Source organism: Dipteris shenzhenensis, chromosome 29, assembly GCF_047967505.1.
Source record: "Dipteris shenzhenensis isolate YYH24624 ecotype China chromosome 29, Dip_SZ_1.0, whole genome shotgun sequence".
Lineage (NCBI taxonomy): Eukaryota > Viridiplantae > Streptophyta > Polypodiopsida > Gleicheniales > Dipteridaceae > Dipteris > Dipteris shenzhenensis.
In genome coordinates, this window is record NC_141624.1 from 33,054,543 (window position 1) to 33,169,820 (window position 115,278).

General features: G+C 43.3%; 2 protein-coding genes across 2 annotated transcripts; one reads left to right on the forward strand and one right to left on the reverse strand.

Moving 5' to 3' along the window:
- Positions 1-2,407: 2,407 nt before the first annotated feature.
- Positions 2,408-79,520, reverse strand: KU70 (ATP-dependent DNA helicase 2 subunit Ku70-like protein). The gene is made up of 19 exons (XM_087400609.1): positions 79,315-79,520; positions 75,935-76,012; positions 60,391-60,507; positions 33,956-34,085; positions 23,735-23,840; positions 23,527-23,644; positions 23,331-23,414; positions 23,047-23,105; positions 15,658-15,791; positions 15,487-15,530; positions 15,235-15,311; positions 14,985-15,132; positions 14,637-14,698; positions 14,330-14,384; positions 5,578-5,670; positions 5,281-5,401; positions 3,158-3,260; positions 2,840-3,032; positions 2,408-2,755 (listed from the first exon to the last, which is right to left on the reverse strand). The coding sequence occupies exons 1-19, from the start codon at positions 79,399-79,401 to the stop codon at positions 2,642-2,644; spliced, it is 1,923 nt and encodes a 640-aa protein (XP_087256735.1). The 5' UTR covers positions 79,402-79,520; the 3' UTR covers positions 2,408-2,641.
- LOC147882733 (uncharacterized) lies at positions 46,617-47,129 on the forward strand. The gene has a single exon (XM_087400288.1). The coding sequence runs from the start codon at positions 46,617-46,619 to the stop codon at positions 47,127-47,129; it is 513 nt and encodes a 170-aa protein (XP_087256414.1).
- Positions 79,521-115,278: the final 35,758 nt, after the last annotated feature.

Genomic DNA, 115,278 nt, shown 5'->3' on the forward strand with positions numbered 1-115,278 from the left:
AAGGGTTCCACCGATTATGTAGGAGATATCATTATGCGAGGCAATTTTATTTTGAATGAGGCGGATAGACCTCTTGATGTCTCAATGTCTATACAAGTAAGGGAGAGGTCTTGCTTCATATGTGGGTGCTTGGAAGGTTTTCAAGGACTCCCCTTAGAGGGAATGGCAGTAGGATTGCTCAGATAAATCCAATTATCCCATCGGAATGCACTTCTAGATGTGAGGAGGACATGGGGTGGATGGAGGCATAGGCACCCCTCTTCACATCCTGTGTCTTTTGTGGGATGGAGAAGGTGACACTTTGGTCTTTGATGTGCAATCTAGAGGCATATTAGTCATAGCTTTTGATTATGATGTGATTTTTTATGAGCATCTGGAGCTAGTCAGAATAGAAGGCTTTGTTAAGTAGTGTTATTTTGCTTCTGGTTGGATGTAAAACCTTGCCCAAAGGATATCCCATTTCGTATTTGAGGACTTTGCCCTTTTGGGGGCATTCCCATGAAGTTTTTCAATGACATCAATGTGAGTGGGAGTGTATTGCAACAGACCAATCGCTCAAAGAGTCTTGCATTCTTTGAATTCATAATACATGCCATAAAATTTCCATAAAATTTCCAACGGTTGGAGACCTTACAGAGTTCACCATTGGGAGAGGTTCACATCACCTTGGAGATTCAAAGAACATTTTGCAAGAGGCTTAGGAAATCCATTAATTGAATCACTCCTCTTGCCCTCTATGCTTATCAAGTGATGAGTCTATTCAGCATTGACTCTGGAAGCACAAACAAACAGGATAGCAAATTTATTGGGCAGATTCCCCTTCTCGACTCCATTCATTACTTTGCATTTAGTGGGCTCGCTTTCACTAACTGGATCTCAGGTATTTTATGACCATTGTGTACAGTTTACTCGACTTCATGGCATCAAGTCCATTCCAACAAACTTTCTTTGCAATGGACTTAATGGGTCCACAGATACGAGAGACAGAGTGGCTTGTAAGGCCTTGATTCTTCCGACCTAGGAGGGAGGGTGTAACATTATTGATCCTCATATTCAGTGCAGATTTTTGCTTTCCAAGCTTCTGGTCAAGGGACTTATGCCAAGTCAAGAGAAATCTATGCATGTGGTCTTTACACTCTCTCTTCAGGAGGTGATTGGATGGAAATCATTAGACCTATCTCTCCTTTTGCAAACGTGAGGATGCCTTCCTCACCTCTTATGGCTACGGTTGCGATAGCTTGGCAGAGCTTTAGGAACCCATTATAGTGGGATCCCACCAATAAGTAGGATAACATCGTTAGGCAAACAAAGTGACTTTATTTTGAATGAGCTTGATAGACCTCTTGGTATCTCAAGGTATATGCAAGTGGGGAAGAGAGTCTGCTTCATCCATGGGCTCTTGGAAGGTTTTCAAGAACCTTCCTGAAGAACACGTACTTCTTTTGTCTAGTCATATTAGAAGGGATGATAGCAGGATTGCTTAGATAGGTGCAAAGCTCTCTCTGGAGTGTGATTGTAGAGGTGGGGGACAGCATAGACCTATCAAGTGGATGGATGCTTTTCAGGCACAAGCCCCCCCTTTCACATCATAGGTCTCTTGTGGGATGGAGGTGACGATACTTTGGTCTTTAATGTGCAATCTAGAGGCAAATTGGTCATATCTTCCATTTCTGATGTGGTTTTTCATGCAAACACGGAGCAAGTCAGAGTATGGGCTTAGTTTAGCACTGTTATTTTGCTTCTGGCTGGTATGTAGACCCTCGCCCAAAGGATAACTTATTTGGTATTTGGAGGGTTTGGCTTTTTCTAATAAAGTTTATTAAATCGAAAATTGGGAAATAAAGAATTCAATCAACTCGCAAAATGAAAGAAATCAATCGCGGGAGACTCGTGGGAGTGGATTGCAATAGACAACCACTCAAAGGGTCTTCCTTCCTTTGAATTCATAGTAAGTAATGCCAATAAATTCCAGCGCTTGGAGACCTTACAGAGCTCATCATTGGGAGAGGTTTCAGATCACCTTGGAGATTCTGGAGGCTTTGGAAATCACTCAAGTGAATCAGTGGAGGAGTATTTTTGGAGCTGATGGCAGGTTTGCCTCCTAGACTTTGCTCATTACTAGGGTTTTAGTGGCTGGCTTTCACTTACTGGGTCTCAGGTATTTTATGAGAATCAAGGCGAATCCTGGGCTACCACGGTTTGGCACCATAGTGTACAGTTTAGCCAACTTCATGGCATCCCCATCTTTCAGTACAATGCATCAGTGGACACTTGCTGGGAGATTGTAGCTAGCATCATTGCTTGGCACATTTGGTGATAGGGTTTGGGGTTGTTGCACACAAACAAAAGGGAAACTGCTGTATATACACCCAAAATACATTCTCGACTTTCTGCAAATCATTAAAGAAGGGAGAAAGTAGCAGAGTCCACGATATTCATATGCATGCTGTGTCTACAATAATTTATTTATATCAAATTCATTCCTACATCTGCAGTATCCCTACAGGTAGTAAAACCACTAAATCATTCTTTACATCCTTTTCTTGCACAGAGCACACAACGAAACCAATTTGTAGAAAGGCCAAGTCACAGAAGGAGATTGTTGTATAAAGAGGTTCTCTAAGTGTGTGCATAACTTGCATCATTTCCCCATGTGGGTCAGGATCCTGTTGATCAGCAAGTCTTTCTTCCCAGTCACCTGCAACTTGTGTCTGACTAGATAGATTCTGAGTTCACTTATCGTTAACTCTTTCAACTGCAGCCATTAGTCAAGCATGTGAGGTTTATACTGAATAAAAAAGCAAAAAAGGCTTAGCAGGGGAAGAGTATAAATGCTCACCCCGCCGGTGTCTGCAAGCTCCCTCCAATCATACTTCCCATAGTCCTTTTCTGCCACATCTTCAGCAGCTTTGCGTTTTTGTGAGGCAACACTTCCTTGTGATTTCTTTTCTGCTGCCTCCTCTTCTTCGAGATCATGGCCTGGACCATATACAGAGTCCTTGAATGCTTTCACAGATTGTGCTATGGCTGGTCTGACATGTCAAATGGAAAATGATGGTTATAGAGACATGTCAAATGATAGTAATAGAGGGAGGCAAAATGAAAAGCAATATGCAAAGCACATGACAATGAGAAATGATGTCTCCAACGACAAGACCTTTGCATCTGTGTTTCTGGTGGCAACGTTTCATCCTTAGGCTCTGGGAGCTCATCCTCCTGAAGTGCAAAAGCTTCCAGGATTGCATAATGCCTCTGTAATGCTGAAAATTTTAGAGAGTTGAGAACATTACAAGCTGTGTAATGGAGCTTAAAGGTTGTTAATGAGTTGATATTGATAGAATTTTTCACCTATAATAAATAAAAATGCAGAGTTTTCAGAAAAAGAGAAGACTGACAAGAACCTTCCATGTGACCATGTTTTGCATGCATGGAAGTCAACTAGAAATGAATCAATATGTAATGCTCTAATACCTATTTTGTTGAGTTTCTATAATTTGAAGTTGAAAATAAACATACACGGTATACCACTGCTTTTCTACTTGTAATTCTTAGGTCTGATAGAGCAGAACCCTATTAGGTCCAGAGCTTATGGCAAGATAATAGCACTGAGAGGTCCACACCAGCTTCAAACATTAAAGGACCTGCGTAACCCCAAAAGCAAGTGTCCATGTTATGTGTCGGTGCTGTCAGCCTGATTACCGCTGTGGGTTACTCTCGCGTTGAACTGGTCTTTTGTAATGTCCGTTATCTTTCTCTTTCCCTTTCTCTTTCCCTTATCTAGGATGCTAACACTGGCAAAACGAGAAGTGTTGTGGCTCAAAAATAGTATGAATCACCGGACAGGGGTTGTACATAGTAACCACGGTGCCACCTCTATCCAAAGCCCAATTATCAGCATAGAATCTATCAATCCGTGCATGGATGGACATCAAATGTCTCTTATTTTACCAAGAAGGCAGGGGGGAAGATCACAAGGCATGAAAGGCATCATGAATCCGACAATCTCTTCCACAAAGATCAATGCATTCCAGGAAGCTCTTTCATGTACATGCTGCCAAATCTTTTTAAATCATACGATGTGATGACAAAAAAAAAAAAGTGTCGTATGGTGTTTTTAAAACCCTCGTGGATGCCAACAACACTTGAAACCTTAGTCTCATAACCTTGGTGAACCGTGCAGAGGTTGGCCAATTTTTTATCTTGGCACAGCGATTTGGCAACCAACTTAACTTAATAGGTTGGTATTGTATTCCACTGTACAAAAAACAAAGTCGCAAGTTGAATACACCTTTCCAAACACTTGATATTGTTAGATCATCAGAGTATTGATTTCCATTTCAAATTATTTGAAGTCTTTGTTTTTGAAGACGTTGATTTGGATGGACAGTTTATCAAATTTCGCCTTCAAGTGACATCATAAAAGATTAAGTACCCCAAGTACGTAGACCATTCCAAGGAGCAAACGTTGTAGGGTTCACGTAGTATAAGTCATCAGAGAGTCATGTTACCAAGTTTGACTCAGTTTGATTTCCCTTATTCCAAGGGATTACCTTGTGTCCAAACAAATTCCCAACTAGTTCGTGATGCATGTGCATATGTTCCCTTTCATGTCTGGTCCCTATCATAGGCTTAAAGCCACATTTTTGCATCTGCAATTAGCCATGCACTAAGATCTGTACAAGTGAGACAGGCAGGTTTATCAGGTTTGCTTGCTTATCTCAATGGAGTGTTGATTTGCACATTATACAGATGAAAATGTTAGCTTGCTAAGCTCTTTCAAATGAGCCACTTGTGTGTCTCACCATTTCACTCATGCATTAGTAATGAAGGGAAAAATCTTAGTGATTTTACATAGTAAAATTATTGCCGAACAATTGAGGCATTATACAGGATTTCCCCTTAATCATGCCCACTTAGCACAAAATAACCCACTCAAATAGAAGAATCCAAAGGCCCTTCCAGTCTGAAACGAACCTATGCCCTCTTCATTACATGTACTACCATCCTACTGTCTTCTAGGTCCATTTCATAAACTGTGTTTGGTCTCGATAGTCTTACTGCAAATGATTCATTCATTTACTATTTCATTCTAGCTTCTTGGTTTCTGCATGTGATGCTTTAGGCACGCTCTGTGGGTGTGTGTCTGCACACATGCATGCATGTTTCCATCAGTCGTATCATGGTGGCATACATACACATTTTAAAAACAAATATTATCTTTCAGGAACCATGCAAGGGTACTTATGCAGAGTGATTTTTTCCAGGAAAGTTTCAACTTGCCTGGATTGGAGTAATGCGCATAAGAGAAGTCCTTCAAGTCTATTTTTTTAAGCATAGATACTGCCTTCTGTATCTGTTCATCTGAGGCTCTTGGTACATTGCCATCCGTGCTACCATGCAACTGCCAAAGCATAACACACAATTGAAAATCACTCCGAGGATAAGTATTTGCACAACCTGTGCCATTCATGAAAGACATGCTGTTTCTGACTGACGTTTTGAAGGGAGGGGAGGGGAGGAGGGGGAGAAGGGAGAGGGAGGGGGAGGGGGGGATCCAAAATCCACGCTAAGGCTTGCCTTCTCAACATGGCGAATATCATCCGAGTAGGGCAAATAGATCATATGAATACCCGGTGGTTCAACTTGGCCGATCTCATTAGTGATCTCCTCCTACATCATTGTAGCCAAATAGGATTATGGAAAAGTATCACATTAGAAAGATAGCTCAAGGATTCTGCCTTGTTATGCTGTCTATCAAAGAAAGATGGAACTAATCAAGGAATCATGTGCCTTTTCAAATTCAAAGCAGCCAATCAATATGACATTGGAGAAAGTCAAAGTAACAGGAAATTCCAGGCACAATCAAAACTTTCTTCCTAACTTTTGTTGTATCTCATATGAATCACATTTTGCTGAATACATACAAACAGACAATAGGAACAGTCACATTGCTTTCTATATTTTCATCTAATCCTTTGGATAGGAAGATGAAAAAATTGGCATCAAGCACTGCAAAATTATATATACTATCTGCTGTTAATTTTTAGACCGTTAAAAATCTCAGATTTAGATATGCCAGACACCACTTGATGGAAGGCATCGACATCAAATACATAAAAGGACATGGAGAAGATCCAATGTCCGCGCATCACTAGGCTGAAGACACATGGTGGAGAAGGGAGAGAGAAAGGGTAGGCTAGGGGGAGAGATAGTGATACTCAAAAGAGAGACATAATGAACTGGAAATTAAATAACTAAGCAATGACAAAATGAAAGTACTCACATGTAGACCAAAGAGCTTTGTACCTTGATACTTGATTGATTTGACACTAGACAAGTACAGCTCTTATATAAGAGCGCACACACATATATGAACACCTATGCATATGGGATAACTCCCGATCTGACACGTGGCATCCATAGGACACACTAGACTAGAACTCACACTAGAACATACTAGAACACACCAAACTGACTCATCTTGGCTTCGTGTTCTAACACCCCCCAATGAAGGCAAGGTGAGAGACTACTGGAATGGAACCAAGGACAGAACATGGCACTAAACCGTGCAATGTCTAAACTAGACATGGCTCCCATGCCAATTTAGGGGCCAAAGTCTGAGCGTGTTCAGAAGTTGATCCAAGAGCTCTATGTTGATGATGATGATATTGGTGACGATGCTGAAACTGATATATAGTCGACCATCGACATGACTATGTTGTACTTAGGACTTAGTACTTGCCATTCTGCATTTTTGCATTTTGCATTGGTATGGACGCTCGTTTAGTAGCTCCACTACCACAGCTTGTTGTATCAGGATTTTCACAGTCTCATAGGCCCATCGGTCTTTCGAAGACTTTAATAAACTTTCTTTCTTTCTTTCTTTCTTTCTCATGGCTTGAGAATCAACATGCTCACAAGCTCACGTTATAGCATAGATGCATGAACAACTCAAGAGGTCTAGAAGACCAATGCGCCAACATCCTAGAACTCATATGCCAAGCCTGATAACTAGACCCTATCAATGCCAATACATGGCTCCCACAGTACATCCCCCTCTTGACTCTAGGGACTAACTAGGAACATGGAGTCACACACCAAAAATATAAAAGAAATACATCATTTTAGGAGAACTATCCAAGGTAGAGGACCTTTATTGACTCCTCAAACATTCGTTTTAGAGGGACTACTCAAGGTAGAGAACCTTTAACTCAAACATATTAAAATAGTTTTCATTCATTTTATGCATAGCAAGGGCAAAGAACCCATGATCCCGAAGTAGCTACTGCTGGAGGATTTTAGTCTTGCAGAGCAGCAACAAAGGCACTTATCAACTGGCACAAATCTATTGGATTCTGGGGCAATGAGTAGACACACCAAGATGGGGAGTTGAGCTTCACTTAAAATGGATAGAGGAAGGTACTATTGTCAAATCCTTAGGTTGTCAGGTGAGGCATAGACATCACCCCTACCTAGTGGTTTGCTCCACTCCAAGAGAACGTCAAAAGAGAAAGCTACTCTATTGGAGCTTCACCACGAATTGGTAGCTTTTAGCTTCTGTTTGGTACATCACATCATGCTAACGCTTCTCACGTTTGTGCATTGATTAGCTTAGAAGATTGGTACGGAACATCCTTTGCTCCAAATCAAGTGGCAAACATGACACGAGCCCCAAATAGGCCTCAAGTCTCATATTGCTCTTGCATGAAGGTGGCGTTAATATCCTTCAAGTCAATGAGCCTTGGAAGGATTCTTTTATGCAGTATATTCATATGTGTACTCCTACAAATATTTGTATTAAATCCCTAGCACTAAGATGGACCTTCATGGATGCACACATCAAACTCTTTTCATCCCCTTCCTAGTGCCGACTATCATCCTTGCTCACATTCCTCTTGAAACTCAAGGTGAGAGGGATGGACAGCCCATCATGTGGAACAACATTTTTGTTGATGAGGTAGGACATCCACTGGGCTTTTTAGGGTGCATGCAGTGGACACGATGGGCCCGGCCTCAACAGTGGGAGCTCATCAGGAAAGTGACTTTGCCATAGTGCCACACTATCGCTCAAGAATTGCGAGGCACTTATAGAAAGACCCTATAGATCAACACAACCCACTAGATTGGCTTTAGGGAGTAGGTCTTGGAGAGGCTTGGTGTGTGTATTTTTCTCCCAAAGAAAAGAAACTTCTATTAATAAACTCCTTAGTGACATGGACACCAATGAAAATACAACTCTCTACACAAGGATATCCCCCTAGCTGGCCACTCTATGGGGGATTTCGTCGTAAAAGGGGTGAACAAATAGCTACTCCGATGGTTTATAATGCGATATTATAACACTACCTGTGAAATGAAGAAGGGGCATGGCACCCATATACTGATGGAAGCCTCTCTCCGGCGCCAAGTGCGATCCAAATCTCCCTGAAGTCTATCCCATCTACCTCTGAGAGTATGAATGCTATCTAGCCAAATGTTGGCCAGTGTCTCCAAGGCTCATCTAGTCTACTTCTCTATGCTTGCCTGCACCTAGTTGTCCATATGTACCAAGCAAAGATGCTCACTATTAGCTCCCATCTATGATATTGTCTAAGTTTGGAGTATGGATGAAGGTCAACTCTTGCCATATCAATCTAAAGAACGAACTCCCCTAAATGCCATCCTACCAACAAGTGGGTCCTCTTCTTGTAACCCAAGCCACTGCTCCCTAGGTCACCACCGGTTTGGTGTGTTTTCATACATAGGTGTTCCTTTATAAGCTATATGCATACTATGGAGCCAGGGAGGAGAGGCTTTCTTGTATAAGGTTGCAAAGAGTTGGAGACTCAAAGCAAATGCAGATTTAGGATAGTATGATAAAAGTGGTCAAATTCAACAATGGCAATAGGGGTCATCCATGGCATCCTTGGCTTTGTGTTGGATGTCCCCTCCAACAGATTCCATCGGACACAAGAGAGTGGGAGTGGATTGATGTGAGTGCTCCCTATAAGACATCCCCTTCTTAACTACACAGTCAAGAATGCCAAATGAGGGCAGCTCCAAATTTTGTACAGTATACCCACCTGGAGAGCACACTAGGAGTTTTGAAACCTTTGGTGCCAGTGAGCTCCTACAGACTTGCTTTTAGATATGACTTCGGAGTTCCTATCAAAAGAAGCAAATCCATGTGCTTCTCACTCTTCAAGCATGGTGGACTCCCGATCAAACACTTGCACACACACTTATGGAGCAGATCCTAGATGTCTAGATGCCTTTCAGCCTTTGAGCCCGTACATTAATATATTTGGGGATATAAGGAGGCTCAAAGGATCAAGCAAGGCACAACATACTTGCTTGGCACGACGATAAGAGGCACCTCTACATCAACTGGGGATGCGTGGCTAAACTCAAATGGGGTTTATTTGCAGGGGCCTGTTTTGAATGCAAAAAGTTTGGACACATGGCTTCACGGTGTCCACTGAACCCACATAAAATGCCTCATGTCACCTTGCCAGTCCACATGCCCACTAAAGATGCTCCTACTCCAGTTGCCAACAAAAATAAAAGCAGTTAGACAGCATTCTGGGAGTCAGGATAAAGGCAAAGATTCAGTAGCTACCAATGCGAATCTCACTTCACATTCACCTCCGCGCAGCAACCTCTTCTTTAGGGAAGAGTGTTTTGCTGGCTGTTACTGCAGCCCATGTAATCCCAATTCCTGTATTGATCTCTGGGGTGGAATTCTTCGAGCAGAAATAACCTTTCTTGGGCTCTGCCAGCCATCAGTTGAAGGTTGCTTTCCTTTGCATCAGAGGAGAATCAAAACAGAAATTTGCAGAGTGCTTATGCCTGATGGATCATGGACTACTTCATGGTCACAGCTTGCCTCTGTTTGTGTGCATCACTTCTCTCAGCAATTTGGCTCTGCAGCTCCTCCCTCGCAACAGGTTTTGCTTGCACGAAATTTACTGTTGCAGAATGTTTCTCCAATCATTTCCCCTACTCAAGCTTTGGAATTGGAGGAACCCTTTACTGAGAGGGAACTGTCAGATGCCATCAAATCATGTGGCAGATGGAAATCCCCTGGATGGGATGGTTTGACAGTCGAATTTTTTCTAGCATACTGGCCTATTTTGAAGCATCCATTACTATTTATGGTGAATGCTGCATGGCAACATCAGAAACTGCCAGACACATGGAAGAGAGGTCTTCTTAAACTCCTTCCTAAAAAACAAATTTGTGAGTCTTTGGCAGACTGGAGACCTATCACTCTTATGCCCGTAATTTACAAAGTCACTACCAAAATGATTGTTGCTCAGCTAAAGGGGTTTTTACATGATGGGTTGCATCCTGCGCAATATGGCTTTGTCCCGCGTAGGCATATATCACAGATAACATTGCTAATGCCTACATTGGAATTGAATATGCCAAATACACACAGCAGGATGTTTTGTTATTGCAAGTTGATATTGCCAAAGCTTTTGATACAGTTCAGTGGGATTTCATTTCATCGACTATGCAGGCTTTGGGTTTTGGCACAAAAATGCAGCAACTCATCAATTGGCTATATCAAGATAGTGAAGCTGCCTGCATACTTTCAGGAGATATTTCTCCATCCTGGACTCTTGCTTGCTTTGTCAGACAAGGATGTCCACTGAGTGCTTTACTTTTTGCCATAGCCACTCATCCACTGCTTCAATATCTGGATCACCTCTTGGACACTGACCAGCTGCACGGTTTGGAGATCCTTGGCAGTCGCAGCATGATTGCTCAAGCATATGCTGATGATTCATTCTTTACTCCAAAAAATACTCGGGCTGATCTGTCCATGATTATGCATGCTCTTTCTACATATGGATTGGCTGCTGGCCTTCGGGTAAATTTTCAAAAAACAAAATTGTTGCCTTTACATGCACAGGACTGGCACAACCTTTTGTGGCCTGGGGAAATTGTCCCTGCTTCTCAATTCATTCAACATCTTGGTTATCCTTTAGGCTGGGGACTCACCCGTTCACAACAAACTGATTGGGTGCTAGTAAAGTTGAGGGCAAAACTTGAATATTGGAAGCTTGCAACTTGGCCATTACATGTTCGTCTGCGAATTACACAATCCATTTTGATAGCATACATACAATTTTATCTGCCTCTCACTATGTTCACTAAGGCAGATTTGGTTTCATTTATGTCAGCTATCATGGAAATTTTCTGGCGTTCAAAACATGGCAAGAAAAGTCTCAGATTACTCTCCATGCATCGTCTCTGTTCTCCAAAGATGCACGGGGGTCTGAACATTCTCAATATTCAAATGCATTTACTTGCTCACAGGAGGAAAATGATGATGTAGTTTCTACAAGGAGATCAGCCTTGGGCTTTTATGATTCGCTCTTTCTTATTACATCTTCATACATCTGCTTTTGGGAATTGGCAGCCTACTCAGTGGGAATTTTTATTTGGCTCTATCCAAGGCAAGATCAAAGGATGCCCTTTTGTCTCTTCTTTGCTTCTTGATTGGAAACACATTCTATCCCACTTGGAATGGAAAGGCAGGGACTCTCTCTCGGGCAACTCTTTGAGGGTAGAGAATCTCTTTTGGTCTAAAGTATTCCACCCACCTTTGGCCATACAAGAACCCCGACGTTCTTATTTTCTCTCCTTCAAAGGCATTTCATCTGTGGCAGATGTACTTCAGGATGATGGCACAATTCTATCTTTTTCTTTGGCTGCTCGCAAATATGGCTTGGGAGCTCATTATCGTCCTTTATGGCATAAAATTTCAGCAATGCTCCAACCGTACTTACCGGTACCTCATTTAGAAATTCAGCATCGGCTTGAGGATTGGATTTTACGCTCTCCTTCCTCATATGTCCGTCCTTTGAAGCTTTCACATATCACAGTGTCATCATTGTATAGAGTGTTATTACCTCCACCTTGGATTTCCAACAGAGCAAATACTGTTTGGCATATGGATCGTCCAATGAAGTGGTGGAGAAAAAGGCTGCGTCTCCTTTGGCATTACAAAGTCCCTCTTCGACAACAGCTTTTCCTATGGCGAGTTCTCCTTGGCATTTTTCCATCTGGACAGTTACTCGCACACAGACATATTGCTTCAGCTGTTTGTCACAGATGCTCGCACTCTAATGAATCAGTGCTCCACATCTTTTGGTCCTGTCCAAATACTTATGATCTCATTGCTCTCATCAGACAAAGGCTTCGACAGCGATTTCCTACTGTTACTTTTGGCAGATTTTTCTGGTTGTTTAGATTTCATCCCCAGAGACAGGGTTTTGATTTATTTTTTGTATGGGTGCGATATTGGACCCTATGGACTTTATGGATGGATAGAAATCATAGAGTCTTTGGTGATCCACTATTTTCATCCTTTCTTTTTTTCAAACGATCTCTGCAACAATCATTCTACGATTGTTTTCAGACTCGTTTGATTGATCAGGATGTGTATACAGCCTATACTGAGATCTTTTCTTGAGTAGTAGCTACTTCGTTTTTGAAGCAGCTATGAATGTAATTATTCTATAGAAATAAAAGATTTCTTCTCACAAAAAAAAAAAAAAGCTAGTCCAGACCATAGGTCTTTACCAGGTAGCAGCTTTTCTCATAGCTAGGGGACCCCCCAACTTATCAGTCTAGATGCATAGATTGGGCTTGGCAAGTCATTGCCAATCTCACCGCAGGGTAGATTTGGAGATCCAAATGGATAGAGGCCTTGGATGGGAACCAAACCCCTTCTAGGCACTTGCCGTTAAACTAGCAAGATATCATTGGAGTAGAGTGTAGGGTTCTTTACGCACAGCAATGGCCAAGAAGTGTCCTTCATTGGAGAATGGGACCATGGTTAATTATTCACACCCACAGCCTGACAAAAAAATTGCTCTTTGAAAGTTTCAAATGGGTATTTTAGAGCTTATATAGAAAGTTTAAAGCTGTAAAATGTTAGTTTCTTTCATTTTCTAACATAGTTTTATGTCATATGATGTGTCATGTATGACATGGCGTTCCGATTCCCGTTCCCCCTTCCCGGAACGTTCCCGTTCCGACACCTGGATTTCCAGAACGTTCCCGTTCCCTGGTAACTATGGTTGTAGGTAGGAACCAAAGGTGGAAGACTAAGGCTGACTCTGTCGCAAAACAAACGTGCAACGATTGTGTGAAATGTCTACAAGCCATGCATATGGGAACTCTAGAGTGCATATTGCAAAGGTAGCTAGAGCAGTGCAAGAGGCTTTGTTGTAGGGCTACAAAGGAAAAATGCATGGGAGAGCCTTCAGGCGTCAGGCACAGTTGGAGTAGCACAATTTTGGGACAAGGTGCATAATGTGTAGCAGGACATCTGGCTAGACGTCACAGTGGCCTGTGGTTGGAACTTCACAGTGTTTTATTTTGGTGGTATGGGGCACAAAGGCTTACTCGGTGAGATCCCCACTTCCATAGCTCCTAGATATATTTGGATTAGCATACAAACATAGGTGGACAAATGACCAACTCGCTCCTCCATATTGATCTTTGATGGCCTCTTGTAGACTGGCATGTTTTGCTGCGTGCATCCTTCCATAGAGACATATCTCGATACTTGTTCTCTCTCTCTTTTATGGAACTTCTTATATCAGTCTTGCGTGTGGATGCCTGCCTTAGTGCCCACCACTTAGTTTTCTCATTGTTTCCAGAATTCTACATTCTCATAGACCTGTCGGTCTTTCGAAGACAATAAACTTTCTTTCTTTCTTTCTACAACTGGGTGGTGATTTGACATGAAATGTCCTTTGGACTCCCCTATGACATCACTGCTACAATTGAGAGAGCTGTGTGGCTCAGAATGATCTAGACCCTTGGCATGAAGATGGCTCAACATACTGATGCTGATTGGGAGGTGAAGAGAAACTTTCTCAGTCGGGAGTGTCAACCTAGCCATATGCCTTACTATGCCGAACCTAGGGCATGTGGAGTTGTTTCAATAATGGTTAATTATGGCTGAGCCAACGTGACCGCTCTCTATGTTGGATCTTCCCCATTCAGGTTTGACGGAGATTGCTGAGAACTTATGTGAATGATTGGTTATTGCTTCACCTTGCTAGGTTTCTTCCATAGGCACGCAATTATTCATGTGTATCAATTCATTTTGCCTAGAATGCAATACTTGGAAGCATTTGTAGATACATACAAACTTTTGGTCAATACTGTATAAAGGACCTGCTTGGCTAATTGCAAAGCTAGATAACTACTTTTGAAGGTCCCACCAACAATCTTCTACATGAACAGCTGTATATATAAAACAAACCAGAGAGCTTGCATATTCCAAATTCAAGATGTTTCGGTGAGAATATCTTATCTTGCTCACCTGAGGAACAAGAGCCACCATTCGAGAGTTACTACCAAGAAAAGCAACACCATACCTGAGATCAGATAAACCATCCTTTGAGAATCATTCAAAAACTACTACCAAGAAAGCAGCATCCATGACTGAGCCCGGGACAACTCTTTGACATTCAATTTACACAATATTTTGCTTTTGGAACTCTCCAACATGGTTCATTGATATGACAGAGCACCAGAAAAAGCTTCAACTATCCATGCCTGCCCTAGCAAGGTGTATCCTGGCATGCACTTTGAGATCAAATCACTTTCTGCACAAATTATATGCTTACTTTTGTAATCGTAACATAGCTCTGTAGAGAGCAATGAAAGCACACGTGCTTCCAGTTATTCTCTGCAAAAGTTCCAATATAGCATGACTCATGTCAGTACTCGAGACATGATACATTTTTCAATATACTTACAGCACAAACAGAACCTTGCAACTTTCACACTGCTATTACAGACAACTCCATCCTCAAATATGCATCCAAATTCATAAGTAATTTTTTGTTCTAAATTGAGACATTAAAAGCAGAGGTTAAATGAGCACATCAGTGTGGTGGTTGGAAAGGTTAACTAAAGCAATGAAAAGAGAAACACTGCCAATGTCTAGCGGCCAAGAGTTTGCTTATACATGCCTCTTCATCTGGGTACAAAAATGTTGCTGGGCGCAGATTGTGATAATCTTGCAAGCATTTCAAAGGCTTGAAGCCTAAAAGTTGCAACTGGATGCTTGTCAGCCTCTTCACATCACTGAATTCATTGGGGAAGAAACGAACTTTTTGACTGTGCCCAAAACCCCCCCCCAAAAAAATCAGTGAAAAATGGCCTGCCAAATAGGCACAGATATTGATTGCTTACCCAAGGTCCAAAATGCACAAAATATACCCTTTATACTCTTGAAAACGCTGCATAGGTTCTGAAAGCAACGCTCCAGTATCTGAGCATATGAACGTTGTTTCTGACTACAAATTACAAAAGCAACGTTAGAAACACATGATAGATTATAGAAGTTTTGCAGATAATAAAAGACGTGCTGAATTTCACAGGACTGCTTGCAGTTTCAAACAGAAGCAATTACATGATCCAAAATCATGTCAGGCAGCTTACACATTTTTCTTCTTTTGAAGAGGTACTGACCTTTATTAACTTGTTGTCAAATGAATCAAGCCATGCACTAGCACCTAAGCAGAAAAAGTAAGGTTTATGAATCACTAAGTTCAAGTTCTATCAAGCCAGGTCAATACCTTAACAATTCATTGATGTCAACTTAATATGTCTAGCTGTTGATAGAAAATTAACACAATGTACCAGGTGTTGCTGCTCTCAGCAAAGCAAAAGTCTGTACCCCCATTGTGATGCCATTAGGAAGTGTAAGTGTTAGTCGTCTTACTGATCGTTTTTTGAAAATCCTCTTTTGCATCTGATTTACCAAATCATCGAATCTGTGAACACACAAAGAATGTATATAATCATTACATGCCATACATCTTTGGCCGTGCCAGTATAGATACTTTAAAAAAGTTATGCCTATGCCACATTAAAGGTTTTGGAATCGCACAGATTCATGAATCATTATACCTTTTATACGCTAACTACAGATCAAACTCCTAACAAGGCTATGCCCATAGCCCCAGCGTCCCATACCATTGAACAAGGAAGCTTCAGCATAGTATCTCGCAATCCACCATGTAGAAACGTCCCACAAGGAGCCTTCAGCATAGTATCTCATAATCTGCCATGCAGCTCATGATTCAGACCAGACCATCCAGTGGTGTAAACACACTACATGTCAACCCAATAACCTTGGCCACTATTATATAAAAGAGCATCTTTCCTTCTAGAAAACGTCTTGGCTAAATATAGCCAAGTGTCCCTTTCTTCCCTTAATCCACGTTAGCCTGCTTCCCTTAATTCTGGGGCCTTCCACTGATCTGAGGATTAACATCCAAGCTCATAACATTCTTCTCCCTTTTAAGCATTCATTCTTTAATGAAATTGGGAAAGTTTTTCTGCAAACTAACAATTGACTCCCAAGTTGAGCCTTCCTCAGACCTATCCTTCCACTTAATTTTGTACTCCAGACTTAACTTATTCCTGAGTTTCCTTTCCTGAAATTGATAACTCTTTCAAGTTCATGTGGAACATGAACATACATGTGGAACATAGAACCATTTCCTTGTGTCTTGCACCCAGCTTGATGATAAGAATTTACTCCTTTGTGGCTTTTGGGGTTTGGTCCCCACTTCCATGCTATCAATGGTAGGCGGTGTGATGGAATATTCCATACCTTCGTGAAGTATTTGAACACCTATTCCATTGTTGTAATCTCCAATGGCCTTCTTCCGATTTCCAAGGGCATCACTGGGTAAGGGTTGTAGACTTGATACCCAGATGGCCATGTAGAAACATTTTCTGTAATTTAATTATGTAATTCAATGTAGAATCTGACATATTGTCTCCCCACACTTTTACCCTGTATAACACAATTTGCACAGAAAGTGCATCAAAGAGTATTGTCTGAATCTCCCACCTTCTTGTATCACTTCTTTTGCACATGTTCTCAAACTCATAGTATTTTGCAGATCTGACCTCCAATCTTTTGTTGATGCATGTGCTCCAGCCATGCTTAGATGGGATGTCAATGCATCAATATTTGAAAGTGCTTACGACTTCAATTGGCTGCTCTCTGTACATAATAGCAAGCATAACCTTTGGCTGTGTAGTCTTTATTACCATCACTTCTGTTTTGGAAACGTTTACGCTGAGGCCGCTGATTTTGCAAAACTCATGCAAAATGTCTAATAAACACTGCTGTGTTCTCTTATCATTTGCAAAGAGCACCACATCATCTGCATACATTAGTAGCAAAAGGGTGAAGGTTCCCATAGTCAGTCCTTCGAATCCTCCTTTTCATGCTTCATGTTCCATAAATACTTCATAGTCCCAACAAAGTGGGTGGTAAGGGACGCCTCGGTTAACTCCCATGCTGCTGTAGAACTCCTCAGAGAAACCTTGCTACGCTTTTAATTTGCACCTTACTTTCTGGTATAGCTCTGCTGCTGCTGCCATTAAGTGGTGGTGCTACCCCAGAATTTATCTCGAGGTACAGTGTCAAATACTTATTTTAAATCCACAAAACAATAAAATAGGGCAGCCCCTCGTAGTCAGCTTTCTTTCTTCAGCCCATGTGCCGATTTTATGTTCTCACACTGGACCTGACCATGATCGTGCAGTAATTAGTAAGATGATTTCTGTCTCGTCCTTTGTGGAATACTTTCATCCAATTTTATTGCCAATTTTCAAAGTCCTTCAATTATTGCTTGGTTAAGCATTCTATGTTTTTATACTCTTGCATTGGGACCGCTCCATTCCAGCATTTCTGAACATATGTGTGATGCATCCAATGCTTTGTCATTCCAAAGTTTCTTTAATCCCTGCATTGCTTTTTTAGAGGTGATAACTTCCTATGTTACATGCTTCTGTCTGATTGTGGCCAATGGGTAGAGTATTGAAGTAAACTCGTAGGCTAATATGCAGTGTTTTATGGTCTGAGTCAAGCAACCAGTTTCCCAAATAGAAATCGTCTATGATTGAGGGTTGCTTAATCCCAAATCAATGCAAAGTCAACTGTACTATAGCCATCATTAGATGTAAAGCATGTATATCCATTTGTGCTTGGGTAATTTTCTTGTCCACCAACCATGAACCAGAAATCACCCCCTAGCACTTGTGAAGTTCCTGAGAAGTAAATGTCTTGCTACACTGATGAATTCGCACAGCAGCAATCTCTGCACAATCCCTGCTCTTTCCTTGCATCCTGGCGACGACCCTGATGAACACTACAAAAGGTCGAACAACAAATCGTACAGAACTAAGGTTGTTCTGTACAGTACTAAGGTTGTTCCACTCACCTACCTGGATTGTAATTAACCCAGGGGCCTCTAACTGCAACAACCAGACGATTTCAACCACAAAACACCCCCTTGAAGCTATAATTTTTTCTCTAAAGGGCTGCAAACTGACTTCTATCAGTTCCTTTCCTCCCCTTGACCACGAACTTCCTAAAACAGTCTGATTGCAGTAGTATACTCTATTTCAAGCAACTAGTGCTTAATTATTGCTCTATTTAATTCGCAATCAATGTACAACCCCCCCCAGCAGGTTTTAAACCCCCATGGGGTTTCTTGCACAAAAAACCTACTGCAAACAGTTCCCAACATCATGCTTCAACCATTCCTCTTTTCAACCATAACACTACAGAACTTGTAGAAACACTTCACTACATACCTGGCACCATTCAAACTGCATCCCTTTCAAAACTTCAATGTGTAAAGGGCTGCTCTGATGCCAACTGATTCATCCCCACTAGGACCTAACTCTAAACACAGTCGAAACAACTAGCAAAACTAAATAGACATCAGCAGGTGACTTACGTCCAAGCCACCCCCGAGCACGTGGGCTAAAGATCAGACTCCCACAAGGCTACGGCATAGTTCCAGCGTCCCATACCACCAAAACCGTCCACAAGGAACCTTCTCTCGTGTGATCCACCATGTAGAGGCAGAAGTCTCAGCTTATGATGTCACCACAATGTAAATATCCTAAGTCAAAGTACAGTTGACCATTTATCTGATCATAATTAAAGAGTTTTTATATGTGTTAATTATGGTCAAAGAGTTCTTTTAATGGTCAAAGATTTGACTACGGTCAAAGATACTTGACTCTCGTCGAGTAAACCTAACTTTGGTCCAGGAGACTTGGTTCATTACCAAGAGGGTTAACTGCGGTTAACTAGAGAACCACAGAGCTGACTACGGTCAGAGAGTGTTGACTTCGGTCAACGAGATTTGGCATGCGCCAAGAGGGTTAACTACGGTTAACCAAGATGTGCCAACTTCGGTTGGAGAGTTGTGCCAACTTTAGTTGGAGAGACTTGACTATAATTAAGGTGCCTCGACCCTTGGTCAAAGCCCCTTAATTATGATCAAGAGCGTTGACTTCGGTCAACCAGAGAATAGATATATATGTTTCCATTTGTTATGTGTGCACATGTGTTCAGTGGGGACGCCCACCGTGACTAGAATTAGTCCACAGTGTGTTATTTGCATGCAAAGCGCTAACAATTAATGGGTGCCATGGTGGTGCGCTTTAATTAATTGTTGTAGGTAGGAAGGGTTATTTTCCTAAGCGCTACGAAGCCTAACAAGAGTCTAGGAGGCGGTTCGCGTGACCAAGTGCTTCGAAGACTCTAGAGTTGCCCTTAGTGGCATGTAATTAGGAAAGTAATGTAGAAATTGACAAGCGGCTTGTTGCCAAGAAAGAGAGCCTAAGAGCTCATGTATTTTCATTCACGTTTTGAATTTTGTATGAACAGCTTCCACGCTGAACTCATGTACTGCATTTTCTCTCTGATGAATAAAACCTTCGAGGGGGTCCAGCCTAACGATTGTCTTGGGCCCTAGTATACCTGTTGAGAGAGGGAAGAAAATAAGAGTGTCTTTGCTGTCTTTTACGTAGGAGGTTCCATATGATCCAAACCAGACCATCCAGTGGTGTCAATACACTAAATGCCAATCCACCCTTTCCTTTTGTTATAAGTCCTCTAGCCCTCTAGCCCCACACATTGATGTTGTTTCAAAGCGTGTGAGATTAAAATCGTGAAACCATGTTGACTTTTTGTGATGCGATTCTAAGGGAAGTGAGGGAGTCAAACACGATAGGCATGATTAGAGTCTCATAGAAAGTTTAAGAAGAAAAACATCTTTTAGAGTTCAACGCTATCACTGTCCAGTCATGTCGACCTGAAGCATTCAACTCATTTCATTCGCAGGTCGCGAACAAGTCAAACCTTGACATTGAAGAGTGTTGAGGCTAGGCAATACATAGAGTCAGTTGAACTTGACATCGCCAAGGTCTCCGCATACATTGGAAATGGCTTACAGTCCGGTCCATGAGTGTGGAAGATGCTTGAAAGATGGATCAAGTTGAAGACCTTTCCAATATCTAGTGTGTTTATCCAAAGCTAGGTGTCCAAACTATTCTAGCTTGGTCTCAACCTTGAGTATTAGCCTCCTTGGAGTCGTGCTTTAGCTGAAGCGTGTTTCCAATCATCCACTCATTTCACCCATAAAATTTATAGCAATATTAACATCCATCATTCACAGATGGCTTAAACTTTAAAGTCGAAAAAAGATCAGGAACATAGAAACAATGACGACGCTGGGGTGCAAAGAAGGACCACTCCGTGCCAGAGGGCAAAACTCTTCTTTATACTAGCTCAAATGGATTGAACCTCCTTTTTATTACTTTTTGGGAGGACGTTGGTGATCAGCTCTATAGAGCATATGGGATTCTGAATCTAGCCTTCTTCACTTACTGAGGGTTTTATTTATCTTAAGACTTGTTCCTATTCTAGAAAGGCAAACACACCAAGACAAGTTGGATCCCAATTGCAAGACTTATGGGCAGGTTTTGATCCTCCACGTTGTCCATCATTGGGGCTCAATGGCTTGGTGCCTCACACTTTTTATGAGGGTTAGATCTCTTCATGGGCTATCACAGTTTGGCATCTTTTGTCAACTTGACACTCCTACCTCTCAATACAAACCTCCCCTTGCATCAGTGACGAGTTGGGAGATTATTGCTAGTATCATTGCCTAGCACATTTGGGGATCCAGATGTATAGAGGCTATAGACGGTATCCAGGTCCACAAGCTCATACCATGGCTAGCATTTGGAAAAATCTTGTACACTTTAATGACCATTTGGCCTAGGATGCAAGGAACGTTAAGGTCTGCATCGGCCAGAAGAAGGTTTTTTCTCAAAGAGTAGAGAGGCACTCCCTTCTCAGCCGTAGTCCTGGTTTCCTTCTGGATTTGCATATGCAAGATATTTTGAGTGGTATTTTACCACTGGTTGAGTGTTTCGGCTTTTGTTTATTCTTTCATACTAATAGAAGTCTATTTCATGAAAAGAAAAGGCCTTTTCATAAAAGCATCTGCAACTTTAACTTTTTCTAAAAATGACTATGCACCACACCCTAGCTCCTCACCATTCCGCACTGAACCTGAGCTCTTCGAGCTAGGGCAAGTGCCAAGGTCCCTCTTCCCTGGCTCTCTTCTCCCCAGCCTTGCTAGCTGGCGGGACTTTGTGAAGCGGACCTTCTCCTTTTGTAGCCAACTGAAATGGAGGGCACATTGCCACTCCCATCAACTCATTGAATAGAGTGCTTCAACTAGGTTTCTGAGAGCCAAATCAATTTTGTGAAGCCAACTCGCCTATGCTTGTTCAGTTGGTGGTGCCGCTTTTCTACCGTATCTGGGCAGCTAAAGGAACAGATTTCAGCCTTCTTTTATCCCTTGGGGACAGTTTCTGGCCCATCTACCTCACGCTAGAGGAAAGCTAGTGAAAAAATTTGCTCTTTTGTTCTTGGCATATCACTCTGGAATGAAAAACATTACATGAGCCTTTGTGGCAAGGTATCATGCTACTTATATATCTTTAAAGAGCAAGCTTTCTCCGTTGAACTATAGTGAGGATTGAGATTAACCTTCGTCTCCCACCTCATCAACAAGATTTTAAGAGGTTATTTTCTGTCCACCTCTGTTTTTGGGGTTTTTGTGGAGATTTGGGATGGAGGTCACTCTCCCACCTCTGTTGTAATGATTGTACTTCGGTACAATGTTGTTTTGAATGGACTATGTTACTTTTTTAATGAAAAAAAACAGCTTTTCCTACCCAACAAGAGGTGGGTGGAGTTCTATCAGTTAGGACAATATGACAATCTCATCTATCCTAGTTGCATGTGGATGTGTCCACACCCCATCTTGTAGTCGCTTGGATGTCAACCTCAGGTATCAGCTAGCCTTGATGAGACCAAAGGTCTTTGGAGACTGAACAGTGTACTAAGGTCAGTGACATGTGGCACTGGTTAACTGAACGTGCTAAGTGACTGCTTAAATCTAACTACCTAGTTTGCACAAGGTGTATCAATGCCAATGACATCTAGCAGTAGTTAGTTGAGCCTACTAAGTATATAATCTATCTTGTTAAATATGTGCCTAGGGCTAAGGGCCAAGCAATTCAAGCAGGAACAATCTACCGCGGTGGAAGCCCTACTCTAAGATCATTAATATGACCATAAATCTTGATGTTATAAACACATGAATCGCTGAGAGGAAGGGGCCAAGAATAAAGACTGAGAGAAGGGGGCTGAGAAGAGAATCTGCTACTCAGGTTACCAAAACCGTAAAGCACATGCAGGTAACATATTTTATTGATACAAACTGGACCATTGATATCCACATCTTCAAATGGAGAGTACGTGGTGAGCAATCTTGAGGTCAGACCCAATCATGAGAGCAGCCAGCATAAAGGATCAACACTAATCGTGAGTTTGAAAAGAGAAAGATCATGAAATTATGTAGATCATGCCGCTGTAGCTATAAATCCATTAGAAAATCAAAATTGTAACAATAGATTTCAGTGGAACATGCAGCAACAGAAGTTGCAGCTTTAACTGTAGTTTCAACTTCAAATTAGCATAACATCATGTTTAGAGAAAAAACCACAATTGACTTCAACAGTTCGACACAATCCTCCAAACATAAAAGAGAAGTCCCTTTATGCGTACTACAGGTGATGCAAGTATAAGCCAGTTGACTTTAAAAGAGTGTAATAAACTGAGTTTATAAAGACCTTTCACCAGCAATAGCCACGAAATTTGATCTCTCATCATCACGTAGATCCAGCATATCCTGCAATTTACCCATGTTTACAAGGTAGAACAAAGCAATCCAATGTCCATTTGTACAATTCACAATTGGAAGTATTGAAACCATTATGAGATATCAGAAGAAGCAATACCTATAGTAGAAACATTCTAATGTCTAGGAAGAAAAGAACAACTGTTCACTGATCACTGACTGTTCATTTTAAATATGTCACATCACAATTCATTCAAAATAAATGACTATACTTACTGCATAAAAGATGGAAACATTAAATTCTTCTCCTGTTTGGTTGAGAGGAAAAAGATCAATAGAAATCCCCAAGTCTTGAGCATCCTGCAAAAAGAGAGCAACTATCATCACAACAGATTTCAAACATCGTAACTCTTTAAATATCATCAAAACAGCTTTCAAACAGTGTTCTCCCACAAATTCTCAATCTCCTTACTCTTGCACGTTGGATTGTTGTCCTTCGCATGTCTGCTTTGCACATGGCATCAGCGTCCGCAAAAGGGTCATCATTGTTGGTAAATAGCAGGATACGCTTTGAAGAGTTTTTTACAGATCTGCAGTGATCAGCACATAAGGCTACCATCTTAAGAGAGAAATACTAACAAATGTGGAACCTTGGGGAAAAACAATTTCAATAGTATTACCCTTTCCGTAACAGACCCTGAGCAACCCACAAAGCATTATACAATGGATTCTCACGAGAACCAGGAGCAACCCCTGGTATGCTCCCAATGTCCTTCTCAAATACCTCTGCAAGGAAAACACATTCAATCAATGAACTTTCAAATGAATAGAAATACGAGTGAAACCGACAATGCAACATGAAACAATTACCGTCAGGCTAGGAAAAGAGGTCATTTAAAGTTGGGATTTTATAAAGCAGAACAATGTGTGTGAGGAATAATTGTTGTATCATGGCACAAGCCAGCGCTCTAGAACAGACAGATCGAGAGAAGGTGCAAAGAAGAAAAAGAAGAAGAATCATCATCTTAGGATGTGCAACACATTCAAAATCACTTCCACACCAGCAGCTTGTGTCACGGCGGATAAGAAAGCCTCAGCTGGAGGGGGATGCTTATTTTCTACAGAGCCAAGGAATTCATGTGCACAGACCCCCAATTACAAAGCACAAAAGCATGTGTGAGAAGTCAAGACACCTATGGATCTCAAATCTCTACGGACTGGTGTAGCAAACACCTACAATGAAGAAAGAAAGGATGCTTATCTCTCTCTTGGTGCTTCTTTTTGAAAAGACTAAACAAATGACTTGCTCCTTTGTCGTGGTGGAAATTCTTGATTTTTTGCATTTGTTACATGTCTTTACTTAAGGTGTGCTTTTGCAACCCATGTCGTGGTAAAAATAAGATGTAATCTACTCCTCAAAAAGCATCCAAGAGAAGTCGATGTTGACTCTGCCTTTTCAGCCCACCACTGTTGATTTTATGAAAGAGACTTGTAAGGATTTATCCCAAAGAATGGAGGTAGACTAGATATTCGACAGTTGCGTCTGATCACCTCGCTAGATGTCGTTTACAACATCTTAGCCACACGCAGACAGGTTTTGTTCAAGAATGGAGTATCCTAAACAACATCTTCACCTTTTGGGAGGCAGGGGATTGACCCGGAGAGCTCACAATCCTTCCCTTGGATTTCCAGAAGGTTTATGACAAGGTAGAGTGCCCTTTTCTGGAGGGCGCCATGCAAAGGTTGGTATGAATTCAACGGGGCCTCTGCCTTGTATGCAGGAAGCGCAAGCCAAATGTTTATTGGGGGTCACATAGGGCCTTCTCCCTTTCCCATTAAAAGCAAGTGAGCCCAATGGAAGAAGCTGATCTCTTTAGACAACAATAGATAATCAGATCATGCATCGTGCCCATATCTACGAAAGCCTGCCCATATGAGGTGACTAGGGGTCGCAGGTTTATGAAAACTCAAAAAATGCATGCCTCATCTATATCAATTTCAGGCAATATGATCAAGTAATGCTGAAATTCAACCATCGGTACTTGATGGTCTGCAGTCCCCGCTTTGGAGTCTTCAAGAAGGAGAACTTCCCTGTGGCTCGAAAAATCCAAGATATCCAAGTACAGGGCTGTATACGACACCCCCTACCCTGCCTCTCTCTCATATAGTCACGGTAGGCTAGCTTCCACGTGTATCCACAGAATGGTATAGTGGATGCTCTAGGCTCTAGTGAGTCTCTATGTAGAAGACAGTGTCTAATCTTCCTTGGCTGTGACCATAAGGTTTCATTACACTTCCAAGCGGTGCAGTCAGGGTCTTGGTTCTCTGAGTCTATGAGTCTCCCTAGTCGGGTGTGTCAAACACACATCTGTCTAGGACCAACTAAGAGTCATCCCTCCTGTACCACAGGCCACTTCCCCTCATTTTATGTGCAGCATCCCATAGCTGTAAGAGGATCCTACCTGCAAGGAAGTAAGATCCTCATCCATATGGACCTGTGGACGATCTCGAAGAGCTGCGCAATGCCAACAGCCAAGCTTGGGTATCTCTGATACTCACTCCACATGAGATACAAGCAGCTTTCACTGGTCTCTTGTGGGTTCATGTCCTACGCTCTACACCCCCTCAATGCCATGCTTTGGTACCCAAGGGTGGAGATGACAATGGTAGCAGCACTTACGACAGCAAAGGGGGTGCGAGCAATCCCACAAAATCTAATGTTGAGAGCCTTATTGCTTTTCAAGTGAGGTGGCTGAAATGGTTCCCTTTGCAAGCTCTTGTTTCGCAACGTCCACCCACTTGAAAGACCTCCTCGATAGCCTACTGCATCGTGGCAATTCACCTCCTGTTAGAAGAATTTGGAGAGTGGAAATTACCAAAATATTGCAGACATAGAGGATCGGCCCTTTCAAAGATCAGTGGCCCCCATGTAGGCCCTAGATCATTAAGAAGTCACACCGGAGGGTATCTATCTATCATTCCTATTCAACCTCTCATGGTGCATCTCCGTTAGAAGCTATTGAAGGAGACTCGAGAGGCCAGGCGTTACTGTGGTGTGCATGCATACAAGAGGTAGAGGGAAGAAGGTGAGCTGGAGAAAAGGTTCATCAACATCTACGGAGGGCCCAAAATTCCAATGAGACAAAAAACTGAAAAATAATGAGAATACACCAATTGTGGCGGGAATTTGATGTGTCTATTACACCTCTAATAGGTTATTATGGAATCTAAGGAAAAGGGAAATGCTGGTAGTTGTTCTTGCCGTATCATGTGCACTCTGCCAGTCATGACTCACTCGCACTCCTAATCGAGATCCCACTCTAGTCTTGGTGTCTCGAACAAATTTGAAATGTTGCTGGCATGCTTGGCTCCTTGTTGAGGGGTGTACTATTGGCGAAGTGAGGTAGCTTGACATCGAGATACGGCAGCAATGATGGTGCCAGGTGTTCATAGGCCGTGTATCCACTCTACTACTGACGGGGCAGGTCAGGATTGGCACCAGCTGGACCCCAGAGATCACGAGCACTATCGGAGTCAAACAAGGATGTCCCTTGTCATCGACTCTATTTGGCCTCTACATCGACGAGCTCGAGACCACCATCAGGACACTCGGAGGTGCAGGCTGCTCTCTTGCGGAGACTGCCATCCATATTCTCCTATACGCAGACGATGTACTACTACTATCCTCTTCTGCTACTGGTCTTCAGCGACACTTGGATGGACTTCAGGCCTTCTGTGATACACATGACTTGAAGGTCAACCTTGGGAAAACCAAGATGATGATCTTCAACACTTCCAGACCCGCTATGCACCGAGAGCAGTTCCTCTTCGCCGGCGACCCTGTTGAGATAGTTGACTCCTACACATACTTGGGCGTTGTCTTCTCAGGCCCGATCTTCACGATGTGCCCGGCCATGCAGGCCAGGATCAGCCGGGGATACGCCGCTCTTGCCAGGCTGGAGCGACAAAGCTACCACTCCCACTTCCAGGACCCGCAGACCAAGTCTCTCCTCTTTTATTCTTTGGTCCGCCCAGCAGGCATGTATGGTAGCCCTTGGTGGGGAGTCGACCTTTCAGACACAGAGTGGGCTCGAGTTGAGCACCTACAGATACTGATGTTTGCTCGGATGATCCGTAGCAAACCATCGGTACCATACCAGATCATTCTAGCAGAGTTCGGCGCCTCACCCCTACAGCTTGATGCGGCTTTTCAGGTTATCACCTACCTCCACAGAGTCAGGGATTTTGGCTCCTCCGCTGACGGTCGCCTCCGCCTACCTTGGTTAGCCCTATCCTCCTCTATGGCCTTATCCGTTGATGGGGACCAGCGATGCTGGTATAGTCGTCTTTCCAGTTGGTTCACCCGACTGGGCCTCGACTTAGACCGGTTGCCTCCTTTTCAGTACAGCCTCGATGCTCCACCATCTCCTCTCTCCCCCACTGACCAGGAGGTCAACCGGCTCATTCGGGCGGGTCTGCTCCAGCTCCACACCTGGCGGACATGGTTTCTTCACTCCGAGCTTCCTGTGAAGCTCGACTTCTACCGCCGACACTGCCTCCAGATCTCACAGGAGGGCTTCATCACACCTCCGGGTTACACACAACTTCATCTACCACATGCGCTCCAGATCTCCCTCAGTCAGTTTAGGGTCTCGTCACACCGATTACGGATCGAGAGTGGACGCGCAGAGGGTATCCCACGAGAGGACCGCCTTTGCCCACTTTGCGACTTACAGGAGATCGAGTCGGAGGAGCATTTTGCTTTCAGATGTCCTATCTATTATGCCATTCGAGGCCAATACCACTGCCTCTTCCGCAACGGATTTGGCTCCCTCCCACACATGCTACAATTCCCGGATTTGCGGTGCCTTGCCGCTTTCTTACATGAGATGACCCACCATCGAGATACTTCTCTCCGAGCACGGCGACACGAGCAGCACACAGCGTGAGGATATCCAGCAGCCTATCACTGACTTCTTTCAGCCATAGGATACCTCTTCTCAGTCTAGCCGACGACGCGGAGCCAGAGTCACGACAGCTGCGTCAGCAGACAGACTCACACATCCAGGTCCATGACATCTCGTCTCTGCTCTCGGCCCGCCCCACTGGGGTTACCGTTGCCCTCATCCACAGGGCCACCCGCCGCCCCCGACGACCGAGCTCGACTAGGCCGCGTGACGTCAGAGGCCAATCATCTATCGCAGGGTTTTTTTCGACTTCCCATTTGACGGCCCCTCTATGATTGGTCTCTGACGATCACCACCTGCACATGTATACTGTATCTCCCCCCTCTGCCCCACTTTTTTGTGCCCCCCCCTTCTTCTTCTTTGTATCATCTGGAGGTAGACACATATTTTTTGAGAAACGGTTGGTTGGCCCGTTTTGAGACCACCACCGTTATGCTCATTGTATCAGTGATCTTTAGTCTCATAGACCTTCACGGTCTCCCGAAGACTTTAATAAACTTTCTTTCTTTCTTTCTACTACTGACTTAGCATATTCAGAATCAGGGTTGCAATCTTAGTCACTCCTTATCCTATTAGTGATCCCCTGCGGTTTGGCGAGCCTCATGAGTCCTCTCTGTCTATCTTAGAGTGTAGAGTCTCAGGTATCTACGATGTTGTGTGGTTGCGATCCTCAATTTGAAATCTATGGGATGAGGTCTTGTGCTGACCCATGGTGAACGGTATTGCATAAGAGGTGCAAGTGTGGGTACCATGGCTCATGGATGGAGCCATCCTTATGCAAGTGGAGGGAATGCTCCTTGTAGAAGGTCATTTTGGTTGCCTGGGGCAACCCCATGTCTTGCATAGGTGATCTTGGATGACTTGATGCACCTTTTCTTGTCAAATGCAAGAAAGGGACGCCCAATGAGTACTGGTATGGGGGTAGATGATCAATCGTTATGCCGAGCAATTGGGAGCATTTAGTGGCCAACACTACTCATCCCAATACTTTTCTTTTCTCCGGAGAAAAGAACTTTCTATTAATGCTTTGAAAAAAAACCAACCATACAAATCAATCATTCATGAGGCGCTAATCGTGGAAGAAAAGCTAGAAAAAGAAATTGGTTGTCAGCCAGCCTGTTTTCAGAGAAACCAGCTCACTACCTAAAGAATGTCTGAAACGAGGACTAGCAACCAGGGTAGAGGACCATACATGCAACGAATGCCTCACTCCATGAATACACAGAAGAAACCTACACACCAAGTCTTGCAGAAGCGAGATCCTAACGTCCCATGCTCCCATATGGCGCACAAGGTGTATTTAATGTGTTGCCAGTTGGCAATGAGGGCGGCTACCGAGGGGACCCGGTGCCCTCCCATCATAAAACTGAAGCAAGCAACCCAAATGATCCAAGCTGTGATGATGGACACCGTCTCCCAGAAGGAATCCTATAAATGGAGAGGCCAGATTGATGGAGAAGGCATGATCCCCGTTCGTCAACCATGCCGCCCTCCCCCAAGAAAAGTCCTGCTCCATCCTTTATGTCTTGCCTACAATACTGAGCGCCCCATCCAAATCGTTTGTGTTGCGGGCAGCTCCAAAGAAAAACGGAATTGTCTCCATAGCTCTATCCAGGCACCGCTGGCATCTACCATCAACACACATCTGCTCTAGCCAAGGACCAATGGGCAAACCTCCATGGGCCATCATCTAGAAGAAATAAGAATCTTCCATGGCCGGCGGTTGGTCTGTAAGCTTGACCAAATCTGGAGATAGAGCCAACAGCTCAACCAGGTTGCTGCCCCTAGTTGAAGGCAATGGCCAATGTGTGTCGTGTATGAAAAGAAGGCACCTCCACAACCTTACTTGTGAAAGCCAAAACCACTCTCCCAGATCTCACTACACCTCACTAAGAGGAAAGCCCCCCTCCCATAGCCAAAGATACTATCACGACCTCTCCTGCCTTGCTGTGACTGGATGGTCTAGTCCTTGCCCAGATCGCCTACTACCCGGATCCTAGAGTACTCAAGCAAATCCAGGTTCCCATCCACCTCAGGATGTAGAAAGCCTCAGAGCCTCACTCTGTACTGTCTAGTACTCTCTACATGAAGGAGAAGCTCCTGGCTCTAAGTCTATGATGTGATCATCTTCTCTCTCCATAGGCAATTCGAATGATTCATCTCTGAAAAATCGATCCTCATAAGCTCTAAGGAACTCATTTCTCTTTCGATCTTCTTTTGAGATATGAAGATCTCGTGAATTTGGATGTGATGGGATTGGAATACACACGTCTTGATGGCAGGTAATGAAACTAACTCATTCATGTGATCACTGTGGGATTTACATGTATTAATCGCTTTTCTCTCACACGTATGCACGTGCCCTGCGCACACACTGTCATTCACAAACTTATACATTTATGGGAAAACTGTGCATATTGCATTGTGTATTCTTAGACACAAGATTACAATCTACCCCTCTTTTTACCAATCTTTTCGTTTGGGTAGGAGTAATCAATGGAATTGTATACACATCTCGATCCCCTACGATCCTTATGTTTTCATCCTTAAGTACAAAGCAACAATGATGAGTATGAGGATGAATAGCAGGGTTAAAATCATACCACCATGGTTTACCTAGAATCATGTCAACGTCTTGTAAAGGAGCTACTAGAAAACCCCTTCGATCTCTATATTTTTGTATACGAAAATGAATATTCTGTACTATGGATGTGTCTTCTTCATTGTGTCCCCTAAAAGCTCCTAAGAGCGACATGTTTTTTACAGGTTCTGGTTTAAGATGGAGTAATTCTACCAATCTATCACTCACTAAGTCATAATTACATCCATCGTCTAGGAGAACCACTATTCTATGTCCATTCACGAATCCATACACCTTAAAAAGATCATGAGGCCCAAAGGTATTGGCTGAATGGATAGCATTCACTATTGGCTCAATAGTCACAGTAGATTTCGAGGGTGACAAGGTAGAAGCCTCACCCTCCTGCTTGGATGCCTTGGCTTTCCCTATTATTGAATTCGTCTTGGCAATCTTAGCCAAGAGAACGGGACACTTATGCCATACGTGCCCTGGCTTATGTTTCTTACACCCGAAACATTTTTCTTCCTTAATCAACTTCCTCTTCTCTTCGTTCGTCTTAGAAGGAAATGGCACCCATCCAGGACGTGATTGGCTGTTCACATTCCTTACAAGAACTTTACCCTTCCCTTTATTATTCTTAAACCGGTTTGGTTTCCTAAAAGTGGGTATATTGTTGGTCTTAGATGATGACCCACCCTCCTTATTGAAGGGTTTACAAGGATTCAATTTCCTCTCGGCTATTTCAGCCAGCTTAGTGAGGTCCTTAAGCGTGGCCGGGTTGAACATTTCAACCTCGTACCTTACTTTCAAGCTTAAGGCTACTAAATACTTCTTTCTCCTATCTTCCTCACTCTTTTCGAATAACTCTAGAGAGAGTTTCCAAAATCTGGCTGTAAAATCTGCATTACTCTCATTATCGAACTGCCTAAACCTCTCCCAACGAAAGGTTAGGTTCTCTTCATACCTCGGTGGCATGAAAGTGGCTTTCAGTTGCTCCGCGAACTTAGCCCATTCATGAATACGCTCTTTCATGAACTTAGTCCATTCATGAATAGGCTCTTTTCCTATTTGTGACAAAGACCACCACATTAGAGCATCCTTCTGCAGATGCAATGTGACAAGAGCAAGCCTCTCTTGCTCGGTCTTGTCTTGATGGGCAAAGTATAGCTCAAATTGAGGATTTTGTCAGCCTCCCTTGCCCCATCATATTTGGGGAACTTAATTCTCTCTCGCGGTTGGAATTTGAACCTCTTAGAAGGGATACTCAACTCTTCATCCCCAAAGTTTAAAGTCCTCTTAGTCCCTAATCTTGACATAATGGACTGCTCAATCATATTGCTAAGCTGGAAAATCAGCTTATCAACAGGAGTCTCCTCTCTTCCTCTTGCACTTGGATTATAATCCATGTGTGTTGGGTTTTGAGTTGAAGGCGTAAACTCATCACCTTGTTCTTGGCTGGTCTCATTTCTTCTTTCATTACAAAAGGAGAACTCCCTATCAAGAGGTTCTTGAAGGAGACACTGCTGTAAATCTATTTGTGGGTTATCATACTTAAGATGTGTGTAACTCTCACCTAATCCATCCTCTTTAGGAAGGGGTGAAGGTATTCTTTCTCTCTCTCCTTGGGGTAATGGAGGAAAAGAAATAAGTTCATTGTTATATCTCCCTTCCCCTTCCATTCTTTCCTTTTAGCAATACAAGAGAGAAAATGACTTGCTGTAATTTCAAAAAAAGGGGTTTATTTTACAGCAAATGTCAAGTGTTATAGAGTTGGTGGTACTTATCCGACTCCCGCTTTGTGTTGAGAAGACACTTTAAATTATCTCTTCTTCCTTCTCTTTTAAGCTTTTCTTGTATTTCTGCTGTAAACTGGTACGCTCCGTTTGGGCTGCTTGTTTTGAGCGGATTGAAGCTCTAGATACCGTTATAGGGGGTACTTGATGGGTGGATCACCCCCTTAAAATCTTGTTCCGATCCGACTTCCCATTGGGGAGAACCGGGGGGGTCTCTTTTCCTCACAGTTTAAGGATTTTAAGGGTACATTCACACGGGGGGAGAGTCATCCCATTAGGACACCCCGTTCACCGTTTGGGCTACTTGTTTTGAGCGGATTGGAGCTCTAGATACCGTTATAGGGGGTACTTGATGGGTGGATCATCCCCTTAAAATCTTGTTCCGATCCGACTTTCCGTTGGGGAAAACCGGGGGGGTCTCTTTTCCTCATGGTTTAAGGATTTTAAGGGTACATTCACACGGGGGGGAAAGTCACCCCGTTAGGACACCCCGTTCACCCTTCAAGACCAAAAAATTCCCATAAAAATCCCTTATTTCAGAACCTCAAAAATTCGAGGTTGGGCAAGAAGGAGATCTTTACAACCCGAAAAGTTGTTGTGTGCAGGGCAGGATGCGCTGTCCGCAGAACATGCATGTCGTCCAAGGTTTCGTTGTCCTTGGACGTGCCTCTTCTGCGACGCCTGTGCCTGCTCCCGACACCCGTCGTGCTTCTCCTCCTCTGTTGTCCGCGGCTGTCACAGATCATTCCTTTCTCCCACTAGTGCTTCCGTCGCGCCCGTCACGATTCTGCATGTTGCTCTCTCACCCTCTTCTCGTCCCGGTCATGGACCATCACCGCTCTCATACCAAATGTGAAAAACCAAACTTTTCAAGAATGCAAATGTGTGCAATGCATGCAGAATTTGAATGCCAATTGACCCTCCAATGGGGAAGAGCACCCTCATGAGAGTACTTGTTTCTATTTCGACCTACATGCAAGGTGGGAGAGAGATGGCAGATGAATGCAATGTGGTAGAGAGAATGCTACGTGAGATTCACAATGAAAGGGTGATACCCTTTCATTAATGTCCCTTGAGATCACTCAAGTTCCATCTTCCCATTTACACCTACCCTTATCCTATGACCCATGCACCTACCATTCAATGCACTCTAATGTACCCTTCCCTTTCCTGTTGCCCCTAGGACATAGACACGTGTGTGCACATCTTTATTACTAATCATTGGCCAATGTTACATAGTTGTGGCGGTACTATTTACACCGCTTGATTGATCATAAATACAAACATATAACCGCACCATCAAATTGGCGCCTAACAATAATAAGGTTCTAATGACTATTAATTAACTAAATAATAATTTCTCTTGTCATGACACAAAATAAGCACCTTTATGATTTACTGCTGTATGCCTATCATTAACTTTAAACCCTACCACCTGCTTTCTTATAATGCCACCAACTTGATAGCTGAATTGAGTATGAAACTACAATAAATGAAAGAAACACAGAGACTGAAAAACAGCAAAAGATTTCTCCAGGACATATGTAGAGTTTGACCTACCATTTATGTTGCTGAAATCTCTGATAAGTCGAGCTGTGGGTTGGCAAGGCTCATCTTGATTGGGATTGCTTTGGTCACTGACTTGAAATACAAAGACCCCATTGGACTCTTGAAAGTTCCTTTTTTCTCTCTGTTTTAACCATGAGGAAGATGATAAGTCTAATATTATGGTAAATACAACAGATTGGCAAGGGCTTTGAAAAGTGCAGATTATAGCAACTTCTGAAAGGCACATCTTGTCTAAAGGGATACAAATATACAAATTTTAAAATAAGCTTTTTCTTGAATAAAAAGGATCCACTGAGTTTTACCGCCTTCTTTATTCAAAGCAAAGTCCTTGTACAAATTTGTAAAAAAACTTGGTTGCACAAATCTCAGCTAAGAAGCCAAAGAAAAATAAGTAACATATATTCCAAAAGATATGCACGGTGCTCCGAATTCATTCAGCTAGCTGTCGCTATGTTCTAGAAAATAAGATAATGGTTCCTCGCAGCATTCCAATCAAGCTCCTACAATTTGTGAGTAACAAGCAAGCCACAAAATCATTTCAAACTGCATCATAGTTTATTTATTTTCAAAGAAAAGACTTCTATTAAGTATGAAAGAAACTCTAAGAGCCAAGCTCAAGGGAAAAGTAGATCATGCAAGGCATGACAAAACAAATACACTAATAAGAGAAAATCCAAGGTTGAAACTGAAAGTGCTACATCAACCCTGTGGGGACTCCGCGAAGAACGGGGAGCTGCTCCACTCCCTAAAGAAAACAGTCCTACTAGTAGAGGCTTCAAGTGAAGACCCCTGCATGTCCCCCAAATGGCCACCAAGGTGTGTATCTTATTTGTCCAAATACTAGCTAATGTGTGTGCAGAGTGGACGTGGGAACCATCCAAAGCCTATGTGCATCTAGACTCTAAATATGCCACGCTGATGTGCTTGCCAAAATCTCCCATGAAGTATCCACAGAGGCATGCACAGGTCTACCTGGAAAGCTAGGAAAGTCATCCAAAGAGCATGACTCAACCAAATGTCGTCAAACCGAAAGAGTGCAAGAAGAGTCCCGTCTTTTATTAAACACGTAAGGCCCCAAAAGAGATAGCCAAGCTACTAATCCCCAATTCATGAAAAAAGGAGAACGCATAAAGGTGCTCAATAATCTAGCAATCCCCTTCCAAATGATCCTCGCATATCTGCAGTCCCATAAGCAAGGCTGGATAGACTCCTCATCAAAAAGGCAACGAATACATGTGAAATCTGTCTCGAACATGGACTTCCATTGGTTCACTGCAATCCCTTCCATGAATAGAAAGCAGTGATTTTTCTATTCCTAAGGGATTTCCAAAGTCTTTTCCAATAGGATTTTTACAAATCAGCAGAAAACTGAAAATTCTCCCAATGAGTATAGTGGGCCTCGAGTCTCTCAGGCTAAGCTGGAACTTCCTAGCATTATTGACCGTGTATCGGACAAAGGGGAGGCTCTTCTCTGGGTGCCTTGCATCATTCCATTCCCACTCTCCACGATCCCACTGCAAATACTTTATGAGGACACCTCCATAGAGCCAAAGCCTCTATGAACCCAAGGAATATGATCTGGGTTAGAGCCTAGGTACCATCCTAAAGCCAAGAAATATTGCTCCACATGGCCTACAACCTTGACAACTGAAATGGAAAATGCAAAAGTACATCTGCCATAGAGCTGGGCAGTTACTCCCACGATGATCATCAAAGACAAGGCATCCCCATCTGATCCTCGAAATCCTATGACCTGAAGTGGGATCCTTGATCTTGTAAAGGCCCCTAGCCAAGTAGACTAAGACAGAGTCCTGTCACCCAAAAGAACCCGATCCAAGCGTATGGCTGCATCAATTTGCTGGATTCTCGAATCTCCTTGCACTCCCTTTGAGGTGACTTATTGGCAAGAGTCTACGATCATCTGGAAGCCTTTTGAATAACATCCAAGAACCCACAGAGGAAAGCTAGATATCTCTTCCATCTTGAATACAACATATTGTAAGAAGTACCAAGTGGTCTCATGTCACCATTTGGGACTTCTCCTAAGAAAATAAAGAGTAATCTTTATTAGAATTGACTCTGGTCAAAAGAATGGTGAAGTTGGTTAACCAAGAGTAAGTGCAAAAGCAGGTCAAACAAAGCAAAAAGCACCAAGAATATGGGCGCCTACTTTATGGAGGACCCCACAAGTCAAAATCAGCAAGAAAATCCAGAGCACTTTTTAATAAAAAGGGAAAGCTCAGCTTTCTGAGAAAGTATGCCTAATTTAGGCTTAGAAAAAGCTAAAAGCTAGCCCTAGCTTATTAGAAAGCTCTTGCTTCAAAGCACCTATTTAAAGACAAGTACCCCACTTGTTCTCCTCCTCCTCCTCAATCGAGGTCACCACTCGACCTCCATGCAAAGTCCTTCTACCTTCAAATGGAAAGCACCAGATGAGCCTACTTTTCGGCATGCTAAACTCGATTGTTTCCAAGAGCAATCGAATCCGCCATGAAGGTCTTGAGAAACGTATTCAAGAGCCCAACAACTCATACCTTATCCAACTCTGGTAGAATCTTCATACCTAGATCTCAAGAAGGTTGTGCTCGGCACATTTTGGATCACATGGATTTCTAGACTTCCTTGGTCAAAATTCGGGGTGTTCACCTTTTTTGGATCGACTGCTGCTGTTTCCCGCTCCTCCTGCTGCCATCCCTTCAACTCCCCTCCTTGCTGCCTCCTCCCTCCCCTCCCTCCCTACCTGCTGCCTCCTCCCTTCCCCTCTTCTCCCCTCCCCTTCCCACTGTGCTGCTGCTCCCGCACCCCCCCCGTGCGTTGCTGCCTGCGCTGCCCCCCCGCACTATTGCCTACGCTGTCCCCCCCGCGCTGCTGCTCCTGTGCCCCCCCCCGCGCTGCTGCTTGCACCCCCCCCCGCACGCTGCATGTCTGCTCCCCCCTTCCCTCTCCTCCTCTCCCCCCATCCCTCTCTCCTCCCCCTCCCTACTGTCCCCTTCCCTTCTCTCCCTCCCCCTTGCTGCCCTCCCTCTCCCCCCTTCCAGCTCCCACCCTCTTCAACCTCCCTCCTCCTTCAACCTACCCCCTTCTTCTTCTGACTTGCTCTGTCTCCTCTCTCCCTCCTTCCTTCACCCTCTCCCTTCAGGTATTACCCCGTTTTTTTGGGGGTCTCCTAGGCATCAGGAAAGCAGACGGAGTTTTTTTGGGTGTTTGAGTCAACCTTCCCCACCTCGATTGACGAATGGGCACCCATTCAGTCAATCCGTTACCGCACACACCGGCCGCGAGAACCGTCACATTTTCAAAAGACGAGCTGCAGCAATTGCAAAAGGACTTGGAGCATGTGTGTTCCACGACTCTCTTCGCACGCATCTTTGGTTCACACCCCTCCAGATCACAGGCTAGAGATTGGATGCTTGCGGCGCTTCCCCAGGAGCCCGCCCCCCACCTTAAGGATGTTTGTTTCTTGGGATGAGGCTTCTTTCAAGTGTGCCTCGATTTCCCGAACGTCACGAGAGACTTGCTACAGGCTGGGTTTCTACTTCTAGGCTACAAGAGGATCTTTTTGTTTCCCTTTCAACTGGGCTTTGACCCAGTTGAAGAGGATAAGTAGGGAGTTTCTGTTTTCATCAGGTTCCCTGGTCTCCCCTCAGTTTATCACTGGCTTCTTTCAGTTATTGGCGAGAGGTTTGGTGTGGTAGTAGAGATCCCCCCTCTTCCTGGCGAGCCCTCTTGGGCTGCTGAGGCGGTCAGGATGGATGGGGTACCCAATATTTCAGATGACCACATCATGCTACAGTGACCTAATGGGTCATTCTTCTGCCAGAGATCTGAGGTTGCAAGTCGGCAGGACCAGTGCAGGATTTGCAAATCCTCGGGGCACTTCGCCAAAGATTGCCCAAAGAAGAAACTGTCGCTAGTGCTCGGCGAGGTAAAGTACTCAGGCGGGAGATTAGTATCTGCCGGCAGTTGGCAGCCTTGTAGAGGGAGGAGCAGAGACGACCATCAAATGCTTGGATACAAGAGCGCCTTGCTGCAGCAAGGGCTCACTTCCAGACATTGCTTAATCAGAGAGAAGAGTATGCCTTCCATGCACGGGAGTCCTTTTGGATACAGATGGAAGGGAGAGTCAATAAACACTTTTTCTCTACACTTGGTCCCAGACATAGTAGAGAGAGTGTCAAGCAGCTTATTGACTCTGATGGTGTTTTGCAATCTCATCCGGATACCATCATGCACTTAGCGACATATTTTTTTGCCTCCCTTCTTTCTGCAGATCCTGACACAGGCCAGAGGTGTGGCTAGAGATGTAGTTTGGCAGAGTTTACCCGTGTTGGTCACACCAGAGATGATATGCTCACTTGATGCACGCTTTACCAACACAGAGTTCAGGACTGCTCTCTCCACCGTTCATAAGGGCAAGTGCCCTGGTTCCGATGGTCTTACTCCATCGTTTTTTACAACCTTTTGGGATATGATAGGTGATCATATTACTTCAGCCCTGCAGGGCATTTGGGACTCGGGTGAGATGCCTGGCTCACTGACCGAGGGACTCATACACCTTATCCCGAAAAGTGGCAACAGAAATTTTGTATCCCATTGGAGACCCATCACTCTTTTGGGCACTCTATACAAAATCCTTGCCAAGGTGATCAGCATCCGATTGCAGCCCCTTCTTCCAGACCTCATCAGTGATACTCAGATAGGCTTTGTGCATAGCAAGAGCATATTTGATAATATCGTTTCCTTTTGGTAAGCCACTGAGTGGGCTACATAGAGCAGACAGAGGCCGGCAGTTCTACTCTTGACTTTGAGAAAGCCTATGACAGAGTAGTTTCTTGAGGGCACTCTTCTACGATTTGGATTTTCGGATGCATGGATTAGAGGGGTGGCCTCCCTTTACGGATCAGCCCACAGCCAAGTTTTGATTGGAGGGGTAAGGGGTGATAGGTTTCACATTTCCAGATCAGTTCGTCAGGGATGCCCTTTAGCCCCCTTCCTCTTTTTTTTTGTGGCAGAAGCCATGAGTATCTTCCTTAGATCTCAGGCTGATCTATATGGGCTGAGATTGCCTTTGAGACAGGAGCAGGAGCTTCTTGACTGTGAGTTGGCTGATGACACTGCTATTTTTATTGAGGCCTCTTCGCAGTCACTTGATTCTTTCCAGACAGCCTTGGATATCTTTTGCTCATCTACAGGGGCACACATTAACTGGCATAAATCCTTTGGCTTTTGGATCAGTGATGAGGACACTCCAGGCTAGGGAGTTGACATTGGCTTTTCTTGGATTTAGAGGAGTGTTCCTCTCAGATATTTGGGATGCCAGGTAGGATTGGGCATCTCTCCAGCACAACAGTTTGCCCCAATACTGGAGAGAGTAAGGAAAAAGCTCCTTTTTTAGAGCTCAACCAAACTCGACCTTGCATCTAGAGTTGTGGTAGTGAGCCAGGTTCTTTTGGCCACCGCCTGGTTTGTGTGTTCTTTTTTGGTGCTGGTCTAGGGGTTGCATCACTCAGCTCATTAGACCAATCAGGAATTTTTTATGGAATGGACTTGATGGCACGGCAGATGTTGCAATGAGGGTAGCCTCGGAGACCATTATTCTCCCTACATGTGAAGGGGGCCTTAATATCATTGACTTGGACTTACAGTGCAGGGCATTCCTTTGTAAGGTGGTGGCGAGGGGAGTCATGCCTAGGCAGGAACCTTGGAAGGATTTCTTTTTTGGACGCATCCAAGCTTGCATACCAACCTTGGGAGATGATTGGGTGGACAGCCCTCACTGGATTTTTACTTCCGCCCCTCTCAGACCTGCCTCTCCTCTCATGACTGCCATCCTGAAAGCTTGGGGGAGCTTCAGGAACACTCTTCGAAGGATTCTGCCCTCTACCCTCAAAGAGATTGATAGGCAGCTGATCATTTGGAATGATAGTATACTTGATGAGCATGGCAAACCACTAGGCACTTCCCATTACATGCAGTGGTCTAGATGGGAGAGAGGACCCGCCTACACAGTAGGCACTTGGAAGGCATTTATCAGGCTACCTGAGGATCAGAGACTGCAGTCCGTGAGTCACCTCAGAGGGGTAGCACGCAGGATTCAGCAGATAGATGCAACCATCCCGGTGGAATGGACAGTTGAGTTGCCTATTACTTCCACCACTTGGATGGGAGCTTTTTCGAGGACAGCAGTTCCTCTACAGGTCATCGCTCTTTAAGGTCTCGAGGAAGATGCACTGGTCTTTGACGTTGGGAATGGAGGTATACTCTCACGGATGATATTCTTCTAGAGGTTGCCTTTCAGCCTGTCAGGATTGCTGGTTTTGTGGACCATGGAGCGGGCTTGCAGTGGTACTTAGACCCCGACCCTCTGCTCTTGGCCCTAGGATCTACGAGATTGTGGTTAAATGGAGGTGCACCTATCAGGTGCTTGCAGTGGGACCCAGGAGAGTGGGAGTGGATAGATCATGGGCACCGAGAGAGGGGGATTCCCTTCTTTCTTCGTGTCACAGTTGGTAATGCCAGGAGATTTCAGCTGAGCAGTAGGGGTTGGATTCCCTCCAGAGCCCCCCATTGGGACAGCTTCTTCATCACCGCAGATTTGCGTAAGAATTTCTGGAGGAGGCTCTGGAAATCCCTCAGAAATAGAAAGATCACTCTTTTCTTTTGGCTTTCTATTCATGGAGGGATTGCAGTGAACCTGTGGAGATCACGATTTGGGGCTGATCCCATTTGCCCTCGCTGTCATTCTGTAGAGGAGTCAGTGTGACATTGCCTTTAGGACTGTAGTCAGGCGAGGACTGTTTGGAAAGGGGTTGCTCGGATACTCAACATTTTTCATACTTCCCCTTTCTTCATGGCTTGGGGCTCGGTCATATGGTTATCCCTTATTGAGCCCCAGGTGTTTTATGAGGTTGAGCCTTCTTCTTGGACACTCTCAATCCGCTGGCAAGTGATAGAGCCCTGCTCTCTTCAGGATGTACCACTTACTCCCTTCAGAGCTTCTCATGCTTCAGTGGACACCTCTTGGGAGATTTTAGCTAGCATTTCCTCATGGCACATTTGGAGAGCCAGATGTACAGAGGCCTTGGATGGCACCCAGATACATCCATCACAGGTGTTCACGAGTATTTAGACTGACGCGGTTCACACTTTGATAGCCATATGGGCTAGCATGCAAGGCCCTTCACGGGCAGCCTCTTCTAGAAGGACTGTAATTCTTCGAGTTTGGAGGGGTTCTCCCTTTTTCTCAGAGGTTTCTTGTGACGCTCAAATTTTGTATATGAAATATTTTGGAATATATATCACAGATAGTGTTCAAAAAGGATGGTTTTGGATGTTTTGAAGGTTTTGGGAAAGTTTGGTGTTGGTCAAAATTTTGGTTTTTGTCCATTATGGTGTCGGCTGGATTTTGCGGCTTGATTTTGAGTTGGTTAGAGAAATAATTTGAAGAGACTCTGTATGAGAGAGTTTTAGATCTTGTTGAGTAAAAAAACTTTGTCCTAGTGAAAACTTTGTGGCTCACTCGTTTGCATGCCTATATGGAGGTCAGAAGTTGCTAACAAAGTGGTTTTGAGCTAAAAGTGCATCTAGATTTCCGTGTCAAGAGTTGCAGGCATTAGACGGAGGTCGAGATGGAAGAGTTAGCCATGAAAGGTCAAATGCAAAGGGAAAGAAGAGGGTCCGATCTTTGAGATGAGCTATTCAACTTGTCCATTGGATCTACGAGGCAAGCGTGGTGATGCTCCGAACAGGGCCGTTTTCATGCCTTTTATATCTATTTATTTATTTATTATTATTATTATTTTTTAAAGAGACATCGAGATTCCGTATGTGTTTGCTATCAAAAGCGCACGCTAAAAGAAGGTGAAAAGCACACGCACGCTTTTCGAGAAAAGCTGTTTTGGCCGATTTTGGACGCTTTTGGCCGCTTTTTTTGGGAGTCGTGAAAGGCTATAAAAGAAGAGAAGATCGTGAGAAGGAGAACACACAATCCCAACGCACGCATATCGAGGCTGTACGAAAGAGAAGAGAAGGCACGCATCTCGAGGCATTGCGAAAGTGACGTGTTTGCTATCAAAAGCACACGCTAAAAGAAGGTGAAAAGCACACGCATGCTTTTCGAGAAAAGCTGTTTTGGCCGATTTTGGAGGCTTTTGGCCGCTTTTTTTGGGAGTCGTGAAAGGCTATAAAAGAAGAGAAGATCGTGAGAAGGAGAACACACAATCCCAACGCACGCATATCGAGGCTGTACAAAAGAGAAGAGAAGGCACGCATCTCGAGGCATTGCGAAAGTGACATTTAGTGCACGCGAATCGAGGCAGCGCAAAGAAGAAGATAAGATCAAGATATTTTGAGAGTGAGAGTGAGAATGAGAGTGTAATTGAGATTTGATCATTTGATTATCTTATTTGAACATCTTCATGCGAGTGAGAGTCAGAGTGAGATAGCTCGAGAGTGGACGGGTGGTATCGAGCTCCTTCACGGAGTGATTCTTCTCCAAAATTATTGTAAAGACTCATCAGTTTGATTCGTACTGGAATCTCTCTTCTTGTTCATTCGTGATTATTATCTTGCTACAATTTTGATCGTGATTGTGAAAGAACGGTGCGTGACAAGTGGTATCAGAGCCCGGTTTCGATGGCAGACAACGAGGCAATTATGAAGAAACTAGAAGAACAAGATTCATTGATTCGAAGGCTAACCATGGAATTAAATAGATTGTCCAAAGGAAAAGGCGTAGCGGATGATGGAGCTAGTGGTGGTGCTGCTGGCAGAAATTTAGAAGAAGAAGAGGTCTATGTCGAGCTTGGTACCGAGGTACCGAGCCGAAGGAGACAAAGACGTGAGGAAGATGTTGCCGAATCTGCTCTTTTGCAAGTTTTTAAGAAAGCGAAACTCTCTAAATTTGATGGTGAGAAGAAGACCGGGGAAGATTTGGAAGCGTGGCTCGAAGAACCTAAAGATTTCTTTGCCCTACGAGAGTTTGATGAAGTGGGAAAGGCTAAGATCGCGGCACTACAGTTACGTGGAGTTGCAAAACTATGGTGGAAGTCACATGTGCAAATCCAACAACGTCAAGATCAACCCATCACATGGGCTGAATTCAGAACTGCAGCTGAAAAGAGGTATTTTTCTCCACATTATTATATGGAAAAGAAGATGGAGTTCTATAATTTTAAGCAAGTACAAGAGGGAAAACATAATCTCTCTGTGGATGAGTATAAAGAGAAGTTTCTGCAATTACATAAGTACGCACCTAAGGTCACAGGTGAAGCTCTTACTCACAAATTTGTGGAAGGGCTTAAGGAAGATCTTTTATATATGATGAAAGAAACAGGATCAAGTGATTTCTTGGATGTTGTGGCTAAGGCCGAAAACTTTGAAAAGATGGAAGAATATAACCTAAGAAAGATAGCAAAATCAAAGTTCATTCCAACAGGTCATCGTTTTCAAGGGTCACAAGGTTCAGGTATGCCTCAACGAAAACCTGATTATTCGAATATGCCTAGATTTCAAGAGAGGAGTAGCCAACCTAGGTACAACCAAGTGGGAAGGCCAAACTTTAATAACCGAAATCAGAATCAGAATCAAAATCAAAATCAAAGAAATAAAGGAGTTTCAAATTAGAAAACGCACCTTGGAGAAGTGATCCCGAGTTTATTGAACAGGCAAGAAGATTGGGATTATGTTTCCGATGTGGTGAGCAAGGTCACTGAACATTTGAGTGCCCGAATAAAGCAAAATTTAATTTTATGTAAGGACCAATGATGGGAGCAAAGACGAATCAGACAAATCCAACCATCGACGAAGCGGGGACAAAGGTAAGTGCTTGGAACCTATGAGATGTATGGCATCTTCCACAACTCATATGCATGCGTCTGTCATTAAAGTGATGGGAGAAATTGCGAATCAAAACATAAGTTTTCTTATTGACTCCGATAGCACTCATTGTTTTATATCCCCAAAATTCCTCAAGACTCTAAACGTAGAAATTAGGGATCAAGTCAGAAGACCAGTGCAACTTGCTAATGGAAAATTACATTATACTCAAGGGCTTCTAGAAAATCTTTCCTTCAGTTTAGCACAGAGGAAGAGTAAGAGAGATTTTTATGTTATTGAGATGGGGAAGTGTGACGCTATTATTGGAATGGCACAAAGCAGTTATTGATTGTGGAGAAAGGACCGTTAGTTTTCTTAATGAAGATGGCAAAGATAAAATTATTCAAGGAGAAGAAAGAGATAGTAAAGCTTCTCTCATATCAGCCATGAAATTGCTGCGAGGAGTAAGACAAGGCTGTGACACATTCCTTGTCTTTGCTGATAAGTTAAAGGAGGGAAGTGAAGATGAGACAGTACCACACTATGTTACAAAACTCCTTGAAGAATTTTCCGATGTGTTTCCTGATGATTTACCTGGGATGCCACCACCTAGACATCTTGACCATGCTATAGAGTTAGAACCAGGCACAAGTCCTTATTGTCGGGCTCCCTATAGATTTAATGTGGATGAACTAAAGGAATTAAAGCTTCAACTGGATGACTTGTTAAAGAAAGGGTTTATAAAGCCTAGCGTTTCTCCTTGGGGTGCTCCAGTCTTATTTCAAAAGAAAAAGGATGGAACTTATAGGCTTTGCATTGACTATAGAGGATTGAATCGGCATACTATAAAGAATAAGTACCCTCTACCTCACATTGATGAATTGTTGACTCAATTGAATGGTGCCACAGTGTTCTCCAAAATTGATTTGCGATCTGATTATCATCAAATTCGTATTAAGGAGGAGGACATTCCTAAAACTGCTTTTAGAACTCGCTATGGCCATTATGAATTGACTGTGCTTGCTTTTGGCTTGACCAATGCACCCGCTACCTTCATGTGTCTAAGGAATGATGTATTCCATGAGTATTTAGATGACTTCATTCTGGTTTTCTTGGACGACATTTTTGTATATTCCAAGAACGGGGAACAACATGAACAACATCTAAGGAAAACACTTGAAAAGTTACGGGAGCATAAACTTTATGGGAAAAAGAGCAAATGTTTCTTCGCTAAAGACAAGCTTGTGTATTTGGGTCGTGTGATTTCAAAAGATGGTATTCATATTGATCCTGACAAAGCAAGGCTTATTTCGGAGTGGCCTAGACCGAAAAATGTAAGGGAGGTAAGAGGCTCTATTGGCTTAACACAATATGAGAGAAAACATATTAAAGATTTCTCAAAAATAGCCTCTCCACTTACTGATTTGACAAAACTTGACAAGCAGTTTATATGGACAGAGAAGTGTCAACAAGCTTTTGATACTATAAAAGACAAAGTGGCCGAAAATTGTATTCTCAAGATACCCGAGATGGGTAAACCTTTTGTAGTGACATGTGATGCTAGTGGTACCCAACTTGGATGTGTACTTTCTCAAGATGGTCGTGTAGTGGAATATGAGTCTCAAAAATTAAGGAAGCATGAAGAGAACTATCCCACGCATGATTGGCTGCCATTGTTCATGCATTGAAACATTGGAGACACTTTCTACTTGGTGTAAAGTTCGAACTTCGAACGGATCATGAAAGTTTGAAGTACCTCTTCACTCAACCATTATTGGATAATAGGCAAAGAGGATGGATGAATCTTCTTTCCGAGTATGACTTTGAGATTAAGTACATTGAGGAAAAGGAGAATACGGTGGCTGATGCTTTAAGTAGAAGACCTTCCGTGAATGCCATTACCCTTATTCGTTCCGATCTTGCAGAAAACATTAGAAATGAACTTGAACATGATGTTTTTTATGCACCTATTCTTCAAAAGATTACTCAAACACCTTGTGAAAAGATTGAAGGAAAGTTTCATTTGGTGAATGGTAATTTATATTGCCATGATAGACTTTGTGTACCATGTGATTCACCTTTGAGATGGAAAATCTTATATGATTGTCACGATGCTCCATTTTCGGGACATGTTGGATATAACAAAACATACAGCAAGGTTCGAAAATCATTTTATTGGCCTGCACTAAAGCGTGATGTTCGTCGTTATGTCCAAGAATGCTTACAATGTCAACAAGTGAAGGTGGAACAACATAAGATGCCTGGTAAGATGCAACCTTTGGATATACCTTTCAGGAAGTGAGAATCAATATCCATGGATTTTATTACTAAACTACCTACAGCTCGAGGGGGATATGATACCATTTTTGTCGTCATTGATCGTCTTACCAAAATGGCACATTTCTTTCCTATGAAAAAGACTGATGGTGCTCTTGAGGTAGCTAAGGTGTTTGTGAAAGAAATTTTCCGATTGCATGGGATGCCTAAAAGTATTGTGTCAGATAGGGATTCCAAATTTACTTCTAATTTTTGGAAGGCTACATTCAAAGCAATTGGGACGAAGCTTAAGATGAGTACAGCTTTTCACCCACAAACAGATGGAGAAACTGAAAGGGTTAATCACGTACTTGAGGATATGCTTCGAATGTATGTTAATGAGAAGCAAACAAATTGGACTGAATTCCTATCCTTAGCCGAGTTTGCTTATAATAGTTCATGGCATAGCTCCATTCAAATGACTCCATTTGAAGCCATGTATGGTCAGAATTGCCACACTTCTGTGAATTTTGCGAATCCCCAAAGTAGAGTCGAAGTGTCTAGACAAATGCTTGAGAGGATGGATGAGGAAGTGAAACTGATTCGGAAGAGCATTCAAAGAGCACAAGACAGGCAAAAACATTACTATGATAAGAAGCGGTCTTTCCGTGAATTTCAGATTGGGGAGATGGTATTTTTGAAAGTAATACCTAAACGCAATAATCTAATCCTTGGGAAGGATAGAAGACTCTCACCTCGTTTCGCAGGACGTTTTAAAATCTTAAAGAGGGTGGGAACGCTTGCATATCAACTTGAACTGCCTGAGAACATAAAAGTGCATCCTGTTTTCCATGTCTGTCTATTGAAATCTTATGTTGCCAACCCAACTCATATTTTGCAGGACAAGTCTAGGATCATGGAGGATGGGACTTTGAAAGTCGAACCTGAATATATATTGGATAGGAGCACGAAGCGGCTTAGGAATAGAACAATAGAAGAAGTTTTGGTTAAGTGGGATGCTTATCCTGTAAAAGATGCTTCATGGGTAGACTTAGATGCCTTCCTTACTGAGTTTCCTTCATTTAAACTCTGAGGACAAAGTTCCTGAAGAGGGAATGGATGTGACGCTCCAATTTTGTATATGAAATATTTTGGAATATATATCACAGATAGTGTTCAAAAAGGATGGTTTTGGATGTTTTGAAGGTTTTGGGAAAGTTTGGTGTTGGTCGAAAAATTTTGGTTTTTGTCCATTATGGTGTCGGCTGGATTTTGCGGCTTGATTTTGAGTTGGTTAGAGAAATAATTTAAAGAAACTCTGTATGAGAGAGTTTTAGATCTTGTTGAGTAAAAGAACTTTGTCCTAGTGAAAAATTTGTGGTTCACTCGTTTGCATGCCTGTATGAAGGTCAGAAGTTGCTAACAAAGTGGTTTTGAGCTAAAAGTACATCTAGATTTCCGTATCAAGAGTTGCAGGCATTAGACGGAGGTCGAGATGGAAGAGTTAGCCATGAAAGGTCAAATGCAAAGGGAAAGAAGAGGGTCCGATCTTCGAGATGAGCTATTGAGCTTGTCCATTGAATCTACGAGGCAGGCGTGGTGATGCTCCGAACAGGGCCGTTTTAATGCCTTTTATATATATATATATATATATAAAAAGAGACGTCGAGATTCCGTACGCGTTTGCTATCAAAAGCGCACGCTAAAAGAAGGTGAAAAGCACATCCACGCTTTTCGAGAAAAGCTGTTTTGGCCGATTTGGAGGCTTTTGGCCGCTTTTTTTGGGAGTCGTGAAAGGCTATAAAAGAAGAGGAGATCGTGAGAAGCAGAACACACAATCCCAACGCACGCATGTCGAGGCTGTACGAAAGAGAAGAGAAGACACGCATCTCGAGGCGCTGCGAAAGTGACAATAGCGCACGTGAATCGAGGCAATGCAAAGAAGAAGATAAGATCAAGATATTTTGAGAGTGAGAGTGAGAGTGAGAATGAGAGTGTGATTGAGATTTGATCATTTGATCATCTGATTTGAACATCTTCATGCGAGTGAGAGTGAGAGTGAGAGTGAGAGTGAGAGTAAGATAGCTCAGGGGTGGACGGGTGGTATCAAGCTCCTTCACAGAGTGATTCTTCTCCAAAATTATTGTAAAGACTCATCAGTTTGATTCGTACTGGAATCTCTCTTCTTGTTCATTCGTGATTATTATCTTGCTACAATTTTGATCGTGATTGTGAAAGAACGGTGCGTGACATTTCTACCGGCTTCAGATGGCACTATCAGCCCCAATCCTTTCTTTTTGGCTCTTGAGCTTTTCATGCATTGCATGGTGTATCCCGTATGGAGCTTGCTCTAACGGTTTTCTTTAATACTTAGTAGAAGTCTCTTTTTGCAAAAAAAGAAATCGGGGTGTTGATTAAGGTGCACAAAACTCTTGGCTGCTGCTCCTCCTCGCTCCAAGATGCTCTCCCCCTCTCTGTGCCTCAGCCCTCTCCTCTCCCACTCCCTCTCCCTCAGCCCCTCCCTTCCCCTCCCTCTCCGCCTCTCCCTCAGCCCGCCTACCTGCCCCCCTTCCTCTCAGCCCCCTCCTCTCCCCGTCTCTCCCCCACCTTTCTTCTCGCCCCCCTCTACGCTTCACTCCCCCCCTCCTCCCCTGCCCTCAGCCCGCCTCCACTCCCGCCCCTTCTCCCCCCTCTTCCCGCCCCCTTCCCCCCCTCTCAGCCCACTCGGCCTTTCTCGCCTCTCTTCCCTCACCCTCTTCCCATCTTCCTGCCCTCTCCCCCGCCCCTTCAACCTGCTGCTCCTCCCCGCTCCAAGATGCTCACTCCCCCTCTCTGTGCCTCAGCCCTCTCCTCTCCAACTCCCTCAGCCCCTCCCTTCCCCTCCCTCTCCGCCTACCCCCTCCCTGCCTCAGCCCGCCTAATAAATCTGGATACTCTAGCATAACCCCGTAGCATGAGATGGATTATGGCGTCCCATACCACCATAACACACCACACACCCACGTGCTATGATAACTACAACAATAGTTTGTGGATCTGTCACGAACTATAAATAGAAAATACAAACAGCCAACCAAAAACCACAACCTGGAAAAAAACTTTCAAGAAGTATAACTCAGTACGAGATAGGGAATAGACAACATATGTGCACTTAGAAACTTCCCTAACTAACGTCCTAGTCGAAGCATCTGTCTATCCCATCAAATCTTTGGAAACGAAGCGTGTTTCCCTTAACTTCAGACCCTTTCAATCACATTCACAAGCAAGTAGGAGGTAATAAGAGTCCAAGAGTGGTTGAGTACAAATAAAGGCCAAGATGCCTAGAGATGAAGTCCGAGATCTCTTATGCTTACTAATAACATGGTGTTGACGCAATGATTCTAAAACAGAATCACGACATTGGATCCTTCAGCCACATACTTCTGATTCTGTGGAGTCTCGTAATATTTAAGAGATTCCCAAAGCTCGCCTTGCAAATTCTCCATCTCTTGAAGGACAATTCCCGGTCTTCGTGGAATAATTCTTGAGGTAATTTCGTCCTCCAATTCCAGAAGAGAGTAATTCAAGGAAGGAGTCTTGTATGATGGTGGCTCTCCATCGCCAAAACTCGCGAAAATTATTTTTTTCCCAAAAAAATTACTTCATTAAGTATGAATGAAAGCCGCAAGGAAGCACATTGTCTCATGCATGAGGAAAAAAAAAACAGCTCAAAAGGAGCTAACAAAAATCCAAGGTGGAGGCTGAAAATGCCACCTCAACCGTGAAAAAGACTCGAAGAAGAACAGAGATCCTCTCCAAACTCTAGAAAAAGTCTCTCTCCTGGCTGTAGCTGCTCTGGAGGATCCTTGCATGCTCGCCCAGATGGCCATCAATGTGTGTATAGTATCAGTCCTCCATATACTGGCCATAGACTGGGAAAGGTGAACCTATGAACCCTCCATCGCCTCCGTACATCTGGCCCTCCAAATATGCCAAGCTACAATGCTAGCCAGATGTGTCTACCGAGGCATGAGCAGCTTTGAAAGGAGTGAAGGGAACATCCTAGAGAGAGCATGACTCCAAAGAGTGTCGTCGTACAAGGCTGAGTCTGAGTCATGTCCCTCGAAAAACACCTGAGGATCAGTAAGAGAGAACCATGCCACTGATCCCAAGTCATGAAGAAGGGTGCTCTATGAAATATGCAAAGAATCCTGGCAACACCCTTCCAGATCATCCTCGCCTGTCTGCACTCCCAGTGGCAATGCTGAACTGACTCAACTGTTGTGTGGCATCGAGGACAAGTAGAACTCATGAAAATTGAAACTGCAAGAGGGTTCAATTCTGCCCACCACGTGTGCAAGAAAGGGAAATCATCCACTAGAAGATGCTGTCTGATAGGACGAGGATAGTGAAGAATTCAGCTGGGGCTGAGAAGGGTAGAGATGGCAAATCGCAGGAGAGTCCCAGCAAGGGCAGCTGGTAAAATAAGGTGAAATATAAAGGGAAAAAGGCACAAGGAGAGGAAGATGGACTGCAAACTTCAGCAAGCAGGTGAATATGTACCTGACACGTGGGAAAGAGCTCTGTGGATGCGAAATCAACAGAGGCTATGCGTGGGGATGAACAACAGAGGGCAGGGAATTTAAGCCTGTTGGCTTATGCTTTTGGTTCTTGGAAAGCATGAAAAAGCTTCCAAAAAATAGTTAGTTGCATTTTTCTCCCCCAAAAGCACTTGCTTGTTTTATCCAAAAGCACTTGCTTGTTGTTCAAAAAGTGGAGCTTTATAAAAAACGATTTCCTCATTTGGCCATTCAAGGCCAAAACTGAGAGCCTGCTTTTGGAGGTCCAAGCATCTCAAAAGCTAGATGCCCCAAAAAAAAAACAAATCCAAAAAGCAAACCAGCCGTAATTGTGCATCCTTCCAACCCTTTCTAACCCCTTCGCAAGTCTCCTCCTCCCAAGCGGATGGCCTATTCAGGCCCTAGAGAACTGTTCACAGCACCTATTCAGATCAAGATGCACCAGTTTCCATCGTTCCTGTACCAGAAGTGATGGCAAATCTAGGATTCACCCTTCTAGCACAATTCGGTCTTCTCCTTGCAGGCCCAAACCAGAATCCCTAACGCCTATTGCTCTCCTTGCTGATTTTGACACTCCAGAGGCTGCAAGCGCCGTGCTCCAAGCCCGTTTTCTATATCTGGGACACAAGGAGATTTTATTTGTGCCTTCTCTCTACGCTTTGACCGTGTGAGGAGGATAAGGAGGTGTTTTCGCTCTTCATCAAATTTCCCGAGCTCCCCCAGGTCTACCATCGCCTTCTTCATGTGATTGGGGAGCACTTCGGTATGGTCATTCTTACCCTCTAGAGCCTAGTGGGTTCTTCTTTTGATTGGGGGTCACAAGGTTGGACTCCTCAGCCTTAACGTCCCTAATAACAGAGGGGATCGTGTACTGTTGGAAGGATTTGCTCTCCTGGGCCCCCATTGCAGACTCATGGGTCATAGGAGGGGACTTCAACATGTTAGAGTTACCCTCACATAAAAAAGGGGGAAGAGAGGGCGGCACCCATTCTTTGGAGAGGGCAGTGTGGGATGCCTTCCTCTTCAGTTTCAATGGCATAGATGTTTGGCTTGACGATGCTTTTCACACTCAGTCACAGTCACTCATGTTTTCTTGGTCAAACAAGAGACCGCAGATGCCTATCCATGCACGGATTGATCGATTTTATGTTGATGATTGGGCCTTGGATAGAGGAGGATCAGTTTACATTGCCCCTAGGGTTTCCACTTCGGATCACTTTTCAGTAGTTTTCTGATGGTTTCCGAACCGCATTTGAGAGGACATTGTACCAACATTAGGACTCCTGATATCCTTTATGCAGAGGAGGCCCTCTCAGAGACAACTTTGCAGATCTAGATTTCTCATGTGCAGGGTGGAGTGCCCTCCTCTTCACATATGGCCGCAGCCCTCTCTAAGGAGACCTGAGATTCTCAGGCGAGAGATTGGTGTTCGCCAACAATTGGCAGCTTTGCAGAGAGAAGAGTAGAAGAGGCCACTTGATGCTCGGATTCAAGAGAGCCTTGCTGCAACAAGGGCTCATCAGCAAAAATTTTGTTGGATCAGAGAGCAGGGTTTGCCTTTCATGCACGAGAGTCCTTCTGGATACAGATGGGAGGTAGATTCAATAAGCAATATTTCTCTACTCATGGCCCCATACATAGTAGAGAGAATGTCTCTTAGCTTATTGACTCAAACGGCGTTTTGCAGTCAAATCCAGATGCCGTCATGCGCATAGCTACATATTTTTATGCCTCCCTTCTTTCAACAAATCCTGGTAGTGTGGCTGCAGATGATGCCAGACAGGTCATTTGGCAATGTATCCCTAGGTTGGTGAGTCCATATATGAGACTCTCTCTTGATGCACCTTTTACCAACCTAGAATTCAGGACTGCTCTTCTTGCCCTTCAGAAGGGTAAATGCCCAGGTTCACATGGGCTTACACCCTCCTTTTCCTTGACCTTTTGGGATATGGTTGGGCATCACATCATCTCATCCCTGCAAGGTGTTTGGGACTCCAGTGAGATGCATGGCTCACTTACAGAGGGTCTCATACATTTAATCCCAAAAAGGGGGGTGCAGAAATTTACTCTCGCAATGGAGACCCATCACTCTATTGGGCACTTGTTACAAAATCCTGGTGAAAGCAATCTGCCGGCGGTTGCATCCCTTACTCCCTATTCTTATTCATGATATGCAGATAGGGTTTGTTCATGGCAGAAGCATTTTTTATAATATATTCTCCTTTTGGGAAGCTTCTGAGTGGGCCATGCAGAGCGGTCAAAAGCTTGCAATTCTAATCTTGGATTCAGAGTGTGTGTCAGTCAGATACCTAGGATGCCAGGTCGGTTTGGGCATCTCTTCTTCATAGCAGATTGCTCCTGTGTTGAAGAGCATTAGGAGGAAACTCCTTTTCTAGAGTTCAGCTAGATTTACCTTGCATCCAGAGTGGTGATTGAGAACCAAGTTTTGCTGGCCATAGCACGGTATGAGTGCTCTTGTTGGTGCAGTTCCAAAGATTGTATCACTCAGCTCATAAGGCCTATCAGGAATTTTTTATGGAGCAAGCTAGATGGCAATACAAACACAATTGCCAAAGCAGCTTGGGACACCTTGATCCTTCCCACATAGGAGGCGGGTCTAAACATCATAGATCCAGACTTGCAATGTAGGGCCTTGCTTTGCAAGTTTATGGTTGGAGGATGTTAGAAAGATCACCTCCCCATCTGAAGGCCCCCATATGAGGAGAGCATGGGAGGGGTGAACCTAGGGTTTGAGAGACTGACACATGAGCAGCGGCAAGGCTGCCATGTGGGCAAGAATCAAAGAGATGGAAGGTACCCAGAGCTAGGATGGATCTGCAGCAGCAAAAGGCAAAGCAGTAGCCAGCACAAGGGACCCAGAATAAGAGGCGATCACATGGCGCTGACATCTGCAAGGTGTACGGCTTTGTACGGCGCTTGAGAAGGGCCTAGCAGAGGCGCAATTATGGCAGGATGTGCAGGATGGATAAGCGCAGATGCGGAGCAGGTTTTGGACCTGTTTGGAAGCCCTCGTTTAGGGCTGGAGAGTGGGCACCCAGGTGGGCAGGAGCAGCACCAAGGAGGGCTGCAAGGGACTGACCCTGGGGGGCATATTTATAGCCCACACTGGACAGCCCCTGCCTTGAAGTGTGGGCCAAAAGGCCCTGGAAAAGAAAGCCCCAAAGGGCCAGTTATGGCAGACCAGGTCGGCCAGTCTGGTCCGCCAGATTAGGTCTGCCTGGTCGGTTTTTGCAGGCCCTTGAAGGGCCTATAAAAGGAGGACCTCCAGGCCCTCATCACTCATCATCTGGAGCAGCCTTCCCACCAGCAGAAGGAGCAGCAGTACCTTTGGGCCTATAGTCAGGAGGAGAAAGAAGTACCTTGTGCTACAGACCTAGCTCACAGGAGGCTTCCCACCTAGGCTGGTTTCCAGACAGCAAGGTGGAGAGGATTTTTCCGGAGATGCTCGAGGTGGAGCACACGGGCTCGAGTCTAGAGATAGCCGGTGATAAGAAAAAATATGGAAAGACAACCAGGAATTATGTACTTCACCACGTCAGATAGGTGAGACTTCACAGGGATCAGCTGCAATGTGGGCTCGTAGATGATGAGCTTATGAACCAGGTTCCAGAGGAGACATCCAGAGCACACAAACAACAAGTCAATCTCCCACACAATCTGACTATAACACACACAGACTCTTTGAAAGAGGGGAAAGACTGAACTTAGAACTGAACTTCCCCCCAAAAAAAACTCAGAAAACAGTCAGCCTCAGAATACTATGAACCCACAGCCCACTGCTCAATGGCCAGCAAGACCCCCAAGCCCACAAGCTGTTCAAAAGAAGAACTGGCGGGTACAATCATCTGTAAACCTGCAGGTACATTCACCGTACAAGCAGCCGTACAATCATACGTACGACAGCAGGTACTTACACCCCGTACAACCATGCACAGTAATCCGTACAGTCTGCATTTAATGACGACCATCCTCCGTACAGCTCGTAGAAGACATCTTTAATGACCCGTACGTGCCCGTTCAGCCTGCAGTCAAGGCACCGTACTACCAGCCCGTACCAATCAGCAATTAAGGCCCGTACAACATCGTACTGCAGCCTGTACAAAGCCCACGCTTGAGATTCCATACCAGCCCGTACGGAAATTTAATGTCCGTCTGTACGTCGCTGTATCAGCAGCATTAGCTGGCATTCAATTGCTCCTCCCATACACAATCCCCTGCATCAGCCCGTACCAATCTCCTCTGCAGCCCGTACAAAGCCCGTACGGCTCTATCCAGCCCTCAACCCACGCACGTCACCCGATGCAAGGCTACGCTTGTTCTCAGAGCTCATGAAGCTCCCTTCTCTTCCAAGGTCCTCCCGCTTCTTCTGTGGCGACGCCTCCACCGTCACCAAGCTCTCCTCTGCTCACCGCCTAGTAGCCTCCCTCTCTCATACGAGCCTCGTTCTCCTCCCCTTCTTTACGTGATCATCCTCCAGGTGCCCACAAACTCCTTCCCGAATCCTCCTGCAAGCTGTCACCTTCATCTACGTCCAGCTTGTCGACTAGAAGCCTCCCTTCATACATCACGTAGCCACCTTTGCATGAGCAGGGTGCCTTCCTAATCAGTCCAGCCACCTCAGCCTAATTTGCCACCTCATCAGTGACATTTTACCATTCTCAAGACATTTCCCCCAAATCACGTTAAATGCACATTTTGGACCTTTAGTCACACAATTCCCACACACATTAGCATGCACATTAAAGCTTGCATGCACCCCCATACACACACATGAAAAGCCCCTTGACATGGGCACCAAAACATATCAAATTCCCGTAACATGCAAGTGCACATTGACTCAGGAAAATAAAATTAAAAAACCCTTCATGACTTGATTTTCATGACCCCAAAAACATTTCACTTAACCACACACTGGACACCCTTGCTCTGGAAGTCTGGTACAACCACATTGCATTTCATCATTTCCCATGAAGTCCCTGCAAAACATACTTTATTATCTCAAAAAAATATGCATCAGTCCATCATGCTTGTGAAAGAAAAATCCACAAATGCCAAAAGCCCACACCTACCCTAGATGTGTACAACTATGTGCCTACCCATAGCTATTTACAGTGGTAAAAAAACTTGATACAGATTTTGTCCTATCACCGGCAGATAGGAGAAGTACCTTGTGGTAAGATCAGAGGACCACACCATTGGTGGGACGCTGGATCTCTCTCTTTTATTGTGTCAATAGCTTTGGACAGAAATATATTATTTTGGTGTCTTCTATATCTGGCTGGTTCATTGTCTATTGATGAGTCTGCACATCTATATGATGCACATTAAGTAAAGAAGTTTATGATTCCACACCCCACACCACACTGTGTGAGCTCCTGGGCTATTCTATCAGTCTTCCGCTATGCATACCCTTAGTTGGTCCATTTCTAACAGAGGACTTATGCCTAGGGATGAGCCTTGTTCATTCGTGGTATTCAAGCTTGCAGCCCCTCCGCAGGGTGAGATTGGATGGACAGCACCAAATGGATCTTCACCTCAGCTCGCCTCAGCTCTCCATTCTCCCCGCTTATGGTTGCGATTCTGAAGGCTTAGGCCAGCTTCAAAAGTACCCTTAGGAGAGTTCCTCCCTCCTCTATTGAAGAGATTGACAAGCAACCGATTATGTGCAATGACAGTATACTTGATGAGCATGGTAGGCAGCTTGGTATGTCTCACTATATAAAGTGGTCCAGGTGGGAGAGAGGCCTTGCCACCTCCATAAGTTCTTGGAAAGCTTTCAAGAGGCTTCCAGAAGTTCGCCAACAGCAAACGATTAGTCACCTCAGAGGATGTGCACAGAGGATACTTCAGATTGATGCAGCCCTTCCCCTCAACTGGGTGGATACAGATGACAGGCCCATTGTTTCCTCCGTGTGGATGGGGGCTTCTCGAGGACAGGCATTCCTCTCCAGGTTATAGCTTTTTTGGGAGCACACGAGGATGCCTTGGTTTTTTATGTACAGACAAATAGCAGGCTGGTTATTTCTTCAGAGGATATTCTTTTGGGCATGCCTTTTCAGCCTGTCAAAATCATAGGCTTTTGGATCAGGGCAAGGACTCTGCATGGCATATTGATCCGAGCCCTCGTCTTTCTCTTGTGGGTTCTTGGAGGTTGTGGCTCTTTGGAGGAGTCCCGGTAAAGTTTCTTCAGTGGGACCCAGGAGAGTGGGAATGGAATGTTGCAGGGAACCAAGAGAAGAGCCTTCCTTTTTTTGGTTGAACGGTCAGTAATGACCCAGAAGTTCCAGATCAGTTGTAGAGGTTGGAGACCTTCCAGGGCCCCTCATTGGAAGAGTTATCTGGTTTCCGCTGAATTGCAGAGGGTCTTCTGACAAAGTTTTCCCGAAGAAATAGAAAGGTCACTCTATTTTTTTGGCTTTCTATTCATGGAGGGATTGCAGTGAACAGGTGGAGGTCTAGATTTGGGGCAGACCCCACTTGTCCTAGGTGCTCGTCTGCTTATGAGTCGATTCATCATTGTCTTGGGACTCCAGGCATGCGAGAGCCGTTTGGATGGGAATTGCCAGGGTCCTCGGTACTTTTGCTCCCTCTTGTTTCTTCATGACGTGGGGATCAGTGGCTTGGCTCTCCCTATCAAGGCTTCTATGAGTGGCAGGATGCTTCTTGGGTCATATTGATTCGGCGTCACCTAGTTAAGACTTGCTCTCTGGAGAATGGGCCTATCTCCCGCTATAGACCAGTAGATGCTGATGGGGATACCGCTTGGGAGATACTGGCTAGCATCACTGCTTGGCATATTTGGAGGGGCCAGATACACAGAGGCCTTAAACGGATCTCAGGTCCATCCCTCGCACACCCTGGCCAATATTTGGGCTGACACCGTTCACACACTGATGGCCAATCGGGCGAGCATGCAGGGTTCTTCCCAAGCAGCCTCAACCAGGAGGGTTATATTCCTTAGGGAATGGAAGGGTTCCCCCTTTTTCTTAGAGACTACAACAGGGTTGAGGTGGCACTTTTAGCCTCAACCTTGGTTTCTTTCCAACTCATTTTGAGTTTTATGTTCCCTATTTCAAGGGGGTTTCCTCATGCACAACATGATGTATTTCCGCTTTGAGCTTGCTCACGCAAGTATTTTTCAAACTTAATAGAAGTCTTTTTCATGGAAAAAAAGAAAGCTCTTGCTTTCGGGTTGGAGGCTAAGTCTATAAAAGAAGAGCCTCACAGCTCTAGATCATTAAGATTGTACTCAGTTCATGCACTCGTGAGAGAACATTGTACAAAGCCTTATTATATTGCAATAAAGACCTTCAGGGGTGTCCAGCCCTTATTTTTGGGCCCTAGTGCAGTGTTTTGTTCCTTTCCCTCATCTCCCAATCCTCTATCTTGAAGGTGATTTGATTTCCACAGTCCCATCACGCTTTCCAAGCACTGTACGGAATTTCCAGCACCAGGCTCCTTGTTTTGGGTGAAGCGGTTTGATCTCCATGCCATTTGTGGGATCCCTAGTTGCTGCAATTTCTGTTCCAGCCTCTTTTCCCTGTTGCGATTTGAAGTTCCAGCCTAGATTTGTGCCTAAAGTGTCCACAAATCGCTTCCATGAGACCCTGTGTCAATTGTGATTTGTTTTAGAGGCTATTTTGTGAACTGCGAGTTCATCCAGGAGGTGTTTTCTTGCTGCTAATTATGGCTAAAAGTTGTTCCCAAGGTTAGGTTTGGGATTTCATCTCATCAAGTATACTGTCATTCCACATGATAGGCTGTCTATCGATCTCTTCCAGAGAGGAAAGGAGAACTCTCCGAAGAGAGTAATTCTGAAGCTGGTCCACGCTCTCAAGATATCAGCCACAAGAGGGGAGGAGGAAGCCTTTCTCCTAATACTTTTCAACACTAGGGCAGATTGCTGCAAAGGAGAGATGCCCATATGGACCTAGCAGCCCAAAAACCTAACAGAAACACCACTCTGAATCCGGTGAAACCAGAATCAGCTCCCCAACCTTGAGTGTCTTGGTCACTAACCAAAAGCCATTGGATTTATTACAATTAATATGTGCACCTATTGACCAACAAAATAAATCCAAGGCCACCCTAAAAGAACTAAGGTTCTATGGAGTGGCACCCAAAATAACAGCATTATCATCAGCCAATTCGTTATCCAATAGTTCCTCATTGTGTCTAAGGGGAAGTCTTAGGCCAATAACATCTACCTGAGATCTCAAACATATGCTCCTTGCTTCAGCCACAAATAAAGACAAGAAAGGGGCAAGAGGGCATCCCTAGCAAACTGATCTAGAAATATGAAACCTCTCTCCCCTTTCTCCTCCAATAAGCACCTGGTTGTAGGCTGATATGTACAAGGAGAAATCCCTCTAATCACTCCTCCAATGATAAGACCACATTCTATATCTCCTCCTCTGTATATTCACTTATGACATATATTTGCTGTACTCTTCATTTTTTCCATGAGAAGATAATAATACATATTTTATGAATCACAAATCCAAATCACAAGTGGTATTTTACCACCAGACTTTGATGCTTTGCATGGTTATTTCAGATTCCAAGTACCGAGAGGGATATCCTCTAGACCAGGGTGCTCAACAAAGGCCACAACTTTGACTGACTCCAAGTGCGCACCAATATTCAAATATCTGACCCACCTGCCTCCAAACTACACACTGGAGACCCACAGAAATGCAAACCAGCCCATATTTTGCACCTCTGATTAGACTATTCTATTTTGAACTGGTCAAGAATCCCACCATAAATGGAGGCATATTGCGTGACTCTGCACAGCCTACAAGATTCTTGCAAAAGCCCTTGCTATACATCTCAAAATAAACGTCATTTGCTGCTTGCAAATAGAGTTCGTCTAGGACCCGCTATCTTGAATAGCATCTTCACTTTTTCGGAGGTAACTCAATACGCTCTCAAGCCCCACAATGAGATGTGGTTCTAATCCTCAATTTTGAGAAGGCTTATAAGAGCATCAGGTGGTCCTTGACGGTACCATGCTCATGATGGTTTTTAGCTAACGGTGGATACGTATGGAGTTCCACCTTGTGTTGGTGTGGGGAGGGAAGCGGAGAACTCTTTGGGATAGAGGCATTTTGACTCAGTGGGAGAGCTGGTTGAGTCACGTCCCAATCTTCACACCAGGTATAACAATATACCGCTCTAGTCACAGCAGGTCCGACCCTCAAGTTGGTCATTCCGAGGACCCTCCCTAAAGGTTGAAGATGAACCCTAGTGCAATGACGGCTTTTGTTGGCTTCCTTACCCTTGGGGTGTCCCATCAAACTCAAATTTGAGGCAAGTTTTGTATCTTCACCGTTATAACTAACCTTAGGATGGATCATCCTTATGAAGTTCAGAAGCTAGACTCACCTCAATGACCAAGGATCAGAGTGGTTAGATATGCTAAGGGTCATCGACCCATCTTGAATTGGACTTCGAGATGCTGGGCACAAACTAGATGATGTGGTGCTTCGTATTTCTTCCTATTTTAAAATTTGGGTGTCGATGTAATGCCAACACAATTTAGCAACACAACTAAATGTCTAATCTGATATCATGTATTCAAGAGCCCTAAAATGACATCTTTGATTTAACATTCATCTATTTATTTGAAACAAGTCAAAATTGCTATGTTTTCAAAATCTCTTTTTGGTTATATAGTCTAAAGTCTGCTCCTCTCTGCCTCTCTGAAGATTTATTGTTTTCTTTTCACAAGCATAAGGGCCACAAGATTGCAAATTTCCAACAAATTCTTACAGTATTGTAAAAACAAATGGCAACTTCATCTCTAACTCGTGAGATTATGCGTGTCTTCAAATCCTTTGTAATAGAATTGACTACTGCATTGAAGTATGTCTCTGTGGCTCCATCAACCTGCACAAAAGAGGTAAAACGCTAAAATTAATGGTCCAACAACATGCAAAAATGTGCTGCAACTTGCAAATTGTATCTGCTTCCATATTCTAAGTAGTAAATGTTTAAGAGAGATAAAACCATTGTTCTATCAATGCAAAAAGAAGACCAAGATTGACAATAGACTACGTAAAGCCAAGAAAACTCAATCTACATACAGTGGACAAAGATGCTAACTAATAAAAGCATCATCATAAATTCCTAGATGACAAGTCATACATGAAGGTACCTTTAAAAAAATGCCATGATTCTATCAAAATGTGTAAAACGAAGACAAGAACAACCATATGACAACAAAAATGCAAAGAACCTCAATCCACACAGTGGAAACTCAAAGCCAAGAAAGGCAAGCATGAAAGGTCAGCAAAAAATCACAACAAGAACACCTTTAAAGACATGAGAGATTGAACATAGAAGGAATACAATTTGTGCCGCATATGCAATTTGTGCCACATACAATTTGTGCCGCATATACAATAAGATGAAAAAATAATTCAAAAGAGAAACCAATAAGTGATGAAAACTTAGAGAACGGGATAAGTAAGAAATCCAAAAGGGGAACAAAAGTGGAAGTTTTAGTTGCTCATGCTTTGATCGAAGATAATGAGATAGCAGTACATTGGAAGCATTAAAAGTATTGATTGCCAGGTGGGCTGTGGGGAAAATTGATCCCTCCCGGGAGCCAAAACAGAGACCTTGGTTATTTCAATATCACCTTTGTCTCATTCTCATTGGAGCCTAGCGGAATGGACCTAGCCTTTTACTACAGAGAGGACGAGAAAAGTCTAGGTCAGCTTTATAGAGAGAGAGAGAGAGTGTGTGTGTGTGTCATGGATTTGGTTGCAGGAGCAGAAGCAATGCCAAGTGCAGGCATAGAAAGTAAAGACAGCAGTATGACAGCCTGAATAATACAAGTACGGGAACAAGCATGGGTAGACAATTATATGCCAGCCTGAATAATAGAAGTGATGAGCATCCTTAACACAGCAGGCATCGCAGTAGAAACGAATAACACAATTGACACTTTCTTAATAGGGTGGATGCTGCCATGTAACTGCGTAAAAGCAGCAGGCGTCTGAGAAGTAGTTGCCCAAGGCAAATGAGTTTACAGAAAATAGGGAATCGGTTCCATCTTGGTAGCAGGAGTGGCAGGGAGTAGAATGAGTAATGCCAAGAAGATGCGGGCAGCAGAAGAGAGGCAACAAAGGGGGAGGAACGTTTGTATGAACCTTGATGTCGAAGCTAGGAATAAGACAAAACAAATGGTGTGGCTTTGACCCTCATCATAGCCACCCAAGGTTGAAAACCATAAACGCTATCAAAAATGGAAAATCAGGGAAGAAGGAAAATCAAGGGCCCCTGATTCTCTGTGACAGGGAAAGGCTGATAATTCCCGATGACATAGCACCCCTACGAGAAGTGTAGCTACGCATAGTAGAGACTAGCTATTATGACATCGTCTGACGTCATCATCAGCTAATCAGATATATACACAAAAGTACATGCATATATATAGATATATAAGAGGGGGGGGTAATTTATTTATTCATTTACTTTTATTAAAAAAACGTGTATCTATATTCATGCATGCCAAGCGAGAGAGAGAGAGAGAGAGAGAGAGAGAGAAAGAAAGAAAGAAAGAAATTTTATTAAAGGTCCACGGAAGGCCATACATGGCCTATGGGACACAAAATCATCCGAAAGGAAAATACATCATCAACGATGCGCCAACTAGGTGGCCTCATCGTAATACCGCTATGATGCCAAAAATGGCTACAAAAATCCTAGATACAAAATGAAATGAAATAGAGTACCAAAATTGCCTAGATACAAAATGTAAAATATGAAATATGAGGAACATCGTCTTCCCTAAGGGGTCTGTGATCCAAAGAAATGATGGAAGTCATGGCCATCGACCATGCCTCCTGCCATAAGTGTGAAGATCTGGGCAAGTGTCAAATGGGCTGCTGGCGGTGCCAAGTCTCCATGGAGCAATCTCCTCCGAAAATCTGCCATCATCCTCCGTCGTCTAGAAATAAAGCGACGGGTACGGCCTCTGTGTAAGATCATCCTGCGGTGCTGCCGGATCATGTCATATGTACATCCTCGGGGTGGAACCATCGGTGCTCTCTGGCAAGATGGGCTATCTCTGTGCTCATGGTCCTGCGCCTCGTCCTGCTCCTCATGAATAACCAGGTCTCTGGCAGGGATGCGACGGTGCTCTCTGAGGAATCTCTCTCTATATCTGGTGATCTCCCTGATGAACAACGCTAAGCAATACTGATCCTCATACTCCATAATCCGAGAGAGAGGTCCAAATCCGTGCCCAAATAAACAGTGAAATCTGCCACGGATCTCATAATATAAAGGGCATCTGCAAACAAAGTGCTCCTCAGTCTCCACCTCCCCCATAGTGCAACAAGGGCATATCCTAGTCTCTCGCCTGGGTCTATGTCCGGTAGCTGTACGACGCATCCTGCCGGCCTCAACGTCTAATCTGTGGGAAGATACCCTGAGAGAGAGATGATATGACTGTATTAAAGTCCGTGGGAGACCCTTCACTATCAACTAATAGTGATCCATTACATCCAGCAAGAGAAAATATTACAAACTTGTCATGTATTGAGTACTTGTTAGGCTAGCTTGTGCGCTAGACCCCGTACCTTGTTGCAATGTTCCAAAATCTTTTTCAAGTAGCTTCCCAGCTTTTTGGCTGGCTGCTCCAGCAGATTTTTCAGGTCTCTGTTGTCCCCATAACCTTCTCTGATGTGTGCGTTGGCTCCACATCTTAGGAGTACATGCTGTTCATTTTCTACCTCCCTTGGGGGGCAGATTTTGCAGGTTCTTTCCTCTCTAGGAATCCAGGTCTTGCCCATCTACCTTCTCTACCTTTAGATCATGTGAACTAGTTCATTAGATGCCTTTTCAATGTTGATAGTCTTCCCCGAGGTATTTCTGTCCATTGAGTTAATTTCTTGTTTATAAAACTGTATTTTTGTTCCCAGGTTTTGCCAGAGTTTCTGTAGCATTTTCTGCATCACAATCTCCCTTATTTCACATGCATCTTCTGGTATATTAGTGGTTGTTATACCCAATCTTTCAATCCACCCCATTCACTCTCTATGCCATCCCATGATCTGTGTAGCTTCCATCGCCTTGTGTGGTATCCTACTGTCATCCATCTTCTCAACTTTGTTGATGTAAGCCATGAATTGACACAATGCTTCCCCCTGAAACCGGCCTTCAATAAATTAAAGGCAGTAGAACTCACAACCAGCCAACACTGCTACTTCAATAATTCAGCAAATATACAACTGGCAAACACATCGAGCGACTACTTTCGAGCGAGTCCAAAGTTCGAGCGATGCTTATGAGGAACTTTGTCTAAACCTCTAGGAGCAATAAATTTTTACTAAAAATGGTTGAATCTACATGACACTATTACAGATTGCTTTTAATTATTTTTTGTATGATTCTTGGCAACTTACAAAGATTAAACTTACTATTGGATAAATCATAAATCCATGCAAGTCAGCAATCATTTAATGAAAACCAAGGGAAATTTCTTGGCAACATACAAAGAGAAAACCTATTATTCAATAAATAATAAATACATGCAAGTTAAAAAGGGGAAATGTTGCAATGTCTACACCTCAAGGCGATCACTCAGAATTATGTAAGGTAGACATTGTTTCCATGTATGTAACTCCATAAAATAAAGAAACCCCTGCAATGTAAGGTTTCTTTATTTTATGGAGTTACATACATGGAAACAATAGTCCCACCAATGATATAGAAGACCCTCCTAGAAAAATCTCTCACAAACAACTATTTGTAGCTCATTGATTTTTATGCTACCGACATGATTTGATCCATTTTGTACACAAAATGATCACATGAATAAAATGTTTAAACTATGGAACTAATAAATTATTGATCACCTTATGACCATGATGATTCTAACTAAATATGGATCACCTTCATATGTCCTTGACCATGTATGCACCTCTAGGATGGAGGGAGGAAACCAAGGACCCAAACTCTATATGAGAAAAATCTATGGTCATTAATTAAATAAAGAGTTTGATAAGGTCCGGCTCTCATGAAACAAAGATAAGTATAAACTTTCTAAATATCTAGAATTTCGACACTTTAACATGATAAATGTATTCATTCATATCATTCCGATCGTTTTGACTACAAACATGACCATATTTGGAGTCCGATTGACCAAGTTATGGCCCAAATAAAATTGGCAAGAGGAGCCTCCCAAGAGGCCGCGATATCGCGGCCTCTAGGGAGGCCCCTCCTCCCATTATTATTTTTCCTTGAAAATGGAAATTACACAAGAAAACACATACTTTGACCCCTTTCTTCCACCCCTCCTTCATTGACCCTTGAAAAACATTGCCAAACATTTTTAGAAATTGTTGTTTGTCTACTATAAAACAATTGATTACTCAATATATCATGGGTAGGATAACCACCATAAAAGTAAGCAATGCATGCTACTTTTTGAACATAAATCATCACACTAGAATGTCAAAATTTATGAAATTCCTCGCTCGAACCATCGCCTCGCTCGAACACAGTCGCTCGAATTCTAGTAATTCTAACTAGGAGCTAGAGTGCCCCTACACCAAGATAAAGACACAGATTGGACCCAAACCTTGGCGCCCCTTTCGGTATTTCTTTAATTAAGTGAGAGAGGCCCTGAATTCCAGGCTACATAAAGGATACATTCTTTCTTGCATCTACGGCATTCCACATCCCCATTAGGCATCCACAAACCCTGCATAACCTCTACTGCTAACCACTCTCACCAATTCTAGCAATAGGTCTCCATCCCTAATCCACGCAGCTTGCATGCAGCCCAGAACTGTTACTAGTAACCACGCTTGGCTACACAATTCCCCATAGCTATCACTAGTGCCCAATTAGCCACCTATATGCTCAAAGTAGAAAAAGAAAGCATACAGGAGCTTTCTCCACTGTTAAGGACTGCCACGATATAGAGAAACGATAGGGTTTGCAGTGGAGCGATCAAAAAGTAGACAATACTCAGACACAACTGAAGAACGGAACTCAGAAAACATAGTGCCTGTCGGTAATATGAAAAACTAAATACAAGAACCTCAAGCTGTCGTGTCTCAAGGACCGTGGCTGAGGTGAATCAGAAAGATGATTCCATGTAGAGAAACTGTAGAAAAGATAGCAGCAGAGGGAGCGTAACGCAATCCTCCGTGTAGCTCGATGATGATGAAGATAAGAAGCAAATCCGGAGCAGGAGGGGACAGATCTGGAGCAGAGGAGCAGAAGAGACAGATCTGGAGTAGGATGGGACAGATCTGGAGCAGAAGGGACAGAGTTGAAGCAGAGGAGCAAATCTGGAGCAGGAGCAGAAGTTGGGACAGATCTGGAGGAGAGGATGGAGCAGCCAAGAGGCAGGAAGGAGAGGCAGAGAGAAGGCAGATCTGAAGAGGAGAGGTAGAAGTGGAGCAGGCGGGGCTGCAGCAAAGCATGGAGGAGAAGAGGAGCAGCTGCAGGTCCTGTCCTGTTAGGAGGAGTGTGAGGGCTTGTGCCTTTATAGGCCAGACCTAGCTGGTCGACCAGCTGGTCGGTGGGCCTGCCAGCTGGTCGGCCAACTGGTCGGTGGGCCTACCAGCTGGTTGGCCAGCTGGTCGGCCAGGGATGTCGATGGTGGTGTTGGCTATCCCTGTGAAATGCCCAAGAGGTGATCACAAGAGGAGTGCCCTTGCAAGGGAATTGTTCACTTCCTTAAGTGTCTGAGTTACACGTATGATACCATATAGAAATAAGAACACTGTGAAGCTTGAGAGAATAAGCCACCCCCTCTAAACGCCGAAAGGTGGAGGGAGAAGCAAAGGTAAAGAACAAATATGTCGAAGCAGCACTGATAATCCAGAGATGGTAGGATTTCACCAAAGGAAGAGGTCGTAGCTGAACAGTGATCCAATGTGTGCTCGATCTTGAACCTCGGGAGGGAGGAGTCTATCCCCGCCTCCATGAATGTAGAAGAATTCGAAACAACAGTCATCAAGACACATCTGAACAGAAAGAGTCCCACCTTGGGAGAACTTGTAGATCCTGGAAGTCGATGCCGGTGGAGATCTGGTAGAGGTGAAGCATCATGACCCCCTTGCTCGAAGGAATGGGGAGTGTCAAGCCTGAAACCAAAAAAAAAAGGAGGGAGGGATGGGTGTAGAAGATAGAGGTAAGAAAGGGAGGGAGGGATGGGAGTAGAAGATGGAATTCTCTCCCTTAGTGCGCAGCGGAATGAAGAGAAAACTGATATGTTCATAGGAGTGATGCTCCCCGTACCTATGGCCTCCTTGAAGAAGCAGGATCTTTAGATCACCAGAGATCTGTGGTCTTTAGATCACCATGGCTCTGATACCATATAGAGAAACGATAGGGTTTGCAGTGGGGCGATCAAAAAGTAGACAATACTCAAACACAATTGAAGAACGGAACTCATAAAACATAGTGCCTGTCGGTAATATGAAAAACTGAATACAAGAACCTCAAGCTGTCGTGTCTCAAGGACCGTGGCTGAGGTGAATCAGAAAGATGATTCCATGTAGAGAAACTGTAGAAAAGATAGCAGCAAAGGGAGCGTAACGCAGTCCTCCGTGTAGCTCGATGATGATGAAGATAAGGAGCAGATCTAGAGCAGGAGGGGACAGATCTGGAGCAGAGGAGCAGAAGAGACAGATCTGGAGTAGGATGGGACAGATCTGGAGCAGAAGGGACAGAGCTGAAGCAGAGGAGCAGATCTAGAGCAGGAGCAAAAGTTGGGACAGATCTGGAGGAGAGGATGGAGCAGCCAGGACGCAGGAAGGAGAGGCAGAGAGAAGGCAGATCTGAAGAGGAGAGGTAGAAGTGGAGCAGGCGGGGCTGCAGCAAAGCATGGAGGAGAGAGGAGCAGCAGCAGGTCCTGTCCTGTCAAGAGGAGTGTGAGGGCTTGTGCCTTTATAGGCCACACCTAGCTGGTCGGCCAGCTGGTCTTTCTGGCCACTTGTTTGGCTGAGGTGGCTGGCCTTTTGGCTGTCCTGTGAGCTGTTAGATTGCCCCAGAAATTGGGGATTGTTAGTTGCTTAATACACGACCCATAGTCCCTCACCGTATGGGCAGCATACATCCCAATACATCAACCTGTCTTTTCCAAAAAACGAATCTGCATCACAGCACAGCAAGCACTATCCTTCTCTGGGTTCCAAGGGCATTTTCCATCTCAAGCATCCCTCTCTGGGTTCTAGGGGCATTTTCCATCTCAAGCATGGATACCCGACCCTTGCCTAATCAGCAGCGAGGTTGTACCAAACATGTGCCCTCGGCCAATAATCCACTGCCTGCATGTGACCTGTCTTTTTGAGAAACCCAAAAGTATGTTTCTATATGAAACACCTACCAAAATCTTTGGCATCTTTAACCCATGCATCAGCCCTACTGAGCTCTGCTTTCACAAGCATAACAAGAATCATCTAATCTGTTCCAAGCATTTATATAAAAACAGAAACTGTTACTAGCCATCCATTTTGGATCACAGTGCTCAAAATCCTCGATGATAGCATAAATGACCAGCCAACAACCTCAGAGCATCCAACTAAACCCATTCACTGGCTATGGAATTGGAACGCACCTTTTCCACACTGCCACACCCAGTGGTTCGTGCAACCAAAATCCCACAGGCCAAGCAGACAACCCGTTGCAAACCTGTACACAAGGCTGCAGATACGTAGCAAGCAGCCCGAGGAAAACATACGTCAATCGTACGTTAGCCGTACACCAAGGCCAACCAGCAATTCATACAACTGTTTTTCCTGCCCATACCACTGCTCAAGGACACGTGCAACAATACGGGAGGTCCGAACTGTCTCTCCACTCATGTTCGCACATGCTGTATGATCTCTTTGTGCACAGCCGTACCAAGCCTTCCGTACAGACCGTGCACACCACACAGCTACTCCATACACAGCCCAAAAAAACATACAGCTGCCTCAATCCGTGATAGCCTCTGCGACGTGAACCAGTCTCTCTCTCTAATCCTCCTATGAGATCCTATCGTCGTCCACCTTGCGTGAAATTCCTTCCACATACTATCTTGCCAAATGCATCTAAGGCATGGAAATGCAGTGTGGCAGCCCGCGATTTATTTTGCCACTTGGTCTTTAATTTTCCGCCAAGCTGTCTATGTGGTAAACTCCAATGACTTAACGTTCGTTTGTCTCGTGCCCCCTCTATGGGGACCATTCCAATGACTAACTTGAATTTCTAAGGGTTATTTGCCCCCTCTTTGGGGCCCAACCCCAAATTCACCCCCAATGAACAATTCCCTGGGCAAAACTTGCACACTTCGCAACCCAAGGCCCTAGCCACTTTATTTCTCGGGGTCTAGCCCACATGCATGCACTAAAATTCACTCCCTCGTGACATACCATCATAGAAGCATGTATTACGAGCTGGCATAGCCTATATGATTATTCAGAGCCTAGGATAGCAATCCATATACACTGCAAAAACCTCGTATTGACTAGTACACTGATTATAGAAGTCCCAATGCAAACATACTGTCAGCAAGAAGTACCTCACGTGAAACATACAATGTCACCAAGTGACCTCTAGATATCGGAGCCTGTCTGTAACAAAGAGACAGAGGTACTACCCCTCTCTTGAGCATCAAGCAATGCTCCAAACCTACGCTCTACTGAGCTTGAAGGAGCCAAAACCAAAGTTGGCTCAAGCTTAAAAGCTTCCAGGTAAAGCTACGACGACTAAGGTGTCTCTACCAAGTCACCCTCTTCCAGCCACTTCACATACAATGGTGAATGACTCCGAAACTTCACCAAATAGCAACGGGAAACTTTACCTCCAACTTTCCTTCCGTTAGGTGTCAATACCTGCCTTGGAACTAAGATCCCATCAAGTTCTTCAACCTCTAGCTACACACAGAAGGCATATCTTCTCGCACATCTCCCTCGAAAGATTTGAGAAGATTCACATTTCAAGCATTTGAATCCTCCAAAGATCTGGTAGCTTCAATTAGTAAGCTACATCACTGATCTGCTAACATACGATGCAAATCCCTACAAAAGCATCCATCTCTTGTCACAAAGCTGGTCAAAGAAAGTCTCAAGATGAGATGCCATTGTTCTCATTATAGCTGCTAAATGTAGAAGGCAAAACACCCAAGTATACTCACCTAATGAGTAATAGCGAAGGGCATTAGCTAGATTAAAGTTGTGGCCATATTCCCCAATGTCATGCTCCTGAATGTGTTGTGATGCAGCTTCAAGATTAAAACTGTCATGCATATCTTGTAGCAATGTATGGTTCCTATTGTTTTGTGCTTGCAATGCACGAGCTTGTGAGGCAAAGTGCATTTCAGCTTGGAGTACACCTGAAATCTGATGCATGACAATCTTCTCAATAAGCCCAAAAGAAGAAAATGCTTGATGCAACACATCCAATGTAATGGGTTACAACAAAAGGATTCCATTGGACTGTGAATCATCCTCATGTCAAAGGTGCTCTCAGCCTTTTTCCAGCTACTCAAAGCCCTATATAAGCTGCCCAAAACTAGAGACATGTTGCCGCATGCTTCCTCCATAGGCCCATGGTATGTAACAAAGCTTTGTTGCTGTGCCAAACGCATGCATGTGTTCTGAGTTGCCATCAATTCCTACTCGTCTCGTAGTTCGAAATGCGATAGAGAGGCTTGAGCCTTGGAAGAAAGGTCAATGAAGAGCTTCAAAATGGTGCCCAAATAGGGATGAAAACAGCCTTGTAAGTTGTAAGGGTTGGTAGAGGCTGGAAATTTTGCGTTGTGAAGGCTCTTCTTTTTCTCTCTTTCTTTTCTGGGGGGGCCCAGGCATGGGGGGCTTCCTAGGAAAGTTATTACACCACTAACCTAAGGCTGCTAAGACAATTAGGTCACGGATTAGTCTAACCTCAGCCAATACTCGACTTAACCTAACCTAGATAGTTGAACCCAGCCCACACTAACCTACAATTCGTCTAGCCTTAGTGGAGGAAAAAACTAATCTAAAGAGCTTTGCACGTGCTCAGCTGCGCGGCTAATTTGGGCAACGAGATAGCTAGCTTGGGCGGTGGCACCGCAAATTTGGTAGTTGTGTTGCTCGTTGCATCTTGAATTGATGTCCCTATTGCTTAGGTCCTTCTACTTTCATGTCCCGTGTCCAAATGAGCAGGCCACCGACAATGGACGGCTTGGAAAAGGGCTTTGCATGCACATTAGCAGAAGTGTGGTTGCAATTGGTGACAGACCCATCAGAACTCATGGTGAGGACTCATCTGGTTCAAGAGGAGAGGAGAGGCTTCGAGAGAGAGGACTCATCTGGTTGAGGAGGAGAGGCTCAATGGTTTTGTCTCTACTTAGCCTTGGCATCTGTACGTTGGTCGTGGGGGAATTATTTAGTCTGATAGTTAGGCACATATTCCCCCCTGCCGATTTGCAAAGGTGCTTGGATTTACTCACAACAGCAAGATACTGGAAGTTGTGGACGCTGATGATTTCGGAACTACCACTTTGGAAGAAGTGTTCGCTGAAAAAAGTCATATGCATCACATTTGCAGTTTCCAAAGGATAGCTTGTTCGTCAAAATGAAAGATTGTAGGATTGGCAACCAGCAACGCTGGAACGCTGGAGTGATCAAGCAGCGCTGAAAACTCTCACATCAAGATCTGCTAAAACTACTATCGAGCAACACTGAAAACTCACATCACGATCCCCTAAAACTACTTGTCAAGCACTAATACGTTGTCTTCATTTGGCTTGTGCTTTCTCTGAGCTTGAGGAAGGGATAGAAGAGCGGAAGGGGGGGAGAGGGGAGGAGGAAGATGGGGTGAGAAAGAGAGAGAGAGATTTGGGGGAGAGAGTGCAGGGGGACTTATATAGTCTCCCCTCCACTATATCTCCTTATTGACCTCTCTAGGCCTAAACATCCCCTAGCCAAATTCGCCCTAACCCTCACTAACTTGGCCCAATCTTGGCCTTCATTACAATAGCCAAGCACCAAGAGATGTCCATAATGGCTACAGCCTATGTGTCCCATACCATGGGCGCCCACCAATCCAAGTCTAAGGCCAGACAAGGCATAGGCTTGCTCTAGATCCCAGTATATCGACAAATCCATCTAGAGGGATCCCCACATATGAGCCCACAGCTCATATATATAGACTCACCCAAGAGTGTCCTTATCCTAAAGGCAACTTATACTGGGGATAGTCGTAAAGTATAAACTGGCCCCTTTTAAAGGGTCCCTGGTTTGAACCTAACCCCCTCATTAATGCCAGCTCACGCCATGACCTTAGGGTCATAACACTCTCAATGTTGCTAGCAGTGCACGTACAGAGTTGATCTCCCCAGCCTATAAGGTGAATGCAAAGCATTTATTATCTATTCTTCTTGCTAGCAGTGGTATCAAAGACTCAAAATTCGGACTTAAGGATTGGGTCCTCTATTCAACACAATAGCTAGGTCTAGAGCCAAGTTCAACAAAAGGAAGGCATGAAGCAAAGTGCGACGCAAGTCCCGACCTACATCGTCGACGTTGGTGGAGTATTTGTCATGCATTGGTGAAGCGACAGTTATTACATAATTGTCATCTACATGTGCATCAGCATATTGGTGCTTGACAAGCATAATTGACATTTGTGTATGCTTCTACGTAGTGGCAATCATAGTAGCCAAGGAACAGGAACATTTCAAGAACATCCACCCCCTTGGAACAGAAACGCAATAGGATCAAGGAATGGGAACGTCTAGGAAATGCCACATCAGCATAAACGTCGTGATACACATCATCAATCAATATACTTTGAGTGAATTCATATTTTAATAGTGACTAGTGACTAACAAGTAACTACTTACAAACATGAACAATGAAGCCAGAAGCCTAGAATCTACATAGTAGAAGGGCATACATTGTAAAAATTCCAATGAGATAAGAGACTCAAGAAGATTCCATGGCTGCCCACAAAGAAAAGCACATGTTTGTATGAGAACAGCTTTGATTGGCATTCCTGAACATTCCCGAGGCATGGGAACACCAGTCCCGGAACTTTTGCTAGTTAGAAATGTGGAACATTTCGTTCCATGTGCTGTTTGCATTCCTCCACATCCCCAGCCTTGCTTGTAGAATCAATTTCCTGTGAACAATGACGAGACCCTGCTTGTCTCATCCTCGGTTCGTTTGCGGCAATGCTTGTTGCGATATCTGCTCTGAAGTTGTCCGATATCGAAGTTGGTATCACTTGCAGAGAATCATCTCTTTGATTTTGCGCTTGATAAGGACTTTGCCCCGTACAGGTCTCCTGTGGCAAATCTGTCACGAAGCACCTTGAGCTGCTGGACCTCCTGCGACTTGAAGACCTGGTTTGCACTGCGAATTCGCTATGATGTTCTAATATTGGCTGTACATTTGTGTATTCCCTCTCTTTGCAGTTCTGAAAGTGTTCTCTATCTATTTCTTCTTCTAAGTGCATAACCTAAAGCGAGATTTGTAAGTGTTGTATGTTGGCAAAATCTTCCGCATTTAGATGTCTCGTTTTCTCAATTGGGGACTGCAAGGACATTCATAAATTTGCACATTGTATTGCAGGCATAGTAGCACTGGAACTCTGTTCCAGCCTTGAGGAACGTGGGAATGCTGTTCCCTAGCTCTAGGAGTCCCCGTGCAAGTGAAGAAATGCATTAGATTGATACAGTGTACGAGACTCTGATTTCAATCCCAAAGAGAATTATAGCTATCAAGTCAACCAAGTGGAATAGGATCCTTGGTATATCCACAGCGGTGCATCGTCTCACATGACAAATCATCAGGAATGGTTCAAAAAAATAAAGCCATTAGAAGGTCAGAAAAATGTCATCTACACAGTAGACAATACACTGAATCCAGTTCAAGGGACATGCGTTATCCCTATGAACAATTTTACTGGTACGAAAGGATTGGTGAAAGATGTGCTCTATGTTCTGAAGCTCAGCAATAACCTCTTGTCAATAGGTTAAATGACAGAACATAATTATCGAGATGTTTTTAACAGTGGGAAGTGATACAGCGGAAGCACCCATGGAGGTGAATAGCGAGGACAGTGGATCTTTGGATTTGCTACCAACCGCCATACAATTGACATCGGGGGGTAAATTCGAAGGGGAAAATGGTGAAACTCCCGACCCTTCTGTGGGGATTAAGAGTGAGAGTGACGGTGGTGATCATGATCATCTCCATTCTGATTCTAAGGGATGGTATTTTGTTTATGGAAGATCTCTTATTGTGAAGAAAAAAGTCATCAGGCGTGCAAGAAGTGTTTCAAGAAGCTGAACATCAGAAGATTTGTAACACCCCAACTTGTTCCAGAGGATTCTTTTGGCAGAAGAAAGAGTGGCAATCAGAGGACAGAAAATGATCCCAATCCACATGTCTCACAGGTGCCCAATGGAAAGGATGGAGACCAAGTGCCTCGATTGAAGCGTGCAAGATCTCGTGAAGATGTAGAAACAAGCTCCAACAGTGTAGAATACCTGCAACAAGCTCTGCTGAGGTAATACACCACCTTGAGCTTCATATGCTGCACTCTCTAATGCAGATCTCCTACAAACTGTGCGCGCCTCTCTAACAAACCTCATGGGTGGAAGATCCTGAGGAACTGCATGCAGCTACTGCAGAAATTAAATGGTCCCCTGGACTGGGAGACCCAAGAGAAGCCAATGTCTCAACTGTTGCAGAATAGTCCACTGATTTGGAAGAATCCTGAGCAGATAACGGACTACCTGTGGATGAAGAATTATCTGTGGTACGTGCAGGAGGATAGTCCACTACACTTTACTCTAAGGTGGAAGACCCCTAAACGGATGATGCGCTCACATTGCTTTCTCTGCGGATGGAGAAAGGAGCTATAAGCAGGCTGTGAGAAACTGTCGATGCTGTAAAAGCATCTCCTCTCGGTCTTGCTTGCGCTAGATTTCGAATGCTGCCAAGTGGACGTCTAGCCCGATGCAGCTTTTCCTGTTCTAGTAGAAGTTGGAAATTGTCCTAATGTCGTTGCATCCTTCTTTGTCTTCTTTTCCTGCCCACACAAGAGCTGGAGCTGCTCAGAAAGGAGCTGATTCTGCTCAAGGAGATGATTCTGCCCCCTGAATGCTTGCACAAGAGCTGCTATGCTGGATTGTCCATGATGAAAGACTGGCAGACCCATCAATTGTTGCAACATTGACTACCAGAGAAGGGAAAAAAATTCTCCCTCACTTTGCCGCAGGGTGTAAATGCACACGGGTGAAAGCAGGAGCTGGCCCGATGTGCGATGGAGGGAGGGACAGGCTAATGGAGTACGGTGCTACCACTAGTTCAGGGTAGCGATAAAATACAAAATTAGAGAATATCCCCACCAGGCTCCCACCTTTCAATAGACACTTGGCAGGGCTATACGCATCCTCACAAGCAGCTGCCATAGTGGGCTTACTATCAGCCAAATCTCCTGACCAGGGGGCCTCATTGGCTGTCCTAAAATTACATCAAGAAGGATCTCTCTCTGCTGCCCATGTGGCAGTCATCTTGCTGCCCACATGGCAGCCTCAGTCCATCCCCCTACAAATGCATCTATCCCCAATCTATTGTAAGGTATTAAGCCCCTTAGCACTCCTCACTGCAAGTGGGGCATTGACCCTACATTTCCAAGTTTCAACACCCCCTCTCAATGACACATCATGGTCCGATACGCTTTCTATTGAAGAAGCACTCCATCGGCTCTTTTGCAGAAGCTCTCAGGAACAAGTCAAGGATGCTAATATAATTCCTCCTTTTAAAAATTAAAATGGATCATGTTTGCCAAAAGGTTATATCCAAAGTTGTCATAAAGAACTGCCCATTTAGGGATTCCCAATCAGTAAAGTATGGATTGTATGCAGTTAGACACATTAGATGGGATCCTTTTTGCAGCTTTTTGTTTCCAAATTATTCTTTTTCTCAAGAAATACAATTCTTGGTAAAAATACTATGACTTTGAAACACATACAGTGGTGATGATGACTATACGCAAGTAAGGGCACATTTATTCAATCAAGCTATAGTCTCCACTCTACTTGTCAAACACTTTGACATTGCGAACATAATTTACCAACATAAAGATACTATAGCATGCCCGGCAAAGTAACATGTTTAAGTGGACTAGATAGCTGATCAAAAAAAGCCCAAATGGAGTGGAAGCCTCTTGACCCATAAACCTCATGTTAGCATGCATATTGCTAGGCATGTGCAAATGAGCACAAGTCATAAACACATATACAAGCTCAGGATAAACCCTTGAAAAATATTTGACCAGCTAGTATTTATAGTCATAGCAAAATCACCTCCTTCCTGAAAGGTAAGAACATGTCTGGGCTCGCATCCACCATGTAGACCAAAAGCTCCCTACCAACATCAGCATCCTGCAATTTGTGCCAAATAAACAATACACTAAATGAATTAATACTATGCAAGATCTTAAGAATACTACATTTGACAAAATTAATCTCAAAGAACCAAAAAGATTAATGTTTGCCACTATGAGAAAACAACAAACTAATTGACTTCTTTGAACAAAGCATCTTAGGGTATAGATACCATCTTGAAGCCAAGAAACACTACTCCACATCCTGATAGGCTGAAAGACGATATCCTCAAGGGTATCTGCATCTACATTATGCCCCTCGAGTGAACATCAAAGAACCAAGGCATCCTCATCTAAACCTCGTCTTAGTTCTATGACCTGAAGAGGGATACCTGTCCTCGTGAAATCCCCAAGCCAAGTAAAGATATAGTGCGGCATGTCATTTGTAAGAACCCAATCCATGGGTATGGCTGCATCATTCTGCTGAATTCCCATTGCAGTTCCTTTGAGGTGACTTTATTGAAATTTAGGATCATCCAAAAGATTTTTGAAATCCTTCCAAGAACCCACAAAGGAAGTGGGACCTTTCTCACATCTAGACCTCTTCCAAGACCTTTCCACGGTTCCTATCCTAGCAAATGTTCCCTGACCACCACCTTGCACAACAAGGCCCTGCTCTACAAGTTTGGATGAATAATATTGAGGGGTCCTTCCTCCATAGAGAGGATCAAGTCTCCCAAACCTTCCTCCATAGAGAGGATCAAGTCTCCCAAACAACCCTAGCTCTCTCGTCTGCTGAACCATCTAGACCACTCCATAAAAATTTAAGCCATTGGCACCAACAAGAGTAAATAAACCAAGCCATGGCCAACACCACCTGATTAACAACCACTACCCTGGAAGCTAGGTGAACTCAAAAAAGGATTTTTTCCCTTATACACTCCAACACAAGAAAATTGTTGCGAAGAAGAGAAACACCCAACTGGCAACCCAAGTATCTGACAGAAACACCCCTCTGAATCCATGAAACAAAATCAGCCCCCAATCTGAAGGGTCATCGTCACTAATCAAAAAGCCACTGGATTTACTCCAATTGATATGTGCCCCAAGTAAATCCAAGGCTTCTCTAAAAGAAGTGAGATTATGTGGAGTGGCATCCAAAAAAACAGGAGTGTCATATGCGAGCTCACTGTCCAACATCTCCTCGTCTCAAGGAAGTCTCAGCCCAATAATGTCAGCTTGAGATCTCAAGAAAATGCCATTGCTTCAACCACAAAGAAATACAAGAAAGGGGGAAGAGAGATCCCTGTTGGACTAATATCGAAATATGAAATCTCTCTCCCCTATTCCCTCTAATAAGCAGCTAGCTGTGGGCTAATCTGTACAAAGAGAAAAGACTTATGATCCAAACATCCAAAAAGACAACATGTAGAAGAGTGCCCTCCATAAAACCCCAATCTACTATGTCATAAGCTTTCTCGAGTAGAACGGCTAGCCTCTAGCCACTCTGCATTGAAGCCTCCCAAAAAGAGAAAATATTATCAAAAATGCTTCAGCAATGCACAAAGCCTGTCTATGTAACTTGTATGAGATATGGGAGAATGGGCTGAAATGTAAACAGATAAACTTGGCGACAATCTTATAAAAGGTGCCCAAAAGAGTGATTGGTCTCCATTGGAAAACCAAATTTCCATAACCCCCCTTTGGGATAAGATGAATACGACCCTTTGTAAGTGAATCAAGCATAATACCAGAGTCCCAAATGCCCTGCAAAGTCGAGATAACATTGTCCCCAATCATGTCCCAAGAAGCAATGAAAAGAAGGGTATCAGCCCATTTGAGCCCGAGCACTTGCCATTTGTGGAGGGTAAAAAGTGTAGTCTGAAACTCAGATTGGTGAAAGGTGCATCAAGCGAGACTCTCGTGTATGGTTTCACCAATGCTGGAATACCCTGCCAGACTCTAAATCTAGAGTCGTCCCTCACACATGTGTCTGGATCTGTTGACAGATGGGAGGTATAAAAAATCTATAGCTATGCATAACACGGCATCAACATTTGACAGTAGAACCCCATCAGAGTCGATAAGCTAAGAAATACTTTCTCTACCATGTCTCAGGCCAAGAGTAGAGAAAGAAGCGTTTATTGACTCTTCCTCCCAATCTGGATCTAAAAGGACTCTCGTGCATGAAAGGCATACTCTACTCTCTAATCTAGCAAAACCTATGGATGAGTCCGTGCTGTAGAGCAAGGTGCTCCTAAATCCAAGCATTTATAGACCTTTTCTGCAAGTGTACCGATTGAGGTGTCGCACGGTGCATGCTATATGGCCATGGGCCACCTTTGTAATTCTTTGATATTGTGTATCTTGAGCAACAATGGACTGCCATATGTTAGCTCTTCACGGAGCCAACTTGGGCAGCATATGGACTGCCATGTGGGCAGCATATTTGGCTGCCACATGAGCGGATTTAGAGCCCATCCAAAAGGTCTAGAAGGACATGTATTGAGGGCCGAGGCATTTATGGATGGATGTAGACATGTGTGGACGATCAATTAGGGACCACAAAAAGCCGCCTCCAGATGTAGATATGTCTGGATGATCGATTAGGGACCACAAAAGGCCGCCTCCAAGTCACTAGAGGGACTGACTAAGTTGGCCATCTAGTTGGCCTTATAGGATTGTAGGTCAACGGGCCCCAAAGGAGGGATCATCTCCTCATGACTAGTCAGCCATCTTATCGGTCTGTTCAAGGGACCTAGTCGGCCAATTTCTTGGGGAGTATAGACTTGCCCTCCCTTTATATAAGGAGCACTTGTGCTCATTCTCGCCCATCAAATCAGCACTAAAGCCGGCATGCCACAAGGAGAGAAACCGGTAGATGCAGCAGCACTTAACCTCAATGTTGGGAAGTGGAGCTCAACTCCCCACCTTTGAGCCCACACACGAGGACAAGGGGGACTGAGACCAAAGGAGGGAGGGTTTAAGAGAGGCTGCCATGGGGACAGCAAGCAAGCTGCGACATGGGCAGCATCAGGCATCCTTCTTAGGGCCTTAGCACATAGATGGGTTTAGGATGGGAATTAACTAGGTCTAGGATGGATTTAGAATCGGAGTATCCACTTTTTCTCCCATCCTGGAGCATGGCCTCTAGACCCTGGCAACCAAAATAGGTTCCCCTTTTTTAGGGATTCAAAAGCATGGAAGGCCGACTATAATTCAGTATGTAATTGAGCTCTATCTCCTGCTGTATCGTTGTAGAGACTCCTGGCACCTGCTACAGCGGCCATGCTTTTCATAAACGCTGCCCTGATCCGCACGGTGTACGAGAAAGCAATGTGGGAGTTGAAAATCACGTACCAGAGCGAATTCGTTCTCATGATCCTCCTCGTCATCGTTGAACAAATCCTCGTCACGATCGTAGTCCATGGTGTAGGGCGCGGGCATACACGATCTTCCAAGCCGGAGCTATGGCGCGGCAAGCCTAATTAGCTACAGGTCTGAAAGCTTTTCGAGGAAGCATTTGAACTTACACGTGTGAGCCCCCTACATTGCACGTGCGAACGGGTTGTAAGCAGAGGAGCAAGAATTCAAATCTTGCAAATCGACTTGTTGGCGCAAATCGATAAATCTTGCAAATCGACTTGTTGGCGCAAATCGATTAGATAGGCCCACTGCCCCTTAAGGTTCTATTCATGTCTGAAGGCTCGATCGGGACCTCCTAGGATCACATTGGCCACCGGAGCCCAAAGCAATTGATCTTTACTTGGGAAGGAGGTGGTCGAACTACCACCTAGTATGCACACCTAGGCAGCATGGGAAGTTGGGAACAGGCCCTGAGTCATATCTCAAAAGCTATGGGCCTTTGTCACTAATGTGTAAACCAAACAATCCTAAAGGTTTGTGGGTTGCTTGGAGCATGAAGGAGACATTGGCTTCAAATCTTGCACAAGTTGGTGGGGAATTGTATGCTCGACGTGTGTTTGAAGAGGTGAGGTTTACGATCGAGGGTGCCGACTGAGCAAGCACGCCTCCTCCCCTATCCATAGCTAGTAAATGCCAAAGGGCATGTATAGTGGAGGACCTCGTTGTGGGGCATTAACTCTAATCTTCACCTCATTAATATCATTGTTATGTTATTAATTCTACCTTGCAGCTCAGCATGATTGGCTTGTATTCTCTCTCTCTCTCTCTCTCTCTCTCTCTCTGTGTGCACAAGGCAAGGCCTATGAGCACTCATGCTCTCATGTTTTATTTAATACAATAGTGCCTAAATTTATGACATGAAATTAAGAAAGGCACTTGGCATATTGATCCACACAGAACGGTGAAACCTTTCCAGACCATCAACGCATGAAACAACTTCCTCCAAGACCTAAAGGTTGGAACCCTTACCCGTACGCAAGGATTGGAAGAATATGTGAATTTATCCCCATCTATTAACTACAGGCATTTGGATTACAGCTGAAAAACTAATTTTTTTGGTGCAAAATTAGAATGTGCATAAATGTCATGAGTTGGCTATGTAATGGAGCAAGATGTAATGGAAAAAAAAAGTGTCACTTACATAAATGTAATGGGTTGGCTAGACAATGGAGCAAGATGTGATGCAAAGCTATATTGGAAAGGTAAAATGAAGTCTAAAGCAAAAGTATGTAATGTATGCACTTTGAAGACCCTGGTTATGTAGGTAGCAATGAGCTGTTTTGGAGTTTCTTGCTTTCTCAGTGTGCAATGTGATCAACTGATCTTGAGAAGTAAAAAAGAGTGGTGATTACATAAACCCCTGGGGTACCAACTCAATAAGTATTATGTTACTACCTCATCCAAAATCCAGGGAATGGGGAGACAAGGTCCATATAGAATATGCATGGATTTCCTTTAAAAAATTCAAATATGCAAGGGAAAAAACTGAAAATCTCATATCCCCCCTCCCATTAAAGATAAGGTATATAGCTTGAAAAATATGCAAGATTTTAAGATTAGTAAATATTTTCCATAATATGTGAGGCCCAAGGGTGTTACATCACCATAAAGAGGGCTTATCAATGATTTTTCCACCCAGCCACGATTCCAAAGTACTCTCCTTTACATCCGTGCATGAACTCCCCTTGAGTTCCCTCCTCTTTTCCTTTTGTGGAGCCTCTCTCTAGAATCTCCTTTGAACCCGCCACTTGGAGCCCACCTGAGTGCCACATGTCCATAAAGGACCTTAGTACCTTACTACCCTTTAGGCCTTAACATTGCACTCCCCATTCTTGCCTAGGCCTAGGATAATTCCTAGTCCCTGACCCTCTAGGCTCCCATCGGCCAAACACTATCGAGCCCTCTGGTTTCCCGCTTTTCCATAACCACACCAAAATATTTTGGGAATATGGCTAACGTAACATTCCCTTCCCCTTAAGAATGGTTTACGTCCTTGAAAATAAAATTTGGAAACCTCCTCTGGAGAGTGCTTACCCTTTCCCATGTTGAACTCTCTTCAAATCTATCTTTCCACTTACTAGACATTCTTGCCATATAGTATGTCATGTTCTTTTTTCTTGTTTATCTAAAATTCTTTCTGGCTCGTGTGGTAAAGATGCAGGCTCAATGAGTTCAACTAGGACTTCATTTCCGATGAGATTATCATCATCTCCTAATTTTCTTTTTAGCCTACTGACATGAAAAACTGGATGTACTCTACATCCCTCAGGTAAGGCTAATTTGTAAGCAAGTTCTCCAATCCTCTTAAGTATTGTGAATGGTCCACAATACCTAGGAGACAACTTTGGACGAGATTCTAAAGATTCAAGTACCTTAAGGTAGATTTTCTCATTTACTTCAAACTCCAACTTTCTACAGTGGGGGTTTGCATAACTTCGTGCTCTATCCTAAGCTCTTCTTATGCTATCTTTAGCTAACTTAAGCGTTTGATTCAAATCCTCAAGAAAGTCTTTGGCCGCTTAAACCTTCTCTTTTTCGAGTCCCATTGTCATTTGGACTCTTGGTTGAAATCCATACATCATCATGAATGGACTAAAACCTGTAGTTGAATGTTTGGCACTGTTATATGCAAATTCTAATATGGGTAGATACTATTCCCAATTAGTTTGCCGTTTACTTACATATTTTACTTACATATGCTACCACATTGAACTTCCCTTTCCTATATGTCAATTGTATATCAAATTCTTGCATTAACTCAGCCCATCTAGCTTTTCTACCTTTAAGCTCTGGCTGATTACAAATCCCCTTAATGCTCTCCTGATCAAAGATGATCTCAAATTTTGCACCATATAAGTAGTGCCTCCATTTTTAAAGCATAGACTATAGCATATAGTTCCTTTTTGTATGCCAAGTAATTTCTTTGGGCACGATCTAACTTTTTGCTTTCAAAAGCCACTAGTCGACCTTTTTGTATAAGTACTGCCCCAACAGCAAAATCACTGGTATCTGTTGGCGGTTTCAAGTCCTTAAGGATATTAGAGGTTTCTCTAAGTCGAGAGGTGACCTCTCAACTTGATTAGGAGGAATCGATGATTTTTCTATAATAGATACCAATTGAGAATCGGCTATCTTAGTTATGGCTTCAGCTAGGGTTTTCAATGTATCACTGATAACTCCTAGCTGCGTTTTTATATTTTGCATTCGAGTTTCAAGTTTGATGAATTCCGTATATGGAATTCCATAATCACCGTAGTTTATTTCCTCCATTTCCATGTTATCCTCTTGAGTTTCAATTTGTACCTCCTCATGTATTTCCTCTCTAACTATTGCTTTTCCCTTTCTAGCCCTTTCTTCGGCCTCCCTAATCATATCATCCCTAGAGTTGTCATTTTTAAAGACATGTATTTTCTAGAAATTATAAAGCAAAGCGCTTTATGTCAAAGAAAAAAATGTGATGCCCACTTTTCTGGTATTTGTTTAAGGCATTGGATTTGTCTTTGTTTCTTTGATCATGAACTCTCCTTTCCGCTCTTTTACTTCCCTCGATCTTGAACTCTAAAATCCCGCTTTTGATTTCCTCTTCTTTGCGTTTGGCGAGGCTTATAGAAGAAAATGATATGGGCCTTGGGGTTTTTAAAGATATAGAGGATGAGAGGGGTTTTAAAAAACTATGGTGACATGGATTATGCAAAGGTCTATGACCTTGAATGACATGGCTTTTTTGTTTCTCTCTCTTCAAAGGTTGAGAAACCTTTGCCTGTCAAAGCTTTGAACAAAATAAATGAGATGGCGTAGAGACTGGATTTCGTCAAGCTCTGTGTACTTTATGAAATGACCATGGTGGCTTTCATCTTCCTCCAAGGCTTGTTTATCTCACCCACTTCCAAGGCTTCCGCTGCGCATGACTGTCGTCTCATAGTCTCACTCCTCTAAGGTTCTGAGAGTCTGACTCTTGAGACTCTAAAGTCTTGGTAGGCTGCAACACAACATCTAAGAGCCAAGACTGACACAGTGACTCCCATGGTCCCGCAATAAAGATGACTCGGCTCCTTCACAGCAGTGCTCATGCAAATTACTCCTGGAGTCCTAGTACTTTGACGGCTCCTTCACAGCAATGCTCATGCAAGCTACTCTTGGAGTCCTGGTACTCTAATCTCCCTTGGGCCTTGAGTCTTGATCGAGTCTAGAGTGCGCCTCGCAAGGCGTGCGACCACCAGATTGGACTCAAATTTAAAGTGGAATCATGGATTTCAAAGACGGGTTGCTCATTTCATCGATTCACGGGCTGCTGAGCAGTGAGACTCCATCGCTGTCACCATCTATGTTCGTCCCTTTCTCTTAACCACTCTGATACCAATGTTACATCACCATAAAGAGGGCCCATCAATGATTTTTCCACCCAGCCACGATTCCAGAGTACTCCCCTTTGCATCCATGCGTGAACTCCCCTTGAGTTCCCTCCTTTTTTCCTTTTGTGGAGCCTCTCTCTAGAATCTCCCCTAAACCCAGTGCTTGCTTGATAGTTATGTTGCTACATATGATGGTCTACGTATATATAAGCTTAAGGATATATTGCTATATATGCAAGTTTATTTGTTGATGTATTAGTAGTAATATGGGATGATTTTTTAGAGCACACGATAAAGCATGGGCTGATGTATAGACATATGCATCTATGTTGTGATAAGTGCATAAGCTCATGTTAAGTGTTTGTCTGACAAATATTAGCTTATACACTTGCTATCACATTAGACTAGCAAGTGTATAAGCTAATATTTGTCAGACAAACACTTAACATCAGCTTATACACTTGCTATAAGAGGATGCATGCATCTTGTCTATACAAATGCATGTATATTGTGATAGCAAGTGTATGAGTTGATATTAAATGTCAATCTAATATCAAGTGTTGGTATGACAAATATGCTACTGACAATGCATTTACTCCCATGGAAACTTGTGATTGTACTATAATGTAAGCAATGGTACTTGGATATGATGCTTGATATCCAAATTATAAGCAATGATATGTAGTAATGAAGTTATGCCAAAATGTATGGTATAAAATGTGCTAGTTTGTATCTAGATATATGTAGGTTGGTATGCATATTGATTTTCAATCTTGATTAAACAAAAATGCTACTATATATGATGGGCTATATGCTCTGATGAGGACCTATAGCGCAACACATATCCACCTCATAATATATTCTTAAAATCTGTGAATGGACTTATGATATGGTGTGTCCTTTAAATCCATAATAGCAATAATTCTATCACAAAAAATAGCATGTCTCTAGGTATAGCAGGTTATAAGTCCCATGTATTGGTCTCCTATGGTGTTGTAATATAGTATATGATTCATGATGTATATTTTTGCATGCTTGAATGGTTGTTGGGTGTTGCAACATCAGGAACTTTGAGACTTGCATGCTTTAAAAAATTGGTAGGTGTTTATTCACTGTTTAGACTTTAAGTTGCTTTTGTACACAACATGAATTTTGGTGACTATGGCTTTTTTATATGTTTCCTCTATTTACATATGATTTTGCATTGCCATGACATGCACTAATAGTCAGATTAACAACTATTTTTCTTAGTAGTCACACTATTGTCTTGATATGACTTGTACTATGTAGTGGTTTGAACTTTTTCCATTGCCAAATCTAGACCTTCAACTAATTGTTCTATGAGGGATCGAACCAAGGTTGTTAGGATGTGCAATGAGGTTTAAACATTAAAGATTTGATTGAGAAAAATTAACTAGGTTTTTTCAAGTGTATAATGATTGTGTAAGGAGTGGAACTTATTCCTTGTGTAGGTGTGAAATGTAGGGCAAGGTGTGGAACTTATTACTTGTCTAAGATGCGGGACTCAAAGCTTTTGTAAGGATTTGAACTCAATACTTGTAGTGATAATTCCCAAATATAATTCTATGAGACTACTTGCCTCAATTGAGAGTGCTTTAGCATAATGTTGTCAAAAAGCCCCACATGGGCATAGCTCATGAAACCTTGGAATGGAGCCTCGAAATGTTTTCACAATGCTATGAGCTAAAGAGTGAGATTTGAGTTTGGAATTCCACTCTAGGAAGCAAGTTCTTGTATAATATTTTAATGAGGATAATCACTCTTATATTTCGACTTGAGATGATGCCTAAGAGGATGTTATTTAGAAGATTATGTTCAAAGTAGATAAATGTCTCTATGTTAGTGTTGGGATATCTCAAGGTGTATGCCTCAGGCACACCTTATGTTTCTATGTGTGAGTGCTAGAGGCACAGTTAGGTGCCCACAAGCACAGTTAGGTGGTGGAGAGCCACATAGGATGATTGAGAGAATCTAGGAGCAGATTGAGGAGATGATTGTGGAGCTTTGAGGTCATCAGTGATGTTAGTGACCTTGTATGAGGTGCCTACTTAAGGACCTCTTTCTTCTTCATTCTATAAGCAAGTATTCTGATTTTGTGTCCACTCTACTCTTTCCTTTCAGTGTTCCAACATGGTATCAGAGCCATTTGATCCCCCTTGAGCCCATTTTTGCCACATCATCATCTTCTTCCTCTTCTTCTTCTTCACCATCTCTCCCTCTTCTTCCAAAAATTTGCTTGAGCTTGTTCTCCTCCAATTCTCACCCATTTCCCACGCCCTTCCAGCTGAAGATCCATCTAGTTGGGGCGAACTTCTGGCTGCAAGGAATCGACGAATCATTGCGTCTGCTCGTCGCCATTACAGGAAGATCGTCGAAGTTCTCTGCTGTGATTTCTCTGCGCCTGCTCCGTCTTTGTCTAATTCCTTTCAGGGCAAGCTTCTCCATACCTAGAGCTACCTTGTGCTGAAATCTGAGCAGCAATGGCTGCATATTGAAGGAGAAAACAGAGAAAAACCAGTCGACTTTGTTCAAGAAGGTGAAGGCGACCTGACGCATATTTTCGCCTCTTCTTCCCCTGGTCACCTTATGATGTAGGCCATGTGTATGTTTTGTTCCATGGTACCTCCTGCAGACATTGTGTGCATGTACATGCAGGGGAGATAACCATTGGAAGGTCTGTTTGTATCCCTTTCTGTTTACCTTACACCCAAGGGAACCCTTGCTAGCATGAGAACCTAGCCATAGATTTATCCTTGACCACCATGAGATGGCATGAGAAACTATGAGACTAGATGTATCCTTGACATAGCCTGAGGCATTTCCTTGAGGGGGGGTTTGTTGGGATATCTCAAGGTGTATGCCTCAGGCACACCTTATGTTTCTATGTGTGAGTGCTAGAGGCACAGTTAGGTGCCCACAAGCACAGTTAGGTGGTGGAGAGCCACATAGGATGATTGAGAGAATCTAGGAGTAGATTGAGGAGATGATTGTGGAGCTTTAAGGTCATCAGTGATGTCAGTGACCTTGTATGAGGTGCCTACTTAAGGACCTCTTTCTTCTTCATTCTATAAGCAAGTATTCTAATTTTGTGTCCACTCTACTCTTTCCTTTCAGTGTTCCAACAGTTAGATCTTTAATTAGGAAAGATTTTGAGGGTGGTCGGTAGTCCTGTATAGTGGCGATCATGCAAAAGTAGAGACTTAATTAGATTCTTTATGCGGTAAAGACAAAATTGAAGTACTTAGATAATAGGTGCCTAATGATGGCTCTAAGGTGATATCATTACAATCCCACAACATGCCTTGTACAAAAGAGCCTTTAGCTATTATTGCCTTTGATCACACAATAGAAGTAGCTAAAGACTATTGTGAATTTTTATTTTGCTTAATAATGGAGAGTTTACGAGGACATATTTTATTCCATAGAAAATGACATCATGCCTTCTAGAAGGATGTTTATAGGTCTTTAATATTTGGAGAAAGTTCCTTATCTCTTAATTACATGGATCACAAAGTGTATAGGTAAAGCTAAGCTTTGGCTAGAGCTTGTGAGATGTTATATAGAAATTCCTAGTAAACACATAAGACATTGGAAGATCTTGTCCTAGCAAATCCTTTATCCTTTCAAGAATACTAGCTTGGAGCTCATCAAAGGAATTGTTGATTTTTGGGAATAGTTCACTTTGTCCCTGGAATTGTTGGGGTCTATGGGACTCTAGGGTGATGCATTGTTGCCATAACAATAGTTTGGTCTTGCAATGTACACTTAATCAAGTTGTCCCATCATTTTACATCTACAATACTCCATGAAAAAAATACTTCGCTAATTTATTGCAAAAGTATTCAATTCATCCATCTAAAGATACGACTTGGCTCGAGGTTGGTTGTGTCTAAACTATTTTTTGAATTATATTAGATCACCTTGTCCCCAAACAGCTTGCATTAGATGTTTAAAATAAACCAAGGGTTGGACTTGGTAAGGTAGTTTTGCCTTTTGTGAGTTGTACACATACTTTAACATGGTATCAAACCATACCTTGTGGTAGTTTACAATTCAAAATCTGTGTAAATTGAAGAGGTGGTGATCAAGTTTACAGATTTGTAGTGGTTCAAAAGTCTCATGGAATCTTGTAAAAGCTATGAAGCTCAAGTGACTAGCTCATTTCACAATAAGCTCCAACAAAGGGATCTAGTTAGGTTTGTAGAAGACTTAAGGCAACTTTAAACCCTTTAAATTACTATTTTTGCCATAGGATACTAACTACAACTTGTTGAGAAGGTTGTAAAAGGCCTCCTAAGGGATATAGGAGGCCTCAAGAGAGGCTTTATGCCAAATGTTCTTGTGATAAAGTTGACGAAGCTCATAGACAACATGGGCTCATTGTGCAACTAGACAAAATGAGTAATTAGCTAATAAGATCTCCAAAGATGAGTTATAAGAGCTATGGGAGGCTCGTAGATTACGTGTGAATGGAATACAAAGTCTTGGTAATGACTTTCTCAATACTAATAAAAAGAGGAAATATATGTTTGATGCTTTTAAGGCATTCTTTGATGAGAAAGGGATTAAGCACTAGTGTAACATGCCACACACCACAACAACATGGCGTTACAAAAAGGAAGAATGTGATTCTAACATGGAGATGGCTAGATGTATGATCAAAGTGAAGGGTCTACCTCAAAACAATTTGGGTGGAGTCTATTATGTGCATAGCACACGTTTCAAAAGAATGCCCTAATAGACTAAGTTTAATTATCTCAAGATTTTTGGATGCCTTGCATATGCTCAATGTGTCCTCATCACAACTGAGTAGCAAATTGGATGACAAAGTATTGAAATGCATATTTATAGGCTTCAAGGGATACCATCTCTACAATCCATGTAGTTAAAAGGACATTTGAAATATTTGTTGGAAATTCTTCCATTGGTTGAATTCACTAAGCATTTCCAAGATGGCTCAAAAGAAATGTTTGAGGGGCTCCTTCCATTGGTTTAGATGTTAGAGTAAATCAACCACTATAAATGCCTAATGAATAGCATGTTAGAGTGGAAAATCATCCCATTACACCACATGATAGGCTGAGATTAGGGCAATGACTTATTGCTTGATTTGTACTTACTCTTGAGTCCTCTTCTTAGCAAGAAAGTGGTAAATTTTTTTTTGCATAAAAGAGTCCTATATTATGAAAAAGATTTTACATTGAGCTTCATATAAAAAGTTCCCCTTGTTTGGAGATGTGAGAAGTATTCAACTTAACACACAATTTTTTGAGAGAAACTAAAAAAAGATCACATTTTTTGAAAACATCTATATAGAAATAGAGCACCCAGCATTCTTTCAACTTCCTCCTTGACCTGGAAACAACCTTGCGGGTAGTGATTTTGTAAAACATTCTTCACAATATTGCATGTAGACTTCGAACTATTGAGCCTTCAAGCATCTCCGTTACAATCCTTTAACACTCCATTGATCCATACTCAATTCCAATAGCTTTTCATGGTCCTCCAATTTCTTTTCCAACTGGTCATGAACATCATTGAAGTTGAAGATCTCATGTTACAACTACCTTTGTGCTCGAAGTAACAATTTCAATAAAACCCTACTTAGCAAGACTCAGATTAGACTTCAAGACATGAAAGATAAGTTGTTCCTACTAACAAACGACCCCATTTAACTATAAATTATTTCTAGCCAACCAAATGGACCATAAAGCATGAGTTCTTATTTGTACACCTTACCTTTGAAATTTTTGTTTGGGTACCTCCCCCCTCCCCGAGAAAGGACTTATAGATTCTGATAAACTTCTATTGTAGGGACACTTGCATGTTAGATAGAACATGACAACAATGTAAATACAATGGTTTAATACCAATTTCTTTCTTCCTAAGCTAGCGTAGCAGCCTCTCCATATCTCAACCTTTTCTTTAAACCTATTCAAGAACTAGTCCCACCTATCTTTCATTGTCACTTCAAAACCCATTGGGATACCAAGTAACCTAAATACTATTCCTTTGGGAATTTTGTGACACTTGAGGACTTCTTGTTCATTTCCTTTCAATGTGCAATACCTTGGTTTTTAGTAGTCTATCACTGACCCATAAGCTTTACCAAAAATGTCTAAGCAATTAAGAATTGCATTCACATTTTGCGTAGTGTTCTTTGGAGTTAGGTTTGTGTTATTAGCAATTGTTGAGATAGGAGTTGCTTCCCAGAAGGTAGCTCAATCCCTTTTAGATTGCCTTTTCCAACATCATCCTAGAGGAGCCATCCCAAAGCATCTATTTCTAGAGCAAATAACAATGGGGCTAGAGGACACCCTTGCATTATGGATCTCTTTAAGCTAAAATCTTGAGTCATTTCACCACTAAGACTTTTGTAGTTGCATTAGTGAGCAAGAGGCTGACATAAGAAACATAAGCTTGACCAAGCCCCATGTCTTGCGGTGACCAACCCTTGCTCCAAATGATCTTGGCCATCCTGTTTGCCCTAATTTTTATTCTAAATCCTCTAGCCTCTTTTAAAGTTCTCTAGGTAGCCTCAACAGTCTTTGCCCATGAAGATGCAGTTGTTTGGGGGTAGCAAAGACTATTTGCCATGCAAAGATTACTTGATCCTTCCTAAACACTCTTTAGTTGGAAGAGTTTGGTATTGTCTTTAAACCAACAAGAAGCTCACTTACCCTTGCCTTTTTGATCTCTAATAATGCCCTCCTAGAAATGAGACAAAACTCCTATGTTGTGCAATCCTTTTCCTTCTTCATGTGACTAGTATAGTAATAGACTTTTCTTTTGTAAACTGCCTTCAGTCTCCACGGTAGGACTTGGTCAGTGACCTTGACATCCTAAGGGGCTAGGAAGGTTGGAGAAAGAGAATTAGAGCTAAGCCAACCAACAACCTCTAATCCTCTTGAACAAGTAATTAACCCACACACATTTAGTGTGGAAAAGGAAATGGGCTTACTTAATGTTTTTATTTTTGCTCATTTTTAGCCTTGGCGGTGGGGCTCTTTGGTAACACATATGACCCCTCACTTGGGATGTTCTCCCTTTGTTTTGAATAGCTACTAGGGCTTCCCTTGAACTAAAAAGTCTTTTCCCCTCCTCTTTTGAATCACCCTCCTCACCTAGCAATGTACTTCTCAAACTCTTTTGACCATATTTGTTTGACCTCATCTAGATTATCCCAAGTCCACTCATCCATTTCTTTGTTAGACAAAATCCTCAAATGCATTCTAATAGAGAATGGGAGTAGGGTTAAGCTTTTTGTTAATGGTTATAGCAAGGTCCTCTATGTGCCTTTCCACTCCCTCTCTTAGATAAGGCATGTCCCTTGCTATCCTTTACAATTGATTGTAGAGGGGGGAACGCAAGGGATCTTTGGCTACATGGTCTTGCCATTTCTCTTAGGGTAGTTCTTGACTATGTGAGAAGCAAGAATTTGGGAGATTTTTATAAACCAAACATTGATCCTTATGGATTTCTCCATTTCTACTCATGATAAATGGTGTATTTTATAAGTCTTCAGCTAGGTTCATGAGTGCACACACTTGGTGATTTCCCTCAGGGGCTATAGGTTGCCCTTTTCCCACCCTCACAACTTCACCTAGACTCCCACATAGCATGACAACTTGATTGTAGAGAGAGAAAGGGAAGTTAGTGAGTTCTACCCAAATTGGGATCTTGGTAGACTTGGGTTTGTGTGGGGAGAAATCAAGAGTCCATCTTTCAAGGTAAAGAGGTCAGTTTGATGGCTTCCTCTAGCAATGGCAACCCTAGCGATGGCGGCCCAAATAAGATCTCTCTGTCTTCCTCTCCTAAAGGCCTCACCCTGGCCTCATGGCCCATCCCCTAGTCCCCATCCCATCAGTCTTGTTCCTGTCAATCTGGAGTCTAATCAGATAGTCATCAGTAGTGCCTTGGATATCATCATGCAAGATCTAGCTCATGATAAGCGCGATACTCCTCTCCCTCCCTTCACCTGGATGAAAGTAACATTCTGCAACTCAACCAAGGTGGCAGAGAGACGGACGCTCTACATAAGCTTCTTTTCGAGTTCAAAAGTGGAGAGTTGGCACAAGGAATCTTGCCCCCTCATCCTACTTTCCCCATTATTTAACTAGCATTCTTGGACTATCTCCCCCCCCCCCCCCCAGGTGGAGGGGTGGCACATGGAGGAACCATGCCACCTTAACATTTTATACTACCATGGATTATGTACAACACACCTATGGGTCCTCTTACATGGAAGGGTGGCACATGTCATACCCTGCCACCTCAACCCTGGGCCCTATGCACACCATATTTTATTATATTATTGCCACACATACAAGCACACACATATTTATGCCTTTTACCTTGGTCATTTTTATCCTTAACAGTTCCCCCTCCTAGGCCGGGAATGTGCACCTTTTCCATGCGTGGGACCATCACCACACACAAAGAAGGGCTTGAGATAATGCTACTTGTTCACTTTCTTGCCATGTGGCTCATGCAGCTCCTGAACTTGTACAGACCCATTGCTACGTTCCTTAATGTCTTTGTATGGACCGGTCCACATTGGAAAGAAATTTTTATCCATTTGGTTGTCTAATCTGTTATCAAAGCATAGAAGAACATCTCCCTCAGCAAAGTGTCTTTCCCATCCCTTGTGAATCTTAGCTTCCAAGCGGGCCTTTTATTGATTCTTTTGGATCTCTGTTTGATGTAGTGCGAGGCGTTGGGTCTCATCTAACTTCTCAAGTTTTACCAACCTAGCCTCTACATGTTCACCTTCTGTCATCCTCTATTCTCGTGCCAAACTCAAAGCAAGAATCTCTATCTCTAGCAGTAAAAATGCCTCAGTACCATACACCAACTCAAAAGGAGTTTGACCTGTAGACGTTTTATGGGTGATGTTGTAAGCCTACACAACTTCAGTGACCTTTTGATCCCACTGGCTCCTATACCCTGCGGCCATTTTTCCAATCTATTTATAAAGGAGGCCATTGGTCTGCTCCATTTGTCCCATGGATGCTAGATAATAGATGCTAGAAGTGTGATGATCAATACCCATACGATCCATGAGCAACTCCACTGCTTCATTTAAGAATGGACTCATGTGGTCAGACACTATTTCCATGGATGTCCCAAACCTTGTGCATATACATTCAAATATGAAATCCAAGACTACCTTACCATTTGCAACGAGGGCAATAGCTTCAGCCCACTTAGTGACATATTGAGTGGCCACCAAAAGATACTTCTTTTTGCAGGAAGTCATGGACAGGGGCCCGACAAAATCTATTCCCCACTTCTGAAACGGGTGGATGGACATCACTGGATGATGTTTCCCAGGCCGCAAATCTTTCCTACCAAAGAATTGGCATGGTTCACAAGTTTTGCAATACATAGTGACATCCTTGCCAGGCTTCACCTCTATCTTGTGTTCTATGGTAGTCACATGCGAAGGTGGTGATAGCTTGTCGCTCGCAAAGAGATCAGGGAAACCTTTGAACATTTCTAGGGACTCATCTTTCTCACTTGGAGTGAGGTCTAGAGAAAGCATAGATTCGAGCTGTTGAGGACTGGCTATTACCTTTGCAGTAGGTGGCAGTGTCGGAGACACCCCCATCATGTAAACTTCTTCCTTTGAGAACTCCTCCCCTCTGTCTGAATCCTCCATTGACTCAAACACCAAGGATGAAAGAGTATCACTGTCTTGCTCCTCTTCATCACCTGTTCAGTGGCACCTAGTTGCGCTGAGATCTTCTCCTTTGAAGCACCAAAAGACATGTGTCTTGTCTTCTAATAATTGACTGCATCACTCTTTCTCAACCACGGTCTCCCCAATATGGCTAGGTAACTTCTGGCTATATCTTCAATATCCACTACATAGAAATTGATGGTGGTGGTCAACAACATCTTCAAAGAGATGAAATCTCTCGTACCTTCCCCTTTTTCTTGTTCCTTCATGTTGAGAGCCCTTGCTGCAACTCACGTCTCACCTTAGGGCTTAATGCTATTAGTTGAGGAAGCGTGATGCTCATAGATTGATGGGCAAGGTCCTGAATGGCCGAATAGTCTTCTTGCCTTGAGCCCATAGGGAAATCTGAGGATGAACACTTACTCTTGCAACATCTTTTAGCCTTCTCTGCTAGTAGGTCTGTCATCTTAGCATCTGGGGGCTCTAAGAAGGACACCTTCTTGGGGCAGCCTGGTCTATGATTTGGAGAGGGGTCCGAGGTTGTATGACTTGTCATCCTGAGGTCAAGGACCTCCATTTCAGAATCCTTGGTGCTTGATTCACCTAGGAGATTTACCCTTGGAACATTAGGACATTTGGTGTGTTAATGTCCCTTCTAGTGGGACTTGTAGCACACAACATTGGCATGTTCTCTTGGAGGGCGATTGGCTTGATTCCTGATGCCCACCATCTCAAGCTGAAGATCATTCAGGGCCTTGGCAAGGTCATTGACACCGGGTTCTTAGTAGGAGGGGCTGGGGGAGTAGGAAGGAGGGGGGCTAGTGGGCGAGGCTAGGGAAATCTTCCAAGTGGAGGGTGAGGATATATACCTTGTTGAGGGTAAGCATCTAAGGGAGGACCATACATTTTAGGCAGAGGCAGTGGATACGTCCATGGTGGGGGGTGGGGGTACGCCCCTGAGTTGGACACCCCAGGTGGTTTTTGCAAGAATTGACGGCGTTGCAGAGGGACAACTGTCTTCTTTGAAGCGGGGTCAGACTGAACTTTGTCAAACCTTTGAGCAATCTCTTGTGCTTACACCATGGTTTCCAGATGCTCCCATTTAAGCTTGAGGCAAAATTTATCACTTGCTCTGGCTATAAGGTAGCCCAACACATGCTGAGTCATTCTAGCTTGGAATTTGGCTTTGTCCTCCTATGTGGCAATCAAATGGTCTAGGAGTACGGCCGCTCGATCCATGTATCAATGCGCCGTCTCACCTTCTGACTGCTTCAGGTTTGCCACTTGTAGGTACACATTCTCTGACTCCTCTTCTTTGCCAAAATACTCGATCATAGTCGCTATCAACCTTAGCCAACTTTGGCGAGCATCCTCAGGTTGCTTCTCATACCACACTTGAGCCAAACCCTCTAGAAATGTGGGAATAACCAACAACCATCTATCTTTGGTAAGAAAATTGAGAGAAACACAATGGCGCTTGAAGGCCACAAGATACTCATTTGGATTTTCTTCAATCCGGCCACAAAACACATGAATGTCAGCCATGCTTGGAAAAGAGGAGGGGTTTAAAGAATATGGTGGAGGAGGTAAGAAAATACAAGATTCTCTATTGACAATAGAGAGCAGAAATTTTAAAATGAAAGTACGGGGATGAGACTTCTAGAAAGCAAATGTAAGCCAGAAATTGAGTATCAGGAGCGGTGCGATATTTAATATGAGAAGAGTTGATGGCAAAGAAGAGTTCGTAAACAACTTTTATAGCTAACATCATTGTGGAAGATTGAGGGTACGATTCGCATTAAGTTGTTCATCAAGGCAAAGAGGAAAGCCGTTACCATGGTAAGAAGATCCAGGGGCTTGCACATCACCTTCAAAATCCTCAAGCTCTTGTAGCCTCCATGAGGTTTCTTCTAATGGCGTGAGGTTTGGCATTTCTACTCCTTTGAAGAGGTGTCTCCTTTTGATTCACAAGATGCTTGTGCTAGTGAGTAGGCGATGCTATTCTGAGTTCTTGGAATATACTTCACTTGAATCTCTTCAAAGTTTTGGCAAAGTTGAGTGGCATGTTGATGGTGTCAAGGCTTCACTTCTCACTTTCAACTCACCGCTCACTTGTCATCGGCACACCAATTGTGAGTCGCCTCGTACCTCAAGTTGAGTGATTTGATGCGCTCTTTGGCTTTTTGTAAGCAAAAAATGAGAGTGGAATATTCGGCCTGATTGCAAGTGTCTGCTACTAGGGGCTACCATACAAAAACTTTTCTCCGTCGGGTGAAGTCAAGGTCACTCCTACCCCTACTGCTTTTGTCAAAGGTCTATAAGCACCATCAAAGTGTAAGACCCAATCCAACATCATATGAGCACCAAGACACGTATGTCCCAAGTCTCCCAATAATTTAGGAGTGGGAGGATAAGTGGAGGAGGGGAATCTAAAACCTCAGCAAGGCGTTTTGGGCCGAACAAGCTCACAATTTTCTACTGAAAATTCACTTTGTGTCCAAACAGGATTACCACATGAAGTTCATGGTGAGGAACAAAAGGTTGGTTAGGCACAAATGGGTTCTGAGGATGGAACATCTTAACCATATAAATGCATATTATTACATAAAACTATGAGAACCCTAGCTCGTTGGTGTAATCATAATAATAAATCCTTGGCTTTTCCTGCACCTTGACCTTTTTCTTAAATGCCCTCTTCTTCTTGACCTTCAAAGGGATAGAGTTCGATGAACAACTAGATTTTGGCATTCTGTCGGCTGCTAGAGAGAATTTGCTAGAAGAGACTCACTTTTCATGCGTCTTCCTCACATAGGAGGAATACTTTCAGATTCTAACCAACCAGCAATGAAGAACTCTGAGAATTAAAACGTTTTCCCTTTTTGTAGCACTAAGAAATTCCACCTTAGCAAAAAGATACAGTCCCCGGAAGCATTGCCGGCATAGAGGATGTAGGATTGCAAAGCGGGGAGGAGGAGGCAGCAGGTAGTAGGTGGTGACTGCACAATAGCAACATCAGCAGTAGCACGATAGGGTAGTGGCACGACATAGCACATGAAGCGTGGAGGTTGTAGCATGACAAGGTGGCAGTGCGACATGGTGCACGGAGCACGAAGGAGGTAGGAGGATGCATAGGTGGTGGCAGTAGGTAGCACAATTCATGAGCGCAAGTTTGATAGCGATGGTGGTAGGCGCAAGTTCGATGACAGCAGTAGGCATAGGATCGATGGGTGAGTACAGGTACCACAACAATGGTGGGTAGTAGGCATGCAATGCAGGGCATGGCCCCGTAGGCAGAGGTGCATGGCACAGAGGGCGAGTCAAAGGCACATGGGCACGTGAAGCAAGGGAGGTGGTAGGCTCGGTGCTTGGGGTGGTTGAGCGGGCATGGCACTCGAACCACGGTGCGGGGTGCGAGGGCTAGCAGTGGGGCACGACACTCGAAGGTGGTGCAATGTGTGAGGAGGCGATGACATAGCATTAAGGGGTGGCGTGGCACATGAGGAGGAGGCAACGGCACATAGCACGAGGCATGGGCACGTTGCTCAATGCGGATGATGAGGTTGGCACCGTGATCGAGGGGCGGTCGTCGGCAGTGAGCAAGGCAAGGCATGGGAGGTAGGAGAGAGAGAGAGAGAGAGAGAGAGAGAGAGAGAGAGAGAGAGAGAGAGAGAGAGAGAGGTGGAGGGGAAGGAGAGAGAAATACAAAGGGAGAGAGGAAGTGGGGAGGGGGGAGGAGAGAGAAAGAGAGAGAGTGAGGCAAGGAGAGAGAAGCAAAAAGAGAGTGTGGTGATTGAGAGAGAGAGAAGAGAGGGGTTAGAGAGAGATGCTTAAAGGTGAGTAGAGAGATGGGAGAAAAGAGAGACTAGAGAGAGGAGTAGGGAGATGAGGGAAAAGAGACACTAGAGAGAGGAGAAAGAAAGAGAAAATGAGGGGGAGAGGGGATGGGAAGAGAGCATTTTTTTTCAAAGGGAGTTCAAGAAAAAGAAAGGAGATGGAAGGGTCTTCACACAAGAGCAACTAGTACGGAGTTGTTGAAGGTGACACAATCTTTATAAGTGGAGATTTGTATCCCAGCAGCCACACCATTTCTATTAACAAGAAAAGAAATCAACGCTTGAGGCAAGACATTGGACATGGCGATGCTCAAGAGTCATGGGGGAAAGGTACGGGAGGAGGGAAGCATTAACATGGGAAGGGGAAAGGAATTTAAGAGGGGTGGGAATGAAGAAGGAGAGTATGGCATAAGGGGGAAGGGAGAGGGGGAAGAGGAGCATGTACATGATGGGAGGTGGAATAAAGAGATGGAGACATCAAGGGAAGAGAGTCATGCTTTATTTGAAAGGAAGGATGGGGAAATCAAAATACTAGCATGGTGGCTATACAAGGATCAGTGTGTCACATCAAGGAATAGCCCCCTTCTTTTATAGCCAAGAGAAGGGGTCTCTCCTAATAAATGCCACCCCCCACATGCATGGTGAGAGGAGGTTTCTTCAATGTGAGCTTGGTGGGTACATACTCTCAATTGTGTGCGACAAGCCTTTTTCCTTCAATTCAACCCCTATATCCTATAGTGTATCAAAATCCCATGGCTTCTTGCTATATTATAATATACACAAACGTCTAGGAGGACAATGGCACAAGGAATCTTGCCACCTCATCCTACTTTCCCCATTATTTAGCTTGCATTCTTGGACTATCTACCCCCCCCCCCACGGACATGGGTCTATCCTACATGGAGGGAATAATATCCATCTCCACCTATTTTATATTACTTTTCCCATGGTCCTTGGGCCATGTCTCACTAAATGTAGGCATGGGGCCGCTTAGGTGGAGGGGTGGCAACTATGCTACCTCAATATTATAGCTACCATGGATTATGTACAACACACCTATGGGTCCTCTTACGTGGATGGGTGGCACGGTCATACCATGCCCCTAGGCCCTATGCACACCATATTTTATTATACCATTGCCACACATACAAGCACAAACACATATTTATGCCTTTTACCTTGTTCATTTTTATCCATAATAGTAGGCATGGGACCACATACATCTAAATGTACTAGATCAAGCTTTTTAAGCTCTTTCTTTCCCCTTCTTTAATCGGTTGATTTAGTCAGCTTCCCATAGAGATAGTGCTCACAAAATTCAAAATAAAAAAAACTCAAATGTGGTACATAACTCAAACAACATAAGACTTTCATTCCATTCTGGCTCATGTGCCCCAACTTGCAATGCCACAAAGAAGTACTTGGCTGCTTGGTTATTGCAACGATATGATCAGACACCCCTCATACATGTAAGAAATACAATGTCCCACACTTGGCACCCCTTACCAAAACCATAGAGCCCTTCTGAATTTTCCAACTTTGAATGCCAAAGGTGGTCTGAAAACCACCATCATCTAGCTGACCCCGCTGAAATGAGACTCTTGGTTAGATTAGCAACATGTCTCACATTTTTCAAAACAAATGCAGACCCATTTGCAAAACAAAACTTTATGTCACCTGCTCCAACTATGTCACATGCATAGTTATTTCCAAGATGCACACAATCTGCCTTTCCATTGTCTTAAGTGGCGAACCATTCCCTATGGGGAGTAACATGGAATGAAGCACCAGAAATCCAAAATCCAATCCTAGGAATATGCATCATCTTAAGTGGTAAGAAACTCTGTAGGTAGACTAGACATGAAGAGAATATCATTGTCACTATTACCAGTGACTGCATTAATCTCCTCAATCTTCATTTTTTCTTTGTCCTCTCTAGGATGCTTTGTCTTCTTATTTGCATCCATGCCTTGGATTTGCTACGAGACTTCCCTCTTTCTTAGGACTTTCCCTTGAACTGTCATCTACCCTATGCACATTTAAGGCTGCATAATGCTTGTTGCCATCCATAGACTTCTGTTTAATCTCCTCAGCCAACAAGCTACCCACAACATCATCAAACTTGAGTACTCCACTAGGTGTAGAGTTACCGATAGCTGTATATGGAAGGTATCCCATGAGGATGGCAATGAACATAAGAGGGATATTGCCTTAGTCTCCGCATCAAAATTCATCTTTTGAGCTTGAAGCTGGCTGAAAATAATATTGAATTCATTCAAGTGAGAAGAAATGGATACCCCTTCCTTCATTTGCAGCTCAAACAACCTATTGATGAGGTAAAGTTTAATAGAGGTAGTTTTTCTTCTCATAAGTGGTACATAATTCGTCCACAAATCTTCTATAGTCTACTCATTTACTACTGACTCTACAAGATGAAGTCTAACAGTAGTTTTTGCTAATGCATCCAACTCATTCCAATCATCCTCATACATATCTGCAGGCTTAGCTTCAATCCCTGCCAAGGGTTTAATTTGCTTCTTTTGAATAAGCACATCACTTATCTATTCTTTCCATAAAGAAAAGTTAGTCCCATCAAACTTTTCAATGCTGAAAACTCCTTTTAAGACATGGAAGAGGATGCCATGATGCAAATAAAGAAAAATTCCAAATGCTATTACCTATAAGAGATAAATCACACCAAATACCAGGTGCACCCAAATGTGTATGATAAAATGGAAGGTAATATCACCAAACCTCAAAGTCTCAAAGCATCAAAATGCATCCAACTCATGTGCATATACTATGCATCCATATGAGCAAATCTGGCCCAAAAGAAAATGTCAACCTGCAACAATAACAAAACAATGGCAAACCCAATGCCAATGAGAGGCAAATGCCTCAAGCATAAACATCATTCAATGGCATAAGCATCAATAATGTCTCATCCAAGTCATCCAAGAGAGCATAGCACTATCAGTGCATCACCTACAATGTGTCACAGCTATCCCCCTCAGCATTAAATAGCATATGTGTGCTAAATGTCCATTAATAAGTCATGGCCCCACCGCAATGATTGCTACTAAGATTAGGACCTGAGATGCCTCAAAACATAGGCACACTGCATAATCAGACTTTGGCAAGAAAATCTACAAATATCTCTCTTCTGCTACTGCTCGAACTCCAAAATCCCAATTGATGAATGGGAAACAATGAGTCAACCCTTGCAATTGACTTGTAATCAAAAAATCAAAGGTTTGAACCTTTGAGTGGATTTTTGATAGAGAAACAGATGATTCAGCATCTCAAAGAGACGAAACTTTTCCAAATCTCCATGGAATCGCAAGAGCTAATAGGTAGGGGTTTTTGGGCCTCTGGAACACAATGGAACAGATGGTTTTAGAAACTGTGGTCCCAATCACCAGGTCCAACACATGGAACAATAAACATTTTTGCATAATTAGTTGATCATGTTTGAGATTTTTCACCCCTATAGCTATATGTTTTTTTTAGTCCATGCCTAGACCCAACAATGATCTTTGACCTGATCCCTGCTACACGACCCATCAATACTAAGTCAATGTGTACTAACAACTCGGGGTCATCCTTTTCCATTCATTCCTTTGAGGTTTCCTCTGTAACTTTGGCCTCGAAGAATTTTACTTGGGGCTAGACTAGCTTAAATTTCATCCCTTTGATTCACTTTGGCAATTCATTTCCTTCCAAATCTTCCAAGGTGGTCATCCCATTATCAAAGTACTATTAATTCGATAACCCATGCCAAATTTTGTAGCCACCAAGGAAGCACTAAATAAGAGCACCATCATCCAAAATGAGCTGCTTGAGCTCCTTCTCCCTTGCTCCCCCCTTATGCCCCTCCTACCTCAATTTGCCCCTCCTACCTTAGTTTTCCCCTCTTGCCTCAGTTTGCCCCTCCTTCTCTGCCTTCTCTTTCCTACCTCCTAGTTGCACCCCCCTAGGTTTGTTGTGCAACCCTAAGGATGCACCTAGCATGTGTTACCCTTGCCTAGGCCATGCCTTAACTTCTACAGTGAGCTACAAGTAGCATGCTCATCCTGCATGGCTATGGAATAGGTGCAAGGGTATTGGTCCCTTCTTTGTTTCCCATCCCAATAACCAACCTATATGGGTTCCTTTAGGTGGAGGGCATCCCATCAGTAGAGGCTACCCCTTGGGCTATGGTTCAACCCCCAAGTGTCCCTTGATTCTCCACTCTAGATCTCTAAGGTGACCTCCAAATTTCAAGCCCCTTTGACCCTTTCTCCTCCCCTGCCTCCTTTCTCCTTCCCCTCTTGCACCCTTCCACATGGTAGCATTTTTTATTAGAGTAGAAGTATTTTGGTGGAGACCCTGGTCTAGCTAGAGGGGCTCTCATGGCATCACCCTCTAATCCCACTACCATCATGGTCCTTCTCTCTCTAGAAGATAAGTAGCAAGTCAAACAAGTAGTTCAATTGCTACAGGATAAAGTAGTGGTAGGCGTTATTGTGGATCTTACTCCCACAAGGCGATAGGTGCATGAGTGGATCTAGGCGATCTTAGAAATGGAAGGTGACCATATTGAGGATGTCACCATCTATGGTAGGGGAGTATTTCTCCTTTATTTTTTCTCACCAAAGACCACCTTGACCCTTGTAGAGCAAAGCATGGCTCACACTTCGTATATCTTTTCCCTTGGTACCATGGATTTATAGTAGAGGACATGGACCTGACACACTGTGTACCCTGCTTTTTGATGATGCTCCTCTTCCTGAGGCTCTTGAGAGAATATAGATCCATTCTCTTGTCCATTGATAAAAAATTTGGCACAGTGTTGGAGCCTCCACTAGACACAACAACTTCAGTTGTAGCGAATGATAGGGTCCCCAGACTTCGGCTAGTGGTGGAGTGCCCAGAGTCTCTCCCTAAGGAGATCTACCTCATGACACTAGATGGGGGGGAGTTATATAAGAGGGTAAAGATATTAGGCATCTCAAGGGCTAGTGCCTTTGATGTTGATTGATGAGGCATGTGGCATAATATTGCCCTAGAGGTAAGAAATGTGCACCCCGTCGCCCCCACATTGGCAGATGCACCACAGAATAACTTCACAAGCAATGAGATCTCAATGAGCCTATAGCCAGCAACACCAGCAGTAACACTAGCACTAGTAGCATCAACATCACGAGAAATAGACCCCTTTGGTGGAGCCATCCAAAGGGAAGTGGAGCTCAAATTTGGGAAGAAAAAGAAAAAGAAAAGAAAGCAAGGTGAGTGAAACCGCAAAAAAAAGACAAAGGCAAAGGAGACATTGTGAGCAGAGAGTGAGGCTGCATCCCAGGCACAAGGTGTGCACCGATTGAGTACCCCCTCCACGTACCCTTAGACACCAAAGTATGGTACTTTCTTCAACCTTTCGAAGGACCCATAAGGGACTATAGCCTACGACATACATACACAAGTACAAGAGCAGAGGTTGCAAGATCCTTCGAGGTTTTGGTGTCAGCTATCCCATCTACCATGCCCCCTTGGTCACTCGAGATAGAGGCCCTAGGACCATAGCCTTTAGTGTATTAGAGGGGCAATGGAGTTGCAGTAGGTTCAATGATAGCCTCTTCTTGGGCTAGTCCTCCTCCCCCACCTATTCTTCCCCTGCTACCTGCCACCCCTTGTCCCTCACTCCCCTCATCACCTTCACCCCCATCTCCTGATATAGCATCCATTACCAGCCACCCTTCCCTTCCCTTGCCCCACGCCCTCCCACTCCCCCTTCTACTTCAATAACCCCTTCCCCCTCCTCTGCCTCTTTTGCCCCTAGCTCCTCCTTTAGGTTGGAGGTGGCCCCTCAGCTTGCAAGCGAGGGGAAAGCCCAAGGCCTCTCTCCCCATGAAGGGATCTTGCAGCCAACCACGTTATTTTAGCCATGGCTTAGTACATCGCTTCTTGCAGGTTTTTTTAATAGGGATTGCACAGGACAACTTAGGCGCTTGGTGCACAACTTTCTCTAGGTTGGTTTAGATGGCATGAGGAACACTAAGGCCAAGCTTGCTTGGTAGATAGTAGAGGCTTTCAAGAAAGAGGATGTAGGTGAAATCTTGCAAGGATAACGAAGAAGGCAGAGGCACATGGCTTGTAGGGAAGACAGAGGTGCAAGGCTTGCAAGAAACAAAATGGAGGTGCATGGTTGGTAGGAAAAATAGAGGTACAAGGCCATGCAAAGAGTGGGCTTGAGAGAATCCAATGTGGAAGAACGAAGCTTCTTTCATGCAACAAATTTTAGACACTGCAATGATCAAAGATTCAACCATCCAATTTTAGACACTACAATGGTTGAGGTGGGCCATCATGGTTGAGGATTTGGTGGAGTAACAACCACACAATAGAGGATCTAGTACTGGAGGACTAGCTATTGCAGTGGAGGATGTGGACATCTTATGACCAAGATTAGAACATCCATTTTTAGATACTACATTGTATGAGGTGGTGCATTATGATGGAGGATTTGGTAAAGGACCAACCATTGTGGTGGAGGATCTAGTGGGCACCACAGTTCAGGGTCTAGTGGAGGACTAGCCACTAAGGTGGACATCATGCTGGTTTGAGATTCCTGATAATCGACTTAGCTTGGCATGTTAGAATGAAATTCAAGCCATTAAGGTGCCTCATAGGGTCATCGTGCTAGTTTTAGTTACATGCTCACTTAAATGTGATCATGAATCACATAGTAGTTAATTAGCCCCTAGCTCAAAATGAAATTCTAAACACTATGGTACCTGAATTGGCTTGCACAAAAGCGATGATCAATCAAACTAGAACCAGGTACAATTAGATTATGGAAAATCTACAAGATGGCCATTGAGATGGTACATTATCATGGTTGAGGTGGCCATCATGGTGGACCCACTTCTCATTGGATTATCCTCACAAGCTTAGCCAAACCCACACACCTTTACATGTCTTCTTTATATTACAAAGAGATTCAACACCTCCAATGTTGTCCCATCTCAATGGATGTCTCACGCTCTTAGATTGCCCATATTCCAACCTAAATATTCATATTCATTCGTTCATGAACCACTTCCTCCTTCACTATTGGATAGTCCTCTAATATGGTAGCCCAAGTCCTAGGTGATAAGTACAACTCTTCTTGCATTTGAAGTGTCTTATGTGGAATGTGGAATGAAGTACAAATAGATGGCATTGGATAATCTCTCTCTCTCTCTCTCTCTTTCTCTCTCTCTCTCTCTCTCTCTCTCTCTCTTTCTCTAAAGAGCATGTAATTATCCTCACCGGAGACTTCAACGCAAGGATAGGATCATTACAAGGGATCGTTACAGTGGAAGGGAAAGATCCCATTTGGATGAAGGAAATGGAAGAGGATAATGCAGAAAGAAACAGCTAGAAAAGGACATCTAGAGATGATGGGGAAATTACCCAAATGGGAAGGCAACTCTTCACCCTATGTGGATGCTTTGGAATGAAAATTTGCAATTGCACCCCGTACTTCAAAGAAATGGAGGGATACACATGCAAAACTCCTCAAGGGTTGAGCGTAGTTGATTATGTGATCATGAAACCACATGAAAGACATATACTTGAGCACTTCAAGATTGAAGAGGAGTCTATTGATTCCGATCATACTGCAATATCTATGGGCATCATAGGGACAAAGCATATAGTAAAAAAACAGGAAATTCCTACTCAACCCAAGCTGAGATTAGATTATAAAAAGGCACACATATATGAACAGAAACTAGAAGAAGAAATAGCACATTTCTAGACACCTTCCACATGCCAAGAAATGAGTGAATGCATGACAGACTTATTGTAGAAAATAGCTCATGAATGCTTTACAAAAAGTAAGGGGAGGAGCAAAGGCATGCCTTGCAACCACTGGTATGGTCAAGAATGTAGAATAGTAAAAAAAAGCATGGACAACAGTAGACACAATTGAGGAGGAGGACAAAGCTAGAGCCTACAGAAAGTTGGTAAGAAAAAAAAAAAGAGTTTCTCAAGAGCAAACAAATTGAGAGCTTTCATGAGCTTAAGCAAAATCCCAGAAAGTTTTTCCAAAAGCTACATGGCAGCATACCCCAAGGAGGAAAGCATCATGGGAAGACATGATAGATTTCATCAAAGGCCTCTATGAGAGAGAGGGAGAAGAGAAGGTCAATGATAACTTTTCCATCAAAGCTATACATGATGTCATAACAGAGAAAGGGTTTGAAAAAGCTCACAAATGGAAAGGCTCCAGACACCACACAAGGGCTAGTGGCTAAAATGATAAAATGGGGGAGTGAGAAGACAAAGAAAATGCTCACTACACTCATGAATTGAGCCTTAGAAGAAGGCTTTCCCAAGGAATGGTAGCTTAGTAGGATCATACCAATCCATAAGAGCAGGGACAGCAAGGTGGCTAAAAACTACCGCATCACCATGGTGAGTAGCCTAATGGCCAACTTATATGGCACAATAATTGAGCAAAAACTCAGCAAACGGGCAGAAGAGCAAGGAGCCAGGGCACCATCCTAGGCAGGGTTTTTCCTAAACATTCAACAATAGACCACTTGGTTGCCATACGGGCTGGAATGGAGGGGGTCAAGAATAAGAAAGTAGTCTACTGTTGCTTTATAGACTTTAAAAAAGCATTTGACAAAGTTCCACGCAAAAAGCTATGGGAAAGACTGAAAAAGCTTGAAGTCCCTCAAGATATCAGAGAAGCCACATACAGGTTATATGAGAGAGTATTAGTTGAATTAGTGCAACCACTAGTAGATGGTTCATACTCTGAAGGAAAAGTCATCATAAGCAATGACATAGGAGTCAAGCAAGGCTGCCCCCTCTCACCAACTCTCTTTGGTCTATTCATTGATGAATTGGAAGAGTGGATGAGAAGACACAGTGGTGAAGGTGTCCAGATTGCAGGCTATGCCCTCTTATTGCTTATTCACGCAGATGATGTAGCCTTCTTCGCAAAAAGCAAGAAAGAGATGCAAACACATTTGGCTACATTGGGAAAATTCAGCAAACACTCAAGAATGCGAGTCAACATATCCAAGACAAAAGTGATGGTGATTGGGACTTGAAATAAACAGGTTGATCTCACTTTTGAGGGGGAGCCTCTAAATGCTATCACTACATACAAATATTTGGGGCTGGAATTTGCAAACACTTACAAGTGGAATGCATGTGTAGAAAGAAGAATCCTGGGAGGTTTGAAAGCTTTATATAGCTTCCAAAACAAGTGCATAAAGGCACACTTATGGAATTGGGAAATGAGAAAGTTTTTGTATACCATGCTCATACAAATCGTGATCCTTTACGGGTGCCCAGCTTGACACCTGGGCTCTCTAGGACCAATTGGAACCGAATAGAGACTTTGCATAAACAATTTCTCATAGGGGAGTTACGGGTGAAGGCACAAACACCATACCCCATCTTGTTGGTTGAGACAGGTATGATACCTCTCAAAGGAGAGGCATTGTGCCAATTCATGGCATACCTCAGCAAAGTTGGAAAGATGGATGCCAATAGGATAACATACAAAGCAATGGAAGCTATGCGAAGCACTGGATGGCACAAAGAGGGGCTAAAATGGATGGAATTGTGGGATATAACTACTGCTGATGTCCTTGATGCATGGGAAATCAAGGAGCTAGTGATGCAAAGAATGCTACAAAAGCTATGGCAAGAACCAGGGGCAAAAATGTAGTTTATTAAGTAGGAAATCAATCCGATCGACAACTATGGAATGTAGAAATACCTTGAGGAAGACATATCAATATTCAAAAGACATTTAATCTACAAAATCAGAACTAGCTCACATGATCTCGAGGTGGAGAGGTGAAGATGGGCAAGACCCAAGGACCAAGAGAGAAAAGAGTATGTAAAATCTGCCTTATAGAAGAAGTAGAAAATGAGCAACATGTACTCCTAACGTCGTGTCGAGCATATGCACAAATCAGAGAATGCTATAGGGGCAATAGGAGCAACCTAAAATCCCTACTAGAGTGGCCAGTCAAAGAGCTAGACAACTACATAAAGGAAATTTTAGAATATCACAACAAAGTACTGGGTCTAGCACATAGGCTAGCACAACAAGTACTCACTGCATAGCACATTTATGCTTTTATTTATGATATTTTCTTTCAATGGATGTAAACAATCACTACTTGTTGATAGTGATCACTGTCCCATAGATCCTGAAGTGTCTCACGAGGACGTTAATACAATCATATCATATCATCTCTCTCTCTCTCTCTCTCTCTCTCTCTCTCTCTTCTCTCTCTTTCCCCCACCCCCCCCTCCACATTTTGTCTTGAGTCTTCTCTCCATTTGAGAGCTTCCGCCACTTGATCAAATCTAGAAAATTTCATTGTTCCTCCTACTTTCTATGTCACAATTGAAGACTATTGTCATTGCTTATTTTCTCTACTTCAAAGTTGACTTACAAATGCAAAGCAAGGAAGGGCTGCTAGGAAGTCAACTCATTCATGTAGTGGAAGCTTCTTATTGCTTTTTTCTCTATGGCTTGAATGACACTCAACATCAGAAAGCTGCCAAGAGGTTACTAAATATCAACTGCTTGCTAGTTATTTTACAAGCTTGTTCTCAGCTCAAAGAATTGTGTTGTGACACATGGCAAGAGATTGTATCACTGGTCTCCACTTGTTCTTTCTTTGATAATAACTTGCAATCATGTGTTCTAGAAGTGACATAGTTCAAAGTTTGTAAAGTGTTGTTGCTAGGAGCTCTTCATATATTTGCTATGGCCATTTGCTAGGTATATCTCCAACAAGTGGTTGCCAGAAAGTTATCACACTACTTGTTCTTCTTTCCCAGTAAAAAGTAAGTTCTATTAATGCTTGAAAAAGACCATAAAAACTGCATCCAATAGGATCTATCAATGAAAGTAAAAAGGAAAAAATAGGTTGCCAACTATAGGAAAGCTACCTGTTTTTAGATCTCATGACTCACCGCCTAAAGAGATTTTGAAATAGGAGCTACCAACCAAGATAGTTGTCTATCATCCAACAAATATCCCTTGCGAAAAGGGTGTAGAAGATTCCTACTGGCCATGCCTGGTAGAAGTGCTCTTGCCTTTCAGCGGTGGTGATCGCTCTCAAACCTAGAGTACCATGCTCCCAACAACTGGTGTGCAAAGTGAAGATTATATCCTACCAGATGGCTACTAGGGTAGGCATTAGAGAAAATGGCTAGCCTCTTGTCAACTAGCTATATCGAGCAACCCAACCGTTCCAAGTAGTAATGCTAGATACTATCTCCCACACACTATCCTCTGGTAAAGGTGGTGGGCATAAAACGGGAGGGCTGATATGAGACATGGATCTCTATCTAGGAGACCTTCTATCCATGTATCCTATATGCTGGTGAGACAGGATCAATCAAGAGGTGTGTTTGCCCTCTGTGAGTCAAGCTGCCATCCCCAAGTGAAGTCTCTACTCATCCTCTGTATGCTAGCCACAATCTTGAGGGATGCCAACCATATCCTGTGTGCAGCTTGGTAGCCCCATAGGCAATGGGGGATCATCTCCAAGACCCCTTCTGCACAGCCAATGCATCTCCCAACTACCTGCATCTGCCCCAGCTAGGGGCCAATGGGCATACTTGAGCCAACAACCAAAAGAAATAGGATATCTTGTGCGAGCGCAAGGCTGATCAAAAGGCGAGGCCAAAAATAGGAAATAAGCTCTCTTGAGATGTCTTGCTCTAGCCAATGGTGTTCCCTTGATGGAAATAATGCTGCTGCCTCAAGCTGTAGGCATCGTTTGATATGAGTCATGTAGGAAAAGAAGGAGATCTCCACCCAGTCCGATTGCCCTATCTCGGCTAGTAGCCAAATCCATTGTCCTAGATTCCCACTAAATGTGGCATAAGGTTATGCCCTCCCAAATCCACAGGCACCACATTGCCACCTCTAGGTTGATATGACTATGGTGGGATCAATGTACTAGGTCTTGCCCAGGCGGCCCACTATCCTGACCCTCTACCACTCTAGATCCTCTAGGTCCACCTTTGACTCATCCTCTACCTTTGTATCTACATGTAGCAAGCCTCTAATTCCCACCCTAAAAAATCGAGACTAATAACATCTGAGGGTCTCACAAAAGAATTGTATTCGAAGCAATATCGTTGTTTGTGAGAACTATCCTGACCAGTGGTAGGCGGTCCAAGGACTCCATAGCCATCCCACCATGAATCCGAGATCACCGCCTTGGTCTCCATTATCTTGGTACTTTCCCCTAAGAAGTGAGAAAGGGCATGACTATGGGCTTCTATATCTATGGAAAGCTTTTGTCAAGCCCAAAGGCTCTACCTAGTCCACTGTCCCACTGTTCCCAGCCAATGTGAGTTGGCTGACCTTAACATGTGCCCCACCAAGTCTCTAACCTCCGAGTCCTAAATGAGTGGATGTCTTTCAAACTCCTCTTTACATGATGGCCTAGGCTCAATGAATCTTCCCGCCAATCTCTATCACACTTTGTAGAGACTCCTCATCATTAATGGAGAACCCTTCCTTGTCAAGGGTGCCTCAGAGAAGATCCACCTGTAGGACTACTACCACTGACCTCCTTTGCGAGGAGTGTTTCCACAAATCCCCACCCCCAGTTGGAGGAGGAGCTTCTAGGGTTCATCCCTTGAGGTGAGGCCTCTCACTACCAACTTGCCTAAGAGGTCTTTGCTCTGCATCTCTGGATCCAGTACACCCTGCATGTGAGGCAAAATCACAACCTGCCAAGTCACTCTGGCTTTGGTATTGCGCATTCAATCCGATTTTGACCAAAGGAAGTTATGTACCAAGTGACATAGTTGTCCCATGTAGCCCCGGTGGAAACACCAACAAGAGGCAATATACCAAGCTGTGGCAAGAAGGACCATGTTAGTCACCAATGCTTGAATTGCAAGTGAGAGTTTGGTGGAGCTTCAATACAATAGATTACGCCAAACACTCTCTAGGGCTAGACCAAACTCATGCTCTACCGAGATGTTACTAGTGTGGAAGCCTAGGTGCCTCGCTGTCTCCCCTTTGAGGATCATCTGAAAGCCAAAATCAACTCCCCAATCTTGAATTTCTTGGATCTCCTTTGGGCCTATGAAGAAATTAATAGATTTTTTCCAATTTATGTGAGCATCGAAGGCCTCACAATAAATGGGCAGGGCACCTCTAACCCTCTCTAGACTAGAGGCTAAGTTGTCCACATAGAGAGATGTATCATCTGTAATCTTGGAGTCTAGGAGCTACTCCTCTTATTGGATTAAAAGCCTCATCCTCGTAAGGTCAAGTGTTTAAGAGTGCAAAAAGTAACCAAGGGCCTCCGCTACTACAAAAGGAAATAAATAGGGGGCCAAAGGAAAGCCCTACCTCACTAAACAGGAAAGAGGAAACAGGAAAGAGGAAAGGACTATCCTGTGTGTCCCCCAATAATCACCTCGTTGGAGCTACCCGCATAAAGAGTTGAAAACCCTCTGATCCACCTCTCTGAGAAGACAAGTCTTTGCATGGTACCGTCCAAAAAAGACCACTCCACTCTGTGGTATGCCTTCTTGAAATCTAGAAGAAAAATAGCTTACACATGGGGAGGTGGCATTTCCAACAACTTTCTTAAGTTTTGAATCCATCCGCTCACAAGCACTTGACCATTCCATTTACCAGGCTCCTTACACAAGGGATAGAGGATTGGCTTATTGGACCAACCACACCTCTTTCTCCAAATCCCTAAGATATCCTTCCTAGGAATTTAGTAATATATTATAGGAATCAAGATTCAAGAATGAATAGAACTTTAATATTACAAGTTGCAAGTTACAAAACTTCTATAATTATGTATACTTGCTCTAATCGAGGATGCAATCCTATATTTCCTTTTGAAGCTTAATAATGGCTCTTATATAAAATACCCATTGTACAAGGCATGGTTGAAGAGACAAAGCACAGAGTAGAAGGGTTCTATGGATACTTGAATGGAGAGGACTTCTTGCAAAAAATGATTGTAAAAAACAATCACCTCAATGTTTTGTCCAACAGGACATCTTGAATCACTCTAGTGTAGCCAATCAGAACTAGTCCTCATGTGACGAAGGATCTCTTTGGTATTAACCAACTTGTGGAAATTGAGCCCTGTGTAAGTTTGTAAGTTATGGATAATAGAACTCACTAACTACATTGCTTGCTTGACCACACATCACCAAAGGCAAATTTTCAGTATCCTCCATCATCAAATCTAGAGAGTATGAAACACAAGGATCCACACACTCTTAGGATAATTCTCCAAAAGGAGACTTCCCATTCTCTTGAAATTGGAGCCATTGTCGGTCGTGATTTGCAACATATTGTCTTCACCAATCTCCTTAATGGCCATCTCAATATGACCCCATATCAACTCTCCAATGATGTGAAGGCTAACATATGAAGCATCAACCACCACCCCTCAAGAAGATGCTTCCCACACAACAAGTGACAAGATGTTGATCATATGTCTCCTCTTTGTGTCAATCCATTCGTTGAAGATTATGGTGCATCCGCATCGACCCTAAGCCTCCATGAGTCTATCCATGTCTTTCTTAATCAATCCCACCGCTGTCCATGTCTTTCCTAATCGATCCCATTTGCTTCTTTAGACATGTGATGTGGAGTCTCACAACTAACAGGTGATGCTCTTGCTCTACTAGTTGCTACAAGTGCATGGTTTAAACTTCTCATAGGCAAGAGTCCTTGCAACATGGAATGGAATATTGTAAGAATAGAAAAATTGCTCGTCAGCAATTTCAGCCTCTTGCTTTAGGCATGGTGCCCAAACAGCCTGTATAGCCCTCCGAGTGATAAACGATAAGCACATGTGTCTCTCTTGGCAAGATGATGTGGAGGAACTATTGTCAATGTAGTGGATGGAGTAGATGCATGTAGAAGCTCACTAGAGGCACTCTCATCATGAGTATGCCACGACCTCTCCTACTATGACCATGACACACACACATTCTTTGTATGTGACTGGGATGATGTGATAGTTGTCTCTATGTTTTCCTATTGCTGCTACATCAACACCTTAGCCTAAAGAATATGATCTGTGACTATAGGATAGAGAAGGTATCCAATCTCATCATATCTAGATGGGGCATCTCCATGTGCCAAGAAGACTACTTCCATAAAAAATGTGCTTGAACTCAAGGGGTGATATCGTCAATGTCTCTCCACAATACTTGCATATTGACCTCTTCATGCCAGATCTCTTTATGAAAACTATATCATGCCATACATCTTGGCTTCTTGAGGCCATGGTATGGGATGGAGAAGGGCTTAGAAGGCTGATTCCTGAAGCAAAAGGAGAGGCCTCATCAAATAAAGGGAGGAAGCAAGAAGCAAAGTGAGGGATTGTTGGACCAAATGGAGAGATACAATAAGAGAGCTAAGTTGGCTATTAAAATAGCCAACCTAGGCTTTCAAAAATCCAATATTCCTTGAAAACTCAGCCACAGCTTGCAATGCTGGAAAGGCTTAAGGAGTAAAAAAATAGAACACATCCACCGAAAGTATGTTGATAATATTTTTGGCACTTTAAGGGGTATAAAAATAAAATACATCCACCAAAAATGTCATTTATGTTTCAATATAATCAAGAGATAATCAAACTAGGTTTTTAAACTCATATATAATTGGTTGTATGGGTGTAGATTATGTGTTCCTTGTGCAATTTCATGGTGGCTACACAACACCCTTCATGGAGTAGTGCTATAGGTGGGACGTTATGTTTTCCACATATATTTTAAAAGTGAAATTCTATTACTATTTTTAGTGACTCTCTATCTCTCCCTCTCTCTCTCTCAATCCATGCAAGACAAAGTTGGAGTGCCCATTAGCATTCATGCTCACTTGTTCACTACACATTAATATTTGCAAAAGTCTATTATGTAGTTTGACAATTATGCAACACTTTTTCACTTTTTAACCATGGTCTTCATAACAACAATGGATAGGCATTCATTTCCATGGCAATGAAAATAAAACTTGTAGTATAGTGGACACCTTGAATTATGATTTACTTCATCAAAGATCATGCCTTGGATCTCTAATCATCCATACACACTCACAATGGAGAAGGATTTAAATTCTTGAGCTTGAACCGTATCACGATGGACTCTAAAGTTATGTTTACTCCTAAAACACCATGCATAATGACTCCTAGTATTTGTTGTTTCTTAATTTTGGTAGTAGTGATTGGGACCACCTCGTCAACCATTGGGCTATCAATGATTGAAATGATAAAGAAGAACCATGCACCATCTTGGTAATGACAAATGTTGTTGATGATCAACTCCACAGTGTGAAGAGTCTCATGTACTATAAAGATGTATCTACTTGGAGTTGCATTGATATATGGGGTACTCCATCAAAGAGTATGCAAGATCACATTCGTAGATATATAATGCCAAATTGGTTCCACAAGAAAGGTACAAGATGAGTCCAAATTATGCCAAATAGATCAAGGTTGAGCTCTACTAGTTAATCCAAGTAGACTTCATCTATGCAATTGATCTGGGTGATTGGATATTTCCAATCATGGCGGCACCCAAGAAGAATGGTAAGCTTTGAGTATGCATTTATTACCAAAATCTCAATGCTCACATGGTACTGGATCCACTTCCACAAGTTGCAAGAAATGAGATGTACTCGTTCATGGAATGGGTATAACAAGTACAATCAAATTCATTAGCACCAGAGGACCAATAGAAGACTCCATTCATTACTGAGCCGATGTCCAATAAGACAAGTTTGGGGATTGAATCTTGAAATTTCCATTTAGTACGGCAAAAATGATTATGCTTCATCAAGCTCAAGAATGCACTCTTTCTATTATGTATTGGACTCACTACTCTGAGTCAGACCGCATTTTGTTGCACACTTTCTCATGTCCTGGCCCAACCTGCCAACATGGCCATGTAGTGCTCGTGCAAAGCTTGGCAGAAGGGACCACCATGATCATTGATCCTTGCACCAACTTTTCCTAGCTCATCAATGAATGTGCTAATAGGGACCCCCAGTTGGTAAAAACCCCTATTAATTAATTAGTTGGTGTGAGGGGGAGGGGGGAGGCCTTGAATTAAATAAAGGGGAAGAGAGAGGGGCAATAATTAGTCTCACGAGGTGGGCAGGGAGAGGTTGAATTAAATAAGGGAGGGACATTGAAGATGCAGGGACAGGTGAGACATAGGGGGAGGGGGATGAGGGAGAATTTATAATACTATTATAAGGAAAGGGGCATATAATATTACTTTATATCTTGATGGTAGGGCTCATGCATGGGAAAAAGAAGGTTTTGGTTCGAATCTTTTCTTGAACATTTGGGGAAGCCCCCCCCCTTGGACATAGTCTTTGCATAAAATAAATTAAGACATGGAGAAGCATAGGTTAATTAATGCTTTAATAAATTAACACATAGAGAAACATAGCTTAATTAAGGCATCAATAAATCAAGCCATAGATAAACATAGGTTAATTGAGGGTTAATTAATCCTCCATAAACATAGGTTAAAAGGAAGGCCTTTGTGTTCAACAGTGGCATCAATTCTCTCTGATCACACAAAGAGAAAAGGCCAAATGCAACCTTCTTCACAATGTGATGTGAAAAGATGGTCACGGGTGGTTAGTGCTTCCCATTGCTAGTCGTCATCATTCATAAAATTAACCTCAAGGAATCAAGCATAATAGGAAGCTTGCTCCTCACTCTATTGGGGATGGAAATACTAGAAGCAACAATCACATGGCACATTTGATCGGAGTATTTGCTTCCATTATCGAAAATGCATTCAAAATATACTTGCCAATCGACATATGTTATGAAAATTTTGAGTCGTGGCAATTTTTTGAATTGAACACATAAATGTCCCACGCATAAGCATTGAATTTTTAAAACCATGGTACTACGAGAGGACTAGATCTGCGAGTGCATGTTCTAGTGACTCGATTCTCCAAATAGAGACTTCATTTTTCCATCAG

Bases quoted from the DNA above. Each gene is read 5' to 3' on its own strand.
- LOC147882733 (XM_087400288.1), top strand. From the start codon at position 46,617: ATGGATGAGGAAGTGAAACTGATTCGGAAGAGCATTCAAAGAGCACAA.
- KU70 (XM_087400609.1), bottom strand. From the start codon at position 79,401: ATGCCCGCGCCCTACACCATGGACTACGATCGTGACGAGGATTTGTTC. The intron at 15,531-15,657 runs GTACATTGTGTT...TTTTCTGCTTAG, and splicing joins GCTGAGAGCAGCAACACCTG to GTGCTAGTGCATGGCTTGAT. The intron at 5,402-5,577 runs GCAAGCCTTAGC...ATGCTTTGGCAG, and splicing joins ATATTCGCCATGTTGAGAAG to TTGCATGGTAGCACGGATGG.